The sequence below is a fragment of the Henckelia pumila genome, chromosome 4 (assembly GCF_033568475.1).
Source record: "Henckelia pumila isolate YLH828 chromosome 4, ASM3356847v2, whole genome shotgun sequence".
Lineage (NCBI taxonomy): Eukaryota > Viridiplantae > Streptophyta > Magnoliopsida > Lamiales > Gesneriaceae > Henckelia > Henckelia pumila.
The window spans coordinates 17,449,146-17,593,324 of record NC_133123.1 but is presented as its reverse complement, the minus strand read 5'-3'; the positions used below and the strand labels follow the sequence as shown (position 1 = coordinate 17,593,324).

Here is a 144,179-nt window from a genome sequence, read left to right as displayed (position 1 = left end):
ACGGACCGAAGTCCCTTCACGCATGCGGCACGTCATCAACTCCTTAACAGTAGAGAACCTTTCAGCCCTCGACTGAGCCCCAAAAAGTTCCTTGAGTTGCGTGTGAATGTCAGCAGCATTCACCGTGTCCTCAAATCGCCTCTGGAGTTCATCAGACATCGAGGCTTGCATATAGCATTTGGTCTTGATGTCATGGTCACACCATGCATCAAGTTTGGCCAATTCCTCCGGACTTATGTCAGCTGGTGCTTCCTTCGGAGGTGCTTTCTCTAACACGTAGAGCATTTTCTCCGAAGTTAAGACAATCTTCAACTTCCGGAACCATTCCGTATAGTTGGCGCCAGTCAGCTTGTTTTGTTCGAGGATCGAGAATAAAGGATTTCGCGAATTCATTGTATGAAATACTGAAAAGGAAAAACAGACATATATCAATGATTGTTTAACAATTTACTAAGACATAAAATAGGCGAATTTAATTTTATGAATCTCACTCCCACTATTTTAACGATTTCACCACCCTCTAGTGAAAACGGGAAACTTTTTCCTTAGTGAGAACATGGAGTCCAATTGACAAACTTATGGTCCCGAATAATATCAGCCAACCATAATTCTCAAAAGGTAGAGCCCAATTGCTTCCAAAGCAACCCCCATGTATTTACCTCATGTCCAATAAGGGCCCAATAATATGACGCCGTTTAAAGTGACATGTCAAGATGACCCATCAATATTAAGTTGTGATGGACGGTCGCCATGTGGATCCCCCAATAATATGAGCCGATCCCATGGGAGTTCCACCCAACTTACAACATTTGTCGATCCAATGTACAGCTTTCCGACGGACGGGCCCCCCCAATAATATGAGCCGGACCGTATCCGCGGGTAGCATCACATACATTGACCGTTGATGGAAGGTAGGAACATTTAAACAATATTTAAATTTCCTTTATTTATCTTGATATAAATTTTAAATCATATTTAAAATGAGGGATTTTATTTATAAAAATATTTGTCTCATCATATTTAATTTATTGCATGCATTGCCGGATTCACGCAATTTATGTCTAAACATGCATACAATCATAATATCACATATTATATAGGATGATCGATTCCATTTCTAATTGACCCGTGGTTGCCAATCATGGGTCTTAGTCCAATCCTAGGTAATATGCAGTATGCAAATGCAATCCTATTACATATGCTTCCAATTTACATTTCTTCAGTCTTCATTGTCTGCTGGGCCCACCATCTTCAAATCTTGATCTCCCACTAAATCTAATGTATTTACAATAAATAACAATGACAAGTAGGGGATACATTTTTAGGGGGTGGGAACGGGCTATAAACCAAGCCCACTTTTATTACATATGACATTCATATCGGGCCATAAACCAGGCCCATTAATAAAACCAACAACAATAAAGACAAAATGTAAATTCCTAACATACACCTACAAAATTGGTCATGGCAATCGATCATCCTTATCCAATAATATTTAATTCAAAATTAATTTATTGGATAACATGCTGTGGCAATTCAAATTTAAACAAGATAAAATCATATTTTATATATAAAATCACATTTCACATATAAAATCATATTTTATCTCCATATCAAATAAAATCATATTTTATCTATAAAATCCAATTTTACAAATAAAATCATATTTTATCTAATATATCATAAGATCATATCTTATCATCAATTGTACCAAAATAATTGATTTCAAAATTCAATTTACGGATAAAATATTAAAATTTTCCAAAAATTCAAATTTATCCAAAATCAATTTTAAAATTTACGGACTCGAACAATTCGATCCGAAATCTCGTGAACCAATCAAAAACAATTTTTTGACCGGACCAAAAATAAAATTTTAACATATTAAAATTAATTTTTAATAAAATATTAATTTTTTCCCGCGGGCCACCCGGGACACTCCCGGGTTGGCCCGCACCCGGGGCGCGGGCCGGGGCAGCCCGGCTGCCCCCTTAGGGCAGCAACGCTTGCTGCCAGGGCGGCGCCGAGCGCTGCCCTGCGCAGCGCACAGCGCTGCCCTGGGCAGCGCCGTGCGCCGCCCTGGGCGGCGACGGTCGCCGCCCTGGGCGGCGCCGTGCGCCCCCTTTGGGCGGCGCCGTGCGCCGCCCCTGGGGGCAGCGACCATCGCTGCCCCTTCCGGGCAGCGATCCAATCGCTGCCCGGGTTTCGCCCCCGGAAAAAAAATTTTTTTTTTTATTAAAAATATTTATTTTGTTTCAAAAACCGAGACTCAAAAATTTTGTACAATTGATTAATTCAATCGATTGATCTGAGCAACCTGGCTCTGATACCACTGTTGGGTTATGGCGAGTTCCCAGACCAATTACGATTGATACCCGGTGCAGCGGAAGTTTAAAATTTTCATGGAACGTTTCCATGGTATGGGTATCAACCGTTCATCGATTGAATTACGTGTGTGTAAAATTTAAATAACAATTAAATAAATTTTACCTCAAATCTCGCAACGAGATTAATGGACACCAACAGAACAATTCTGCTCTTGTTGTCTCTCCCTGGAACCGATGAACGCCTTCAATCAGGTCCACGAACAGAGGTTTAATCCCTCTGATAGATTGCACTAGAAAATCTATCAGAAGTTTTCTGCGAAGAGATTACACGAATCTGATTCGTTATTCCTGACCGCGATTCAAAATCACAGACCGGAATTTTCTCGGGCAGAGGACAGGGAGGGGACGGCCGAAACTTTTGAGAGGCTAGGGTTCGATTTTTGCTTCTCAAAAATTATGAGCTGTTGTGTGTAATTTCTGTACTGAAATAACTTATTTATAATGCAGGCCACTAACACCTTAGGGCCCATTAGTCATAAGCTGGGGCCCGACAAGCAAAGCCCGCTCGTTCAGAAATTAATATAAAATTCATCGTGACTCCGATTGATGAAACGATTTCACCAATGTGCACAGAAACCATTTCTGCACGTTTTAAAGTCAAAATAAATTTTCCTGAATCCGAATTCAGTGGTTTCCAAAAAATGTCCATCCCTATGTCATTTTAGGAAATCCTACTCCCTTACTCTTATTTAAGAAGTCCAACTCCTTAGTTCATTAAATTTAACTCTTTAAATTTAACTATCTCAACGGGGATTAAAACTCCATTACACTGTGTGACCCTCAATGGTTCAGGGATACAGCTAGCCGTGGGCTCACAACTCCTTGTGACTCGGAACAACACTTTCCGACTTGCCCAACGAATCATGGTAAAGCGCCTAGCAACATCGCCCCATGATTCCCTAGGTATCACTGATAGTGCCTACAAGAACCAGTAGATTTTGGTTAGCGTACAGTACGGTCCCTTCATCCAAATATCCCGATCGAATCAACAACCATTGGTATATCGAGAGTCGCTCAAGATTCGATAACTATGCAATACATCTTGAAGATCAAATTAGTGACATCGCATGTGCTATTAAGAAACCATTTCTTAAATCACATCAAGTACTCTGGCCAGAGATTTGTCACACTAATATCTCCTCAGATCGCATAGGATATCCACACTCGCAAGTATGTGGTGAATCCTTGACAACAATGCATTGACTCCTATATGTGTCGTAACTGTACCCAATCTCGACACCTGATGACCCCCTCAGAGTCGGTAAACGAGTCAAAGCACAGTACTAGCATATAGAGTCTCCATGATGTTTCAAGTCGTAAGGACTAATGGTGTACAACCAAAACCGCGGACTTTATCCACTCGATAAGTGATAACCACTTGGAAAGTCCGGATAGGGTAGTTCGACTATTCATCCTATGAATATCCATTTGCATGCTTCGAACATCTCCATGTTCCCTACCAATGAAACGTGGTACTCCGCATCGCAAATGCTAGTCTCAAACTCGAGCGATCCTTATCCTTATTATCGGACGGCTCAATCGACTAGGAACGGTTTTAGAATATACAGTGACTATAAGATGTATTTCATGATAGACATCTCCATGTTCTACCACATCTTACATACACTATAGTATATTCAAGGTCTTTATCAAAACAACAATAGTATATAACAATATGAAGTAATATAAAGTCATTGCCATAAAAGTGTAAATAATATTAAACAAAAGATTGTTTATACAAAGAGTCAACAAATCCCATAGCCACACAGTTGGCTCACTGGGCACCCACTCTTACACGACGGGCTCCTTCTCAACCTCTATCTCTTTCGGATCCTCCTCTGGATCTTCCTCGGGTTCTTCCTCAGAATCCTCTTATTGCAGCTGATTTACAGCCTGAAGTAGAATAGCATTATGATTATTCAAATTTGCCACTGTACCCTGCAATTGTTGGACTTGAGCTTCCAGCTGCTGGATATGATCTCGCATCTGTTGACGACGCTGCACATGTTCTGCGCATGACTGCTGCCCCAACTGCTTCTCATGCTCCACTTGTTTAGTCAAGTGGCTAACAACACCAGACAGCTCTGCTATGGTGTCCTGTGCTGTCCCCAATCTGTCTTTCGTCTGCTTATGCTCTATCTCAGCTGCCTCCATTTTTCCTTTCGTTTTGTTATGCTCTTCTTCAGACTTAATCACTTGGTTGCGCAGAGCTTCCTCACGAAAGTGATTAAGGTCCATGTCATCAAGGAGATATATGTTATCCCCCCTCACTTGCTCTAACTCATATAAGTACTTGTTGGCCCTCTTCTCCCATTCTCGCTGCTCACGCCTAGCAAGAACAACCTTAGCGCAAAGTCGAGTAATCTTATGCTTCTGGTTATCAATAACCAGTTGCTTCATTTCCTGAAAGAAAACAAATGGAAAGGCAAGGCTTAGAACAAAATATCAGAAATCAGCAATTACACAACACATGAACAGTTTGCAATAATTACAAACGAAACGGGGCTCTTCGAAAAATTTTTCCAAAAATGGAAAATTTTGAGATTTTTAGTTGAGCTGACAGTATCGATTGTGAGAATCGTGACACAATCGACGGAATTGGATTTCGAGTTTTTTTTATAAAAAAGTTATAAGCATTCTAAATCTTTCCTAAAACGGCAAAAACGCGATTTCGGAGGCCTAAACGAATGAATTCGGCCGAAATAAGAGTTACCTCATCGCAAAATTATGACTTTGATTTGTGAGATCGTTTTGGAGGGGACTACATTGGCCTTTTGGCCTACTACGAGAAACTACCAAAAAATTTCTAAGGAATTCCCACCCGGATTATGAACCTGGCGGTCTCTGATACCACAAAAATGTCACGCCCCGAGATCGGAACGCAGCATCGGCGTTGTTAACAATTTTAAATCGTAAAACAACAAGCCATGTAGTGTATAAATAGCCTTCAACCAGTCTTTTACAAATCCAGAAATGTCTTTACAATATCAAAACATGACAATAGCGGAAGCGAAACGTAAAAGATAATAAAAGTAATAAGACTGTTATCATTTCCATAATTTTAGACTTGATCACCAACCCCAGAATGCGTGTTGCTCATCGTCATCCAACTGCTCTTTGGTATCTGGGAAGGGAAGTAAGGGGGATGAGTGTTTTGGGAAACACTCAGCAAGAGGGGGCCAATCGTACATTCAAACATCGAATATACATATATATAGGAGTTCAAAAGGAGCATGTTCCAACACATGTCGCAACATAGATCAAGACAAGGAAAAACTTGAAACTGAGCATCAACACATATCATGAATGAAACATAAACTTAGACATAGCACTGTTATTCATCTCGTTAAGCATGAATACTGATCAGTCCCTAATTTTTACTCCTCTAAGGGGGCGAGGCCTTAAACGGTTATTATAACCCACCGCATCAGGGTCATATCATATCTTATCATGTTTTCAGAATTCCTTACCAATTCTTAATTCGAATTCTAACAGTGCATAACAAGGAGTTTCATGGAATAAACTTGTACATAATTCAAAGAAATATGAACCAGGAGATGTACGATTGAACTTTCACAAACAAGATCATGAACGTTTTTAAAACATATATAGGTATAAGCCCTCTTACCTTAAGTGATTTGTAAGAAAATTGTGCAGAAACTGATGTTGATGGTAAGCCTCAAACGTGAGCAAAATAGAACAGAATGCTTGCTTTGAAACTGGGACAGAAACCTTGCTCAAACTCTGGACAGGAATCTGCTTGAACTGCTGCTATCAAACAGGTGCTGCTTCTGCTATGCTTCGAAAGTGGCAGAAGGTTGGAACTTGAAAATGTGCAGAGTTTTACTCAGTTTTTGTGCTCGAAAATGGTATGATTTCCCTTCTAAATCTGCCACTATTTATAGGTATAAAAAGCAGCTGAAGGGCCTCCCATTCATGACCAATAACTCATATTAACAGCCATCATTCTCCATTATTGTGGCTGTTACATTTTTGACTATTATATGCAGCATGAATTTTGAAATTAACAACATAATTCATCAGTTTCAGCAGCCACTACTCTCCATCATTGTGACTGTTACCATTCCTTATGTTCAATTGGTTCTTGCCCCTTTGTATTTCGAAATTCAACATCATTACACCATCAGTTACATTTGCTTTTATATGACTGATAGAGTTACAGCTTTTGCCTTCAAGTACATGCATATAACCGTGGCTTCACATCATCAACTGGAATCCTCTTGTAATACCACCGCCAGTTGATCTTGCTGGAATCCTCTTGTAATACCACGGCCCTTGGAAATTGAAGATGATCATGTACATTCAATCCATTGAGTCCAACACCTCCTATGAGAGATGATGATATACCTGGACCAAAGCCAAGAGCACAATGGACACCTGATGAAAATATTGCGTCTATTTATAATGTAAAATCTCTTAATGCTATGTTCACTTCAGTTGATATGAATATGTTTAACCTAATTGGTACTTGTACTTGTGCAAGGGATGCTTGGGAGAAACTACAAACCCACTGTGAAGGCTCGGCAAGTGTCAAGAAGACAAGGATGCGTCTCATAACTTCAAAATTTGAGAAAATGAGAATGGAGGAATCAGAGACCATCATGGAATATAATGGAAGATTGAAGAGTCTTGCAAATGAAGCATGTGTTCTTGGTGATCCTATTTCGAACGAGAGACTTGTGTTCAAAATGCTTCGTTCTGTTTCCAAAAGATTTCACACCAAAGTTTGTGCTATAGATGAATCCAAAGATACATCTATAATGGATTTAGATGAGTTAACAAGTTCTCTTCGCACATATGAGATGGAGTTGGAAGCTGAAGATGACTCCAAAAGTAATTCTATTGAATTTCAAGTATCTAATGATGTTGACATTGATTTTTCTGAAGTTCAATAGGAAGTGAAGGAATCTGATCTTGAAGAGAATTCGATTGCCTTGATTTCAAAGAAATTTACTGATTATCTCAAGGTAATGAAAGAGAAGAAGGATGTGAAAAGTGCACAACCTTTGAAATTTTCAAAACTGCCTATTTCAGAGAAGCCTCAAAAACCAGCTAATACTCGAGGACCTCGCCAAAGGTATGAAGGTAAGATTCAGTCCTCAAGTAAAAATTTTGATAATGTTCAATGGAGGGAATGTAAGGGATATGGACACTATGCATATGAGTGTGCCAATCGCCTTCGTAAAGGTATGAATGTTTCTCTGAGTGATGATGATTCAGAAGAAAAACAAGAAAAGGTTGAACAGGAAGATCTCATATCTTTTACTGCTTTGCTGCATAGTAAGAAAAATTTTCAGATTAATCCACTTGGTGTTGGCTCCGGTGTTGCAACACCTAGAAGAAACACAGGTAAAAAATCTGTTTGTTTTGTTGCTTCTAACCTTGATAATTCCAGTGATCAAGAAGAACAGGTAGCTGACGCGTACACTCTGGAAGGTATACAGAAACTCTATGAGGAGTTGTACTGTGATTGGATCAAGAGAAATCAGTTGAACACAACCCTCACAAAAGAGAATACTGAATTAAAAGCTGATGTGGCTAGGTTGGAGGTTCTCATGAGTAAGAAAGATCTGGAATTAGGATTGCTGAATTCGGAACTTGAAAGAGCAAAAACAACACTTGATAAATTTAATTCCAGTTCAAACAAACTTGATTCTCTTTTGACTATGAGTAAGAATGATAAGTTTGGACTTGATTTTAAAGAAAGCGTTTTTGAAACTGGTGAATCTTCCAAAACTTCAGTGTTTGTGAAGGAAGGTAGTGATTCCTTGAACCATCCTTCAACTGCTTCTAAGGGTAAGAAACCCATTGTTGAGAAGAATGTTTCTGTCCCAAAGCCAAAACAATGGAAGCGCCCTTTTGTATGTCATTATTGTCTAAAACCTGGTCACATCAGACCTTTCTGTCGTAAGCTTAAGAATGACTATATTTTGTGGGAATCCAAGCAAGTGTTGCCCCCCGTGTTGCACAGCACCAAGCGCAACACTGACAGAAAAGAATCCACTGCGAATAAAGTTTGGGTACAGAAGTATGATGTTAAAAGTTTTGTTATTTATACTTCCTTGAAAGCTAACACTGCAGAAAATTGGTACTTTGACAGTGGAAGCTCTCGGCACATGACAGGTTTGAAAGATCACCTCACGGACTACATCGAACAAAATGAAGGTAGAGTGACGTATGGAGGTGGTGCAAAAGGAAGAATAGTTGGCAAAGGAACACTCAACGTGGAAGGATTTCCAAAGCTTCATAACGTCTTACACGTTGAAGGACTTAATGCAAATTTAATTTCAATTAGTCAACTGTGTGATGATGACTTGCATGTGAAGTTTGATAAGAATACTTGTGAAGTTTTTGATAATGCTAATCGTTGTGTTATGACAGGTACAAGATCAGTTAATAATTGCTACCAACTTGGTGAGGAATTGGCATGTAGACATTCAAAGTTCGATGAGTTTAGTCTATGGCATCAAAAGCTTGGACATGTGAATTTCAAGACTATAAAGAATTTGAGTAAGTTTGAAGCTGTCAGAGGTCTTCGAAATATAAAGTCTGATGTTTCATATGTTTGCGGTGCATGCCAAAAAGGTAAGCAAACCCGTGTGTCACACCACATGTTACAACACTGTGGGACAATACGGTGTCTTGAACTTTTGCATATGGATTTGATGGGTCCTATGGAAGTTGAAAGTTATGGAGGTAAGAAGTATTCTTTAGTATGTGTTGATGAATTTTCTCGGTTTACATGGGTAAGATTTCTTAGAGAAAAGTCAGACATTTTTGATGTTTTCAATAAACTGTTCAACGAGATTACTAATCTTCATGCTTTGGCTGTTGCAAGGATTCGAACTGATCATGGGAAGGAATTTGAGAACTCATCTTTTTCTTCTTTGTGTGATAATAAGGGCATCTCACAAGAGTTCTCTGTCCCAAAAACTCCTCAACAGAATGGAATTGCCGAAAGGAAGAATAGGACGTTGCAGGAGATGGCTAGGGTGATGATGAGCTCAAAAAATATCTCCAAGAGATTTTGGGAAGAAGCATTGAACACAGCTTGCCATATTTCTAATCGTGTCTATTTGAGAAGTGGCTCTTCGACGATTTCCTCTGAAATCCTCATGGGAAAGAGGCCAAATCTCAAATATTTTCATATTTTTGGCTGTGTGTGCTATGTTTTAAATGATAGAAATCACCTAGCAAAATTTGATTCCAAAAGTGATAAATGTTTGTTCCTTAGTTATTCTACAAATAGTCGTGCATATAGGATGTATAACCTTAGGACCAGAACAATTATGGAATCTATTAATGTTGTTTTTGATGATGGTGCAGATCTCAAAGGAAAAACTGCTGAATATGATATTGAAGGCTTGCTGGAAATTTCTCACGATGAACACAGTGTTGTTCCGGATGTTGCCATACCAAACACAACACTGGTGCCTCCAAAAACTGTTCATGAAGAAAATTCTCATAACAATGAGAAAACTGAGGTATCTACTAAAAAGAACATTCCAAGCAAGATACAAAAGAATCATCCATCATCACAGATTATTGGAGATGTTCATGGAACAAGGCAAACCCGAGTTAAGGACAAAGTTGACTACCATAAGATGGCTGGGTTATTATGCATGAGTTTCGTATACTCATAGGTAATGCATTCTTGTTTTGTCTCCAATATTGAACCTAAGAATGTCAATGATGCTTTGAATGATGAATTTTGGATAAATTCCATGCATGAAGAACTTGAACAATTTGTCCGAAATGATAATTGGTTTTTAGTTCCACCTCCTGATCATGGTAATGTCATTGGTACAAAATGAATTTTCAAAAATAAAACCGATGAATCAGAAAACATCATTAGGAACAAAGCAAGGTTGGTTGCTCAAGGGTATACACAGGTTGAGGGGATTGATTTTGATGAGACTTTCGCTCCTGTTGCCCGAATTGAGTCAGTCCGATTATTGCTAGCTATTGCATGTCATATGGGTATAAAACTTTACCAAATAGATGTCAAGAGTGCGTTTTTGAATGATATTTTAAATGAGAAAGTGTATGTGAAGCAACCCAAAGGCTTTGAAGATCCACACCACTTGGATCATGTTTACAAGTTGAAGAAGATACTCTATGGTTTGAAGCAAGCTCCACGAGCTTGGTATGGTAGGTTGACCGAGTACTTGCTCGAAATTGGCTTCAAACGAGGTGAGGTTGACAAAACCCTTTTTATTCAAAAAGTCAAATGTGAAATTCTTATTTGTCAAGTTTATGTGGATGACATTATATTTGTGCTTCTTCTCAAAAGCATGTTGATAATTTTGTTGAATGCATGTCTTCTATGTTTGAAATGAGCATGGTTGGAGAATTAACTTAATTTCTTGGATTGCAAGTTAAGCAATTGAATGATGGAATTTTTCTGTGTCAAAGTATGTATGCAAAGAATTTGGTGAAAAAGTTTTGCAAAGAGAATGTTAAGAACATGAAAGCTCCAATGGGCTCGAGTGAAAAATTGGGAAAAGACAGTGTTGCGGCTGGTGTTGACAACACCATGTATCGCAGCAAGATAGGGAGTCTTTTGTATTTGACTGCTAGTCATTCTGATATCATGTTCAGTGTGTGTTTATGTGCTAGGTACCAATCTGATCCAAAGGTAACCCATTTAAAAGCTGTTATGAGAATTTTGAAATATATTTCGGGTACATTGGATTTAGGATTGTGGTATATGAGGGAAGCCAACACTAACCTTGTAGGTTTTAGTGATGCTGATTGGGGTGGTGATGTGAATGATAGAAAGAGCACTACGGCTGGGTGTTTTTATCTTGGCAATAATTTGGTTTCATGGTATAGTCGTAAGCAAAATTGTGTGTCACTTTCGACTGTTGAATCAGAATATGTGGCAGCCGGAAGTTGCTGTTCACAACTTCTTTGGATGAACAAAATGATTGAAGATTATGGTTTTAAGAGTGAACCCCTCATTTTTTATTGTGATAATTCGAGTGCTATTGATATATCAAAAAATCCAGTTCAACACTCACGCACAAAACACATTGACATTCGCCATCACTTTATTCGAGATTTGGTAGAGCTTTGTATGATTCCAATAGAGTTTGTTGGAACCAATAACCAATTGGCAAACATTTTTACTAAAGCATTAGATCATGAGAGATTTTCAACCCTTCGAAGGTCTCTCAGCATGTGTGCATTATAAATACTTTGCATGTGTTGTCTTTGGTGTTACAACACTACCGAAAACACTATTTTTTTTCTTGTCATGCATATATAGGATTTTAGGCATTCTGCACTCACTCTGTTATGTGTAGTGTTTAAATCTCTGTTACAGTGAATCAATTAATGAAAAGTTTTTCTGCAAATTTTTTTAAAGCACACTGACCCTTTTGTTTTCGAACTCTGACTAAACCACCAATTATTTGAGGGATGTACGTGTATTCCATGTTATTGTTCCATGTGAAAGGTGGTTTCGCAAATTCAATGTTCAGCTTTTTATCAAGTTTGTTGGCCAATGTCATAAATACAAACTTTTTCAAAAATCGGAAGAAAATGGAAAAAGCTACCTAATTGAGTCCAATGAAGACTGTTCTTTTAGTGTGAATGCTACCACTTCTGGAATTGTTTTTTTTCAAGGGTAATCAAGTGTGCAGGTTTCAAATACTTTTGAAAAACTTTGGTGTTGTTGATGATGTTGTCAACACGAGAGGCAACACTACACTTGTCAACATATCTTTTGTTTGTGATTGCATTTTTATTTTATGTTACACATTGTTTAGGCATAAAATAGGTCATGCATATGCATTTTTGCTAATAGGGTTCTGTTTTTGGGTAAGGTTCTAAATAGACAAATTTTGATGATTTACCCTATTTACTGAAAATTGATTTTTTGTGATTGATTTTTGTTTCAGTGGAGTTAGGCTGATGTGGCGTTAATTCTGGAAGATTTGGGTTGAAATAGTTATCTCAGATTATTGCCTTATTTATGGGATTTTATCTTTTAATTCCGGTTTTTAAATCTTGGCCGTTAGGAAAGTTACCGTTAGTAACTTGGAGAGATAAGGATTTGGGGTGATTATGAGCTTGTTAGGGAAAATGTTACCGTTTGAGATAGGATTCCTATATATTTGTTTTCCTATTTATCAAATATTATCATCCTCTTGATTTTTCAGTTCATCCGATTGTTTTCTCTGCAAACCCTACCTCTCTCTCACTCTCAAATTTTATTTCCATGGCAGGCTTTGATCCACAAGACATCCAAAGCGAGATGGGCCACAAAAAACCCGATGTTGCCGCCAGTGTTGCAACACCTTCCCTTATCTGCCGATCGTTCCAGTCCCCATGGAACCCATTTCTCTAGCTGTTCTCATGCCTGGCGAACCTGGGAATGCCATTGATCTGGAGAATCCACCAGATTTCTCCGTTTTGAATAGATTTCATCCTCCTCCACTGTTGGTTTGGAGATCGAAAAGGCAGGCAGGATACAACCCTGATTTTACCCAGTCTAAGCATTTTAACAAGGGTCCCCGCATCTCCATGGCAGAAGAAGATCGATGCTCTGACGATGATTCTGATGATGCCAACTACGAGTTCGTTGCTCGTACTAAACCCTCTGGTTCCACTGCTGCCTCTGCCTTCACTCCGATTATTGAATCTGCTTCTGAGAGCAATGATTCGAGTTCTTCTGATGAAGTTCCTCCTCCCACTCAAACAAATAAAGAAGATAGTGAAACATCTAATCCTCAAGAAACTGCTTTTTTTGATGAGGATACCACGTTGGCTCAATCTTGGAGAGCCTTAAGCAAGGAAAGACTACGTCCTCTGCCCCTACAGGTCATCAATCTGATGATGAACCTGATGCTGAGATGATGGAAGAATTTGCTGCGAGAAAAGCACATCAAGACACTGCTTCTTCCTCATCTTCCTCTTCTGACGATTCTGATGCTGACTCTTCTGACAAGAGTGCTGATATTGAAAATGAAGAAGACTCTGAAGATATTTCCAGCATGGATGATGATGATGAACCTCTAGAGAAAGAGGATGTTTCTGCTGCTGAGACCATTGTTGCTGTTTGTGTTGTTAACACCACAGACAAAACTGTTGATAAGGACTATGATCTTGATGCTGCTCATTCCCTCATGTTTTATTCTGGCGATGCTGCTGCTGTTTGGCCACTTTTCACTCATAGAGGACTGCTGGATGAGAGGAACATAGATGTACGCTCCTATGATAGGTACAATCTGGTTGATTTTTTAAAGCTTAGGCAGCTCTATTCTACTGTTGTTGCAGTAATACCCTACTGTAAGAGCGTGATTCTGGAATTCTATGTCAACCTAACCGCAAGCATTGAAGATTCAGAATCTACAAAGTATGGTTTGGTCTATCTTTGGGGCAGGCTGTTTGAGTTTACTCCAGCCGTGATCAATTCTCTTTATTCCACCCCGGAAGTTGATGATGGCCATCCTCCAGATATCAATGAGGTCATTTCTGTTCTTACGGGTGGCATGGTCAAAAAGTTCACTGACTATTTTTCTGCAGCTAAGCTCACATCATTCTATTCCGTGTTGCACAAGATAGATGTGAGGAATTGGACGCCTTCATCAAAATCTACCGTAATCACAAGACCACAGACAATCATTTTGTATGTCATAGGGACTGGGAGTCCTTTCAATTTTCGGAATCTGGTATTCAAGACAGTGCTTCAATTTGCTGATGGAGGACGCAAGTCTACTAAACTGCCATTTCCATCTTTGATCTATGGCATTTTAGAGTCTCAGACATTCATCCGAAATATTACAGAATATCTTTCTGATCAACCTGAGATTTTGAAGTTAGCAGCTGGACACCTTAAGGGAAATCGAGTCCTAGATTTACCATGGACTGCCACTCCTACTCCAGCTGCTGATGTTGCCCCCGGTGTTGCCAACATGGGTGACAACACTGAAGAAACAATGCCTACTCCTATGGAATTCACCACTGCCACTATTCAGCTGCTGATGACTTGTGCTGAGGAAAAGATTGCTCAAGCACAGGAAGATATTGCCTTCTATAGCACGGTCTTGGCTGACTGTCGGAGACAACTTGGCATTTCTGGCCAACAGGGGGAGATAGTGCACAAGATGAAGATGAAGCTACTGCACAAGATGAAGATGAAGCTGCTGGTCCATCTGGGACTAAAAATGATGAGGATGAAGCTACTGCTCAAGAGGAATCCGATAGTGATCAATTTTAGATTTTGCTTCTTCTCTCATCTTTGCTTTATTTGTTTCATTCTGATTTTAATATAACTGTTTTGTTTGATCTAGTTATGTGCCTCAAGTGCTCTTACATGCTTTAACTAGACTAACAAGTTCTACCCCATCTATGCTCTATATTTGAATTACAGAATCCCACGTGTTATTGTCCATGTTATCCACTGTGAGGCCTCGGTTCTAATCTTCTATTCTTAAGATAATATAAACAATTATCATGCACCATCTATAAGTTAAGGCAACAAGAAGAAATAATTTTTTTTTTGAATGAATAGTACTGCGCTCAATCCTATAAAAGTTTAGGATCGAGCGCACCAAAATTACAAACTCTCTGCCGAGAAAAATGCAGGGTGCCGCGCTCGATTCGGCAAAAAGCCAGGATCGAGCGCACCATTTTCTGAAACTCTCTGTCTCGGAAATCACAGGGGCCGCGCTCGATCCTGCAATAACCTAGGATCGAGCGCACCCCCTTGCCCAGAAAAATTCAAAACATGGAATGCCTTTCCTTCAAACTCAATCCAACAATAATTATAACAGAACAAAAGCAAGGCTAACCAATGCTATTCAAGCCATTCTATGCTTCAAAACATAAACATGCATTACAACTCAATTCTTCCAACTAGTACATTAAATTCTGGAGTTCAACAACTGTTCAAAGTAGAGGACATGCAACAACAACATAAAGATGAAGTTCGATATCTAAAACATATTCCAACAATACTAGGTAGACATGCTGACACGACTTCTAAACCGAGTCTCACTTCTACATCTTTCCCTCGGAGCTAACCATGTCTCTTCTGACTTGTTCCTGCCCCACCTGTTGCCAAGTACACATAAAAAACAAAGCAACAGCCGGATAACCGGTGAGAATGATAATCCCAGTAAAAGCAACGTAAAAAGTAATACAACAATAAACATGCTTTCAAAACGTCAACAAAATCAATAACAACGTAATGAAATGCATGTCTTTAAAACGGGATATCAAATCTGATAAACGAGGGATTACTGCTGTGCTTTTGGGATCCCAAGGATAAGATCACGTGACGACTCACCGACTCTCCCAATCGAGGTGGTGCCATGTATCCCACTCCTCTAGACTTTGAGCAACTATAATGAGTATGCTAGCACTAGGCGCAACGACTACGTCCTAGGCCACTCGACTATAGCTCCCAAACGTCTAACAAAAGGGCTGTTCTGCCCATCGAAACAATAGTGCTGGCTCAATATGAATGCATATGGGAACAAAAGGAACTTAACCATATAATTCATTCAAATAATCAACAAAATACAGGTTCCATAAACTAGAACCAGTATCGATGCAATATGTGATTTTAAGGGAAACTCGAGAACCAACTGTCCCGAGTATGCTATCCCGCTACGATGACTGCTTTTACCTTTCAATGTCGTAGATCCAACTCCGGACAAGCTACAAAAAAAGATTGTATCAACAACTATACAACCTAAACAACAAACAACGGTTCAAGGAAGTCTCTTTACCGTTCTTCGTCCAACTCTCGACGAACAATGCTGCTAACACAGGGCTCGACAAACTCCAACGAATCTGTACGAATACAAGAGTTGATCAACAACCACGATCACTCACAAGACAAGGCTTCAATCAATACAAAAACGATTCGAAAACCCAAAACTCAAACCGACGGCATAACGGCTATAAACTGAACAAACCGGAAACGCAGACAGCAGTTCAATACTGATATAACCTCATATCAATGCCCAAAACAACAATAACAAAGCAAACCCATCAATCTCAAAATTCACATTTTCGAAAATGGCTTCCAAAAATCATAACAAATCCGAACGTCGCTCTAATTCAAAACCGACAGATAATAAATGATCAGAACTCTGTCTAGAACAACATACTCGAATCTCGAACGATTCTCACAACATCCAAAAACTAGAATGTATCCGATCGTAGAAGAACTTACAATATAACAGAGCTCTCACTGCAGTGATCGATAATCTGCCTTCAGAAATAAATTCCAATGGCCGGATCGAGCTCGGACTAAAATCTGGGAGCTTGGAAATGCTTGGAGGCATCTTCAATGGTGTTCTCGGTTTGGGGGAGGAAGAAGAGTGGATGACCAAGTCAATACAAGTGTAGATAATATATAAAATCCAATAATTGCGTTTTAGTCCCTGAAAAATTCAATTTTTGCAAAAAGGATCCTGATCAAAATCAAGTCGGCTCGTGAACTCTGTAATCTCCGATTAACTCAAATAAACTCATTTAAGATAAAAACGGGGCATTACAATTCTCCCCCACTAAGAAGAGAATTCGTCCTTGAAATCAACAAGAACCACAACTCATAAGATAGAATAAAGAACTAAAGACAGTAAGAAGAACTCACGTCATCCGAATAACTCCGGAAATCGCTGTCTCATGTCAGATTCTGTCTCCCAAGTCGCTTCCTTGATGCCGTGACGGCTCCACTGCACTTTCACCAACAGAATCGACTTGGTTCTGAGTTGTTTCTCCTTTAGATCAAGGATCTGAAGCGGTCGCTCAAAGTAGCTCAGAGTCTCGTCAAACTCGGCTTCGTCAGGCTGAAGAATATGAGAAGGAATGATACTTTCGCAGCATAGAGAAGTGAAAAACGTCGTGAATACCAGATAAAGACGGAGGAAGTGCAAGTCTGTAGGCAAGATCACCTATCTTCTCAAGAATCTCGTACGGCCCGATGAATCTCGGAGATAACTTCCCTCTCTTACCGAATCTGACAGTGCCTCTGAACGGAGAAATCTTCAGAAAGACTCGGTCTCCCTGATCAAAACTCATAGGTCTACGCCTGACATTCGCATACTTTGCATGTCTATCTTGAGCTGACTTCATTCTGGTCTGAATGATCTTAACCTGCTCTGCCATATCTCTAAGCATCTCCGGTCCCAAATCTGGTGACTCGGACAAATCATTCCAAAACAACGGAGATCGGCACTTTCTACCATACAAAGCCTCAAAAGGCACCATACCGATACTCGCTTGGAAGCTGTTGTTGTAAGAAAACTCGACAAGAGGCAAAGAATCCTGCCAACTAGTGCCAAAGTCTAGCACTACCGCTCGCAGCATATCCTCTAACGTCTGGATAGTCCGCTCTGACTGTCCATCGGTCTGAGGATGATAAGCTGTACTCAGATGCAATCGAGTACCAAGTGCCCCCTGAAGACTGTGCCAAAAGTGAGAAGTGAATCTAGGATTTCTGTCTGAAACGATCGACTTCGGCACACCATGCAATCTCACAACATTGCTAACATACAACTCAGCCATCTGATCATGACGATACGTCATTCTGTATGGAATAAAACATGCAGACTTTGTCAATCGGTCGATCACTACCCAAATGGCATCGCATCCTCGAACGGATCGTGGTAGCTTCGTGACAAAATCCATGAAAATGTGATCCCACTTCCATTCAGGAACAGATAGACTGTGAAACAGACCTCCTGGTCGCTTCCGTTCTGCTTTAACTTGTTGACAGTTCAAACACCGAGATACAAACCTCGCCACATTGCTCTTTATTCTCTTCCACCAGAACTGGTTCTTCAGGTCGTTGTACATCTTATGACCTCCAGGATGAATACTAAACCGACTGCAATGAGCCTCTCAAAGAATACGCTGCCTCAACTCCGAAATATCAGGCATAACAATACGGTTATTCACAAACAAAACATCATCTCTAACCTAGAATTCAGACGGATGCCCAGATCTGACTTTCTCTACTGAAACCTGAATGCTCGGCTCAGACTTCTGTGCTTCTCTGATTGCAACAAACAACTCTGGTTCGGCTTGAATAGCAAACACTCTGATAGTCTTCCTATCTGTTTCAAACTCTAAACCAGAAGTGCAACAATCATCGATCAACTGAGAAACACCAATAGTAGAAAGAGATAAAGAACATAGCTTTCGGCTCAAGGCATCTGCAACTGCATTCGACTTTTCCGGATAATACTTGATTTCACAGTCGAAATCCTTCAACAGATCTAACCATCTTCTCTGTCTCATATTCAGTTCTGCCTGTGAAAACAAGTACTTAAGTCTCTTATGGTCAGAAAAGATCTCGAAAGACTCACCATAAAGATAGTGACGCCAGATCTTCAGAGCAAAGATGATCGCAGCTAGTTCAAGATCATGAACCGGATAACGAGTCTCGTGCGGTTTCAGCTGCCTCAATGCATACGCCACCACATGCTTATGCTGCATAAGAACACAACCCAAGCCTCGGTTAGAAGCATCACAATAGACTGTGAAACCTCCAGTACCCTTCGAAATAGAAAGAATCGGAGCACTGGTCAGTCTCCTCTTCAGATCAACAAAGCTAGCCTCACAATCTGCAGTCCAGAAAAAAGGCGCATTATTCTGAGTCATCTGGGTAATAGGCTTGGCAATAGACGAAAAACCCTCGATGAATCGGCGATAATAACCAGCTAAACCCATGAAGTTTCGGATCTCAGGTACTGATGTTGGTCTAGGCCAATTCATAACCGCTTCAATCTTGCTGGGATCGACAGAAATCCCATCTTCAGAAATGATATGACCGAGAAAGACAACTCGATCCAACCAAAATTCACACTTAGACAACTTGGCAAACAACTGCTCAACTCGCAAAATCTGCAGTACGGTCCTCAAGTGCTCTGCATGGTCAGTACGGTTCTTCGAGTAGATAAGAATATCATCGATAAAGATAATGACGAACTCATCTAAATAACGCTAAAAGATACGGTTCATCAAACCCATAAAAATCGCTGGAGCGTTAGTCAAACCGAACGGCATGACTATAAACTCAAAGTGACCATACCTCGTTTTGAATGCGGTCTTAGGAACATCTTCCTCTCGCACTCTCAGCTGGTGATAGCCTGACCTCAGATCAATCTTCGAATAGACAGAAGAACCCTGCAGCTGATCAAAAAGGTCATCTATTCGGGGTAAAGGATACCTGTTCTTAACTGTAGCCTGATTCAACTGACGGTAGTCGATACAAAGCCGCATAGAACCATCCTTATTCCGAACAAACAGAACAGGAGCACCCCAAGGCGATACACTAGGTCTTATGTATCCCTTGGAAATCAAATCCTCAAGTTGCTCCTTCAACTCTCTAAGTTCAATAGGTGTCATACGATAAGGAGCTTTGGAAATAGGTTGAGTACCTTGCACCAAATCGATGCTGAATTCGATCTCTCGAATAGGTGGCAATCCAGGAACATCTTCCGGAAACACATCAGCAAAATCTCTAACCACTGATAAATCTACCAAAGCTGGGCTAGATTTCAGTACATCAACTGCATAAACCAAAAATCCTTCTGCACCTCTCTGTAGCAAACGAGTCATAGATAACACTGAAATCAAAGGAATTCTAGATCGAGAACCCTTACCGAAGAATTTTCACTCGTCTGCCATTTCAGGTCTGAACCTGACAACTTTCTGAAAACAATTGACTGTTGCCCTGTACTTAGTCAAAGCATCTATACCGACAATACAATCAAAATCTGACAGCCCAAGCACAATACAGTCGAATTCTAACAAATTCCCCTCAAAACAAAGTTCACAGTTCCTAACTAGTCTGACAGAAACAATTCCTCCACCCAACGGTGAAGTAACAGCTACTATAGCAGGCAACAACTCAGTAGGCAAGGCATGCAATAACACAAATTTCTCAGAGATAAAGGAATGGGAAGCACCTGTATCTATCAAAACATGAGCAGAATAACCAAAAATCGAACAGTTACCTGCTATAACATCGTCAAGTGCTGCCTGAGCCTGATCCTTTGTCAAAGCAAAGACTCGTGCCTGCGGTCTCGGAGGCTGGTTCGCACTATAGTTACCTCCCTGTCTATTCTGCTGCTGAGGCTGGAAAGAGTGCACTGCAGAAGACTGCCTCTTGGGTTGAGCTGCAGGTCGAGATGAACTTCCGCTCTGAGCTCTATCTCTGCTACGCTGAGGGCACACCTTAGAGAAGTGTCCCGGTTGCTGACAGGTGTTACAATTACCAAAGACTCCCACACACTGATCCGGTGAGTGTCTTCCCCCACACTTGCTGCAGTACATGGCTGAAGATCCAGAACTCTGTCCTGAACCGAATTGCTTGGAACCACTGGAACTAGAAGAACTGTTCTCCTGCCTCTTGAACTGTTTCCCCCTTGCTTTGTACTGATCCCTTCTGTTTCCCCCACTGTTTCCACCTTCAAACCTCTGCTGTTGGTTCTGATGCTGAGGTGGCTGATTCTGATACTGAGATGGTTGGTTCTGATACTGCGTGCCACCTGATTACCTCTTTGCCTCCACAAGCCTGCTTCTGCTCCCTTTGCATGATTCATGACATCCGCAAAGTTGTTAGGCCTGTTGGTGTTTACCAACGTGAAGACGTCGGGGTTCAAACCATTGATGAACTGATCTGCCTTAGATTCTTCATCTCCGGCAATAAGTGGCGCAAAACGCAACAGACTATCAAACTTAGCCACGTACTCTTCAATGTTCAGATTCCCTTGCCTTAGATTGGCAAACTCTGCTCCCTTATCTTTGCGATACGAGATAGGGAAAAACCGCTTATAAAATTCAGATTTAAAAAGAGTCCAAGTAACTTCCGTACCTCTACTCTCCATTGCTTTCTTTGTCATGATCCACCAGCTCTTAGCAACCCCACGTAGCTGATGAATGACTAACCTGATTCTGCGGTCATCTGTGTAATCAATGGAATCGAACAGCTGATCAATATCATCCAACCAACTCTCGCAGTCAACTGGATTTTTTGAACCCATCAATAACGGCGGATTGAACGACTGAAACCTCTTCAGCAAGGTTTCCATAGGCGTTGCTGAAGCATCCAACTGTTCAACTTCAGTGCTAGCTTGCTCAGTCGCAGGGATAACTGGCGGTGTGTTTCTGTTTATCACTCGACGAGGACCCATCTGAATAACAAAGGTTATGACACAAGATATCTCAATCGCTACAATCAGTGCCCTTTACAACCGCTCAGAAAACCGGATACCAGTCGGTAACATAAGCAGTTATATATCAAGTAGATCATGCTTTATAAATTAAATCACAAAACCATGTAATTCAATAATTCTCAAACAATAAAGCATGCTCGCATGGAATTAATTATACAGTTAAATAATTCAAACACATGCGAGGAGCCAATACACGCAGACTCGATCTACCCCGCTCACTCTAGTTCAACCAAGAATCTTATCTCTCATATACCACTTAATGTGAGGCCTCGGTTCTAATCTTCTATTCTTAAAATAATATAAACAATTATCATGCACCATCTATAAGTTAAGGCAACAAGAAGAAATAATTTTTTTTTTCTTTGAATGAACAGTACTGCGCTCGATCCTATAAAAGTCTAGGATCGAGCGCACCAAAATTACAAACTCTTTGCCGAGAAAAATGCAGAGTGCCGCGCTCGATCCGGCAAAAAGCCAGGATCGAGTGCACCATTTTCTGAAACTCTCTGTCTCGGAAATCACATGGGCCGCGCTCGATCCTGCAATAACCTAGGATCGAGCGCACCCCCTTGCCCAGAAAAATTCAGAACATGGAATGCCTTTCCTTCAAACTCAATCCAACAATAATTATAACAGAACAAAAGCAAGGCTAACCAATGCCATTCAAGCCATTCTATGCTTCAAAACATAAACATTCATTACAACTCAATTCTTCCAACTAGTACATAAAATTCTGGAGTTCAACAACTATTCAAAGTAGAGGACATGCAACAACAACATAACGATGAAGTTCGATATCTAAAACATGTTCCAACAACACTAGGTAGACATGCTGACACGACTTTTAAACCGAGTCTCACTTCTAAATCTTTCCCTCGGAGCTAACCATGTCTCTTCTGACTTGTTCCTGCCCCACCTGTTGCCAAGTACACATACAAAACAAAGCAACAGACGGATAACCGGTGAGAATGATAATCCCAGTAAAAGCAACGTAAAAAGTAATACAACAATAAACATGCTTTCAAGACGTCAACAAAATCAATAACAACGTAATGAAATGCATGTCTTTAAAACGGGATATCAAATCTGATAAACGAGGGATTACTGCTGTGCTTTTGGGATCCCGAGGATGAGATCACGTGATGACTCACCGACTCTCCCAATCGAGGTGGTGCCACGTATCCCACTCCTCTAGACTTTGAGCAACTATAATGAGTATGCTAGCACTAGGCGCAACAACTACGTCCTAGGCCACTCGACTATAGCTCCCAAACGTCTAACAAAAGGGCTGTTCTGCCCATCGAAACAATAGTGCTGGCTCAATATGAATGCATATGGGAACAAAAGGAACTTAACCATATAATTCATTCAAATAATAAAAAAAATACAGGTTCCATAAACTAGAACTAGTATCGATGCAATATGTGATTTTAAGGGAAACTCGAGAACCAACTGTCCCGAGTATGCTATCCCGCTACGATGACTGCTTTTACCTTTCAATGTCGTAGATCCAACTCCGGAAAAGCTACAACAAAATATTGTATCAACAACTATACAACCTAAACAACAAACAATGGTTCAAGAAAGTCTCTTTACCGTTCTTCGTCCAACTCTCGACGAACAATGCTGCTAACACAGGGCTCGACAAACTCCAACGAATCTGTACGAATACAAGAGTTGATCAACAACCACGATAACTCACAAGCCAAGGCTTCAATCAATACAAAAACGATTCGAAAACCCAAAACTCAAACCGACGGCATAACGGCTATAAACTGAACAAACCGGAAACGCAGACAGCAGTTCAATACTGATATAACCTCATATCAATGCCCAAAACAACAATAACAAAGCAAACCCATCAATCTCAAAATCCACATTTTCGAAAATGGCTTCCAAAAATCATAACAAATCCGAACGTCGCTCTAATTCAAAACCGACAGATAATAAACGATCAGAACTCTGTCTAGAACAACATACTCGAATCTCGAACGATTCTAACAACATCCAAAAACTAGAATGTATCCGATCTTAGAAGAACTTACAATATAACAGAGCTCTCACTGCAGTGATCGATAATCTGCCTTCAGAAATAAATTCCAACGGCCGGATCGAGCTCGGACTGAAATCTGGGAGCTTGGAAATGCTTGGAGGCGTCTTCAATGGTGTTCTCGGTTTGGGGGAGGAAGAAGAGTGGATGACCAAGTCAATACAAGTGTAGATAATATATACAATCCAATAATTACGTTTTAGTCCCTGAAAAATCCAATTTTTGCAAAAAAGACCCTGATCAAAATCAAGTCGGCTCGTGAACTCTGTAATCTCCGATTAACTCAAATAAACTCATTTAAGATAAAAACGGGGCGTTACATCCACCGTGTTACAACACGAGGGACAATACTTCAGGGGAAGACTTAAATTCAGGGGGAGACAAATTTTTTAAACTCAGGGGGAGTTTATATTTATGGATACTTGTGCAATGTTTTGTCTAGAAAGCAAAAAAGGGGAGATTGAAAGAAATTTTATTCCTTGATATTTCGGCCCTTAATAAATTGAATATTATAAGATTTTGCTTTCTAGACAAGATCAAATATTTGGTAAATATCTTATGTATATTTAGAATATCTTATGAAATATATTTTCCATGATCAAATCTATCTTGATAAGGTAGATGAACGATATATTATAAGTTGATAATTATCAAGATTTGATTTGTTGGATTTGATAGAGTTTTATTCCTACTTAAACATGTTTTCTTATTAATGTAGGACTTTATATAAAAAAAAAACCTTCAAGACTTGGATACTAATCTATAAAAGGGGGTTTTCACGCACAAGATCAAAAGAACTGCTTCAGGCATACAATACTCTGCGCAAACTCTGAAGAATTCTATTGAAGAATTTAAAGAATCTGAAGCAAGGTTTTTGAAACCCTCGTTGTTGCTTGTCCCCGTGTTGCCGTTTGTGTTGAAGACATCAGAGACAACACTGTGGGAACTGTGTCGTTGAAGATCTTTTTGTGTCTCTTCAAATTTAGGCTACGGGAGTTGCATCTATTATTTTTACTCTGATTTAGTTTAGGATGCAAGTTTGATTTCTCAACTTGTTGAGAAATTTAGGATTTACTGACTTTTCGTAAAATCACTAGGATTACTTTGTAAGACTGATCTTATGTTTACTAGTGATATTTAGCCCTAAGGCAACCACACGAGTTTTTATACTCGTACAAAATTAATCACTTGTATTTTATTTACGCTTTAAATTTTCGCTGCACTGTGTTGTCTGTGGTGTTATAACACAAAGTACAACACTGCCTGTTTTCACATAACAAACCACATACACAGTTTGTTTCAACCTTGAACCAATCAATATCAATATGTCTATGACGCACCAAGGCCCAGGTAGATTTAGCAAAGAATCTACCATTTGTTGATACTTTCCAAATAGCACAGTTCTTCGAAACAGGGTGGATAGGCATATCCAAAGACCAAAATACTAAAGGCAATTTCCTGTGGAACGACAGATAGGAGACGTTCTAAGTTCCAATATCTCTCAACCAAAAATCTGCTGACCAGCCTAGCCTCCTGCCCCTAGACAGGAACCAAAGAAGATAACAGACCATCCATGAGCCAAGAGTCGAACCAAAAAATGATATTCCCCTCACCAATACGCCACCCAATCTCAGGTTCAGCTCGATTCCTGATCTTCATCATTCTGCGCCAATAAGGAGAGATATTTTGCGTTAGCCGTACCGCTGTAGGGTTAGCAATTCTGCAATATTTTAGATGTTAAAAACCGCTCCAAAGCGACTCCACAGTTCTGAATCGGACCCAAAGTTTAATTGAAAAAACTATCACCGTATCTTTGAGTCTACGAATACCCAACCCACCTTCAGAGACCACAAGGAAAATATTCTCCCAGGATATCCAATGCGTGTTCTGCACCCCTGGTTTCGAACCCCACAAAAATTTTTCAGACAACATTTCAAAACGATTCAAGATAGTTCCCGGTGGTTTCAAGACCTGGAACAAAAAATAGGCATAGAGCACATGACACTTTTTATTAACACCAACCTGCTCCCAAAGGACAGGGTATGCATCTCCTACCCTTGTAACTTCCTGCGTGCATTGTCAATAATATCATTGAAGTAATAGCTCTTCCGATGACCCAGAAAAAGTGGTGTACCCAAATACCGAAGAGGCAAAGAACCTTTCCCAAAACCAGTGATATAGTAATACCGCCCTTTTCTCTCATGCGAGCAACCATTAGTAGTGATAATAACACTCTTTGCATTGCTAATGAGTTGACCAGAATACTGTTCATAGTGATATAAGAATTCTTGAAGAATTTTTATTTTAGGAATCGAGACATTGCTGAAAATGATGAGATCAATAGCATACGCCAAATGAGTGATTTTGAACGGTCACCCCGTATGGAAGAACAGAGATTTGTTATTATCAAATAAGCTATTTTAACCCCGAGATAAGTATTCAACAGCGATCACAAACAAAAGTGGAGATAGTGGATCCCCTTGTCGAGTGGAAAAAAACAGATAAAGAACTATTGATTTTAACGGAGAACCAACAATTATTAATGCACCGTAAAATCTGCTGACAAACCCACTATGAAAATCCAAAGGCCCGAAGCATCTGACATAAGAAATCTCATTGCACTCTGTCATAAGCTTTAGCCATATCCAGCTTCATAATAATATTCCATTCCCTCGACCGATAATTAATATGATTAACCATCTCCTGAGCTAGAAGAATATTATCTGCGATTAATCTGCCAACAACAAAACCACTTTGGGAAGGAGAAATGATCTTAGGCAAGAATAAAGTAGTCGATTTTCTACATCATTAGAAGATCTATAACTCTCACCTTAAATTCAGTCAATGGAAGCAAGCATGTGATTAGTGTTATTTTATTTATTGTTTGGATGGATTTATGTGTGGTGAATTTCAAATCCACCTCTTTTTTAATTAATGCAGATGTAACGATAATTGTGATGGATTTGAAAATATACCATAGATATGTGTAATCTCAAATCTCTTTATCTGTCAAAGTGCAACTTACTTTTACCTTTGATTAAGTGTTACTGGTATCTTATCTGTACATGCACATAATGTTATTTTATATAATTAATTATTAGAACTAGTAACTGTGACACATGATTTTCACGTACTCGGTAATTCAATTATTTGGGAAAAAATGTAAAAATTATAATTATAATAGAGAAAAAACATGTGATTTTTTTAAAAAAGTAAAGACAACTTGTAAAAAAAATGTGTTTGGATAATTTAATAAAAATGGATAATGAAATTTGAAAAAATAAGATAAAGAGAAAATAAGATAATGATGTTAGAGAAAAGTGAGGGTACATTAGTCATTTGAGATATAAATTAAAGAAGATATGTGTTAAATTAAGGGGTAAAATGAGAAAAAAAATTTGGTGTGATTTGACACACCAAAATAGTTAGTATAAAACCCTCATTTATTACAATATAGTATAGATTAGTAAGTATACACATTTGAATAACTATTTAAAAATTTTCAAAATTTTAAAGAATGAATAAATATTTTTCAAAAACTCGAAATTTGTGTCTCATCTAAATAAATAACTTTCGGTTAAAAATTTTAATATTATTTTTGAAAACATGTTAAAAGTATTTATATTAAAGTATTAATAATATCAATTTACTGACAATCAATATCTAAAAAATTCACGACGACACCTTCACCTTAGAAGTTGGAAAACGTTTCAAAAAATTTTATTTTGTTCAATATTTTAGAGATTATGATAACTAAATATATAAAAGTAACACAAAAATCATAATCATAATCATAATCAAAATCAAATTAAATGATATAACTATTGCAGATACTTAAACGCAATTTTTATTTTCAAGAAACTTCATAATCAAATTTGAAGACCAAAAAGCAAATCGAGGAGACTTCACATATATTATGTATTTATTTATGATTTGTTTTTTCAAATATTTAATACGGTAGGTGAAAATATGTAATACATTAATTATTAATGCTGATAAAATTTTTTTTCTACGAACAGTGATGTCCCGGGTTGATAAGAGGACGAGAAATGATTATTGGTTCCAAGAGTGTTGGGTGCAATAATTGTTTCTATTGGGTAAAATGATCGAACCATGACGCTTGGGTTGCTGTGCGGTTTAAAAGATTTGAGTTGCACCATTACCTCCATCTATAGCTTTTGGTAAAGCGGCAAACGTTCGGTCTTACAATCGATATCAGAGCCAATGTCATAGGTTCGATTCTCATTGATTGCAAGAAGTGTAATTATTGGGAGAAAGATTGTAGGATGCAATTATTGTCCCTTCTAGGTAGAAAGATCGAACCATGATGCTTGGGATGCTGTGCGGTTTAAAAGATTTGAGTTGTACAATTACTACCAACAATAGCTTTTGGTAAAGCGGCAAGCGCTCGGTCCTACAAAGAGGTTGCACGGACAAGGAGCGGTTCATGGCAGACTTCTAAAAGGGGAGAATGAATGAACCAATTCTATACCGAACAGAGAGGATTTCAAAACTGTGTAGGTATGTGACTATATCATTGCGGAGAGCATAAAAGATTTTATTGATATTACTCATATAAACAAAATTCATCTTATTTTCGAGAGCTCGTCGCATAAAAACTCTAAAGTTAATTAATTGTGTTTAAACACAGGAAAATTCTGGGATAGGTGACCTCTTAGAAAATTGTCAAGGTACGTGTAAGTGGGGACATAAACATGCTGGAAAGACCTGTGTTGATAAAGTGGATAGTAGTTGAATCTGGGGCATTACAATTGGTACGTAACATATCCGACTTCTCTTAGTAATGTATGGTTCATGGCCGAACCATGTGGAAGTTGGTTGGCATGTGACGCACGAGACTAATAAGAGAGGAGATCAGAGTGATCGTTAGTGTTAAGAGGTTGCATAGATAAAGAGCAGCTCCTGATAGGAGTTTGGGAGAAGGAGAACATGAATGGAGCGATTTCACAATGAAAATAAAGAGATTCCAAGACGGTGCAGACATGAGACGATATAATGTAGATAATTACATAAATATTTCTCGTTCAGCCGCTTAAAGGATAGATATTTATTGAATATGTATAATCCAGTAGTTGGATCTAGGGCTGAGATACCGAACCAAAATACTGACTTTTTGGAATACCATACTGAAATTTTTTCGATATATATACATTTTTTTGGTGTATCAAATTTTTTTTCGGTATCTATACGTTATTAGTATGGATTTTTTCCATACCAAAATTTCATAATTTCTATATCAGTATCAGTATGAATTTTTTTTATACCAATATTTTTGATACGATATACCGAAAACTCACCTCTAGTTGGATCATTTCTTTGTCAATTAATAACATAGCTAGCTCATTTAGAATATCATGTGACATTATTGATCGATAATAATTAACTTCAACATCGATAAACTTTTTTCTGCTAATTAAATAATTGCTGGTATGATTAACAAAATTTTATAAAAAATAATCATATGACATAAACCATTCAATTTCGTAAACACTGTAGCACATCAATTACTCTTTTTTTTTTTAAATTTTAATTTATTAAATAACATCTAACGATCATTAACTCCGATCGAACACAAATCATCACTATTAATATTTAAACGTTCACCGTGACTTTAATTCAAAATTGTTGAAGCTTATATAAAGCTTCATCAAGCTAGTTAAAGTATCACTCCTTAACTTTTTCAAATTTAACAAAAACTTTAATGTCTCTTTATATTGTTTAAATCATTCAAACTGAACATGAAGAGAATATCAAACTTGATTAATTATAAGCAAAAAATATTTAATTGGTTTTATTTTTATTTAATATTGGGTTATGTTATTTTCAGCTTTTTATACTATATTTGAGCCATTCTATTCTTCGCCATATATATTTTGCATGTGTTTTTTTTGGGAAATTCTCGGTTTAGTCCCATTTGTTTTGGTCTTGCCCGGTTTAGTCCCAAATTAATTTAATGACCCGATTTAGTCCCAAACCTTCACTATTTTATTCATCATTAGTATTTCTGTCAATTTGACGTTAAAATCTAACGGAACAAATAATTATCTCATTGGAAAGAAGCGGGAAAAAACCCCAAAACAAAATCCCTAGCCCTTTATCACAGAAAATCGATTGTCCTATTCAAATCTTCAAGTTCACGCCGATGGTTTCATTCGAAGGCACCAAAGCCTTCTCAATCTTGCTTCGCTTTTGATCGATCAAACCAGGTAAAAGTATTACATACTCGCAGTTCATAACAAGATGCTTGTCTTTAATATAACGTGTAAAAGAATATGCGGGATTAATTAATTTGATTGTTGGTTGTTGAATGGTGTTTAGCTTCTTTCTTCTTTTCTTATCTTTTTTTAAAAAAAAAAAATTCTTGTGCATGCCGTTCGAAGAGCTGCAAGGTTGCACTATCTTTTTCTTAAAAGATTTTATGTTTGTCATTTTTGTTGCTCTCCTATCTAAATTTGTTAAGCACCGTGATTTTGGACGCAGCTGCTGCATTATGTTTTTAAAAAAGACTTCATTAAATCTCATGTTTTTTTAATGGAAGTAAAAGATGTTATCTATCTTCGTTTATATTTGAGTTTATTATTTCTTCATAATCCAGATTCAGGATTATGTTCAAAGTGCCATTGCTTTGATCCTTGGTATTTTTTGGATTTAATTGTTAGGTATGAGAATTTATGTTGGTCTCAAATTTATCTATTTTTAATCATTACTGTGATTTATTTTCATTCGTGCAGCTATTATACAATAGGTGATTGACTGGATTTGTAATGGCCAGACGAAGCAATTTCTCAACAAAAAGCACTCCAAATTATGGTAATTCTTTGTTTTAATTGTCAGCAAAAAAAATTACGAGGCATTGAAGAGATAATCTATTTTTTTTTCTTTTGGATTTAGGATTAATTGGAGAACCAGATCTCTTTACAATTAAAATATATTACAACGGTAGATTCAAATATCGTGGAGAACACAATGAATATATCGGGGGTAGTTCTGAATATTTTGACTCAGTCGATCTTGATAAGTTTGGAATGATTGAGTTGTGGGGATTTATGGAAGAGCTCGGATTCGAAGATAAAAAGTCTTTTAGACTTTGGCACAAAGTTGGAAGTGCTATTAGTGATGGAAGGTACTTGGAAAATGATGCGGACGTGTTGAATCTTAGAGACTATGTTCCGATAAACTATGAAGTCGAAGTATATATTGAACACTTAGATGGTCGAAACGATGTAGAAGATGAAAATGAAAATGTTGATTTTGATAACAATGAGTATGATTTTCTAGAAAAGCATGGATTAGTTGATGCATTTGTTGGCGATGGAATAATGACTGTTAATGAAGGAGAAAAAACAGATGATCTGCTTAATAAGATGCAGGAGGATGACAGTGAAGAAGATGTTTGCGCAGACAGTGACGGTCTAGATAGTATTTATGAGTCTGACGAGGATGATGTAAAAAAATATCCGTTGTTTGATCCAAAGAAAGATTCTGAAAAATTAGAGTTGAAGCTTGACTTAGTTTTTAGTTCGAAGAAAAAAGCAAAATTCACAATTGAAAGTTACTACATTAAAGAAGGGAGGGCTGTGAAGTTTATCAAAAATGATAATATCCGGCTTTGGGCTAAGTGCAATGATGATAATTGTAGTTGCAAAATCCATGTTGCGAAGATGACTAACGATAACTGTTGGCAAGTGAGAAATTTTGACGGATGTCACAGTCATTGCGTTCGGGACTTGAAAAACAAGCGTGTGAACTCAACTTGGTTGGGAAAGACTTTTGCCAAAAAATTCAGCGCAAATCCTAAATTGGGACACTTGGAGTTTAGGGAAGAGATTCAGTCATGCTGCAGTCAGATTTTTCAAGGAAGACAGCTTACTTGGCTAAAAGAAAGGCGCTGAAATTGGTGCAAGGGTCTATCGAGGAGCAGTTCGAAAAATAAGGAAGTACTGTGCTGAATTGAAAAGATCCGATGCTGGGGCAACTGTAGTTTTGAAGTTGACAGAGGATGATAAAGGTCCAAGGTTTCAAAGGTTATATGTTTGTTTTTCAGCGATTAAGCAGGGATTTAATAATGCTTGTCGGCGTATCATTGGCGTCGATGGATGTTTCTTAAAGGCAGAACATGGTGGGCAATTGTTGTCAGCTGTGGGGCTAGATCCGAATAATAACATATTTCCAATATGTTATGCAATGGTTGAACGTGAAACAAAAGATAGTTGGACATGGTTTCTTCGGCTCTTAGATGAAGACATTGGTGTTTGCAATGATCCACATACCTGGACATTTATGTCAGATAAGCAAAAAGGTTTGATTCCTGCACTTGAATCTTTGTTTCCTGATGCTGAACATAGATTTTGTGTGAGACATTTAGAAAGCAACATGAAACGTGATGGATTTAAGAGTGTAGCAATTAAGATTGCATTTTGGGCAGCGGCAAAGGCGACAAGAATTGAAGAATTTCAAGTGCACATGGCTGAGTTGAAAGAAATTGATGCAAAAGCGCATGAATGGCTGGTAAAAAAACCTGCAAACCACTGGTCCAAGGCATATTTCAGCACCACTCCTAAATCAGACATATTGTTGAACAATATGTGCGAAAGTTTTAACAGCTTCATATTAGATGCTAGGGAGAAGCCGATAATTGAGATGTTTGAAACAATACGAAATCTTTTGATGGGCAGATTTCAAAAAAACAGAGAAAGAGCTGAAAAGTTGATAGGTCGGCTTTGTTCAAAGATCAGAGATGTGCTGTCAAAGGTCTATGTGGAGGCTATTAGGTATTCCCCTATGAAGTCAGATGAAATGCATTACCAAATAACGAGAGTAGATGATAGACGTGATCAGCATTCGGTTGACCTATTGAGCAGGTTTTGCAGTTGTAGGAAATATGATTTGACAGGGATTCCTTGCAAGCACGTTGTATGTGCCATTTGGTGCAAAAAATATGATCCAGAGACGTATGTCCATCCTTATTATTTGATACAGACATATAGAAGGTGTTATGAAGCGAGAATCATGCCTGTCAATGGACCAGACTTGTGGCCTCAATGTGACTTGGCACCTCCATTGCCTCCAGTTTACAAAGAGAAAGTTGGAAGACCGACAAAATTAAGAAGAAGAGCACCTGATGAGCCCCCTCCTTCTGAAAATAAACTGAGAGGTGTAAATAAATTCACCAAATGCAAACTTTGTGGTGGATCTGGGCATAACAAAAGGACTTGTAACCAAACTAAATACGACCAACAACAAGGAGCGGTACAACAAGATTCCATGACACAACAAAGCAATACTAGGAAAAAAAACTACAGGTATAAAAAAAATGATTTTCATTGCATTATTTTTTTCTTGTTTAAGAATTCTTCTGTTGCGTGTACTTATATACAGGTGAAGAGAGCACGACAAGTCGGGGTTAATATTGAAGGGAGTTCATGCTCAATATCTTCGATAAATGTAAGTTATTTAAAATAGTTAATTTAATATTCTCAAGTGACATGGTTGACGTGATTATGTTTTTAATTTTTGTATCGGTATAGGTTAACCAATCTACATACACCTGCTTTTGTAAAAAGTGGCGTTAGCTTCACAACAGTCTCATGACTTTGAGCTTCCACATGTGTTCGAGGCAGAGTTGGACAGTCATCGTCTTCAACAACAAATCTTGAGGGAGGAAGCTGATTAATGGTGGTATGAGTTACTACTACTACTACCTCTGTTTTTGGCATATGGCTCCATGGATTCCATATATATGCTCAAGAAATCTTTTTTTGGGAGCTCTAAATTAGTTAACATGTTAGTATTTATGTTGATCTATGGGGGAAATCTTAGGTGCTCCTTTGCATCAAGTTTGTGGGATTATCGAAGAATTTCCTAATTTTGTGACTGGCTCCGAGCCTTGTTTAATGATATAACAATATTTATAAAGTTTGAACTTTCTATATCTTTTGTTCGATTATTCATTGCTGAATTATGAGTTTTTTTGCCTTTGACTTGTGTATTGTCGATGGGGGTTGATCTGGCCTTATTTATCGGTGAGGCGGTCATACGTTTTGCTGCATGGGTTTGAGTTTTGTATACTGTACCAAGCTGGATTTCAGGAATCCAGTTTCAGGTGCATTGAACTTTAGCGACTGAGGTGCCTACTCTGCTTCATGATGAATTAGTTGCTTGCAAAGAGGTAAGGGGAATTATCTTGCTTTAGCCACTGTCATAGCAATGATAGATGGCACTGGCTCTGTAGGTGGTGGTGCTATGGGACCACTTCTATCCGGATATATCTCAATTCTCAACTCATGGATGGAACACTGTTTTTTTATGCTAATCATTTCAATATCCATTGCCATGGTTCTGTTAATTCATGTTGTGAAAAGTTAAATAAAAGGTAAGTTGAATGAGGGCAAATGGCTTTTGAAGCAGGAATATATTTTCATGGCTATAAGCAATTGCCATTGCCATGATTATGTTAATTCATCACATGTCTTCTACATGTTCATGCCATTCAGTTCCACAATACATGAATATATTTTCATGGTTGTAAGATTTTGAAGCAGTCATATTGATAAATAGGTTTTTGTTTAATAGGTTTTTTATGCCTCTGTGTTTATGTGCAGCACTAGGAAATGGTCTTCATTACCAAATCTGGAAATAAAACACCGGTTTGCTGAAATCGAAATATTTTTCCGAGTAGACAATAAAATTACATAGTCTTGAGTTATAGAAAGAACGCTACAAATACAAGTCAAATATACAGGAGGATATCTAAATCTAAATACATGATCGCGGTTCTCATTTTCTAAATCTAAAACTAAATCCTTTAGTTGAGCTAACTTTTCATCATCATTGGATTTTCTGTTTGAAGATGCGTTAGAAGTAGCATGAGAACTTTCTTCGCGAGATGTGAATGATGTAGATGCGTGTGGTTTCTCTATATATGCACGAAAAGCTTTTAATGTTTCATCTCTGCTCCAGAATGATCTGTGAGAAGCACCACTAAATTTGTCACGCGACTAAAACCTCTCCCATCTTGTATGGTAATACCACGGTCATCATGATGTCACAAGACATTGACAAGAAAGGCCAAATACTGTTATATAAATGGAGGTACTTGATGCCACCAGGTTGAACAAACATTCAAATGCCTCAATAAGATGGCTTGAGAATGAGTAGAAATAGAATATTTCACCAGTTCAAGATCAAAGCATCTTTTTACCCTGACACCCAGAAATTTACACATTTCAGATAAGAGGGATATTAAAATTAATCTTCCTAAATGGTTCAACTAAATACAACAGCTTTAATAAGATACAACTAGCATTTTACTAAAATCCACTACACATCAACCCATCTGAGAAAAGATTAATTTGCGTGAAAATAGGACTAAACCATCGATGCAATAATGGCCAAAAAAACCGAAATAAACACAACTGATTTTTCACTGTCATATAGCTCGACCTTTATACAATCCATTGACTCCATGACAGAATATTTCTTGAAATCCAGAACTCAAGAATGGAATAGCAATAACTTTGGAATAAGAACTAAAGCCATGTAGGTACAAAAGATTTGTGTAGGCTAATTTGCAATGATCCACAACAATAGAAGACAAGAGCTTTTCAATAAACTTGGCATAAAAAACGACAAACTCGCATAAGGTGACAAGACAATACAAGAGGCCACTACAAAAGTGAAAAAGGAAAAATAAAAAAAAGCAGTATAATTCCAAGAATACTCAGATTTCATATAGCATTAAAGACCTTAAACCAAGAAAAAATTAGCACTAGTTCTAAATGTATGAAATTCCAAGAACCGAGCATCTGATTGAGATGGACTGGGACTTGGCCTGCTGTATATGTTCCATGAATTTGACCATTCGTTTCTGAACTCGCTCATTCCTATTGCGTATGATATTTTCTGGCCTTTATGCCCAAAAACTTGAGTAGTATTTATTTCCTGTCAACAATAGAAGATAATTCATTAGCGCTAAAAACGTTGGTCCGTTTTTATTTGTTGTCTACTTTTTCTGCTCCATAATGAAACAGAAGAAAGGAAGAAAATTTGAAAATAGATTCGAGGAATAAGTGTTCATGTTTACCTTGACCTTGCAAGGACCGGTGAATCGAACGAACGGTGAGCTTCGAAGCTCTGGAATTCTGGAATTAGGGCCGTGCGTGGTGGAGGCAGAGAGATAGGGATTTTGATTTGGGGCTTTTTCACGCTTCTGTCATTTTTTAACGTCAAATTGACGGAAATACTAATGGTGTATAAAATAGTGAAGGTTTGGGACTAAATCGGGTCATTAAATTAATTTGGGACTAAACCGGGCAAGACCAAAAACAAATGGGGCTAAACCGAGAATTTTCTCTGTTTTTTTTTATCCAACAAAAAATTTTATGAGACAATCTAGCTCACATGTTAATTTTATAAGATGATGGATCTCTTATTCAATCTAACCCATAAAAATTAATAATTTTTATGTCAAAAATATTATTTTTGATTTTAGTCTTTAGATAAGGGTCGGTCAACTTAACTCGTCTCATAGAAAAAATTTGTAAGACCGTCTCACAAAAAATCTGCTCGTGTTACCCTGCACACTAGTGTGCAAGGAAACATATGCGTCCTGTTGCATACTTTCTTGCTCGCAAACGCATGATTGACAAGTTTTAATAAATGATGAATAAAGTATCGTTCCCATGAGGAGTATGCTTGAAATTTATATTAGTGCTTGTAATTAAAATATGCTAAATTTTATTTAGAAAATTAATAATGAGATTTTTTCAAATTCAAAAAAAATTAAATAAGAAAACTAATGAGCAAATAACACACGAGAGAAAATCAATGATAGAAAATATCTAGATGATTTGATTTCACTTAGTTTTGACAACGACTACTTCTAATTAATTTATGCTCATGAATTTATTTCGTTTAATTAATAGCCAAGAACACTTGAGTATTTCTATTTCCCTCTCCCGAGCAACAAATAGAATGTATCAAATAAACTTTGATTTCAATATTCCTATTAAAAATCTAAGCTTAATGATATATGATAAACGATATTCTTCCACAAGCTCTATTAAAGTTATACACTCTCCCGAGCTATAAATATATTAACAGTATATTTTCTAATGATCCTATTTAAAATCCTCTCTCACGAGCACCGATTTTAAATAAATATGATAATTCAATTATTGATCAGGTAACTGAAAGACAGTCAATTCTAGAAAGCACAATTAAATTAAAAGAATTCAATTCAATAAATTAAAGAGTCATAGAAGTTGTTTCCACCAAGCTATATCATCCTCTAGACTTAAAAGTTTAGTTCATGATGCAATCTAAATAAACACAAATCATGTTTAAGAGTTTAGACGTTAAATTCCATAATTTAAGAAGTAAAGATAAAGAGAAACAAAGGCATGCATCTTTCGTCTTCGATCATTTCTCTTCGCTTACGAGTTCTTCAAGATGTGCAGCTTTCTTCTCTCCTTCCTTTCTCTATCTCGTGCGTTGCTGCTGTCAAATCTGTGTGTGTCTTGTGCCGCGTCCAGCCCTCCAAATCTGTGCGTGAGTGTGTGTTTTTATATAGGGTAGAGTTCTTCTCGAAGCCCGACGAAAGCCCACAAAGTCGAGTGTTTTGAATGTCCAAAACTCTACTTCTAACGTGCAGCTTTTCTCTCGTATTCTCTCTTTGTTGCTGCTGTGTGCGTGAGTTTTCTGTGTGTGTGTGGTGTGCTGCTGATATATATGCGGCCGTCCTTCCCAGCTTGTTTATGTCTCAACATCCTCCTTTTATGTTTCCTCGAAGCCCAACAAGTCCGAGAATTTTCAATTTCTGAAAATCTGCTTTCCTAGTTGTGCATGCAGCAGCAGCGCTGCTGCCCTCTTCTCAAGCGCTGCTGTACTTTGCTCTCGAACACTCGGCGTTGCATCTCTTCATTCCAAGCGCTGAGTCGCTAGCTGTGTTTCTCTTCTCCAGGGCGCAGCTGCGCTGCCTATTCGTCAATGTAGCGCTGCTGTTCTTGTTCATAGCACAGAGGCGCTTCTTGTTCGATGCCAGGGCGTGGGCGCTACACGTTGCCTTCCATTTCACCATCTGCGCACCATTTTTTTTTAAAATCATACCCGAAGTTTTAGCTGTCGGATCGAGTTGAAATTTTGACAGCACCTATAAAAAAATTTAAAATTCATTTTGAACAGTGGAGATCGGATTTTGATTTCTCTAGCATCTCCGATAATTTTTGAAAGTTTGCTGCTCCGTAATTTCTTTTTTCACCTCATCTCGGTACTTAACTTCCAATCCTTAAAAATCACAAAAACAACAACAAATATGCATAAAATCACATCACAAAATCCAAGTCAAATCATACGTAAATTAAGTGTATAAATTTCACTTATCACGTCCCTAGTGGCGGAGCCACATGTTGGATCACTCGGGCTTTAGCCGGGGTGGCCTAATTTTTTTATTTTTATATACATAAATTTTATAAAATTTTGGATTAATTTGATATTACCTTGGTGACCCAATTTTTTTAATTTTTATATATATAATTTTGGATTAATTTGATATCAGCCTGAGTAACTCGGTTCAAAAAAATAAAAGATTTTGAAATTTAAAATTTTAGTCTAGGAAGTTTTTTTTAATACTGGCTCCACTATTGGACGTCCCAACTTGCAGTGTCATTTGTTTTTATATAAAAAAAAATTGTTCACCTGAACATATTAAAGAAGTTCGATATATATATACAAATATGGCTAGAGAGATTTGCTATGGTGAGCAAGTAGCAACCACAGTGAGAATTTTTGTGAGCACCTACTCATGTAACGTTCACCTATTAAGATGCCACATCAGTGGTGCTAACGGGTTCTCACGGTGGTTGCTAACCATAGCAGAACTGATATAGTTTTGTTATGCTAGCTGCGATCACTTATCATGCTCACCTAATGTGCCCACTATAAGGTGATATTATTGGCTGCACAATTCATCATATTGGATGCACAATTCATCACATCCAATGATTGAATACCCTTTCATGTTGAACACATTAGGTGGACATGATATATATATATATATATATATATATATATATAAACTTGCTAAACAAAGAAATAAACAGAATCTATTTGGAAGATCCACTGCTAAGAATAGATTTGGCACATATTTATAATGATGGCACGCACATCCACCACCCAACATGCACACACATGTACGTGTACATATATGTAGACTGCAGTGGATCAATAAAAATTTGGGTGAAAAAGGTAATCTTTTTTTTGGACAAAAGTCGCACTTTCTTGAAAACTTCAACTCCATAATACAATTATTCTCCCTTTACTTTTACCATTTACCGTTGCATTTAATACAAGTCTATATTGTTGGGAGTACAAATGTACAATAATTAACTATTTTTTAATGTATTGACAATATTTGAGGAGTTGTACAGATAAAAATATTTGAGCTAATCGTTAGTTAAATGTAATTTTTGGTAAAACATTAATCGCTAAGTTGAGCATATAGTTAAATGTAATTTTTGGTAAAACATTAATCGCTAAGTTGAGCATATATATGCTCAACTTAGCGATTAATGTTTTACCAAAAATTACATTTAACTAACGATTAGCTCAAATATTTTTGCTAAGTTGAGCATATATATATATATGCTCAACTTAGCGATTAATGTTTTACCAAAAATTACATTTAACTAACGATTAGCTCAAATATTTTTATCTGTACAACTCCTCAAATATTGTCAATACATTAAAAAATAGTTAATTATATATATATATATATATATATATATATATATATATATATATTTATTACTAGCTAGATTATGATTGAAGTAATATACACTTAACTAAAAAATAATATATAATTTACTATTTTATTAAATTAAATAAATTACTCTTTTAAGATCATGCATGTTGAGAAATTACTAAAAAAAATTTAAAAAAGACATATCTACAATATCTATTAAGAAAATATATATATATATATATATATATATATATATGTGTGTGTATGTAATGTATATACTATATATGATATGTGATCTGATCCTGTAATAGGAATCCAATGCTTATGATTTTAGTGTCCAAAACCCAATGATATTTCCCCACCGTTGCACTCGAATTGGGATTGTGCTTTAAACATGTAGAAGTGGAGGTCAGACCATTTATCATTAGGGTACCCATCACCAAAATAAATAACCACTATAACATTCATTCAAAAAAATAAATATAATAATATAATGAGTAAGTCTTGTTGAGATGGTCTCACCGATATTTATCTGTGAGTGACTAATTCTGTTCAATTATATAAAAATAATATTTTTTTCATTGATAATCCAAATAAAAAATTTATATTACAAAATTTATTTGTGAGACTATCTTTCATGAGTTTTTATTTTTTATGATAATTAATTAATATTAATAATATATGTTTATATTTTGGGCCCCGAAAGACATCCAACATTAATAGTATCCCAACGGTTGACTTTACTGTTTTAAATAATTTCAAATTTCAATAAAGTAGTTCGTTAATTTTATTTTTTTAAAATAAGGAGTTCGTTATTATGCATTAATTTCACAAAGCTCGCATATTTCATAAAATCTTTTCTTATATATTTTATTTTTCAAACAATTTTTATTTTACAATTTTTTCCTGCCACAATGAAAACCCCCTCTTAATGTGCTGAATTAAGTTAATTAATCAATCACCCTTTGTTTTAAAAAAAAAAAAACAAATTAATTATATGACAATGAGGTTTAACGAATATTCTTAAACATAGTGTGCTGGATTTGATTAAGTTCACAAATATTTAGAGGTATGCAAGCAAATTCACTTCAGATGAAATTGACTTACCCTTATTTCCCATAGAGATTCATAATTTATAATAAAGTACAAATTTCACCCTCAAAACCAAATTATATCTTCTAGATGAATGTAGTATTAGATCTATATACATAGTTTTGATCCCCTGCAATATCCTAGTGTGCAGGTGATTCGTGATCAGCAACGGCTAAAACATGGTATATATATAATATATGTGTGTAACCGATAGAGATGTTAATTTTTCAAAATACAGGTTTCCACTTAATTGAGCTACATGCACACACACATATATAATATTAAAAGTGAATACAAGATGGAATGCAGTGAATTGAGTTGAATAAATAAAACTCAAATAAAATAAGAAGATGCAGAGATACCAGGAATATGATCTTGATTCTTTGAGCTAGCTAGCTGGCTGGCTAGGGTTTAATGGACGTTGAAGAGGAGTTCTCAAAGAGAAATTTACAGGGCTAATTTGACAAGCTGGCCGCCTCGCTCGCCTCGCCTCGCCTCCGATCCGATCCGCCGTTGGATGATCAGATAGATGGAGGTGGACAGAATGCCAAAGTACCTCTGCAATATTACTCCTGAGAAACCCTACATCACACACACATATAATAAGACCAGAAAGATGCGGTAGGTAAGTTGCTTCTTTAATATATAATATCATGTGTATATGAGTCTCTGTGTACGTATATATGTGTGTGTACATATATTGGTCAAATTTAAAGCACATTTCTATATATATAAAACATTTTGGTCATTTAAATTCAATCGAAATCTAGTTTGTAGGAAAAACAATGAGAATGGAATGGGGAGTATTTTAGAAAAAGCCGAGAGTTTTACCAACATCCTTATACTATAAATAAAGTAATAGCTAGGTAATTGTTCACTAAAAATAGGTATTGTAATATATATATATGTGTGTGTGTGTGTGTGTGTGTCACAAAAACTCCTGTGAGATGTCTCATAGGTCAGTGACACGAATATCTTATTTGGATCACACATGAAAAATTATTATTTTTTATGCCCAAATTATTATTTTTTATCATAAATATATGTAAGGTTGATTCGTCTCACGGATAATAATTCATGAGACCATCTCTGTGAAGATTCAAATTTCAGCAGCATTACAAGGAAACAAGAAACAATAACCAGCTGAACATGGGGAGTTGTAATAGTCTATAACAGCAATCAAGAAGTTGAAACTGATGAAATATACTATATATTTCGAAAATTCCAGGCAAGGAATTGTAACAGCTAGCAACCAAGAGTTGTAATAGCTGAAATGATGAGGAATCATGGTTGTTAATGGGAATTATTGGCCATTAATGGGAGACCCTTCAGTTGTTAATTACATCCTATAAATAGTGGCAAATTTTGAAGGGAAATCACACCAATTTCGAGCACCCCAATCCTCCATACTCGAGCACCAGCAGCAGTATTTTAGGCTCTGATTTCTGTTCATTTTGATCTCTAGTTTTCAGCCATTTTTAAGCATCGAATTGCTATCTAGTTAGCAAGGATTCAAACATCTGGATTTCTACCCTTTCAAAGATCAGTAGCATCAGTTTGATAGAGCGAAGCATCAAGTGTTGCCCAGAAATCTCGAGGTGCGGCATTGGTTCGAAGGAGCTTTCTATCCAAAGTTCGAGCAGAATTTATGTCCAAGATCGAGCATAATTTTTGTCCCAGTTTCGAGCAATCACCTACATCAACCTAAGCCAGAAAGCTATCCAAAGTCAATCCAAGAAGCAGCGTCAAAGTCGATCAAGGAACTATATTTTTCTGTCCAAAACCGAGCAGCTTAGTTTCCTTAAGATCAGCAGATTCTGTCTTGAACCTAGTTCGAGATTTGCTCCAGTTCGAGGCTCTCCAACAACATCTACTCCTACACGATTTTCTTGAATATCAATTACTATAAGTGGACTTTTAGAATTCTATTGCGTGATATAAGTTTCTACACTTATATTCATTCTTGAGTGAGTTAAGATTTATAAAGTAAATTACATATGCTTTTGAAAATTCGATCGACATGATATGTATATCCGTTTCACTTTGATTATGCTATTTGTTGGCTATTTGTTATATTATTTGAAGTATGTTAGAGTTATTTGAATTGCACTGTTAAGAGTCGATTTAGAAATGATTAAGTAATTTTGATGATTTGATTTGATGTGGCCCTGATGCGTAGGGTTCTAATAACCGTTCCTTTGGCCTCGTCCCTTAGAGAAGTAACATATAGGGGACTGATCAGTAAACCACGGAAAATGAGAGAATTATCAGTGCAATGTTTGCTTCGTATTTGTGTCAGATTCAGCATATGCTTAATTTGTTTCAAGATTATAATATGTACATGTGTATATTTTGGTGTTTATCATGTCCGATCGGCCCCCACTTGCTGAGTGTTTTTTAAAACACTCACCACCTTATCTTCCTCCTCAGATCTCGAAGATCAGTTGGAAGAGGATGAGCAACATTCATTCTGGGGTTGGTGATCATGTTGTGGAGATATTATTAGTATATTTTGTGTTTTATTGTCGCTTTCGTTATTATCGTTTTCTTATTTTATAAAGACATTTTTGGTTATGAAGGTTATTTTCTATAATACATGGCTTGTTGTTTTACGTTTTAAATGTTAAAAAACGCCGATTAAACGTCTCGGTCTCGGGGCGTGACAATCTCAAAGGAGATCTACTATATATATTATATAATATAATATAATAGTGTTGCCTTGCACACTATCATGTGCAATTTTTTTCGTTGGACGGAATGTTTTCACGAATATCATGCAAACATTTATTGCAATAGGTTTATCGAGAATGAACGATGTAACATTTCCACGAGATTTTCCCATTCACCATGCAGCCGCGAACATCTTTGTAAATTTAAAAAAAGCATGAAAGGTGCACACTACAGTGTGCGGGATAACAACATTATATTGTCTGCAATAGATATCTATATGAATACCGGCTGAAATGATATAGTGTACCTCCAACAGTTGGACGCAACCATCATGTTGATGGAACTTCAACTTTAAAAGTTATGGGAAAGATTTGAAATTTTTAAATCCAAATTATAGGTATCCAAGAAAAATAAAATAAATTGGAAAGTGGAAAAAGGAAATTAGGACAACCTCTGCCACCATCCGCCATCATATAGTATATTAAATTGAAATGTGAAAAATATTTTTGAAAATATATATACATATATATATAATACAAAATGTCAACAATAATAATATATTATAGCTTTTGTGGATATAATAATAAATTAAAAGATTTAGTATTACGACTTTTTTGGATTAGAGTAGTGGGATTCTTTTCTAGAAAGAGGATGCATGAGCGTGCATGGTGTTTGTACGGACTGTTGGAGAGGTTGGCTTCATGTATATCATGGGGTAGGCAAATAAGTAAAAGCAAATCATCTTTATTAGATTTCACGAGAAACTAATTTTTTTTAAAAAAAATCCAACGGAAAATTACGGTTTATCCCGTAAGTTACATGTTTTTCAATTTGGTCTTGTTGTTGGTCGATTGAATGTCTTAGTCTATTAAATTTGAACTTTTCGACTTCTATAATTTTTTTTCAGAGTGTTGACATGAAACCAAAAAACGATGTCGTGTCACTAGAAAATGATGACTAACCATCAATAAAATTTTGATTTTTCCAACATCATATTGTCATCATTGCCATGCAAAATGAATGAAAGTAGAAAAAATGCAAGGTAGTGATCATTTAGCTAAGTCGTCGTGAATTACATATAACATGATCAAAAAATTTAAAAAAACATATAGATTACCGGACAAAAAATAGAATTTTTCCAAAATTTAAAATACTCCAGCGTATTTAGTTGAATTTATATAAAAAGAATTCCTTGGCTTCGCTCAGGCAATCATTTAAAACACTAAAGAAAAAGTTGTTGATTTGCATTATTGTACATGTGGATAGAAATATATAAGCCATTAAGCATGCTCTTTCCTTTCTTTTGGAATGCGTAGTTTTCCTTTTCTTTTTTTTAAAAAAAAGAAATTTCAAGGTACAAGTAAGACAAGGTGGAATATCATGTAGATTGTAGAAGAATAATGCAAAAATGTATGCGAATACATGATAAATATAACGAGGCTTTGTTTGAGGGCGTCAACAATTTAATGCTGTTTTTTGACTTGTTGGTAAAGGAGAGTGCAAACTCGGCTGCCATTGTCTCCCCTACCCGTTTATTGCAAGAACCATTGTCTCCCACTTAATATTAATATATATATATATATATATATATATATATATATATATATTAATCTCGTAATTAATAACTTAATATTTTTGGATTATATATATTAATCTCGTAATTAATAATTTAATATTTTCGAGTAATATATATAAGTTGACATTGTAATATTATGTATATATATATATATATATATATATATATATATAATTTGAGAAATTTCAAAATTAGAGATTTCAATTTCGGGTCACAAATATTTAATTTGAGGATTTTTCGGATTTTAAGATTTCAATATCCGAAATTCTTAAATTAAAAGCTTAGAATATTTGAATTGATTATTTCTGGGAGTTAAGATTTTAATTATGAGTTTAAATATGAAACGAATTTAATTAGAAGCAAAGAATTGAAGAAGGACAGATTTGCAAATATTGAAAATTTCAAGGACTAAAATGCGATAAGGTTCGAAATTAGTTAATTTTAATTCGATAATATTTAATTTGAGAATATTTAGAGTTTAAAATTAAATTCTAATATTTTTAAATTATTTAGGTTTGAAACTATCGACTTCGGCATACCATGCAATCTCACAACGTTGCTAACATACAACTCGGTCATCTGATTGTAACGATACGTCATCCTGTACGAAATAAAGCAAGCAGACTTCGTCAATCTGTCGATCACTACCCAAATAGCATCGCATCCTCGAACAGATCGCGGTAGCTTCGTGACAAAATCCATCGAAATGTGATCTCATTTCCATTCAGGAACATATAGACTGTGCAACAAACCACTCGGTCGCTTCCTCTCTGCTTTCACTTGCTGTGTAGTGATCCGCACTGTGATCATCTACTAATCAGAAGCTTAAGCATGCATTTAACTTAATTAAATATAAACGAAAAAATCACATCATAAACTATAAAAGATAAACAGTCCAAGATAATTAAATCTTAAATACAACCAAATCGAATAAATACAGTTAAAATCTTAATCGAAAACTCTTCTGAAGACTCCTGCTACCAAGCCCTGTTCATCGACCAACTATATCTCTCGCTCCTGGTCCACCTAAAAACCTGTCCCGTCGAATGGGGTGTCCGAGATAAAAGCAGGAACGTGAGCGCTAACGACCAGTACGTAAAGTATTGAATATACAGGTCTATATGATACATGCAACATGCAACATGAACTATGAATGCTCTGGGTAAACTGAGATCAAATCTGGAAAATCATGCTCAGTACACAGGAGCCTCAAGTATGCGCACGCTGCTCCGAAGATCCAGTGGGTGCCACACATATTGAACCCGATCTTGGACTATCACCGTCCTGGATAAACCGCACACGATGTCCCGTCGGTTCAGTGGGTGTCACACGGTACCTGATTGTATAATAACAACAATCCTAGGGCTGAGCGACCCTAGAACAACTGGTTATCTCAAAAGGATAACAGGCTCAACATGGTATGCAAATGCCGCATATAAATCATGAACAGTAAATCATGCATATAATGATAGATAATAATGCAACACATAATTATGCAACACATAAACATGTATATTCAGCTGGATATCTCAGTCTGTACTTACGTACCTTAGTTCTACTAGGCAAGCTATACCAGTTCTAAAGTCCATGCCTATAGTCCGCACTGTGATGCAAAATACTCATGCCTTATAACTTTATTCTAAAAGCTTTAACTATTCTATAGCATACTCTCCATTTACTATAAGGAGTCGGAGCTATACATGCGTCCGTCGTCAGCCCGCAGTTGACGACTGCCCCAAAACTTGGGCACCGCTCCGCCACAACCCCGGAGCGCCTGGCCAACCTCTGGACCAAGCCTAGGAAGGCTGGAATCAACCCTAAACCCCTAAAACCAAGCTGGAACCGAGAGAGAGTGTGTGTGAAATTGTGTGAGAAATGAGGCCCTCGGATGCCTATTTATAGGCGGAGTTCGGACGGTTCGAAATGGGTTCGGATGGTCCAAACTACCACTTGTCCGAGCCATTTTGACACCTGGGCTCTGCTGAGTTTGGACGGCCCGAACTGGGTTCGAACGACCCGAACTGGTTCGGATGGCCCGAACTGGTCCGCACGCTCCGAACTGTTTTGGTCCTTCCGAACTCATTTTGGACCCCCTCCCCCGGGACCTATCCTGCCATTTTTGGATGTTCCGGATCTGATTTTCCACTTATTTTCACCAAATAATGACTCCTTAAACATGTTTTGACACTTTTAAAATTATATGTCATTTTCTAACATGTTTAAAATCACTTAATCTTATAAAATGGAACCGGGCTACTACATGCTGATAGTTCAAACATCGGGATACAAATCTCGCAATATCGCTCTTCATCTTCTTCCATCAGAACTGATTCTTCAGATCTTTGTACATCTTCCGACCTCCAGGATGAATATTGAACCGACTGCAATGCCTCTCGAACAATACGCTGCCCCAACTCCGTAATATCAGGCACAACAATACGGTTATTCACAAACAAAACATCATCTCTAACCTGGAATTCAGACTAATGCCCAGATCTGAATTTCTCTACTGAAATATGAGTGCTCGTATCAGACTTCTGTGCTTCTTTGATCAAAATAATTAACTTTGGCTTGGCTTGAATAGCAAATACTCTGATAGTTTTCCTATCTGTTTCAAACTCCAAACCAGAAGTGCAACAATCATCGATCAACTGAGAAACACCGATAGTAGAAAGAGATAAGGAACAAAGATTTTGGCTCAAGGCATCTGCCGCTGCATTCGACTTTAGCGGGTAGTATTTGATTTCACAGTCGAAATCCTTCAACAAATCTAACCATCTTCTCTGTCTCATATTCAGTTCTGCCTGTGAAAAAAAAATACTTAAGGCTCTTATGATCATAAAAGATCTCGAAAGACTCACCATAAAGATAGTGACGCCACATTTTCTAAGCAAATACGATCGCAGCGAGTTCAAGATCATGAACCGGATAACGATTCTCGTGCGGCTTCAGCTGCCTAGATGCATATGTTATCACGTGCTTATGCTGCATAATAACACATCCCAAGCCTCGATTATAAGCATCGCAATAAATGGTAAAACCTCCAGTACTAGATGGAATAGAAAGAATCGAAGCACTAGTCAGTCTCTTCTTTAGATCAACAAAACTAGCCTCACAATCTACAGTCCAGATAAAAGGCGCATTCTTCTGAGTCAGCTGTGTAATCGGCTTTGAAATAGATGAGAATCCCTCGATGAATCGGCGATAATAACCAGCTAAACCCATAAATCTTTGGATCTCAGGTACTGATGTCGGTCTAGGTCAATTCGTAACCACTTCAATCTTGCTGGGATCGACAGAAATCCTATCTCCAAAAATAATATGACCGAGAAAGACAACTAGGTCCAACCAGAACTCACACTTAGACAACTTAGCAAACAACTGTTCGGTTCGCAAAATCTGAAAGACGATCCTCAAATTTTTCTACATGGTCAATACGGTTCTTCGAATAGATAAGAATATCATCGATGAAGATAATAACAAACTCATCCAAATAACGCTAAAAGATACGGTTTATCAAACCCATAAAAACCGCTGGAGCGTTAGTCAAACCAAACGGCATGACTATAAACTCAAAATGACCATACCTCGTTCTAAATGCGGTCTTTGGAATATATTCCTCTCGCACTCTCAGCTGATGATATCCCGACCTCAGATCAATCTTCGAATAGACAGAAGAACCCTGCAGTTGATCAAAAAGGTCATCTATTCGGGGTAAAGGATATATGTTCTTTAACGTCTCATGATTCAGTTGACGGTAATCACTACAGAGCCGCATAGAACCATCCTTATTCCAAACAAAGAGGACAGGAGCACCCCAAGGCAACACACTAGGTCTGATGTATCCCTTGGCAATCAAATCCTCAAGTTGTTCTTTCAATTCTCTCAATTTGATTGGTGCCATCCGATAAGGAGCTTTGGAAATTGGCTGAGTACCTGACAATAAATCAATGCTGAATTAGATCTCTCGAATAGGCGGCAATCCAGGAATCTCATCTGAAAAGAAGTCAGCAAAATCTCTAACCACTGGTATATCAACCAATTATGGGCTAGATTTCAGGACATCCACTGCATGGATCAAGAATCCCTTTGCACTTTTCTGTAACAAACGAGTCAACGACAAAACAGATATTAAAGGATTTCTGGATCAAGAACTCTTACTGAATAATTTCCATTCCTCTGTCATCTCCGGTCTAAAACGGACTACTTTCTGAAAACAGTCAACGGTAGCCCTATACTTGGTCAAAGCATCTATACCGATAATGCAGTCAAAATCTGACAACCCAAACACAATACAATCGAAAATAATCACGTTACCTTCGAAACTAAGCTCACAGTTCCGAACCAATCTTACGGATACAATTCCCCTACCCAAAGGTAAAGTAACAGCTACTACAGCACATAAAGGCTCACAAGGCAAGGCATGCATCAAAACAAATTTTTCAGATATAAAATAGTGAGACGCACCCGTATCTATCAATACATGATCAGAATAACCTAAAATAAAAAATTTACCTGCTATAACATCATCAGGTGAAGCCTGAGTCTGATCCTCAGTCAAAGCAAAGACTTGTGCCTGCTGTCTCGGAGGCTGGTTCGCATTCGGGTTACCTCCATGTCTATTCTGTTGCTGAGGCTGAAAGGAGTGAACCGCAAAAGTCTGCCTCTCAGGCTGAGCTGAAGGTCTAGAAGAACTCCCACTCTGAGCTCGATCTTTACCTCGCTGAGGACACCTTAGCAAAGTGTCCTGGCTATTGACAGATATTGCAGTTCCCGAAGACACCTACACATTGCTCTTGGGAGTGTCTGCCTCCACACTTGTTGCAGAACAAAGATGAACATCCAGAACTCTATCCTGAACCGAACTGCTTGGAGCCACTGGAGCTAAAAGAACTGTTCTCTGGCTTCTTGAACTGTTTCCCTTTTTCTCTGAAATGATCCTTTCTGTTACCCCTACTGCTTCCTCTTTCAAACCTCTGTGGTTGGTTTTGATACTGCGATGGCTGATTCTGATATTGAGACGGTTGGTTCTGAGACGGTTTCTGCTGTTGAGGCACAAACGAATCTCCTCTTTGTCTCAACAAATCTGCTTTAGCTCCTTTGACATGATTCATGGCATCCGCAAAATTATCAGGCCTAGTAGTGTTTACCAACGTGTAGATATCAGGGTTCAAACCATTAATGAACTGGTCGGCTTTCGCTTCTTCATTGTCGGAAATGTGCGGTGCAAATCTCAGCAAACTATCAAACTTGGCTAGATACTCCTCGATATTCAAGTTCTCTTGTCTCAGAGTGGCAAACTCGGCTCCCTTATCCTTTTAGTACGAAACTGGGAAAAACTGCTTATAAAACTCAGTTTTGAAAAGATTCCAGTTAATAGTTGTACCTCGATTTTCAATGGCTCTTTTCATCGTAATCCACCAGTTCTTAGCAACACCCCGCAGCTGATGAATGACTAACCTGGTTTGGAGGTCATCTAAATAATCAAGGGAATCGAACAACTGATCAATCTCGTCCAACCAGCTCTCACAGTCAATAGGATTCTCTGTACCCTGCAATATTGGCGGGTTCAACGACTGAAACCTCTTCAGTAAGGTTTTCATAGGCGTCGCTGTGGCATCCATTTGATTAGTTTTGGTACTAGCCTGCTCGTTCAGAGGAGTAACTGGCGGTGGATTTCTGTTAATTACTCGACGAGGACCCATCTGATAATCAAAGGTTAGGACACAAATATCATAATCGCTACAATTCGATGTCCTTAAACCTCTCAGAATTTTGGATACAAGTCGATAAACAAAAACAGTTATATCTCAAGTATTCCATGCTTTATAATTTAAATCACATAATCATGTAATTCAATTAATTCTCAAATAATAAAGCATGCTCGCATGGAATTTAAATAATCAATAAATAACTCAAACACATGCGAGGACCCAATTCAAGCGAACTCGATCTACCCCGCTCACTTTTAGTTCAATCAAGAACTTATCGCTCTGATACCACTTAATGTGAGACCTTGGTTTTAATCATCTAATCTCGGGTTAAACAATAACTAAGCATACAAGATCCAATATTAAAAGCAATAAAAAAGTTTTTAAGAACAGGGCCTCGCTCGATCGGTAAAACTCAACCGATCGAGCGAGCATGGTTTCATACTCTGCTGCCCGCCTCAAGATCAGCTCCGCTCGATCGGTAAAACTCAACCGATCGAGCGGGCCAAGTTTTACAAAAACAAAAAAGAGGCTAAGACACTCTCGCTCGATCGGTCAAACCCTACCGATCGAGCGATGACAGCTCTAAACAAAAACTCAGAAATGAATTCACCAAACTCAACTGATAAAATCATTCAATACAAAATGAGGTACAAAATACATGCAACAACAGCATACAAACCTCAATACTCACATAAACGATACAACAGATATTAAGAAGTTTGAGTTCTAAACATGCTTCAAAACATAAACTAGATTGACATGCTAATTCAACTTCTAAACCGAGTCTCACTTTTATTCCTTGATCCTGATTCTAACCAAGTCTCCGCTGACTCGATCATGCCCCACCTATTGCCAAGTACACATACAAAACAAAGAAACAGCCGGATAACTCCGATGAGAATGATATTCCCAGTAAAATCAACATAACATGTAATTACAAGTAATATATCAATAACATGATATACAGACAACGAATTAAATTTATGTCTTTAAAATCGGTATATCAACTCTGATAATCAAGGAATTGCTGCTATGCTTTTGGGATCCCGAGGATGAGATCACGTAATAACTCACCGACTCTCCCGATCGAGGTGGTGTCACGTATCTCTATCCCTTAGACTTTGATGCGACTATAAGAAGTATGCTAACACTAGGTAAACTTCTACAACCCAGGCCACTCGCAATATAGCCCCCCCAAAATGTCTAAACAAAAAGGGCGTACAGCCCGCTGAAATCAAAGATTTAGGCTCGAGATAAATGCATAAGAAAACGTAAAGCGCCATATACCAAAGTTCAAACAGCAAAATAAAAGTTTTTCATTCTAGAACAAGTATTGATGCAAGTATGTGATTTAAGGGAAAACTCAAGAACCATCTGTCTTGAGTGTTCTATCCCGCTAAAATGATGACTGCTTGTACCTTTCGACTTGAATTGCTCCAACTCTGGATAAGCTACAATAAGAGGTTATATCAAAAGCTATACAACCAAAAACAACAAACACTCAAGGTAAACTCTTTACCGCTCTTCGTCTAATCTCTTCGACGTTCGACTTCTGCTAACTCTGGGCTCAACAAACTTCAAACGAATTTGTACGGAGGTAAAAGAAGATCACAACGACGAACAAACTGAATAGCCAAAAGTTCAACAACTCAAATGGTTCAAAATTCCAAAACTCAAACCGGCGGCATAACAGCTATATTCTGATCAAACCGGAAACACAGACAGAAGTATAGCATCACAAACAACTCAAACCAATGCTAAAACATCAATAACAATTCAAGTCCAACACATCTCAAAATCCACTTTTTTGAATTATGCTTCCAAAAATCATAACAAATCCGAACGACGCTCTATTTCAAAACCGATTGAGAATAATCGATAATAACTATCTCAAGAATGACATAACTGAAACTCAATCGATTCTAACAACATCCGAAAATAGAATTATAACTGATCGTATAAATACTTAAGATAGAACGAAGCTCTCGCTGCCGGGATCGCGAATCTGCCTTCGAAATTAAATTCTAGACGGATCGACCGAAAAATGAAATCAAAGCTTGAAGATGTTGTTTGGAGCTCAAAAATGGAGGAAAGGCGATGGAGGAGAAGGTAGAGTGGTGAAGACAAGTCAAACAAGCCTAGATATTATATAAAATCTCAAATTTGCACTTTAGTTCTTGAAAAATTCAAAAATTGCAAAATAGACCCTGATCAAAATCAAATCGGCTCTTGAATTCTGAAATCTCTGATTATCTCAAATAAACTCAATTAAGATAAATTTTGGGTGTTACAGCATGCTTGCCACATCTTAGACTTTTACTGATCGGAAGTTCAGATCTTTACTTTGGAAGTTGTGAACTCCCACTTCGGAAGCTCCGATCCGCATGAATTTCCACGTGTCTGTACACTCTTGACACGTCAATAATACGCATGACCTGACATACTTCGGAAGGTCCAATATCATGTTCGGACGGTCCGAACCCGTCCTATGCTTCTAAACTGCACCATGTCCATCCGATTAATTCGGTAATCCTCCGAACTCCCTTTGCCTCGGGTTCAATGCTTTCGAACTATTTGACCCATTTTTTTCTATGGACCATTTTTGGATATCCTGAAATCGATTTTTCATTTGTTTTTATCATAATAAAATCTCTTAAATCATATTAACCATTTAAACATGTTTAATTATTTTAATCTCGTAAAACGAGATTAAGTTTAGTGCAGTTAATCTCAAATCTTGTTATTAAAATTAGAAGTAATTATTATTATTATTATTATTTAAATAACTATTATATATAAATATTATTATAATATTTATAAAATAGTTATTATATAATACCAATAAAAACAATTATAATAATATTTTTTTCAATAATTAGAGTTATATATTACTATTAAATATTTATAATTTTAATTATTATAATTAATAGTAACATCTTATTTTATAAATCTAAAAATATTTAATTAAAATAATAATATAATAATAATAATAATATTTAAAAATTATTATTATTATTAGGTTGTGTTTGGTGACATGAGGGTGGTTCGATCCTACAGTGGGGGTGTGGCCACACATCCAAAATCATGTGGATCCCACATCAATCATGTGGGACCCACATGATTTTGGGCCAATGAAAGGCCACTAGCTGCAGAGGGCGTATTACCCCCTCTATAGCTTCGAACCACCCGTGACATGGATAAAGTTGTGATTATCCAACAATCCAGTGTTTGTCTCGTTTTTTCGCGGCACAAGTGATAACCAGCGACCCGTGATTAGGGAACTATTTAGGGATTAAATGGTTCGTTACAATCCAACGCAGCCCCTGGTATTGTTATCCAATTTTGAACAGCACGTAGGATTCTTTTTTGAAAATTACCATTGTACCCTTCGCCCTAACATATCTATCATTCCCTCTTGTAGGGCTAGGTTTTGGAAACAACTAGGACTTTTGGATAATTTAGAATGAGTGTACTGAACTATGGTGAACTATTATCAATGATTAATTGGCTGGATAAACAGTTAGAGTTAGCAATAAGCACAAATACAAGTACGTTTCTGGAAGTTCGAACACTGATATTCTATGTCTCCTTTTTCTCCTTTGCAGAAATAATTCAACTAGAAAATTTTGATCGATATTACTCTATGTACAAATCCACTTCAGTTCGATCAAAAACCTAATGAGCTGAAACCCATAGTAAACTCAAATCACCATTACACCATACGTATTATGTCCAGAAACTGACTTCTAACAGTTTACAAAAGAACTCATTGAAACAAATCAGCTCAATTACAAAGATAAAAAGCCATTCAAATAAAGTGCACATATAATGATATTCAATGATCAAAAACTACAAAAAAAAATGGGTTTCAAAGGCGTTGGAAAAATGTTTGTCGCACAAGTTGCAACGGTTTTTTTCAAAACCGTAGCAAACTTGCGACGGTTTTTTAAAAACCACAGCAAATTTTACTACGGTTTATTAAAAACCGTTCCAAATATGCAATGTATTTTTTTATAAACCGTGGTAAACATATATTAATGCTTAAATAATTTCCAAAAATTTTACAAAATTTCACAAATTCATATTTTGATTTTCTAAAGCATCTACACATCCAAATATCAATTATTAAGCACTGAAAATAAATAAAAAAATCACGATTTAATAATCATGAAAATTTGAATTAATGGTTAAATAATTTCTGAAAAATAACCAACACCTCTAATTGACTCAAATATTGTACCTACAATCAACAATTTAATATATATCAATTATAGAAATTCAAAAGAGCCAAAATCCCAAATTCAAAACCCTAGTATCAAAATTATACCTCAAAGCTTCGAAATAAAACTCCGAACAACCAAAACCACCTTCCTCCCACTCCAAACGGCAGTCAGCGATCGCAAGGGCGGCGAACGACGGCGGCCTCAAAAAACGGGTTTGACGGAACGATCTCAAAAATTAGGAAAATAGGTAACAAGAGAAAGCTTACGTCATGGGCTTTCTGAATCTACGATTATTTTTGAAATCTAGCCACCTACGGAGAAGTTATGGCCACTTGAAGAATCGAAAATGGTGAAGGATCGGAAAGAAAATAAAGAGAAACGGAGTCGGTCGAATGAGAGTGCGTGGAGGAGTGTAGTAGCCCGTAACCAAAATCAGTAATTGAGGGATTAATCATAATTACTTGGGTAAAGTTCGGAAGCTCCGAAGGTGAGTTCGGAAGCACCGATCAGGATCGGAAGCTCCGATCGATATTACGTCAGGCATGACGTGTGGCAAGATCGGAAGCTCCGATCAGGACCGGAAGCTCCGATCACCCCTATCCGGAATCAACAAGTGATATTTTGACACGTGGCAGATCAGGATCTTCTGAAGCTCCAATGGCAGGATCGGACGTTCCGATCGAGGTTCGGACGTTTCGATCAAGGATCGGAAGTTCCGATCGTTGTCTATAAATAGAAGGCCGAGGCTTCACTTTCATTTGCCAATTCCGAGTTCTCCTTTCTTTTATAGTCCTTTTGGAGCTGTTTTAGTCTTCTTAGGCTTGGTCCGGAGGTCGGCGAGGCGTTCGGTAGTCGTAGCGGAGTTGTGCCCAAGTTCTGGAGGCATCGAAATCAAAGGGCTAACGACGGACGAAGGTATAGCTTTTGCTTCCTATAAATATTTAGGAGTATGCAATAGCTTAGTTAAGGCTTTTAGAGCACTTTAATGATAGTAGTATCATTTGGCAGTGTAGAGCAGACTATAGGCGTGGACCTAGAGTTGGTAGAGCTTGCACTGTGTTGAGGTACGAAAGTACTGTTCGAGATATCCTGACTGAGTATGCATGTATTATGTGACTGCATGATTTATATGCCATGATATTATGCTGCATTCATTTGCATCTTGATGTATCTCTTTCGAGATGTCTGTTAGTAGGGTTGTACCCTATCCTGTTAGTGGATGGACTTCCATCGATTTGGGTCCGGTGTATCCACGGTTATCTCGGTATGAGAGCCACCTCCTGAAGTGACGGCACAGCGTGCTACATACCAGGGCCCGGTCTGTTTCTATTATCTGATCCTTGACCTCGAGTCTATAGGGAGTTCACTTTGCATGCATGTATATATACTCTCGCACTGAGCGTTTTATGCTCACGTCTCGTACTCTGTATTGGACACCCTACTCCATGGGGCAGGTTTGCGATTGGACGAGGAGGGTGGATCCAGGAGGGGCTAGTCAGTGGTTAGCCAGCTGGAGCTTCGCTTAGGTTTTATTACTGTTGTTTTGGGTTTATACAACTATTCGATTTGGTTGTATATTATTGGATAAATTACAGATTCCTTTACTTGGGATTGTATAATGTTTTTGGTTTCCGCAGTTTTATTCTGATATCTGTTTAATTAAGTTAATTGCATGCATAAGTTCTGTTTAGTAGGCGATCCAGGTAAGGGTCACTACATTTATGGTATCAGAGCATGCAAAAGAATTCTTGGGATTTAGTCTCATCTTGAGGTATTTTTGTAGATGTCAAATCGTGACGACCGGAGTTCTCATGGCAGTGTTGGTGGGCGTTGGGGTGATGCCGACCGGGAGCCTCATCGAGAACGGCGTCATTGTCACCATGACGACGAGCGTTTCACTGTGCGTCGATTCTTAGCTATGGGTCCTAAGCCCTTAGTTAGAGGTGAGTCTCCGAAGGATGCGGAGAACTGGTTAGACCGCATGGAGACGACTTTTCAGACTTTCCAATGCACCGAGGAGCAGAAGGTGGAGACCCTTGGCTATCTTCTGGATGGGCGTGCGCGCAGGTGGTGGAGGTTTACTTCTGCACCTTTTGTTGCGGCGAGAGGAGTGGCCACCTGGGCCGAGTTCCGCACAGCTTTCCAAAGCGGTATTTTCCTCCTTCACTCCGTCAGTCGAAGGCAGGCGAGCTACTGAGTCTGAGACAGGGAGCCATGTCTATCGATGAGTATCAGCAGAGGTTCTTTGATCTGCTATCCTATTGCCCCGAGATTGCTGATAGTTCAGAGATGAAGTATAATCTGTTCCTTCAGGGCCTTAACCCTGAGATTCATGACCGTGTGGCGGTTGGCGACGACATGTCCTACGAGGGTTTGGTGAGCCGTTGTCACCAGGCGGAGGACAGCATTCGGCGGAACAGGTCTTTCCCTCAGTCGAGGCCTGCTAGTTCTTTGGGTCCCCGTGCCCAAACTTTCAAGAAGTCTGGATCTTCTTCTTCCTCTGGTTCTGGAGGTGTTGTTCGTTACGGTAAGAAGGACAAGTGTGATCATTGTGGGAAGAACCATCCATCCGACAAGTGCCGTAGAGCTTCTGGAGCTTGTTTCCATTTTGGAGAGACTGGTCATATCCGGAGGGATTGTCCACTGTCTGGGGGAGGCGGTTCTGGTTCTGGTTCAGGATCGGGTTCTCAGGCCACAGTACAGCAGAGGTCACAGGGACAGTCTGCTGGGAGTTCTCATTTGAGGCCACGAGCTTCTGGCCAGGTGTTTGCCCTAAGACATGATCAGGATGTGGAGGAGAATGAGAAAGTCATCGCAGGTACATTTCTGCTTTATGGTATACCTGCTCTTGTACTTATTGACACTGGTGCATCTCATTCCTTCATTTCTGCACGTTTTGTTAAGAGACATAAGTTACCATGCATTGCACTAGACGTAGTGATGTCTGTTTCTACCCCGACGGGCCAATCTGCTTTGGCTAAGCGTCTAGTGATGGGTTGCCCTTTAGAGTTCGAAGGGAACATTCTGTTAGCGAATCTCATGGTCCTGGCGATGGACGACTTTGACTGCATTCTGGGAATAGATATGTTGACTACCTATCGAGCTTCAGTGGACTGCTATCAGAGATTAGTACGCTTTCATCCGGAGGGGAGCGAGAGCTGGTTTTTCTATGGTGAGGGAGCGCGACCCCCGATGCCTTTGGTATCAGCTTTGAGAGCCTGTCGAGCTCTGGAGTCTGGCGGGGAAGGCTACCTTATCTATGCAGTTGATTTGTCCGCTGAGAGTTTTGGGTTAGAAAGCATTCCTGTTGTGGATGAATTTCCAGATGTGTTTCCTGATGAGATTCCGGGTTTTCCTCCTGCTAGGGAAGTAGAGTTTGGCATAGAGTTAATGCCGGGTACTTCGCCTATTTCTAGAGCACCGTATCGTCTGGCCCGTCAGAGATGCGTGAGTTAAAGAATCAGCTACATGATCTTTTGGACAAGGGGTACATTCGTCCTAGTGTATCTCCTTGGGAAGCTCCTGTTCTCTTCGTGAAGAAGAAGGATGGGTCGATGCGGCTGTGCATTGACTATCGGCAGCTGAATCGAGTCACTGTGAAGAACAAGTATCTGTTGCCTCGTATCGATGACTTGTTCGATCAGCTGCAGGGCACTTCAGTTTACTCCAATATTGACTTGAGATCTGGGTATCATCAGTTAAGAGTCCGTGATCAGGATGTAGCCAAGACTGCATTCCGTACTCGCTATGGGCATTACGAGTTCCTAGTGATGCCATTTGGTTTGACTAATGCGCCGGCTATATTCATGGATTTGATGAACCGTGTCTTCAGGGAGTACTTGGACAAGTTTGTCGTGGTCTTCATTGACGACATCTTAGTGTATTCGCGTAATACGGAAGAGCATGTTTCTTACTTGCGGTTAGTACTGCAGACTCTTCGAGATGAGCAGTTGTACGCCAAGCTGAGCAAGTGTGAGTTCTGGATGGATAGAGTGGTCTTTCTTGGCCATATCATATCCAGGGAGGAGATTTCTGTTGATCCAAGCAAGATTGAAGCAGTACTTAATTGGTCGCGTCCGACGACAGTTGCTGAGATCCGTAGTTTTCTGGGTCTAGCAGGGTATTATCGTCGCTTCATTCTGAACTTCTCTCAGTTAGCTCGACCGTTGACGCAGCTTACCCGCAAGGGTGTGGATTTTGAGTGGTCCTCCGAATGTGAGGAGAATTTCCGTGAGCTTCGACGGCGGTTGACTTCTGCGCCGGTGTTGGCATTACCGTCAGGATCTGGAGGGTATGTAGTTTACACGGATGCTTCTCTTCAGGGGTTAGGCTGTGTCCTGACTCAGAATGGGCATGTGATCGCATACGCTTCTAGACAGCTGAAGCTTCACGAGGACAACTACCCAGTCCATGATTTGGAGTTAGCATCCATTGTGTTCGCTTTGAAGATCTGGCGTCATTATCTGTATGGCGAGAAATTTGAGATCTTCACCGACCATAAGAGTCTCAAGTATTTGTTCACTCAGGCGGAGTTCAACATGAGGCAGAGACGTTGGATGGATTTGCTTAAAGACTATGATTGCGAGATTAAGTACCATCCGGGAGCTGCTAATCTCACCGCTGATGCTTTGAGTCGCAAGGTGCAACTATCCGCACTTCAGACTTGTTCGATGTCTAGTGCGATCAGTGACTGTTGTACTTCAGGTTATACCTTCAAGCATAAGAAAGGTATGCAGTGTATCCAGATGTTTGCGATATTATCTGAGCCAGCCTTGTATTCGCGGATCCGAGATGTTCAGATGTCCGATTCGAAGACCCAGCGTTTAGCTCGTCTAGCTAATGAGGGTAGCTCATCTGGATTTCATTATCAGTCAGATGGCTTTCTGTGTTTGTCTGGTAGGCTTGTGATTCCGCAGGATGAAGAGTTGCGAGAGGAGATTTTGTCTCAGGCGCATCGCACTAAGTTGAGTATTCATCCTGGGAGCAACAAGATGTACAAGGATCTACGTACTCGTTTCTGGTGGAAGGGAATGAAACGCAGTGTTTATCAGTTTGTTTCGAGATGTTTGGTGTGTCAACAGGTCAAGGCAGAGCACCGACGACCTGGAGGATTGCTTTACAGTCTGCCTATTCCTGAATGGAAATGGGAGTTTATCACAATGGACTTTGTGACCCATTTGCCGGTATCCCCGAAGAACTGTGATGCTATCTGGGTTGTGGTGGACCGACTCACCAAGTCAGCGCATTTCATTGCCTATAGCCGAGAGTACTCTGTGGATCGCATGGCACGGATGTACATTCAGGAGATCATCCGACTTCATGGAGTGCCTGTGAGCATTGTCAGCGATCGGGACCCCAGGTTTACTTCTAGATTCTGGGGGAGTGTTCAGCGTGCGATGGGTACTACTCTCAGTTTGAGTACAGCCTATCATCCGGAGACTGATGGTCAGTCAGAGTGCACTATCCGTAATTTAGAGGATATGCTTAGAGCGTGCGTCATGGATTTTGGTTCAGCCTGGCAGGATCATTTGCCGTTGATCGAGTTCGATTACAACAACAGCTATCATAGTAGTATTGGGATGGCACCTTTTGAGGCGTTGTATGGGCGACGTTGTCGTACTCCACTCTTCTGGGAAGAAGTGGGGGAGAGACAGGCTGAGGGACCGGAGTTTATCCAGCAGGCGATAGACATTGTTGATCAAATCAAGAAACGGATTAAGACTGCACAGGATCGTCAGGCCAGCTATGCTAATATCAAGCGTAGGACTTTGCAGTTCGAGGTCGGGGAGAAAGTGTTTCTGAGAGTGTCACCTTTCCGCAAGATTCTCAGATTTGGCCTTAAGGGCAAGTTGTCTCCCAGATTTATCGGTCCGTTTGAGATCTTGGAGAGCATTGGCGATTTGGCTTATCGACTAGCTTTGCCACCGCATCTATCCAGTATTCACGACGTGTTCCACGTATCTCTGTTACGACGGTATGTGGCGGATGAATCTCATATTCTGCAGCGATCTGAGGTTCAGGTAGACAAGGATTTGACTTATGTTGAAAAACCCCTTCGTATCCTGGATTATAAGGATAAGGTTTTGCGGAACAAAGTCATTCCTTTGGTTTTAGTTCAGTGGCAGCGCCGAGGCACTGAGGAAGCTACTTGGGAGCTCGAGGACAGGATGCGTAAAGACCATCCTGAGTTGTTTTGATTTCATTCTTTAAGTTGTATTCAGTTGCAAACTCTATAAACGTTTGATTTGAATAAAGAATGTTTCTGATTTTTGTATTTGCATTCGGTACTTAAGATCTGATTTCGAGGACGAAATATCTTAAGTGGGGGAGAATGTAGTAGCCCGTAACCAAAATCAGTAATTGAGGGATTAATCATAATTACTTGGGTAAAGTTTGGAAGCTCCGAAGGTGAGTTCGGAAGCACCGATCAGGATCGGAAGCTCCGAACAGGATCGGAAGCTCCGAAGGTGAGTTCGGAAGCACCGATCAGGATCGGAAGCTCCGATCGATATTACGTCAGGCATGACGTGTGGCAAGATCGGAAGCTCCGATCAGGACCGGAAGCTCTGATCACCCCTATCCGGAATCAACAAGTGATATTTTGACACGTGGCAGATCAGGATCTTCGGAAGCTCCGATGGCAGGATCGGACGTTCCGATCGAGGTTCGGACGTTCCGATCGTTGTCTATAAATAGAAGGCCGAGGCTTCACTTTCATTTGCCAATTCCGAGTTCTCCTTTCCTTTCTAGTCCTTTTGGAGCTGTTTTAGTCTTCTTAGGCTTGGTCCGGAGGTCGGCGAGGCGTTCGGTAGTCGTAGCGGAGTTGTGCCCAAGTTCTGGAGGCATCGACATCAAAGGGCTAACGACGCACAAAGGTATAGCTTTTGCTTCCAATAAATATTTAGGAGTATGCAATAGCTTAGTTAAGGCTTTTAGAGCACTTTAATGATAGTAGTATCATTTGGCAGTGTAGAGCAGACTATAGGCGTGGACCTAGAGTTGGTAGAGCTTGCACTGTGTTGAGGTACGAAAGTACTGTTCGAGATATCCTGACTGAGTATGCATGTATTATGTGACTGCATGATTTATATGCCATGATATTATGCTGCATTCATTTGCATCTTGATGTATCTCTTTCGAGATGTCTGTTAGTAGGGTTGTACCCTATCCTGTTAGTGGATGGACTTCCATCGATTTGGGTCCGGTGTATCCACGGTTATCTCGGTATGGGAGCCACCTCCTGAAGTGACGGCACAGCGTGCTACATACCAGGGCCCGGTCTGTTTCTGTTATCTGATCCTTGACCTCGAGTCTATAGGGAGTTCACTTTGCATGCATGTATACTCATACTCTCGCACTGGGCGTTTTATGCTCACGTCTCGTACTCTGTATTTTTCTGGACACCCTACTCCATGGGGCAGGTTTGCGATTGGACGAGGAGGGTGGATCCAGGAGGGGCTAGTCAGTGGTTGGCCAGCTGAAGCTTCGCTTATGTTTTATTACTGTTGTTTTGGGTTTATACAGCTATTCGATTTGGTTGTATATTATTGGATAAATTACAGATTCCTTTACTTGGGATTGTATAATGTTTTTGGTTTCCGCAGTTTTATTCTGATATCTGTTTAATTAAGTTAATTGCATGCATAAGTTCTGTTTAGTAGGTGATCCAGGTAAGGGTCACTACAAGGAGAGACAAAATAATTATATGTATATGTGCGACGGTTTGAAACCGTTTCAATTATATACGACGGTTTTTAAAAAACCGTCGCAATTTATTATCCCCACGGCTCAACCATTAATTCCATTAAATAAATATTTACGTGTCACAACGCAATAACATGCTCTTGACAATCAGTATAAAGAAATACATGTACACATCATCATGCAGGATTAATCAACTACTCCCTCCGTCCCATATATAATGTCTTCTTTGGATTTTCACACAGATTAAGAAAAATTTATTGGGAAAGAAAATTTTATATAAATTTCCTATTTTATCCCTATTTAATGTATTAAAAAATGATTGCACAATTTTCAAAGTGTAGTTAATAGGGGTATATTAGTAAAGAAGTGTAAAAAAAAATTACTAAATATGGTATATGACTATATATTTGGGACAAATAAAAAAGAAAACATGGACAATATAATTGGGACGGAGGGAGTAATATTTTTTAAAAAAAATATTTTTTCAGATGGTTTTTCATTAACAATAATTTGAATTTTAAAATAATAAAAACAACAATGATAACATATTTGATGGATGAATATCTTATCCGATGCAACCTATGAAAAGTATAATAGCTAACTCAATTATTGAAACGCGTAAAATTAATGAGACGCGTTGAAAATGGAGAGGTACACATATACATAAATAAATTCCTACAATAGTGTATGTACACTTTAAAAAATATATATTTTATAGTTATATTTTTAAATATACATCACAAATAAATTTTATAAATAGTAGCGATTAAACATCTGTTGCAAATTGCGATATGTATCCAGTATATATATGTATGTATATATATGTATGTATATATATATATATATATATATATATATATAATAAAAAACATTTGATGTGCGACAGTTTTAAAAAAACCGTCGCAATGTTATGCATATATATATTTTTAAATTAATTTGAAATGGTTTTTAAATAACCGTTGCAATATAGTTGCTACGGTTTTTTTTAAACCGTTGCAGTTAAAAACTGTAGCAACTATATTGCAACAGTTATTTAAAAGGAATTTGATATTTACACTCCATTTTTTGTTATTTGCACTCCATTTGTGAATAAGTTTTCACTCTACTTTACACATGAAATGGAGTGTAAATAACACAAAATATAGTGTAAATATCAACTGCCTATTTAAAAATCGTCGCAAATTGCTAATGTTTTTTAAACTGTTGATTTGCGATTGTTTTTGAAACCGTCGTAAAATGCGACGGTTTTAAAATAACTATGGTATTTTTTTGCGACTGTTTTTTAAAAACTATCGCAATGTTTTAATATTTGAAAATTTTACTAAGTTTCCAACGGTTGTTTTATAACCGTTGAAAGTTAAAAACCGTAGAAAAACTTCCGTTTTTTTGTAGTGAGATAAATATTTGTTCAGGATACGTTTGGTATGTGTGATGAGATTATTAATGTAAAGATAAATTGTAGGATAAGTATATTTTTTAATATAATTATGAAATATATTTTAAAAATAATAATTTGTTTGTTTGGTTTTTTGTGTGTAGGATCAAAAGTTGGACTACGCGACTTTTACCAAAATTACCCCTAACTACTGTACATATGGAGGTGAACAGGTGTATTGTTTACGAGGGGGCAAAAGGGTGAGATATTTTATTAAGGTAAAGGGCAAAAATGTCCGAAACAGTACTAATCCCAAACACTGTTTTGCAATACCTTGGTCCACCAATGGATTCTAATAAATCATTTTGTCCCTGACACAGTGAAATAGCACCGGGCCCTCAAATATTTCCACTAACACAAAAAACGAGACAAACGTATTATTATAATCTAAATCCAACGTAATCCTAGCTACCAAACGTAGCCTCAGTGTGTGTAAGTTGTTTTAAGAATATTTATTGAAAAATGATACAATATCTTGAGGAAATTTTGAGTGTACAAAAATCGAGAAAGAATGTCTAGTGTACAGCTATTTGTTAAGATTGAAGGTCCTGAATTAGTCCGAATGTATGTAATTCAAAATATACTATATCATCATACAAATTTTGTTCTTTTACCTTAATAGTGTGTTTGGTGGATAGGATTTGGTGGGAATTTTATGGAATTTGGATTTACAAATACAGTTTTGGTGTTTGGCAAAATAAAATTTTAAAATGGGATTGGTATTTGATGGGATTTCATGGGATTTCATTTAACTAACTGAAATCCTTACAAAATTGGTCGGATTTCAAGGGATTTGAGTTTATAAAAATAATAAAATTATTTCTAACAATAAATTTATAAACTTTAGTTATAGATTTAAGTTTTTCAAACATTTTTTTTTAAAAAAAATATCACTTTCCTAACATTTATGCTAACAAATTCCAATATGTATTTTAACTTTTTTCCAAACACCAAAAAAGAATTTGAACTCCAAGAATTCCAATTCCAATTCCAATTCCAATTCTAAATCCAATTCCAAATCCAATTTCAAATTCTATTTTTTAGGCATCCAAACACACCGTAACAATCCGGCTGAAAATGTATATAGAATCAAACTCGCTGCTTATTAATTTAAACACAACTCGGCTCATTTTTTTAATCAACATAAGTTCAAAATTTTATCTTTAACGTACCATAAAAAAACTATTTTTAAATCTTTCTATTTATAAGAGAATATACAAGGATGTGAGGAAGTTGGTGTGGTGAAATTAATAACTTGATCGCATGATGATGTCAGTGTTGATAACTTCATTGTATGTTCCTACAGTGATGTGGTGATGTTGAAATAATATTTTTTTAATCCATTAAATAATGTTTTTAAAACATAAAAATACACATAAATATAACAATTTAAAAATAAAAATAATTAGATTTAAAAATTACATTAAAAAATAAACATGAATATAACAATTTTAAAATAATATTTTTAAAACAAAAAAAAAACATAATTTTAAAAGCATTACAAAATATTCCAAAATAAAAAAAACACATGAGAAAAAGATAAATGAATTAAACTTGACACAAATAAATAAAAGAAAATGAAAAATAGTGTATTTATTGAAAATTTCATGGATTTTGAAAAATATAACCGTTGGTTTTTTTATTTTTTTTTATTAATTATTCTGATTTTTTTTTACAATTTATTTAATTTATTTTAAATTAAAATCATTTTTTAAAATTAAAATAACAGTTGAAATGATTTGACCATTGATTTCAACCGATCATATCATCTCAACCATCCATGTTTTAAAAAAAATATTTTAAAAAAAATATATTGGTGGGCTTCACCGCCCTGAACCTTTACGCGTGAGGCCACCATCTTCACTACCCGCGGAAATATTCTCGCCCCTTGGAGGGGGCGAGCATTAATTGGGCGATCAAGTTGGGCTTGATCGCCCCAACTTGATCGCCCTCTAAGCATGGCCAAAGGGCCAATTTGAAATTCGATCCAAATTTAAAATATTCATCGCCCATGACCAGTACTTATCGTTATCGAGCTGGAAAACAGATTTGTGTGGAAAAGGATAAAATATGAATCCGCTCAACATTCAAAATTAACTGCAGAGAAATGCCGACCCTTCGTTTCCCACCACCTCTTCTTGATTTTCGCACTTCCCCACATCAATCCACTGCTCTCCTATTTTCTCCAAAACCCTTTTCTTTTTCCCCAAAAAAATCTGAGGATTCCGTTCTCACTCACATTCACTGTCCCGAGTCTTGGAAATGGCGGGCACGGGTTTCTTCTTTCTCGGACAAGAGCAGAGGAATTGAGAGCCTAAAGCAGATCTTCTACAGGCTATTGCGCCGCTTGACCGTGGCGCCGCCGCCACTCCCGAGGATCAACAGCGAGTCGAACTGGTGGGTCGTCGATCGTGTGCGTGCGTTCTTGTTTTTGCAGACTATATATATTGAATGTGTGAATTTAATTTGTTGTTATTAAAATGATTTCCTGTTTAGTTAGATAAGAATGTTCCAACTAAACTTCTTTTTTAAAATCAAATGAGGTTTTGTTACACTCGAGTATAGTTGTAAATTTAGTAAGCATTTTTACCTAGGAAAAGACTAAAATTGCAAAAATAATCACCAAAATATGACAACATTGCATATCAACAAAAAAAAAAAAAAAAAACAATTTTCCCTTTTCATGATGTTGATTTTAGCTGTCATTCAAATTAGTCTACAAACACCTGGATCGTGCTTGTTTTAAGGAAAATGTCGTCGTTTCAGATTGTTGGGAAACTTGAGTCTATGAACAAGGTGAAGGAACCACTCAAGTCAAGTCTACTCAATGGCAAATGGGAGCTTTTGTACACAACTTCTAAGTCGATACTACAAAACGAGGTTCTTAATTTACATCCATTCTCTCTTTAGAATCCACACTTCCATTCATCTGTTTTCCTGAAACGCAATCGAATGTCCATGGGCGGATCCCAAACACTACCTAAGAATTGTTTACTCTTCAGTACCTGCTCATTTATGTTAAAAAAAACCTTATGCAGATATTAGAATATGGTGCTGATACTAATGCACACATTCTCTTTCAATGAAGATTCTAATCGAGTTTTGATTAGTGAATTTCGTTATGGATATTCCGCAGTTTGGGATGATATTACTATTTTTAACATGAAGCTCGTCTTCTTTTTTAAAAATTATATGACAGAGACCCAAATTTCTGAGGCCAAATGGAAAAATCTATCAGGCAATAAATGTCGATACTTTGAGAGCTCAAAATATGGAAACTTGGCCATTTTTCAATCAGGTAATGATATCGCACAGGTCATCGGAGATCAATATCCAAACTTGTTGTTTTGTATAAATGCTCTTATTTCTTGTAATTCCTGTGATAGTTTTGTAGGCTACGGCAAACTTGGTTCCATTGAATGAAAGAAGAGTCGCTGTTAAGTTCGATTCTTTCAAGATTGCTGCTCTGGTATATGAAACTTTGCTACCTATACAATTGCTCTGTAGTTTAGTTGTCCGAGTGATTTGCACTTTACTGGAGCTAGAGCCAGTTCGAGTAGACAACTCCTGCAAGCTCAACCCGGCTCATACTTATTTCTTTTCATGTTTCATAGATACCGATCAAGGCCCGTGGAAGTGGTCGCGGTCAGCTCGAAATCACATACTTGGATGAAGAGTTACGGTAAGATAAGCACACTCATTCATCAGTGACTGAGTTTACAGACTCGCGTCAAATCATCCCCGTTTATTCGATTTCATCTATTCAAAGAACGTGTTTTGTGTTATTTGAGCAAAATATATATAGACATTATTAAAAGCGTGTTTCTTTATAAATCGTGTTGCAGGGTATCAAGGGGCAATCAAGGAAATTTATTTATATTGAGAATGGCTGATCCAAACTACAGGGTACCTCTTTAGCAAAATGAAGCTTAAGAAACAAGAATTGCAGTTTGATCTTGATATTTGTAAAGGTTTCTCGCAATTTGTGTTGTTAAATACAAAAAATAAATAAATAAATAAATAATAAAAAAAATTAAAATCTCTATCTCTCCTATACGATAAGTATATGATAGAATATAACAATATATTATCATCTCTAAGAGTTCGTTTGGATTTTGTAGATATTTTTTAAAATAAGTGTTTTTAAAAGGTACAATTTTTAGCTTCTGAAAAAACTATAATTTTGATTTTAAAAAGTGTTTATTTAAGCATTTTTTTGGTCAATCAAACACCTTATTAACTGAAAAGTATTTAAAAAGTACTTTTTTTACTTGACTTTTGAAACCAAACGTGGCCTAAGTACAAACAGGTTATCAACTTATTTCCATTTTTTATATTTTTTTTATATTTATCTTATCAATTTTTTATTTACTTAATTCTATTTATTATCTTACACATGCATCGTCTCCCGATCACTAGGAATCATTTAAAATTTTAAGATATAGATAGATACAATTGAAATTGAATATAAAAGCACATATAAAAATAAGATTGAAAGATTTAAAAAATATTATTATTAAGAAATTAAAAAAAATACTTTCGTTGATAAATTTATAAAGTGAACATAATCGTAAATTTAAGTAAAATGGTGGATATTATATTGAAGGTTTGGTATGATTTTAATAAGGGTGATTAAATTTATATATTCGATTTTAATGACAAAATTAACCTTACCATAAAGTGGATGAGAATGAGGGGTGTTTAGGGTTTAGTTATTTTTATATATAGAAGGTAATTATGTTTTTTTGTAGTATATTTTTAGTTGGAATAAATTTATCACACCAAATTAAATAGATATATAATCCATTTGTAAAAGCATTTATCATGGGTTCATTGACTTATCATGACCTTTTTAAAAATGTACAAGCATAGGATGAAAGAGGATAATTTATTAATCAATCACTTATGAAGTGTATCAAACTATGCCTATATATATACTATAATATAATATAATATTTTAATTTAGTGTATCAAACTATGTCTATATATATAATATAATATAATATTTTAATTTACTTTAAATAAATAAAGGTAATAATAAAAACAAAATAAAAAGGTTAGTGCCAAATTGCGCGATTTTTAAATGAAGAAAGCGTCGAATACGTGACGATGTTGTGGAAGACACCAACACCCAAAAAACTAGCCAACATTTTGGCTTTCTTCCCGGCCACGATGATGGCCACCGCCTCCGCCGTCTTCATCCAATACTCCGCCACCGTCCCACTGAGGACCATGGCTTTCTCCACCAAAGCAATCCCACCGCAGCACCAATCCTCCGCCCAATCACTGCCACCGCAAGACAAGAAGTCTTTTTCCGTTGCCACCGGCGAACTTTTTCTCGGCATAGCTTCGCGGATTTTAAAGGGTACGGGAGGAGGAGCGCTAAATAGTGAGGGGCCGAAATCCGTGGAGATGTTTGTGGAGGCGCAGGCGGAGGCGGAGGAGGGGGATTGGTGGTGGAGGAAGCGGAGGAAGGATAAAATTGCGGCAGTGGTCGAGGACCCGGTTCAGCCGGATGTTTTGTGGGAGCAAAGAGTGGAAGATGTGGAGGCGGAGAGGAGGAGGAAGGCGGTGACGAGCCCAGGGTTCAGTTTTTCTGCGGCGGGGCTTTTGTTTCCTTACCATCTTGGGGTTGCTCATTTTCTCATTGAGAATGGTTACATTAAGGTGTTTGATTCTTTTTGTTTGTGTTGTTTATCCATTGGCTTATTTACTTGTTTTTTTTCCCTTTCTTTTTTTTAAAAAAATATTTTCCTTGATGCTTATGCTTTTCATTGTTGACCTCTTTGATGGTTCTTGGAGTATGTGACGACAATGTGAGACCATTTGTTAAGGAATCGTATCATTGGTCAAAGTGTGTGTCACCCACCCCTTGAATTGAAATGAAGAATGAGTTTTTCAATCTCATTGGTATTTCTTAAACTACGTTTCATAGTGATGCTGGTACAATTGGGATGTGTGCACATCCTATCTGCCACAACCTTGAGTATTTGATGAGCATTAGAATTTGCTCAACTATATGTAATTTTGTAAGTTAACTAAGAAAAGTAGATAATTTAAACAATCTGTTTTCTGTTGCTCTTGCAAGCATTAGCATTTTTGTGGCTTTCTAATTTCTACGACGACTTTGGTTCATACCGAAGTTTCCCTTATTGTCTATTCTATGTTTCCTTTTTATAAGTAGGATTTTTTTGCCGGAGACAGGAAACAACCCCACTGGCTGGTGCTTCTGCTGGCGCCATTGTTTGTGCTGTGATTGCCTCAGGAGCCAGCATGCACGAAGCCTTAAAGGCTACCAAGATATTGGCTGAAGATTGTAGGCTTCGAGGGACTGCTTTCCGCCTTGGGGTATGAACATCTGCCAACCATGTCTACCAATTACAGGATACAGATTTTGATTGAAGATTTCAGGGCTTGTGGGCTGTTATCTAAATAAGACAGTATTTGAGTTGAAATATTATCTGAAAATAGAACGTGTTATACAACGCAAAATGTTGATAAAACTTAAGGTTTATTTTAGGATTGAAATGTAACTTGGATAGAACAGATGACAAAGAATAGTAATTAAACTTGGCCAGGGGCGTAGATGAAACTTCTATTGTTTTATAAGTTTTTTTAGAAAGGACTAATACCATTAAGCTACATGTGTGTTTTCTATTTTTTCTTTTGCTTCCTGAGTCTTGACAACATTGCATTATATAAACCGTTTCTTCTGATGCTTGAATAAAAAGTTTAGCTTCTTCATTCTATGAACATGTAAGAACCAGGTCGCCAATAGGTAAATAGCTTGTGCTAAGTTTTCAATATAATTTCTGTTGATCGACACAATAATATGATTTATTGGATTGTGCTATATTGGAATAAAGTAGGACTAGCTTGAAGCATGTCTTATTACTGCTTCAGGGTTTTTTTTAGTAAAATACATTTTTTAGTAGAATCGGAGGTTTCACAATCAGGCGTTTAGTGACTTTCTTTGAGTGTCAAATTTCACTGCTTGGAAACTAAATATATCAATGTTATAATTAAGCAACTAGTACCACCCGTACACTCAATTAATTTAAAGTACACAAAATCCTACCTTGTTATACATTGGAGTTTAAGCATTTATGTGGGCATTTATTCTTTTGCATTTTGTTCAGGCTGTTCTTAGAGATATTTTGGACAAGTTTTTACCGGATGACACTCATATCAGATCCAATGGAAGAGTCCGTAGTGAGTATTATTTATACTAGCGTCTTTGCACACGCATATATTGTTTGTATTTTAAAATATTATATTTTGTAGGATGAAAAATTGATTGGAAAAAACTTGATTTTTATTTTAAAATAGAAAATAAATCGACCAAGTTATTAGAAAATTAATTGATGATATATAAAATTAATTGCATTTATTAAGGGTAAATTTGGATTAATGGTAGTTGAGAAGGGTAAATATGGAAGTTCACATAAATATACCAAAAGTAGTTATTATAGTACCCTCTTGCTTTATTAGATAGTAATAGATTCATCTAGCCCTATTGGTAGTGATTCTTCTGTTGGGAGAATCCGGTTTAAATGTATATTTCTTGTTGGCCATGTAGTTTATTATCCATTATGGATAATGGCTACTTTGCTTTGCATGTTGGCACGATTATGTTGTAGGTAGTATTTCTGTTTGACTAGGATGTACTGGATGTTTGCCCAAGTGTTATCTATTTGTGTTAAAACTGTGAATTGTAGTAGCTGATAAGATTTGTCTTTCCATTATGCAAAATAAAGATATTTTACCTATGCAAGCTCTTTGCAAAGTTTGACAAGTTTATTTTGGTTTCATCTCAGTTGCTGTGACACAGATTCTTTGGAGACCCAGAGGTTTGCTGGTTGACCAATTTGATTCTAAAGAAGATCTTATTAATGCTGTCATTACTTCGTCTTTTATTCCTGGGTAAATATTTTTTTTTACTAAATGCACTTCATGTAAATTGGATAATATGTTCAAACTAAAAGTGTGAGTTTGACGCAGTTATCTTGCTCCAAGGCCTGCAACTATGTTCCGCAATAGGCTCTGCATAGATGGCGGTTTGACATTGTTCATGCCTCCAACTTCTGCCGTTCAAACGGTATGCATTTCGCTTTGTTTGTTCAAACTGCGACGGATATGAAATAAGGTTCATCAATAGTTTAAAGATTTTGAATTACTGCATGTTCAAACTGTTGGTTCTTGTTTTTTATGGCCTCAGCGATAATGCAAACTCGGCCTGACATCTCCATAAACTAGAGGCTTCTAGATGAAATAAATGTTTTTTTTTTCTATGCCACAGGTACGTGTTTGTGCATTCCCTGCTGGTCTTTTGGGAATACCTGGAATTGGAATTAGTCCCGACTGCAATCCGGAAAACCGGGCTAGTCCACGACAGGTATTTTATGTGGCCTCGCAACTTGTGATAACTCTTTTCATAACTTTTAAGAAACCAGTTGTCCCAAAAACTCGAGTGAATGAGAGGTGGCTTTGTGATAATTTTGTACTTTAATGCAGCCATGGCGTGAAAATTTTGGTAATAATTTTGAAAACAGCCTTCCCCCAAAAAAAAACACACAAAAAAAAAATCTTTTAAAAAGTTGTCTCGAAGGATAATCCCATAAACAATAGTTTTGAATTTTCAACTTGTTTTGTGACCTCAATTTCTTCCCTGATTTCGCGTAATATATACCAGCTTTTTAATTGGGCTCTGGAACCAGCAGAAGACGATGTCCTTGATAACCTTTTCGAGCTAGGATATGTAGATGCGGCAGCTTGGGCCAAGGAAAATCCCGTAGAGAAAATTGTTGAAGAGGACAGTGCTAACTGCCCATCATAAAACGATACTCATCCACAAGATTGGAGAAGTCGACAGGCAAAACAAAACAATCGATGTTGGAATGTTCTTATTGTTCATCAACCGAGGTTGGATCCTCTCAATAAGCATGATATGCATTAGCATGTCGATTAACATCTTGTGCAGGATCATAAGTTGTGTTGTAGAAAAATGGATGAAACAGTGCAAATTTTAAAGAGAATACAGGGGAAACGCAACCAAGAAATTAGAATACAATATATATATATATATATATATATATATATATATATATATATATATATATAGTTTTGATATGTTGTCCACCCACCGTGTTCACTTCTGTGCCCACTATTGAGGTGATCTTCAGCTATTGGATGTATTGTTAAACTAGTTGTCATCATATTATTCTATGTATTGGGCGATAGAATGTCAATTGTTGTAGCAAATGTAAATCGTCAGTTTCTCAATTGCTGTGTTGTAAATGGCGGTAGACCGCCTCGGTCTCGCCGCAACGCGGACCACCTCAATCTCGCCTAGGAGGTTGAATTTTTAAAACTAGTTTTTATAGATAATTATATATAATCATTAATCATGCAATATATGTATAAATTAATTATATTTATACATAAATAAGTTTCATATAATATTTTATAATTTATACAAAGTACAAATAAATATATAAATATAACTAAGAAAATAATTAATATAGATTCATCATCATATTAATATTAAAAAAATCTATATATATATATATATATATAAATAAATAAAAGTCACCAAAAATAGAAAGAAAATAATTTTCTCGCCCAAAAATAGAAAGAAAATAGTAAAGATAACTTAAAAGTTTTAAAAATCAAATGATATAATATTCAATTTAAAGTTATAGAGTTTAGATAGAGATGATATTAAATATTCAGAAAATAAAATGATATTATAAGTGATAAATTATTTCATATAAAAAATTTAGAGTGTGGATAAAATTATGATTTAATTTTAAAAAATTTAAAATATATTTTATCGTGATCAAACAAAATTTAATTTTTGTTTTGAACGTTGGTTATTTGTCTATCTATGCATTTAAAAATGAACGATACTACACGTACAATGAAATTTATGTATCAACTTTTACAACACAGAAAATTCAATATAAGAATTTATTGTATCAAAATCTCACGATACATTAAAATATTAAATCTCGCGATAAAATAACAAAATTTAAAAATATTTTTATTGTAAATATCGTTGTACAAAATATTTTTTTTATAATTTTAGCATTATCTATTTATATATATATATATATATATATATATATGAACAAAAGTTTGTCATAAATAGAAACATAACATTTTCCTGACCAAAAGTAGATTATAATTGTTTATCATTATCATCATATATTGCTTTGTTTATTTAAATTTATATTTTCACATTAATTTTTATTATATTTAATATAAATAGCTTTTTGTACTAGGTATATGGATTTTATTGTCCCTTATCTTGTCAAATTATTACGTGATCTATATTATTAGTAATTTTTTATATTTTATTTTTTGTCTTTTTAGTTTAATTTTAAAAATTAAAAAATTTTATTTTAACAATTAACATCTTTATCTTTTCAATTTCTTTTAATAAAATACGAGTATTTTATGAATATTAGATAAATAAACTCATAGAATTTTTTATATAATACGAGTGTTTTATTATAATTATTGGATAAATAAATCTCTTAAAAAAATTAAAAATTTTAAATTTATAATATTTGAAAGAATATTTAAATATTTTCTGCAACAAATCAAAACAAAATAAAAAATCCACAATTTTTTTTTGAGATTTCAAAACTTAAAATGGAGAAAAAAATAATTTAGAAAAAATAATTATCAACGAAATATAAAGAATTTTTTCTTTAGTATGTATCAAAATTAAAGCCGATAAGTAATTAAAAATATTATGAACAAACTACGCATAAAAAATGTACATAGCTATATCCAGAGTTACGAAGTACAAAGGTTTAAAAATTTTGAATTCTAAAAATCTGAAAATTTTGATTAATGAGAAAATTGGGTGGATGGTATTGAACAAAATATGTAAGGATAATATGAGGAAGTCAAATATTAAAATAATATATTTTTAAAAAAATTAAGGATGAAATAAATTTGAAAAAAAATATTTTATAAGATGTCAAACAGTTCATTTCGATAGCTTATAAGCACCCTCTAGCCAACATGAATTTAAATCGATTGCAATAGGCTAAATATTTGAAATACTTTGTGATTAGCTCAATAGTAGTGTAAATAAATATTAAGATAAATTTGATTTTTTTTTAAATATCAAATTATCTAAATAATGAAGATGCATTTAAATCCATATATTTAAAATTATTTAATCAAAATTCAAACTTAATTTATTTTTATTTAATTATTTATTCAAGCACTCATATTTACTAATTTACATTAAATTACACAAAAATAACACTCTGTACATCGCACGGGTAGAATACTAATGGGTTGATTCCGATATTATGTTTTGAAAAGTCATGTTTTTTCAAATATTTGATTTTGTTGACCGACTTTTGCTCTTTTCGTAAATAGTGTTTGGAAAAGTTTTTAGGAAGCGCTTCTCAACTTTTTCTTAACAAAAAAAAAACGAAAAGTGCTCTTAAAAGCTCTCTCAAATACTAAATTAACCGTCTTAGACGAAAACGGTATGGCTTCTCGCCCGCGGCCGTCCTTAGAATATTTTCCAATAGTAATTGTTTACTGTTAAATTTTAGCTATTATTATATCAATAAATTAGTGTTTAGTCCCTAAACCCAAAGTCAAAGGTAGGATTAGTCCCTGTCAAAAAAATAGTTGTTTGCACTCTTTGGGATCACATGATTTTTTTCGAATGAAAGTCAGTACAAAACATTGAAAAATTGATACGAATACATAATTTGAGTATCAACTGTTTTAAATCTGGTACTAATGTATGATTTTTTAGTACTCAAATATAGAAACAAATATGATATTAATGACAGATTTATTTTTTTTGGATGAAAATTGGTACAAAATATTAGAAATACGGTACTAATATATGATATAATTTGAATATCAAATGTGTTAAATCTGGTACAAATATATGATTTTTGAGTACTAAGAAAATATTGATATTAATCACACATTTCTCTTATTTGGATGAAAATCGGTACAAAACAGTGAAAATATGGTACTAATATATGATTTTTCAGTATCAAATGTGTTAGATCTGGTACAAATACAAAATTTTTGAGCACTCAAACATATGTTGCAACTTCATATTAATAAAGATGTCCATATTTTATACTCAAAATCTTATTTTTTGTATCCGATCTTGAACAACTAATGCTCGAATATCATGTATTCGTACCATATTTTTAATTTTTTGTAACGAATTTCATACGAGAAAAAACATGTGGGACCAATAAGTTTAAACAAAAAAAATTTCTGACAGGGACTGATGTATTTATGTTTGGATTCAGAGATTGAACACCAATTTACCCTTATCTATTATCTATCTAAATAAATCTAAAAGTGTGAATAAAAGGGTAAAGTTTTACAATTGTGAATCTATAACTTTGTCCTTTTACTCTAGACAAATTTATATAAAAATAAATACATATAAGGATATAAATGTAAAAATTAAATATTGACTAGGACATAAAAGTAATATATTATATTACTTATCTATACCAATTATAAAATCTATACCAATTATAAAAGTGTGAACCAAGGTCAAAGTTTTTTATTGTGTATTTTCAAGTTTGTCCTTGGTTAGTAGACACTTGATAAATTTTATGAGGATACTTTTGTAAAATTAATTATTATAATAAAGTCAAAACTGACAATGTGTGCATATTAGATAAGGTTCTAGTTCCCAAAAATATTGATATACCAAAATATTTTAGTTTTTATTTTCTTGTAGATAAAGTGAACATATTTTTTCCACAAAAATTTTAATTAAATTAAATACTTATCCAGATTTCTAAAATATTGAAATATCAAAATACTTTAGTTTTTATTTGTTTGTAGATGGAATGACATATTTTTTCAACAAAAATCTTATGTATTTTAATTTATGTAAGGACATATTGAACTAAATAATTATATCATGAGTTCATAAATATAACAAAATATCATATCTTTAAACTTTATTAATATATGTATATATATAAATTAAATTAAATTACACATCGGTGTTGAAATAAATCAATTCATGTGGAGTCAAGTTTTAATCCAAAATAATAAATAAAAAACAAACCAACACACAAATATCATATATGCAAAAGTTAAAATTTAAAAAATTAACTATTTTTTCTCCTCAAAAAATCTAAAAACTATAACAGTTATTTTATGGGATGATGTTACAATTAACGAAGGAATATTTTTACAAAAGTTGGAGATGAATATCTTCAATTGGTTTTAGCAAAACTATAAGATTAATATTATTTAAATATTATTGAAGTCTATAAATATATATATATGTATATATATATATATATATATATATATATAGTTTTGCTATCCTGCCCACCCACCGTGCCCACCATGAGGTGTCACTCAACTATTGGACGCACAATTCATCACATCCAATAGTTGAGTGCCACCTCATGGTGGGCATATTAGATAGGCACGGTGAGTAGGCAAGATAACAAAATTGTATATATATATATATATATATATATGTGTGTGTGTGTTAAGTGACGTCATTAAAACCAACTTCACATAAGGCTATGTGATCACTTATGCAGTAGATCACAAGCTCATCATCCAGAAGGCTCTGGATCTCTCTTCGATTATGCTGGTGCAACAATATAACAAATTTGATTCTATTTTTTATATTACTTTTTCCTCTTTTATCCTTTGTAATTGTAAATAGGAATGAATTACAATTTCCTCTGTCTTTCTTCTTTTTCACTTTTCCTAACTTGGTATCAAAGCCATGGCGGAAGCCAACTCAATCATTGTGCCTAATCCCAGCACTAATCTCTTGATCCTGAATCCCTCCAACCAAATCAACACTATTAAACTCACCGATGATAACTTTCTCCTTTGGCAACTTCAAGTGTTGGCTGGAATTCGAGGTTTGGGTCTTGATCTTTATATCGATCCTCAGTCGCCCATTCCACCCAGCTCCATCCCAGGTGAGAATGGTACTAATATTCCGAATCCACTCTATATTGATTGGTCTAGACAAGATCAGCTCCTCTTCTCATTTCTCTTAGCCTCCATGACCGAAGGAATTCAAAGTCAGATGATTGGGTGTTCTTCGTCTGCTCAAATATGGATTCGGGTTTCTACTTTATTTGCTACTCGCTCAAAAGCAAGAATGATGCAATACAAACTTCAATTGTAGACACTCAAGAAAGGTAGCCTTAGCATGAAGGATTATCTTGGCAAAATGAAACATTATGTTGATTCACTCGCTGCTTGTGGGCACTCTATATCTGATGATGATCAGATTCTCTATATTCTTGGTGGTGTTGGAATGGAGTACGACTCGGTTGTTGTTCATGTGACCTCTCGCGTTGAATCAATTTCCCCCCAAAACCAGTGGGAGAAGGCCTTGAAACTTCAATACCCAGAAAATATGAAAGATTGCCCAAATGTTTCAAGGAAAACTTTGAATTTAATTGACAGATGAGATCCTTGATTTGAACAGCATTGTTGCCTGTAATAATTATGTCATCGACATAAACAAGGATGTAGATAATCAATTCTTTATCATTTTTAACAAATAGAGAAGCATCGGCCTTTGATTGGAGGAAACCCAGATGTATCAGAGCAAGTTTCAACTTATCAAACCAAATACATACATGATCTGCTGAAAAGAACAAAAATGGACAATGCAAATCCATTACCCACTCCTATGGTCTCTTGGTTAAAGCTTTCTTCTAAAGATGCAGAACCGTTTTCTGATGTAACTTTGTATCGCAGTACCGTGGGTGCCTTACAATATCTCACTATAACAAGACCAGATATTGCCTATAGTGTGAATAAAATTTGTCAGTTCATGCAAAGTCCTTGCCTTTCTCACTGGAAGGCCGTTAAGCGAATTCTCCGTTATCTCAATGGAACATCCAATCATGGAATTCATTTTACTGCTTCCTCTCGACTTTCTCTTCATGGTTTTTGTGACGCAGATTGGGCCAATGATCCAGATGACAGGCGTTCCACATCTGATTTTTGCTATTTTTTAGGTGGCTCGCCTATCACATGGTCTTCAAAGAAACAACCGGTTGTTTCTCGTTCAAGTACTGAAGCGGAATATCGTAGTCTCGCAAATGCCACTTCAGAATTACTTTGGCTTCAGTCTCTACTCACCGAGCTTCATGTTCATAGTCGTGCTCCACCCATACTATGGTGTGACAATATCAGTACAATCTCGTTGAGTGCCAATCCTACCCTACACTCTAAATCCAAGCATTTTGAGTTAGATCTCTTCTTTGTTCGTGAGAAAGTTTTGGCTAAGCAACTAGCTGTTCAGTTTGTTCCCTCCTCCGATCAAATTGCAGATGTCTTCACGAAATCATTATCATCTACTAATTTTCATCGGTTTCGTTCCAAGCTCAGCATTACGGAGAATCCCACGCTGAGCTTGCGGGGGGATGTTAAGTGACGTCATTTAACAATATATGAGTTTCTTTCAAGTGCCCACCTATCATGCCCACTATCATGCCCACCAATGATGTGACACTATTTTATTGGATGTGATAAAAGATATGATAAATTATAGGTCCAATAGAATAGTGCCACATCATTGGTGGGCATGGTAGTGGGCATGATAGGTGGGCACTTAAAAGAAACTCATATATATATATATATGTTAATCAATCTACTACGGGTTAGTTAATAAATAAAAAAAGAAGTCTAGAAAAATTATGGATGACGCGTCTCACATTAAATTCAAGATCCTGTAAAAAATACATTGACACAAATTTTCAATCAGATGAAAAAATAAAAAAAATGCAACAAAATGGTTGAGATAAAATATGAAATGCTAACATTTGTAATTAAAAACATTCAAAATTTAATCAAAAATTTCAGCAATGAGAGTATTGTAAGCAAAAAAATATCAGTAGATTTCGAAAAACGAGAAATCAAAAAGAAAAAAAAGATGTCCAACAAATACATTGATCGTTAACGATTATGACATACAACTAATGGAAGAAGATAACATACCAGAATGCAGATGATAATGATGAAATTATTGTTATTCTTTTCAAGATAATTAAATATTTTAGCATAAAAAAGAGACCGTCTGATTAAATAATAACGATAGAAAAATACAAATGATTGATGAAGATAGTATCACAATAATTGTTATTAAAGATGATGATAATAATGATTCTTTTATGGAGAATAAAAAACACATAATATGAAAAATCGTAAAAGAGAAAAAAATCTCAAATATAAATAAAAAAATATTTGACGCAATAATTTAAATTAAGGTTTAGAATGCATTATCTATACCAATTTTTTCCATAAATCAATAGTGATCAATATATAACATAGAAAATTCCAAAATCATATTTAATATAATTTGATTAACATATCTCACTTGTTAACAAATAAAGAATAAATCATACATACATGAGATAGAAAATAAGACGAATTCAAGGTACGAAGCATGTCATAATTTTTCAAGATTAATAAAACAATAGAAAACGCGATCGAGCTGTAATAATTACATAAGTTTCAATATCAATATTGTGTTAATGTAAAACTAAAATAAACGTAACACTTATATTTATAAGTTTAGATGAATTATTGATAATGTCTTATTGTAAACTGTTAATGTTGATGTAAAATAATCATGTCCGTAGATAATACAAACATTAAAACTGCAAGTGTATATTGTTCTAAAATGTTACAAATATTTTTAATAGTTGCAATGTCGAAGATTATATTGATTACATCACTAAGACATGTAATAGGTTTTTTTCTTCAAAAAATATATATTATTACCATGAAAATCATTTATTAACTGCGTGTTAATATCTTATTAATTATCTCAATTAATTTATTTAACAATGTTTATCAATAACAAAAGATGTTCACACGTGCATCGCACACGTGACTTTTATTAGTTATATCAAAAGTCTAAGGTAAAGATTGAACGATACTTTTTGCTTTTAGGGGGAGAAGACCTATCAAGGCAGCAGCGTCGCCTTTGTGTTGCTCTATCGCATGGGCCTGGCGCAACCCCCACCAATTCTAGTTTCAAAATTGAGCACTTCATATGTTCTTTTGTCTTTTTAATTAATAATAACTAGTTATCCACATACGCGGATTTTACGTGTATAAATAATTTATGTCATATCCAAAAATAATAAGAATTTTTTTAGATTTTTAAATTGAAAAAAGTAAGTTGGTAGTGAGTAGATAGAAGTATAAGGAGTATTTTTGTCCATCCATTAATTTGACTAAATTGATTGTTCTAAGGGATTCATGCATTATTAGATAATAGTAATTAGATAATAATAATAATAATAATAATAATAATAATAATAATAATAATAATAATATTGATAATTGATTGATTTTAATATTAAAACTAATTAATAATAAATATAGTTAATAAATGTCCGCAAAATATGAAATGTTTGCCTACTATGTTACCGTCGGTTAATGAGATCCTATACCATGGATATTACTCAAATTGTGTATCTTATTGTCAATATCTTTACACATGACCATAATTAATAAGATATTGTTGATGTGGCAAATCATGAGACATTGAATTTATGGTCAAGATAAAATCCTTAAGGTAGTTTGAACTCTACAAGTATGTTACGTTGTAAAATTTAAAACAAATTAAACATGTTTGGTACATGTAGTGGTTAAAATGACAAATGTGTGATATTACATTAAAATTAATGTTACCTTTCGCAAAACCAAATCAAAGCATAACCTGTACACTAATTCCCATAGCCAACGCCATTACCAGGAGCTTCAAGGTTTGAGTTACTTGTGTCAACCTGCCACTTGATCCATTACATGAAAGCTTTCCGTCGTGATAAGTGCATTCGGTTTGATTCCTGAGTGAACACCATACATTACCATTAGCAAGCAATACCATTATTACGCAACTTGTTATTTCAAGCTGAAGTGTTCATTCACGTACCTGGAGGAACAAAATGTCACCACATAATCTGTGCTTGAGCAAGTCATGACACTCGTGGCGTCATCATGGGCGAAGCTATACGCCGCAGGGCAGGCAGTTTTGAATGGTCTTGAATAATTTGTGGGCAAACATGCCATGGGAGCCGAGTATGCCCCTCTGCAGCAGTACTCATCAGTGTTGAATACACTACATGCACTTTGGCAAGCTATGATCTTTCCATCAACCACGAGGGCAAGCTCGGATGAGCAATTTGGCCGTAGATCACTATCACATCCTGCTGCGCTGCAGCTACCTTTACCGCCAACAGGTTTTACGACAATGGGTAAGTTGAATCCATCGACGAGGCTAACATCATAGTAGTCGATTTCACCGAGTGAAAATTGGGCAATTGAAGCAGGTGGCTGGCCAGGACCCGAGCATTGGAGGGCTCGCCCGCAACCGCCTGTTTGACATGTACCGTTGCCATTTGTGTCGAAGTCACAACCAGTTCGGGCCCATATCCGCCCATTCCAGGTGGGTGAAGAGGTGAAGATTTTGGTTTCTTTTGGCTTCAAAGCAAAGCCTCCACCACTGAAGTTGTTAGGGGTGATTCCAGGCCATATGGTGTCCTTGCAGTTATTTATTATAGTGAACCTCGTGCATTCAGACAATCTTATACCTGTGCACAGAAACACTAATCATTTAAACACTAGAGGGAACGATTTATTTTTGTCTCTGAACTTTTTCTGCGTTTCAGTTTCGTCCTAAATATAAGCATAAAATTCCTAGCTTCACAACCACATTTCCTTTCATAAGACATGATGATCGAGCCTGGTTTCTTCATTCTCATCCAAGGTGAGGTGACTTGATTTCGACTCCGAGATTCTCTGAGATGGTACGTGCAAGGCACTTACCATCAACTTATCTTTTGCTAACAAAACTTTAATAAAATTCACGCTTCTTCACATACTTGCACTAAAATGGATAATGAAGGAATGAGCAATACCTGATAAAACAGCAAACAAAATAGACATGACAGCCGCAATTGCGCAAAGATTTGAGGCCATTCTCGAACTCGGTAACTTAAGCTTACTGGAAGAGTCGACATATATAGCAAATGACAAGAATTTATGAGGCAATTTATATGAGCAAAGTTAAGAGGAGTGTATAAAGAATACGTGCAGAATAGAGTGAACATTTTGAGCACTGTATAAAAGCTTCCTTTCTTCATTGTTAATCAACAGATTCTTTACCTCTTCTCACAAACTTTTTTGAACTGTCGTGGGACTAAATAAATATAAATCATAAATTTAAATATTCATTGAATTAATAAAAAGAAAATCAAATACATTTTTTTAAAAAAAGTACAATTGTTGTCAATTAAAACTCAAGATTGACTCAATTTCTTCTTTTTGGCGTAATTTTGGAGATGAAAATCAAGAAACAAAGCCAAAAGTGAAGCATTGAAAATTGCATTGAAGCACCATCCCAGGATCCCCTCACAACCCGACCCGCTGAAATGGAGGTACAGCATCAGACCCGAAATCAAGAAGCTGAACACAAACTGGATAATCTGACAGTCGGTCACCAATCTCTTCCACGACGGCCGTATACCCACCGCGCACAGCAGATAGTATCCGTACATCAGCACGTGCACCGACGCGTTGGTCACCAGCGCCACCGGGAACAGCGACTGCGACGTCGAGAGCCACAGGTAACACATCACCACCACCACCGCGTGGTGGTACACGTGGAGGAAGGACAGCCTCCGGGAACGGGATCCGCTCAAGAGGATCAACAGGGTGTCGATGAATTCGAGGATCTTGGAGAAGTAGAAAACGTGGGCCCAGAAGAAGGTAGGTCCACGCGGCGGGGTGTGGCGGAGCGGGAAGCAGATGGGCCAGGTGAGGTTGTGGGGCGGAGATTGGTGGAGGGCGGAGAGGGTGCAGCCGATGGCCATGAAGAAGGAGAGGGAGCATAGGACGAGGTTGTGGGTGGCGGTTATGAGGCGGAGCGCGGCGGGGGGAAGGGTGGGGAGGACGGGGAAATGGTGGAGGGAGAAGGTGAGGGTGAGGTAGGTGGAGACAGTGAGTGTGACGAAGAATTTAGACGCGCCGACGGTGTGGTTGGGTTTCCACTCGTACTGGCTGATGGTTGGATGGTCAACTAGCCAATAGTGGATGGTACTGTAGAGAGTGGCCATCACGCGCCGCCGCGAAGGGAGAAGCTAAGTGTGGTGTTTTCAGGAGATGGGATAACGGCCAACCCTCCAAATTAGAAATGTTTGGTTTATTTTTAAGAAGAGTAACACGAATTATTGATAAAATGTCATATTGGTACATAAATTATTGAAAATAGCTTAATTGGTACATGATCCAATTAAAAGTTCAATTTTACCCTTAATAGGAATTAATATTATATTTATTAATTTTAAAAGAGTAAAATGTATTTTGGTTCATGAATTATTGATAAATGTCATATTGGTACACGAACTATTAAAAATGGCTTAATTGTTACATGATCCAATTAAAAGTTCAATTTTACTTTTAAAAGGAATTAATATTATATTTATTAATTTTAAAATATCATATTTATTTAAAAATTAATTATATATATAATGATAAACAATTGTTAAGTCAAATTATACAACAAATATTATAATATATTGATATGATAAAAATATATATCACCGAAGTCTGTTGATCTTGTGTTTAAATGATTGAAACAAACATAATCACCATTTTAGTTTTTTTCAAAATTTAGTATAAAAATTTTCAACATTAAAGATTAGATCATGAAAAAACAAATATCACAGAAAAAATCTCAATCATTGTCTCAATTTACGTAGTTCTAATAACCCAAAATTTTTTTACTCGATTTAATAATTTGTAATTTTATATTTTTTTACTCGCACTTAAATTAAATATAAATTAATAAATATTTATTTAATTATATTTTATTGTTATTAAATATATTTTAGTCTTGCATATGATTTATTTATTAAGTTTGTGATTTTATTATTATATAATTTATATCAATTTTTTTAATGGATAATTATTTACATGGATAGCAAAAAATATCATTTTATTTTATATTATTAATATTTTAAAAATATAAATAATTTATTAATGAGTGCAATATAAATATATTATAAAAATATTAAGATACTTATTTTTTATTATTTTTAAATTAATATAAATTTTAATTTACAATAAATAAAAATTAATTTAAAATGTACACTTAGTTGAATTTATTATTTAAAAAAATTGAACTTAAAATCAATTACTAAAGAATAAATTAAACTTTTTAGTTAAATTATGTACCAATTAAATCATTATCTTATAGTTCGTTTACCAAATTGACATTTTACATATAGTTCGTGTATCAAATTGAATTTTACTCAATTAATTTTTTAAAAAATATGATATTTTAAAATTAATAAATATAATATTAATTCCTATTAAGGGTAAAATTGACCTTTTAATTGGATCATGTATCAATTAAGCCATTTTCAATAATTTGTGTACCAATATGACATTTTACCAATAGTTCTTTTACCAAAATACATTTTACTCTTTTTAAGGGCTTGATTGCTGCGAGATTTTTTTCCCACTTATGTTTGTTTCAGTTTTTTTGAGTAATAACAATTAATTTGAGTTACTTTAAAAAAAACAATTAATTTGAGCTATCCTTAAAATAAATAAATAATTTAATTTCAGCTCCATTTAGATAAAGGCAATTGATAAATAAATCTCTATCACCAAACTTATTTTTGCCCTCAGTCCCCATGTCAAAAAATATTTGTTCCCATTCCCTGACAAAGTTATGGCATTTGTTTCAACTCCCTATTTGAGCATAAAATACGAAAAATGCCCTCACTTTCTTTTGAAACCCAATAATGCCCCCCCACTCTTTAAAAATAAAATAAAAATTACTTATAAGGCAACGTGTAGTTTCTTTCCCTCATTCTTGTTGAAATTCTCCCCAAATTTATCCATCAATCGTAAACGACTAATCCACCGATCGCAATATTGCAGACTTGCTTCGAATCGGATTGAAGAAAGTTGCTAATCATTGTGAATTACTTCTGGAACGTGAAATCTTTTTGAAGAACCATTATTCAAAGATTTTAAGGTACTATTTTAGGTTTTTAAAAATTTGCAGCCAATAAATTGCATTATAGTGTTTGATGTAGTGTAATTGTTTTTATATATCATTTTCAATTGAACTATTCTTTGAGATTTGTTATGGTTTTAGTGATTCTATTAAATTTTTTTGTCATCGTGTGAATTGTAGATATTTTTTTATCAATATCTGGTTTTCCCGTATATAGGTGGGAATGAATCTCATTTATTGGAATTTTGAGATAGAGTAACTGAAATTCCTTGTTGTTCTCGAATATAACGATTTAATTCCGAATCATAATGGTTTTATTGCTGCATTATGACCTAGATATTGATAATTTTTTATAATTAAAATAAAAATGGGCTGCTTGAATTTGTTATTGTGCACTGTTTTTTTATGTCATGTGTTATACGAATGAATATATGATTTTCAATTTAGATCTTATTGTATTGAATGTAGTTTTTTTAATAGTTTGATAGTGAAATCTAGAAGTGATTCTTGTGATTTTTTTTGGTTATTACAAGTAAAAAAAACAATTTTTTGTGATTTCAATCTTTATTGGATGTGGCTTGATGGATATTTTTGTGAGTCTAAGAACAATGTGCCGAATTTGTTTGGACTCCCCAATTGAGGTGAAATTATAAAATTACCCTGAAATAATATGAAAACTCACTAATACCCATTGACCAATAAATATTTATTTAATAGTTCTTCTTCTCTCTTTCCAATCAAACGTTTTCCCAATTTGTCTTGTACTTGAATCCTTCATTGACGGCTAAATTAACGACGATCAATATATTTGTGTCGATGTTTTGTGCAACAAACTGAGGCGAAAAGAGTTTAAAGCTAAGAATCGTTAGATTTTAAAAATCTTTTCGTAGAACCAACATCGAAACAACAAGTTTAAGGTAGATTTTTTTTTCTGAAAAATTAAAAAAAATTTAGATGCAATTCCATCGGGATGATTGGGTTTTTTTTTTTCTTTCCAATTGAGTGATTCTTTGAGTGTTTTGTATGTTGTGTTATGGTTATGTTGAAGTTCCGTACATAGCGTGAATTATACAAATTTGATGGACAACTTTTATATTTTACATATATAAGTGGGTCTTGAAAATTACATAAATTCATGAGGGGCTCTAAATATTATAGGTAAAATAAATTTGATAGATCAAAGTTTTCAATGCATGATATATTGAGCAAAATACAACCGGGTTTGGCTATATTGTATTGCTCGATATATTCTTAGAAGCACGATGAATTTTTTATTTTTATTTTTTGTCAATGACACGAATATACGATCAAATGTGTTCTACATGTTTGTTTTGATAATTACGATGCAAAAATCATTCTCAAGATTCCTTAAAAAAAAAAAAACAATCAAGATTTAAAATCAAAAAAATTATGACAATAATTTAGCTGCCACGAATGTTCTATATAGGCATACAACCTCATAAATATATATATATATATATATATATATATATATATATATATATATATATATATATATATATTCTAACAAAAAGTTTACTTGTCCAAATCAATCGTCCTAGAAAGCTGTCGGTGCCTAATTAATAAATGCTAAATAATTTAGAAAAGAAAAATATAATTAATAAATGCTAAATAATTTAGAAAAGAAAAATAGATATATATATATATATATATATATATATATATTGGAAATTATATATTAAAATTAGATTGAAAATTATTGTGATGGTAATGTGATGATATTTTAATTTTTGATTATGTAATGGATAACATATTTATTTTTGGACATTTCTCAATTGAGGATCTATAAATAGACCTCAACATTTGTGAAGAAATAACACAAGTTTAGAGAGAAGATTTTATAAGTGTTTGGTTTGATATATATTTTGAGTTTTAGAGTTTTTAGTTTTTACCATAAATTTTTACTTTTTACAACACGTTATCAGCACGATCGCTCGAAGGTTCTCTATAATTTTCGACGCTCCAAAACACAAAGAAAAGACAAAAATATTTAACAAGTAAGTATATTTATTTTATTGTTTATTTGTTTGTTGTGTATATATTTAATATATAATATCATGTTTTTATCAGACATGATAAAAAAAAATAAGTTTTTAAAAACTTGTTATAAATCCTGGGAGAATGTTAAGACGACATCCCACACTCCCAGTAAGGGATACGACAAGTATAAAAGCTTCTAAGGTTTTTAAATAATAACGTGATATGATTATACATTACTGCTTATATAATTTTATTGTGTAATTATATTTGTATAATTTCATGTTATTATATAAGAGGCTGTATATGACACCGACCTTATAATAACGTGATATGATTATACATTACTGCTTATATAATTTTATTTTCTAATTATATTTGTATAATTTCATGTTATTATATAAGAGGCTGTCTATGACACTGACCTTATATTAACGTGATATGATATATATTTTATTGCGTATATTTAATTATGATTATTATTATATACATCACATGATTATCACAAATTTTTATTCAACACATACTCGATTTTTTCTTACCCCCAACGGTAACAAACGGCTATTTTTTGCCCTATAAATATGTTCACTCAAACTCATTTTCAATCACACCAAATTCACTCTTTCTCTCAAAATAATTTCTCCTCGATTTTTCGAAGATGAAGATGATGACATTTATAAGGCTATTTTTCATAACGACTATGATCATCATGCTCACGAGTCTTGTACTTACCAGCGATTTTTCACCACATACTTTTTCTCTATTTGTACACGCACTTGTAATATTCATTATTCCATTATTTTGTATTGTTGTACTAATAGAAATTTGTAGTTATTCTCGATTATAATAATTTCATTGTCAATTTTCATCGTTTAGTACTGGATTATAAATATTATGTGGATATTCCTTGTAATATTCAAATCAGCTGCCTAAAATTTTTATCTTGTTATTATTTTTGTTGTTGTGGAATGTGTTATGAATAAGCCTCGATCTGCATTTTTTAGTCTTATTGTATTGAATGTTATGTTTTTTATTGATTGAGTTGAGAATGGAATCTATAAATGGTCGTAGGTGAAGACGAATATGAAACACATAAAAAGTTTGAAGGTTTTTTTTCAAAATATGTTTTCATCTTGAAAATCGATTAAATATTATTTGTTTCCGCAAATATTTGAAGGTTTCTGCGTTTTGGTGTTGATTTTTGGTGTTTTTTTTGTAATTCTCGATTGTGTCCCTTTGTCCCAAATTTGTAGTGTTCTAGTGTTGATTGTGGTCACTTTCTTGTTTAAATTATTTATTTGTTTCCTTTGATTAATTGTTCGAAATTGTAGAATGATTATGCAGAAGTTCGTAAATTTTGTTTTAAATGCTTGACTTTGATTTCGTTATCGACAATTGCGAGTGTTTTATTATTTAATTTGATAAAATCATACTCATTTATTTATTTGGTTATCACAGTTGATTTTTTTACTCTAAATCCTTCAATTGTATTTTAAGGTTCATAAATTATTTTTTAGTTATTTATTTTCATGTGTTTATCTCTATTTTTATGTTTTTGTTCTTGAATTTGTTATATGATTTCTGTTTATATTGTCGGCTGCTTCATTGGAAAAATTATTCATTTGAAATGATTAAATGATTATGGTAAATCCAATTTTTCTTAAACTTTATTTTGGTTCTTTAATTTTTTTGAATCTGTTTGTTAATGCATTTTGTGAGTTCATTGGAGTAGCCCGTGACACAGAAGAAATGAGAACAAATAAAAAGACGGTGAAGATGGACACTAATCGAACTTGTGTTGCTGCAAGTATGTTATCTGAAGAAATGAATATATTATCTGTTGAACATGGATCGCTGGAAAATAATTTTGAGTTATTTTTATTGTATGGTTATGTTTTTGGGTTGATGTAAGTATGACAATAATTAATTAGTAGAAAGACATGTTGTAAACTCGATGTGATTCAATCTGTTATTTAAGTTTCAGTGAAATCAATTTTTATGTATGTTCTGTATTTTTGGTACAAAAATTAAAGATAATAGTACCTAATTTGTTTAATTTAGCATAGTTATTCGTCTTTTTAGGTTGATAAATTGTTTTAATAAGACTGAATATGTCAACCAAGTAAAAAATTTTATGATCGACTATATATATATATAAATCTTATGATGACATATATAAATATATATTCGAATAATCTTACTAAGAAGAACATGTCAACCAACTAAAATAAATTAGGTTCAAATTCTTTAGAATTTGGAATAAATCAAAATTAATTTGCAACAATCTCGGAATCATCATCCAATTACTTGAGTGTTGGTCATCTTATGTTATATATACTATTTTGGCAAATATATAAGAGAATATATATTTTTCATTATTCAATGAGATCATGTGTAACAATGTAGTAACCCGTATCCGGAATTATCGATTTATGAGTAATTAATATTACGATCATGTTTAGACGTAATAAAACATGATTAAGGGAGTCCCAGATGGATTAACAGAGTTCGGAAATGGATTCAGAACGCTCGAAAATAGTTCGAGGGTCGTCGGGTTCGGAGGCTCCGTTGGTGAGTTCGGACGGTCCGAAGTCAGGGTTCGGACGATCCGAAGAGTTGTTCGGATGCTCCGAATGTGCTGTCGACAGTCGTCATGGATGACATCATTATGCTGACGTAATCAATGACGTAATATTGGGTTTGGACGATCCGAACGTGTTCGGAGGCTCCGAAGTCAGTTCGGAGGGCCCGAACTCTGTCTATAAATAGGGGGTGCCGAGCTCACATTTGAGTGCACCAATTCCTCTTTTCTCTCTCAATTCCTTAGTCTTCTAACTCAGATCTAGGGAATTCTAGGCGTCCCGTTGGGAATCCGGAAGTGGCATAGCAGTCCAGGCGTCGTAGCGGAGCTGCGACCTAGTTTTGAGGCAATCGACAGCAAAGGACTAACGACGGACGAAGGTATAGCTTTTGCTTCCTAAAAATATTTAGAAGTATGCTTTAGCTTAGTTAAGGCTTTTAGAGCGCTATAATGATAGTAGTATCATTTGGCAGTGTAGCATGGATTATAGGCGTTGACCTAGGGCTGATAGCACTTGCCTAGTATTTGAGGTACGAAAGTACTGTTCGAGATATCCTGACTGAGTATGCATGTATTATGTGGCTGCATGATTTATATGTCATTGATTTATGCTGCATGCATTTGCATATTGAGCTATTTCGTTCGAGATGTTTATAGTAGGGTTTTACCTATCCTGTTAGTGGTTGGACTTTCATCGATTTGGGTCCGGCATATCCACTGGTATTTGGTATGGGAGCAACCTCCTGCAGCGACGGCATAGCGTGCTACATACCAGGGCCCGGTCTGTCTCTGTTATCTGATCCTTGACCTCAAGTTTTTAGGGAGTTCACTTTGAATGCATGTATACTCATACTCTCGTGCTGAGCGTTTTATGCTCACGTCTCGTACTCTGTGTTTCTGGACACCCTATTCCATGAGGCAGGTTTGCGATTGGACGAGGCGGGTGGATCCAAGAGGGGCTAGGCAGTGGTTGTTCAACTGGAGCTTCGTTTAGGTTTTTATTCTGTTGTTTTGGGTTTATACAGCTATTCGATTTGGTTGTATATTATTTTGGATATTTACAGATTTCTTTTCTTGAGATTATATAAATGTTATGATTTCCGCAGTTGAATTCTGATTTCTGTTTAATTAAGTTAATTGCATGCCTAAGTTCTGTTTAGTAGGTGATCCGGGTAAGGGTCACTATAAACAATATTATTCATTGCTCAATATTGTGGGACATGAGGATCACACTCTCCTAGTGAAAGTGGCTTTGAATCAAAATGTCATGTATTAACTAGGAACAATCTCAGACTTATGCAGAATATTATTTTTGATTTGCGGAACAAGAAGACATGTTCATGTTAACATGCGTCAATATCCTATAATACACTGCATGACACAAGTGGAGATGAGTTTTCAGTCCATAGAGATTGGTAGAACCATCACTCAAGTGTTTGTCTAGTAATGTGTCTTGCTCCACTCTTGTCTAAGTTGTATGATGAAGACATTGATCATGACCCAATGAGAGTACCATTTGTGAATGTCCATTGCCACCCAATGTATACAATATGGATATATTTTCCAAAATCCATACTATTAACTTGTTTAATATGATGTTTTCTCATCTTTGAGGACTATCATTTACTCTAATTCCACTCATCTTTCAGAACATGTGAGTGCGAGATCGAGCACAGCTAGTACGCATAGATGGGATAAATATTATTGAATCGAGAACAATATGTTTCGATTGTAGGACAAACATTGTGGGTCATGAGGATCATACTCTCCTAGTTAAAGTGGCTTTGAATCAAAATGTCATGTATTATGAACAATCTCAGACTTATGCAGAATAATATTTTTGATTTGCGGAACAAGAAGACATGTCTATGTTAACATGCACCAATATCCTATAATACATTGCATGACACAAGTGGAGATGGGTTTTCAATCCCTAGATATTGGTAGAACCATCACCCAAGTGTTTGTGTAGTAATGTGTCTTGCCCCACTCTTGTCTAAGGTGTAGGAGGAAGACATTGATCATGACCCAATGAGAGCACCATTTGTGGATGTTCATTGCCACCCAATGTATACAATAGGGGTATATTTTTCAAAATCCAAATTATTAACTTTTTAATATGATGTTTTCTCATCTTTGAGGACTATCATTTACTCTAATTTCACTCATCTTTTAGAACATGTGAGTACGAGATCGAGCACAACTAGTACGCATAGATGGGATAAATATTATTGAATCGAGAACAATATGTTTCGATTGTAGGACAAACATTGTGGGTCATGAGGATCATACTCTCCTAGTTAAAGTGGCTTTGGATCAAAATGTCATGTATTATGAACAATCTTAGACTTATGCAGAATAATATTTTTTATTTGCGGAACAAAAAGACATATCCATGTTAACATGCACCAATATCCTATAATACACTTCATGACACAAGTGGAGCGGAGTTTTCAATCCCTAGAGATTGGTAGAACCATCACCCAAGTGTTTGTCTAGTAATGTGTCTTTCCACACTCTTGTCTAAGGTGTAGGAGGAAGACATTGATCATGACCCAATGAGAGCACCATTTGTGGATGTCCATTGCCACCCAATGTATACAATATGGGTATATTTTCCAAAATTCAAACTCTTAACTTGTTTAATATGATGTTTTCTCATCTTTGAGGACTATCATTTATTCTAATTCCACTCATCTTTCAGAACATGTGAGTGCAAGATCGAGCACAACTAGCACGCAGAGATGAGATAAATATTATTGAATCGAGAACAATGTTTTTCGATTGTAGGACAAACATTGTGGGTTATGAGGATCACACTCTCCTAGTATACATTGACCAATCAAAGACTTTGACTACCACATACCCCTCATTATTAAGCTCTATCGGTACACTTCATCACTTCCATTCGCTTATTGGTTTCAGTTTGGTTAGGGTATACGCTGACAGAAAGTTGTGATCACGCACAAATAAGCCTATGTTCGATTTTGAGAGAACATCGGAGAAGGCTTGAGGGTTTGGAGGCTTGAGACACATATCCGTTCAAAACAAGAAATAGTTAAAGCATGCTTCAAGGGTAATCCCTATTTTTTGTGTGTTTAATTAACTAATTCATATTAAATATGTAGAACAATCACGATCTAATTTTATGAGATTATTGTAATCACATAAAATTTTGGGCCACTAACATTTAGTGAAAACAAATTAGTTTCGAATTTTCTAAGATTAGATATCATTTTATATTAATTTAGAACAATCTCGGATATTTGCGACTCAAATATACTAGCAATTGGATATAAGTGACTCATTCTTTGCATAATTAAAGGTAATTCTAAACTTAAAAAACTATTGAGTGTGATATTTTGACATCGATTACCTCAATTTGCAATACGACAAGTGTATTTGAACTCCAATATTAAAGAACATATGTGATAATGGGATCTGGCACAACACATGAGCAAGAAGAGTATAAATGTTTCTCAATTGAGCACATAACGTTCTACGTCTCAGGATAAAATTTTGGGCCACTATGATCGACGTTCCCAAGAGATATTAAATTAGTTTCAATTGTCTTGATTCGGGATAATTTTAAATATATTTGGAACAATCTCGGATATTTGCGGGATAATCAGACAGACAGTCTGGAATGTAAGATATTCATTCTTTGCAAATGCACAAAATTTGTCAAATATATGAGACGCATGCATTGTCCCTGATTTGGGATAACTTCAAATATATTTGGAATAATCTCATATTTTTTTGGAATAAACAAATAGAAAATTGAGAATAAAATATTCAATTTTTAGGCAATATGGCACACTTTTATGACTCGTTTATTTGAGGCAGTATGAAACTCACTTTTTTGGTAATGTATGATTCAAATTCCCGAATTTAATCGATTATATTGAATATGTCGATTTGTTTTTAAGTTGTAACGTGTAAAGTTCTAGGATATAAAGACAGAGATCAGTTGCATAAGTGTTAATATGTAGTACTCATGGTACGTTCATAAAATACAAAATGACTATCTGATTTATGATCATAAAATTATATTTTACCCTCACAATAAAACAAAAAGTAATATCATTATGATCTGCCCTGCTCACTACATATAAAATATGTTTTAATCATAAATCAAACATTGATTGCGCCTCAAATCATAAATCAAACATTAAAATTTAAATAAAAACTAAATTAAACAAAGAACATATTTCATAAATTAATCACTAAAAGTACTCATCATTCAAGTATCTATCATCATCTTTAAACACAAAAATAAGTTCCAACTAAACAACTTCTAAATAAACTATGTCTTACGACCCAACTTCACACGATATGACAACACAAGAGAACCCAATACATAAGAGTACACTACAACGAGAACTCAAATTAATATAAAACAATAGTGTGTTCCACAGAATCATTAAATCAAGCGTAAACCAACAATGCTTCCACTAGAACAAGCATATCTCCTCGAAGGTCCGTGCTCGAGCCAACTTCCATAACCACTAGTTTTCTCCTATGTAAATGTAAAGATGGAGCATAAGTTGCTTTCTTGATTGAAAGCACAATATTTTTTGTTATGTCGACGATAACTTCTCAACACCTAAATAAAAACAAAATAATTTACAGTGAGCTTAAAAAGATAAAATCGTGTATGAAAATTTTAATAAAATTAGAGAATAATAAATAATTTAGTATTATTAGCTTCACAAAATTATCTACTAAATGTTACAAATAATAAGCATGATGACTTCCCATAAATAGTCGTTCAGCTGCCTTGATAATCTTAGGATGTCCATTCGAGAAAAATAAACTCGTCGAATAGAGTGCATTGATATGAAAGTATAATACTTCTCAAACTGTAGTGGAGATACATATCGAAGAATCATGGTTTCTAATGAAATTTCAGCACATTGTTCTCATGCTCACAAAAATATTCATCAAACTACATCCAATGAAGATTGAAATCACACAAATCTGTATTTTCACTTGTAACAACCAAAAAAGGAGATATTACAAGAATCATTTCTAGATTTCATTATCAAACTATTAAAAAAACTACATTCAATATAATAAGATCTAAACTGAAAATCATATATTCATTCGTATAGCACATGACATACAAAAAAACAGCACACAATAAAAAATTTAAGTAGCCCATTTTTATTTTAATGATAAAAATTATCAATATCTAAGTCATAATGCAGCACTAAAACCATTACGGTTCAGAATTAAATCGTTATAATTGAGAACAACAAGGAATTTCAGTTACTCTATCTCAAAATTCCAATAAATAATATTCATTCTCACCCACAGACGGAAAAACCAGAGATTGAAAAAAAAACTCTGTACCATTCACCCGATAACACAAAAATTTAATACAATCACTAAAACCATAACAAATCTTAAAGAATCGTTCAATTAAAAAGGATATATAAAAATAATTACACTACATCAAACAGTGCAATTCAATTTCTTGGCTGCAAATTTTTAAAAACCTAAAATAATACCTTAAAATCTTTGAAATAATGGTTCTTCAAAAGGATTTTCATGGTCCAGAAACAATTCACAACGATTAGCAACTTTCTTCAATCCGATTCGAAGCAGATCTGCAATATTGCGATCGTTGGATTAGTCGTTTACGATTGAAGGATAAATTTGTGGAGAATTTCAACAAGAATGATGGAAAGAAACTGTACGTTGTCTGCATTATAAGTAATTTTTATTTTATTTTTAAAAAGTTAGGGGTATTATTGGGTTTCAAAAGAAAGTGAGGGCATTTTCGTATTTTGTGCTCAAATAGGGAGTTGAAACAAATGTCTGAACTTTGACAGAGAGTGGGAACAAATATTTGCTGACACGGGGACTGAGGACAAATATAAGTTTTCTTATGGGGATTTATTGATCATTTTCCCTTTAGATAATTATTTATAAATAATTTTATAAGTTTTTTTATAAAAAAAATTAAATGTTGTTTTAAAAATAAATATATGTTTAAACTATCTACGATAACGGTGAAAAACTTTTGTTTTTTTAATATAAAAAACAAAAAAAATTAAAATTTAATATATAATTTTCCAGTATTATAAATTATTTAAAATATAAATTCAAAAATAAAATTTAATATATAATTTTTCAACATGCAAAAATAATATTTATAACATACTGAATAAATTTCATAGAGAGTCAATAAAATGACAAAGAATGACACTACAAACAAAGGTAAAGCAACACAAGAGGTGAGATTTTTTGCTTAGATATTGCCTGCTGGTGAAGAGGCGGCATTGCAGCTCCCAATGCTCCATTTTTCGGCATTCTGTTGTTCTTCTCATTACTTTTGAGGACACATGCAGTGACAAATAATATCTTCAAAATGATCATAAACTAGTTTAGAAAATTTATGTAGGGATATTTTTGTAAAAGCTAATTGGTGTAATAAGGTCGGATCACCAAGGGTCCCAATCTTTATATATAGTATAGATCAGTGTTTTTAGAACTGGACCGGCCGGTTCGACCGAGAACCGGTCGTCGGTCAGGTCCGGATCTCCATCAAAAACCGGAAAATCGGTCCAACTGGTCAGAACCAATCAAAATCGATCAAGAACCGGTTGGACCGGTCAATAACCGGAAAACGGGTTAAACCGGTTAAGCCGGTTAAACCGGTTGTTTTTTGAATTTTTTTATTTTTTTTCAAAATTTTTTATTTTTTATTTTTAAACTTTAAATTTAATATTTATATATATATATATACACGATTATTTGGAATTTGTACTTCATTAAAAAAATATTTTAATAAATTTTGGTTTTTTAAATTAAATAATTAAGTATTTAAATAATTTATAACTATAATTGATATTTTAAATATATTTACATATTTATTTAGCTTTCAAACTATGACAAATATATATTTTTTTGTCTATTTATATATATTTTTGAGTTTTTAAAATTCAAAATATATTATTTATTATATTATATTATATAAACGGTTTTTCGGTTCGACCGTCCCGTTAAAATGATCCGACCGGTTAAATTATTTTTTTAGGTAGACCGGTTCGATCACCAATTCGGTTATAAAAACACTGGTATAGATATAACAAAGTAGAAATCATATATATATATATATATATATATATATATATATATATATATATATATATACCAGATTGTCTTTGCAGTGATGAATAATATCTACAATACTCATAAACTAGTTTAGAAAATCTACGTATCAAATTTGTTAAGGAAAAGTCGATAATCACTTATTAGAAGAGGTTATAAATTAATATTACTTTAACGTGGTTATCTATTTTGTTTTATGTTCAAAATAAATTATTTTTTAAATAATATAAATTTCACGAAAAATAAAATATCTTGAGTAAAAATTAATTTTTTAAATACAAACAACACATGTGCATTAATTGTTAGTCTTTATGATATTGTTTCCATGGCACAATACATGTAGGGCTTGTTTTTCCATGGATTAGTGCAAGCGTAACCACATTCTATGCATACTTGAAATAGAAGTTAGTTCAACAAATCAAACACTACTTTGTTTTTCAAGACGTAAAGTAAGTTCAAACTTATCACATTATTAGAAATGATATTTGCTCTCCCAAATTTACATGAAACGTACACTACTTTGCTTCATTTAATCTTTATGCACGTTGGCACTTACGTGACCATATTAATATATTATAATTTCTTTTTAAAAAAAATTGGGATCGTTGTCTATGATATATTATTAAATTTGAGATCTTTTGATATCATTGTCCAATATCAAATTTGTTATTAATTAATTTAATATGTTTTTATAGCGATTTAATTACAAAAATATTATATATATTTTTTGGATATTTATATGTGAATATGTCATTTTTCTATTTTTTTTATTTCACATTTATTTTATTTTATTTTCATTAAAATAATGCTCTATACAAGCAAGCGACATGTGCATATGTTTTGTACTAGTTTCAATTATATTTTAGTCTCAACTATTGATATAATAAAACTTTTGTAATATCCCGTGTAGTATATTAAATGAAGCAAGTGTCTCAAACCCAAAAATTTATAGGGCGACAAAATCATATCAATATATATATATATATATATATATATATATATATATATATATATATATATATATATGATAGGTTCAAGAGCCCATTTTTTAAGAAACTCGTGAATATTACCATGATGAATAATAAGTCATTTTAATTTGCATCGATTAAAAAATAATAATAAGTCATATTTTAATTTGCATCGATAAAAAAACCCTATCGTAATTTTAAACTTGATTGAGCAACAAACAAATTGGCAAGATTCAATATCAAGCTGAGCAAAGGAGATGAGATCAATATATTCAACAAATTTTACTATATTATTAAACGTGAGAACTTTTAATATTATGATTCGTATCGCAATGTCAAATTTATTATAAATTAATTTAATACACAAGTAATAGATATTTAATTACGAAAATGTTATATATATTTTTGGATATTTATATGAACATATGTAATTTTTGTATTTTTGTTATTTCACATTTATTTTATATTTTAATTTTTTTTTTAAATAATGGACTATACAAGTAAAAGACGTGTGCATATAATTTGGGAGTAAATTGTAAATAAATCTTCAAACACAAACATAACTTTCTTTTAACTCCCTACCCTAAAGATTTTTTTTCAATAACTCCCTAGGTACAAAATTTAGTTAATCCAATGTTTAATTCTTGTACTTGATTTATGTTAATATGTGCTAAGAATATTAAGATTTTATACTAGAATTTGAAGATTTTGTGATCATTTATGGTATAGAGAATTATCCGCAAATTTGGTATCAGAGCCTTAGGTTAAATATTCAGACATAATATTGTTCGTTAAATCATGCTTATCTTTGACAAGAAGGTGGTTTTCTCCAAAAAATTATGAATTCAGACGAAAGTTTGAACAAGATTGATTCCACATATATGGAACTCTATAAACAAATGAATCTATTTAAAAATATATTCTCCACAACAGATCCCAAAATAGAGGATCGGGACACTTTTACAAGCTCTAAAGGAATTAAGAAATATGATTTTTAATTTTCGATTCCTAGAGATTATCCCAGATTTCTCTAAACTCTCCGAAGATCTTAGAAATCCAAAAGACGGTATAATATTACAGTAATCAACTGTATGAAATACCTCGACAAATTGAAAAAAATTCTTAAAAAACAAGAAGAAATTCTTATAACGCTAAAAGATCTTCAAACAAAAAATACAAAATCTAGAACAAACATATGGTTCTAAAAAGGAAAATACAGGAGGAAGGTTACCACCTTCTTTTGGTACTAAACATTTGTTATATCAAAAAGGTAAAACCAAAATGATACAAAAAACTTTAACAAATGAAGAGATAATGATCAATCTTATAAAAACAGTATCAGAGAAAAACACTATCTGATTACTACTTTAGAAATATTGGATCTCGATGATCTAAAAGATCTTGCATATTCATTTGAAAATCTTAGAGTAGTAGATCTAAATATGAAATCTACTGAGGATGAACAAGTCACAGGGATTCCTCCGAGATCACTAAAAAATTAGGTTAAAACAAAAGAACCTCAAAGTGAATTTCACGTTGGGAAAAATTCACATCCAGCAGGAATTAGGTCTAGAAGAAATAAAATTCCACTCCACCAAACTCTTTATATAAAAAACTATTTTAGATCCAATACATCCTTATGGGGTTATGTTAAACCTCGATGTTTCAGAATTTAAAAACAGAGAAGAACTTATAGATGATTGTACGTCAGCTATGAGAATCGCAGTTGGAACTTTAAATCTTAATACAGAAGGATTCATTAAACTTCTAGAAATGAGTCTAATGAGATCGGTAAAAATAGGGGAAATGACAATGTTTGAGACTAAGGAATCAGTCTTAGCAGGAGAATCTCTAAGCGAGATTCGAGGAAGAATGACATCATATTTAAAGCACAATGTATAGGTGTGAACTACTTCAACAATCAAGATACAGAGAAGAAAAAAAGGTATATACAAGCTCTGTATAGTCTCGAGTTACACGAAATTTGTTTAGTAGATGAATATATTATGTTATTCACTAAATACATATGGATCTTAGGATTTGAGGAAAATGTAGAAATTTAGCTATTTTTTGAAAAAAAATGCCAAGTCCTTAGAGAGAAATGCTAATAAAGGAATACGTTACAGGTAATACAAACGCTTTGGAAATAAGAGCTTCTTTTCAAAAAGGAAAATTGACAGAATGATGTCATATGACAGCATTGCAAAAGAACTACAAGAAGATAAGGGGTATTAATAAACATACTCTTTTATGTTGTAGAGAAACAAATTGTAAACAAGAAGGATTGTTTTATCTGAAAAGAAAGCATTCATAGCAACAAACAAAATTGAATTCCTTGACATTGGATTGATGAATCCGGAATAATCCCCACATTGTGTAGAAGGTATAGAATTTTTCAGAAAAACTCAAAGTCGTAAAACAAATTCAAAGTTTTTTAGGAGTAGTTAATTTTGCAGGGATGCTCATAAACAACCTAGCAATGCACAGAAAAGTGTTCAATCCTTTGTTAAAAAAAGATGCAAGATTCATATGGACCGATGAACACACCAAATGGGTTAACCAGTCGAAGTAGATATGTAAAAAATTTCCAAAAATGGCTATGCAAGTAGATGAAGATGATATGGTGTTGTTTACAGATGCCCGCGACGAATGGTGGCAGCTGTAGTAACCCGATTCCAGAATAAGTAATTAATTAACAATTAATGGAATGATCATGTTTAGAATGGGTAAACTTGATTAAATAATCTCCAATTAGGATTAAATATTTTAAAATCAGATCCAAGACATTCGAAAATGGCCCGAAGGATTCCAAGTCATCGGGTGGATCGGATGATCCAAACCCGAGGATCGGATGGTGTGAACTGGGGAGTTCGGTGGTAAGTTTGAGTTCGGAATTTGAGTGTGGATCAGACGATCCGATTGTGTAGTTTAGATGATCCAAACTATTTTCGATAGGTTTTCGATGCGTTTTGCATTTAGAAGACACGTGTAGGTAGATCGGATGATCCGAAGAGCAAGATCGGATGATCCGAACTCAGATAAGTCAGGTGTCGAACATGAGATAATCAAGATGAAACCATGTAGTGAGATCAGACGATCCCAATTGTGAGATGAAACCGTCCGAAGTGTTGGCAGGGGAAAGTGCCAAGATTTTGGACGCGCGGCACACATGCAAGATCGGATGATCCGAACTCGGAGATCGAACCTGTCGAACATGCTCTATAAATAGGGGGTCTGAGAGCTCCATTTATTGCTCAATTCCCTCTTCTCCTCTCATTTAGTTTATGTTTTTGGGTGTTTATAGCCACCTAAGTGGGTCCGAGAGTTGGCGGGTTGTCTCCGGAGCAGTAGAGGAGCTATGCGCAACTCGCGGGACAGTTGCCATTAGCGGGATAACGACGGACACAGCCCGCAGGTATGTTCGAGGTCCCTAAAAAATTAGAGAGTATTTAGTAGCTTAGTTAAGGATTTTAGAGCATATTAGATGATTCATGGTTATCTTGAATTGTAGTGATGGACTGTAGATGCGGAGACATATGGGATTGTCTTGAGGTACGTAAGTACTGACTGAGATTGCCAGCGAGTATGCATGCTTATGTGTTGCATTTATGTGCCATGATTGCATGTTATTGCTTTGATATATTATGTTGCATTGCATAGATCATATCGAGTATGCGTCTCTTTGAGATGAGCCAGTCAAGTAGGGTCGTTCAGCCCTTGTTTGGACGACTAGACGCAAAGAGTCATTCTGATCGACAGGTCAAGCGGACTCTAGTGCTCTTTGAACATTTTTTAGATCCAAGCCCGGTTAGGAGTGAGTGGAAGTACCTAGTGGTTTGATTCTCCGTTCGGTACTACTCACATTCTAGACTCCAGTCTGAGCAGGTTTTGTTCAAGATTGATCATTATTTTCAGATATGGATACCCAGTCATTTTATTATGCATGCATTATGCTTGTATGTTTTCCCATTCTTACGTTCTGAGCGTAATTCGCTCACATCTAGTATTTTCTACGCTTTTTGGACACCCCATTCGATGGAGCAGTTGCAGGTAGTTCACCCAGAGACTTGGAATAGTCGGTTGACCAATGCATAGCAGCAGGGATAACAATTAGTTTTTATTTTATTTTATTAAGATTAATTCAATTGGATTGTATTTATTGGAAGTAGTTCACTGGTTGTATTCTGCTGGTCCAACATGTATTTGTTTTTCCGCTAGTTTATCTTTGATTATGTTTATTGTCTGCTTAATTAAGCTCTGATTAGTAGGTGACCTGGGTAAGGGTTACTACAACATTCCTTACTAAGCTCACTCTATATGGGGAAGTACCATGCAGATACTATAGCGGTCTATTTATAGAATCTGAGGGTATCCGATGGAATATCAATGAAAAGAAATTTTAAGCAGTTAAAAAGGCTTTTGAAAAAATGACCATTATTTTTTACTTGAGAAAAATTTACCTTAAAGGTTGATAACACCCAGGTTAAAGTTTTCTTAAGAAATAAAATTGAATCTAAATATGAGAAATCTAGGCTTTTAAGATGGCAAGTTCTATGTCAAATTATATTTTTTACAGTGCTATCATTGAATCTCATGAGAATATTCTTGCATATTTTCTAACAAGAGATGGAAGACAGTGATGTCGATTTCTCATGAAGATGCAGAGGCACCTCAGGGAATGCCTTGGGTTGCTACAATCCGAGTTCAACCAGCTAGTCATAAATACAGATATGTTTGGCCAGTTACAACAAGCTAATCGGATCAAAGTATTTAATCAAATTACAGTATGTGTACAAGCTCAAACACAATTATGGGCTGCTATATAAGGGTCGATTCTTCGAGCCATCGAGAAACCACTAGTTTCTCAAAAACAAAAAAAATGTTAAAACCATCGTGTTTTATAAAAAACAAGAAATACAACCATTGGTTGTAGAGAAAACTTTTGTGGATTCTAATATCCAAGATACAAGTGCAAATCCATCATCAGCTTTTGATGAATTGGACGAAGCAACAATTGATGAGAAAGAATTATCAAGTCAACCCACCGTTTCTGGGATAAAAGAAGAAAAGATCAATATTAGGCCTAACTTGGACAAAACACAAATCTAAAATTGCTAATAATCAAGCTGTTATTTCTCCATTTCAGATATATCAACAAAAATGAGAGAAATTTGAGTTGAAAGAATTAAAAGAATAGTTAGAAGATATTTTGGCAAAAGGGTACATTAGACCGAGCGTTTCACCTTGGGACGCTCCGGTTCTATTTGTACAAAATAACGACGGATCAATGAGACTTTGCATTGACTATCGGCAACTGAACAAGGCAATTGTAAAGAATAAATACCGACTGCCTAGAATAGACGATTTATTTGATCAGTTGCAGGGTTCATTGGTTTATTCCAAGATTGATTTGAGATCCAGATATCATCAATTGAGAGTTTGAGATGAAGATATACCGAAAATTGTATTCAGAACGAGGTATGATCATTTTGAGTTTATTTGTACAAGAAGAGAAATCAACCCGAATACTTGTAGGGTTAACATTGCGGGAAAATACCCAAGGATTTGGCTAAAAATTAATGCCAATCCTAAGGATTTAAAGCTATGGTATTAATTTCGGGCTTTGGCCTTGGTTTATATCAGATCACCAAGCTTCCCAAAAATTTCACAATTGCCAAAGTGGATTCAGAAAGAAGTTCAAGAAACATGGGCAAATAATGATCATTTGTCCAGAGGAGATGTTCTAGAATTATATTTCTTTAGTGCATCTCCTGAACCAACAGGGAAAGGATCACACGAGGCCTTTCATTTCGTCAAACATAGGAGACCTGATTCAAACAATCAAATATTTATCAAGGATCCTATGTCTGAATAAATACCACTGGTTTCTACGTTTGGAGAGTATGAAATCTCCACCCGAATAGTATGGGGTATTTGGGTCTGCCTCACCGAGATGGACAAAGTTAAGTTCTCATTCAAGTTTTACCAAACTTCTGTGAATGGATCTTTCATGTTAAATACAATGACGGGAAAAACTATGAGATTTACGGAAGAACTCTTCAAAAAAAAAAAGAGAAACATTTTGTGGATCGGAACAGCAAGCTTCTAGGGAGTAAAGAAACTCGCCGGAAATTTTGCAACATGGCTCATATGAAAAGATGGTCAGAGGTTATCTGTTTGGAGTGCCCAAACCAAAAGGATCCTCAATTTGGGAAAAGTTTCCGACCCCGAACGGATCGAAAATTTTTTTCCTAGACAAGCAAAGTTAGTCAGTGACCACCAAAGACGCATTTTCCTAGGGAACCACTGTAAAAACAAAAGATGTCACGACAACAATAAAGCAGGCATGTGAGGAGGATAGAGTCAAAAGAAAAAGGCATACATGTGATTCCTCCACTAGCAAAAGATGTCATCAATAATGACATAAAAGTCAAGGTAGAAAGCTGTGAGATTCCCTAAAGTTTATCGGTGAAATAAGTGGAACCACAACTATAAATACAAACATTCAAGGAATCTAAAGACATCGATCATTACCTTCAGTTTTCTTACAAATAAACTGTTGTAATATTTCTATTTCTATTTTGTAATAAGTTTTCAAGTTTTATGTGTTTCAAGAACAAAACTACTATGAGTAGCTAAAACAAGTTGTTTTCTCCTCTTCAAAGGAGTTGACTTTTGTAATAATATTATGTCTGAATAAATTTCTCTAAGTTCTTGTTCTTCTATGCTCACATTTTATAATTAAGCTTATATACCCTGCGCCTTAAGGTGAAAAATGAATTAAGGTTGTGTTGGGTGTCGTTGAAGGAGCTTGTGCAGAACCATCTGTTGCGACTGTGTGGTTGGAGTGTGAGGAACACTTCGTAAAACTCGACAGGTATGACCCGGCGAAATTATGGTCAAAAAATTATTTAAGTTTAATTCATGATACGAAAGCATGTTAAACCCTAATCCAGAGTATATCGGCTGAAAACTTTGTGTAACCAATAGTCCTTCATGGCTGAAACTGGTTCGATAGGTAAAACAATATCACATACAAAGGATTAGTTACTTATTACATAATTAACTCAAATTTGGGACCACTAGAAAATGAAAACAAAGAAAAATAGGTGTAGGGAGTTAAGAGAAAGAAATGTTTGGGAAAAGAGATTTTAAAATAATTTACCCATGCTTTTACTACTTTCAATTATATTGTAGTCTCAATGATTGATAATAATAAAACTTCCATTATATCACATCCCGGACCTGTAGTATATTTAGGGCTGACATACCGTACCAAAATACCAGATTTTGGCATACCGTACCGAAATTTTTTCGGTATCCAGATATTTTTTCGGTATACCGAATTTTTTTCGATATCTATACGGTATCAATATGGATTTTTTTCGTACCAAATTTTCGGAATTTTACTATCGGTATCGGTATGAATTTTTTCATACCAATATTTGTAGTAAGGTATATCGAAAAACCACCCCTAAGCATATTAAATTGGGAAAGTGTCTCAGGTCCAAAAATTTATGGGACGCCAAAATCATATTTATAAGATGTGTGTGTATGTGTGTGTGAGTGAGTGAGTGAGTGATAGGTTCAAGAGCTTATTTTTAAGAAGCTCGTGAATAATAGTTAATAATCCATGATGTATAATAAGATATATTTTAATTTGCATCGACGATAAAAAAAAAAACCTTAATTTTAAACTTAATTGAGCAACAAAAAATTGGCGAGATTCAATATCAAACTGAACAAATGAGATGAAATCAATGTATTCAACAAATTTTCACATGTTGAACAGATCATGAGAAGATAAAGTCATTCAAATACTCGAGAGAAGCCACAGAAAACGGAGCAATTGAAAAGTAAAAAATCTCTTTTCCTTCCACGGCTCAAGTATATAATATATTTAGATTTTATTATTTCAATATCTAAGTTTTTTTAATTGGGTATTTTTGTCTACTTTGAATATTTGCAAAAACATTTGGAATTTGAAGGGATATTGTTTGAACTTGAATTATTGCACAAATATTTTGAATCTGAATGATAATGACAAATAATCATAAATCAAATAGTTCGATTAATCTTTCGTATGCTTTGAGAGTCTAGCATGTTCTCATAATTTATGTTTAATTTTGTATAAGAATATGTTGGATTTTATTAAAATTAGTGAATTATTGGATTGTTCTTAATTAATTTGTTACTCGATTTGATAATGGGGAGATTTTATAATTTTATTTTCAAGAATATCATTTTATGAAAAGTCTAATTGCGAGATGAACAATATTCAAATGACTATGTATGGTTTGGAACATGATTTTATATTGGGCTAATTGCATACATTATCCTTGTGAAATCACAAAATTGCCGAGAACATCCTATAACTGTTAACTGATTGTGTTTTCAAATTTTGAGCACAAACACTCTTGAAAACACCTACGGACAAGCAGTGAATGCTTAAAGTTTTTAAAACATGTGATGCATGTGCTCGATATTTGAAAACGAGAGAAATTAATAACATTATTTTTTCATAAAAGATTTTTAGCAATCTCAAGATTTCACAATGGTGGTGCATGGAGTTAACCTTTTTATATTTTGTTTGGACCTTCTTAATTTTTTCATTATTTGCTTATGACATATTCTTTTGGATGGTATATTTTATTTCTAGAATGGATGTTACAAATACTATTATATTTATGTCGATAAAAAAATATAGAGAAAAACTTCTATAAGACGATCTCACGGATTATTTTTGTGAGACAAGTCTCCTATTTTGGTTACTAATTAAAAAATATTATCTTTTATGCAAAAAATATTACTTATTATTGTAAATATGAGTAGGATTGACCCGTCCGTCTCACATAATACCCACTAAAAAATATATGGATACTTCGAGGGTATCATTTTTTTATGCTAATATCAGGCTTCAAAATATCAAGTTCGACACTGATGATATCGCTTCAATTGATATTTTATAAAATGAATATCTAATTCAACTTGTGAAAGTAATTTTTTGGGCAAATCGTTTTACGAAATTTATCTACGAAACGAGTGAAATCGATTCATACAAAACGAAAGGCAAACAAGTCGATATAAGCAACATATAAATGGAAAAAAAAAATATTTAAAAATAAAAAATAATAAATCAATTTAATAAAGAGTAATACTTTTTAATGGATAATCCATACAAGAGACCCGTCTCATAAAAATGACCATTGAGACCGTCTCATAGGAGTTTTTGCCTTTAATAAAAAGATTGTCTAAAAAATGATGATGTTAGAAACTCAATCTTAGGCTTCGTTTGGTAGCATTATTATTAATCTATGTATAGTTTATCTTATCTAATTCTACGTTTTTTTCGTCATATTATTTATCATTCTATTAATTATTTATTTTACATAAATCAAATCATCGAATTTAAATTACTATATTACCCCTTATAAATAATATTATTCATATTTTATTTATTATTAAAAAAACAAAAAAGTAATTTTGTATTTTTATATAAATTTAAACCAATCAAATCAAATAAACTATAATTTATCAATCAAATTAATTACTATATTCACTATCATTTCTTATTTATTTTTTATTACATTACATTAAAATATTTGTCCTATCATATATTATTTATGATATCGTCCACGTCAAAGTGAGCATTAATGTCAAAACGTGGAACCTAAAAATCGAAAGATTTGGAAGGATAAAGATGGCACGTATTTCTTATCCTTCCATATTTTTTCTTGACCAAACATCAATGGAACCCACCGGAACCATCGTCTTCACTTCTGTAGACAGACCGTATTACGGCTTCGACATTTTCTCCGTCCATCTCCCCTCCCTTACCGAGGATCGCCTCACCGACGGTGTATCCATCAACTTCAACGGTCAGTTCGCCGCTGAATCCGTGGCCGGGCTTGTGTACATCTCCGAACGAACTGGGTCGGCCCGAATTTACCTCAAGCGTGCCGGAGACTCCGTCCCGGAGCAGCTCCATTCTCCGCCGGAAAGTCTCTTTCACGACCGCCCAGCCATAAGAAACGGCCGTCTTTACTTCATCTCTACACACGAACCTCCCGACAAGCCGTTTCGTAGCTGGTCGGCTCTTTACTCCACGGAGCTCGGTGTGAAATCACCGCCCCCGCCCCTTGTTCAGCGGTTGACACCCTACGGATGCGTCGATTACAGCCCTTCAATCTCTCGTTCCGGGAAGCTTATTGCGGTGGCTTCCTACGGATCTCGCCGTTGGGGTGGCGAATTCCATCATCTCCGAACCGATATTGTCGTTTTCCCTGAAACTCAGCCATCGAAGCGTGTGGTTTTGTGCCAGAACGGTGGCTGGCCGACGTGGGGCGGCGACTCTGTTGTGTATTTCCACCGCAAAGTTGATGATGGGTGGTGGAGCATTTTCAGAGTCGATTTTCCCCAAAACTTTGAGGAGTCCACCACGATTCTTGCCCCCGTCAGGATCACGCCACCCGGAGTCCACTGCTTCACGCCGGCAGCTATGCACACCGATCTTGGCAGGATTGCGGTTGCCACCAGGAGAAAGGGCAACAACTATCGCCATATCGAAATTTTCGAGCTCGAATCCCAAAAGTTCTATCCTGTGACCGAGTTGCTGAACCCACATTGCCACCATTACAATCCTTTTGTTTCGGTAGAATCTACGAATCTCGGGTACCATCGGTTCCGAGGGGAATCGGATTCATTGATAGTTCCGCACCTCGAGCCGGTTATTTCTCCAGTTAATGGACTGCACATGCTCATGCTCAATGGTTCTTTCCCTACGTTTTCTCCCTCAGGAGACCTGATTGCGTTTAACCATGATTTTGACAATAATTCCGGCCTCAAAATGATCAAATCCGATGGTTCAAAGAGATGGACATTGTTTGAGAATCGAACTACGTTTTACAATTCTTGGAGTCCTGTTGATAACAATGTCATATTCACATCCATTGGTCCTATCTTTGAATCAGAGAGAGCTAATGTGCAAATAGCTCGAATCGCATTTGATCCATCGAATCTAACCGAAAATGTTTCCACCATTCCGGTGGATATCAAGATTCTCACCCGAGAAGAAACAGGGAACAATGCCTTCCCTTCGTGCTCACCTGATGGGAAATCCATTGTGTTTCGTTCTGGACGATCGGGGCAGAAGAATCTTTACATAGTCGATGCTGTTATTGGAGAGTTTGATGGTGGAATCCGGCAGATAACCGACGGGCCATGGATCGATACAATGCCAAGCTGGTCACCTGATGGGAAGTTAATCGCCTTTTCTTCGAACAGACACAATGTAGATTCAGCTGAGGGTGCATTTGGCCTGTATGTGATGAGACCAGATGGCAGTGGTGTGAGTAGAATCCCAGTCTCTGTATTAGACCAAGAAAGGGAGAGGCTTAATCATGTATGCTTCAGCGGGGACTCGGAGTGGCTTCTATTCACATCAAATTTGGCTGGCGTTACGGTCGAGCCAGTGTCGCTTCCGAACCATTTCCAACCATATGGTGACTTGTACTTGGTGAGGTTGGACGGAAGTGGATTGCGAAGGCTGACATGGAACGGATATGAGAACGGGACGCCCGCTTGGCACCCGAAAGATTTGTCACCGAAGGTAGACGACGAGTATGATCTCGGTTTTTCGGGGTTGTCTTTGAGAGGGGGAGCCGATGGGGATAAGTTGAAAGGGCAGTTTGAAGAACCCTTGTGGATCAGATGTTGACTTTTAAGCTTGTGGTTATACCTCAATTCTTGGAAGAGAGTTGCTTCTTGCTGAAATCTAACGTTTGTACGATCCCATGTATGTAAAATTGTCATAATAAATGGAGTTTGTTTTAGATCACAGTTGAATAATGTTCTTGGTGTTTTGATGAGATTTATTGGATTTTTCTAATCGGCAATAAAAATAATAATACAACCGAAAATAGACATTAAATTGAACACTATATAAATATAAATCACTTCTAAAGTATAAAAATATGAGTAATTAGTAAACAAAATCCCTTACTTTCCCACACTTCAATTACACTGGAAAACTTCGCTGTTATTTTTTGCGTAATGTCTCAAAGGTGCATCAAATTGTTCGTATAGCGCATATATGTTGGAACAATAACACAAACTATGCATATTATGGTTGTCCGCTCCAATTGCTGCTTCAACTTTTACTTCATTTATTCAAAAATAAATAAATAAACAAATGGATCAATTTACACTACATTTTTTGTACATTCTATCTATGAATAAATTTTACACTTTAGGCATAAAGTAGAGTTATAGACAACAAAAATTTTGAAATTGTTAATATCAACAATCTTGAACAAATTCTGTGTTTGGTAGCCTAGATTACATTAGGATAAGCCTACTATCTAATGTTTGGTTGCATTTTTTTGGTGGAATTTGCTTATACCAAAGGCCCGGTATAAGTAAATGTTCACAATAAAAAACACGGTACTGCTGTTTGGGTATTGGAGATAGTATTATTAAAAGCCCAAATGTATACAGTGTCTCGGATTATGGATTTTTGGACTTTCTACCTATGGGGACCTCGGATTGCTAATCTCATCTTAAGGCAATTAATGAACAATTAACATTCATTAAACATCAATTAAATAAACCAAGAGCCAAGTAAAAAAATTTTTTTTTTTTTTTTTAAAATTTCAGTGTCTCGCTCGATCGGTGAAAAACACCCGATCGAGCGAGCACAATTGCTCAACTCTCGGATGGAACAAAATTTGGTCTCGCTCGATCCGTCAACTTCTGCGGATCGAGCGAGCCAAAAACTAAATTCTCTATTTTGCAAAATACAGGGCTCGCTCGATCCGTCAACTTCTGTGGATCGAGCGGGCTTCAAATTTCCAGAAAATCTGCAGAAATACATTTTGTTGTCAATCCGATTCCTTCCAATCTAAATCATCAAAACATGGTCCAATACATGATATATCAATTCCAAAACCTGCATATACATATAACCAAGGTCACAAGCATCTATACATGCATTTTATTACATCGAACAAGTTGCTAAAGATCGTAAACGACAATAACTAACTCAAATGTCATACATGTAATCCAAACCAACATAACTAAGGTTTAGTGCTTCTAAAGTTCAAGACATCATCTACAACCCGAGTCCTCACGTGCTAAACTCTCTCCCAGCTGTCAATGACGTCGATGAATAGCTCCTGCCCCTTCTGTTGTCATGCATACATACAAAACAAGACAACAGCCAGATAAACTCCGGTGAGAAAACATTCTCAGTATAACCAACATATAGAAAGCGTTAAATAAATCATCTTGACTTTATTTAAACTCGACTCAACAAATAGAGTACGTAAACGCTTTATACACGAATTGATTCACATAACTTCAAAGCCATCAAGGTTCATAACTGATCTTGACATGGATATCCATCTAACGAGTTCGTAACCGACTCGCAAATAAGGTTAACAGCAACCTTGGCATAGAATCAATTCAATATAGCATCATATCAACTCGAATATAAAGATCCACTACCTGAGATGGATCGATAACATCACAATCAAATCAAAAACATAAACAAGTATGTGATTTTTGCGGGCCAACTCAAGATTAGTCGTTCTTGAGTTTCAAAGTCCCTACTTCGCGATGTCGTCATTATACCTTCGTTTATTTTGGTTCTGAACTCTTCAATCTGAAATATAATAACCAAAATACTCATATCAAACTTCATTCAAGATTATCATTTCAGAAACGAATCAAAACCATCAAGAATTCATCAATCAATCGCATTTCAAACCTCAACTCTTTCTTCGTCGGTTTAAGTCGGCGTCTTGTGTCGTTTAGCCTTCAAACTCAACTGAAATTGAAGAATAAAAATGCTATAACATTCACATCATCAAGATAACAACTTCAGCTCAGATATAGGCTATCAAAATGATCCAAAAACTCGAATCGACAGCGTAGCGATTGAAAATCGGTAACCGACGTAATTCCGAAACCACTTCTAACTTCAAAACCCAAATCATACGTATATTCAAGTCAATAACCAGCTGATAAATCATTCAAATCCTCATCTCAATAGCTATAAAAATCGATTAACATGCTGGAATCAAGATTGGATACATGTAATACAAACTCATCAATCCGGTTTCGATATAGAATCGCATAAACATCGATAAACATAATCGAAAACTCAACATCTGATATCTGCCATTTATTGATTTCGAAATCCATATAACACAACATAAAACTTACACGAGATCGAAGCCCTCGTCGTAAGGATTCCAGAACAATTTACGGAATCGAAATCGGATAACCGGTTCAAAAGTTACGGCAAATTGAAACTCAAAGTTTCAAAGGACAAATGAAGAAGAACGGGCTCTGTTCTTATTTTCTGAATTCTCTACCAACAATACACGTATCATGCTGATAATTATATTTCAAATCTGATAACTTTCAATCAAAATTGCACTTTAGTCCCTCAACTCTTCAATAATTACAATTTGGTCCTCGACCCTTATTTTAATTCAATTTCAATCCTAAATAATTTAAGAATATTAGAATTTAAATCGAAACTCTAAATATTCCCAAATTAAATATACTCGGATTAAAATCAAATTAAATTCGGATTAATTTCTAATTAATCCCGGGCCTTACACTACCCTTTTGCCCACATGTTTGATCTGTCTATTGCAGCTAGCATGGCACAGTCAATGTCAAGGACGAATGCTTTCAAAGGTTGTGGTGGGCTGTAGCCCAGCCAAATTTTTATTTTTTTTTACTACCCAGTACCCATATAATTGTTCATCTCTCTATTCTAGCCAGCCCACCCTTTCAAGTCCAGCCCATCTCCATAAAATTTAATTATCACTTTGTTGCCTTTTCTCAATTTAAGATTTTGTTCTTCTCACAGCATAAACATTGGTGATTGGACAACGACATCGGCAGTCTCCCTCCAACGCAGGTTAATTTAATTTTTTAATTTTTTTGTTTTCTCCTTTCGGATTTCTTAATCATACAATTTCTTTGATCATCTGTTTTTTTTTTTTTTTTTGTATCCATGTTCATTTCGATGACCAATATTTGAGGATTTTTCGATCAGATTCTTTTCGGGTCGGTCTTGGAAGTTAGAATACTTTGTCAAGCAAGTCTATTTAATATTTAAATCATCACACCCCCATTTGCATTTAGTGTTGCATCTTCTACATGATTTGTTAGCATTACTTTTTAATTTATGTTTCCTAAAAATATTATTATTTAAATTTTTTTATAATTAAATAATATGTAAATGCACTTCTTATTTACTTTGAAATTGGCAGGCATTGAAGTAATAATATCGATATAAATTTGACGAATTTACATAGAATTAAGTTGGACCACCATTATTTTCTCCTTTATATGTACTAGGGTTGTGAATTTTTTTATTTATATGTATCAGTGTATGTAATATGCGTGGGTTTATGTATAAGTGGATTACTTATTAATGCCACTGGATTTTTTTTTTTATTAAAATAATTTTTCGTATGCAATTTATTTATTAAAATATTTTCCCTTACAAACTTTAATTGCTAAATAAAGACATGGGTGATAAATTGATTGTTATTTTTTTGATTGTTATCTTATTATTTTTTTAGGAATATAAATTAAACTATTACAAAATAGAGCATCAATCTGCTCAAAGAAAGGAAAAACATTGATATCTTCTTTCTTTAAAAAAAGAGATCATTAAACTAGTGAAAATACTTCAATTTCTACAGTCTCTACAATGGACCATCAATTTAGTGAAAGTCTTCCAATTAGTGTCCAAATTCCTTCAATTTCCTCACCTAGAAACGACCATCAGTCATCCTCCAATTGTATTGAACGAGATCTGAAAAAAAAAAACAAATATGTGAATATAATGTTAATCTACGAGATGGGATAAGACGTTCATATCTGAAAATGGGACCTTATCAACCAGATATGTTGGAGTATCCGGTTATAAAATTTGGAAGTCAGAATCGTCGTTTTTAAAAAAATGATTCCAGAGATTTCATTGGTTGGAGTATTCGCCTTCTACAAATAAGGCATATTGTTTTTATTATTTTCTTTTTCTGAATAATGTTAATTCAACTAATATTTCAGCACTTGTCAATGGAGGATTTGACAATTGGATTAGAGTAAACCAAGGAAAGACGTGCATTTCTTGCTCATATTGTTTTTGCAGCATCTTCGCCTCATATTATGTGCGAGAGAAGGGCTGAAAATTTGATGAGACCCTCACAACATATTGACAAATTTATGCATGCCCAATATAAAGAGGAAAAGGAGAAAAATCATTTGCGTCTGAGGACCTCAATTGTGGTTGTTCGCTGGCTAGCACTTCAAGGTTGTGCCTTTAGAGGTAATGATGAATTTTTATCTTCATTTAATCGTGAGAATTTTCTTAAGTTGGTGAAGGCTTTTGCAAAAATAAGTACAAAAATTTATGAAGTTATACTTGAGAATGCTCCCAAAAATGCCCAATATATTTCTCCAAAAATTCAGAAAGAGATTTTGCATATTATGGCCAATAGAGTACGACAAATGATTTCGTGAAGAAATTGGAGATAATTGTTTCTCTATTATTGTTGATGAAGCACGAGATATATCTAAAAGAGAACAAATGATCATTATCTTGAGGTTTGTGAATAATAATGGGATTTTGACAGAAAGATTTCTTGCCATCAAAAGTGTTAGTGACACTACCTCATTGAATCTGAAAAAAGAAATATCATATGTTCTTGTTTATCATGACCTCCAAGTTAAGAAAATTAGAGGCCAAAGATATGATGGTGCTAGTAATATGTGTGGCGCGTGGAATGGACTTCAGACATTATTTATTAGAGATTGTCCATATGCATATTATGTTCACTGTTTTGCTCATCTATTACAACTGACATTGGTTTCTACAGCCAAGGATGTCAATGTTATTTGGCATTTCTTTTCTCATTTGGATAATATTGTTAATATTGTCACTTCTTCCACCAAGAGCATTGCTGAGTTGCATACTGCACAGAGAAATGAAATTGAGCATATGTTGGCAACTGAAGAACGTGATTCTGGAAGTGGGGCCAATCAGATTGGTAATTTGTAGCGAGAAGGAGCTACTCGTTGGAGTTCTGACTATGACTCGATAAAAATATTGATACGTATGTACGCTGCAACTTGCAAAGTTTTTGAAGTTCTTAGTGAAAATTATCCAAATGGAAGAGCTAAGGCTGAAGTTCGGGGGATTTATAGAAACATGGCAAGCTTTGAATTTGTGTTCATTTTGCACTTGATGCATAAAATTATGAGAAAAACAAATACTCTTTGTCAAATTCTTCAAAGAAAATCTCAAGACATTTTGACAGCTTTTGCATTTGTCTCCACTACCAAAACTATCCTTCAAGAACTTAGAGAATTTGAATGGGAAGAATTTATTCATGGAGTAAAAGTTTTTTGTTCAAGAAATGAAATTTATGTGCCTAACCTTGATTGTTTATACAAGATCGGTCATTCCCGTCAGCAAATCACAGTTGAGCATCATTACCACTTTGATGTTTTTAATGCAGCAATAGATTTCATCTTGATGGAGTTAAATACTCGGTTTAATGAGTCATCAGTGGAACTTCTTTCTCTTAGTACAAATTTAGACCGAAAAATTCATTTGACTCATTTAACAGTGATGATATTTGCAAGCTTTCTACGAATTTTTATCCTAAATATTTCACATATCAAGATATCATTGCTTTGGAGTATGAATTGGTACATTATAAACTTGACGTTATGCAGAATTTGAAGGTTTCGACACTTGTTGAGTTGTGCCAACAATTGACTGAGAGTGGGCAGTCAAAAATTTACGTTATGTTGACTAGATTGATTCATCTTATTTTGACGTTACCTGTTTCTACCGCCACTACCGAGCGAGCATTTTCAGCAATGAAGCATGTGAAGACGGCACTTCACAATAAAATGGAAGATGACTTTCTTGTCGATTGTTTGACACTCTATATTGAACGATATTTAGGTAAGGATATAGATGTAGATTCTGTTATAGATGAATTTATGTTTCAAAATCTCGTAGGGCTCAAATTTTTTGAACAGTATAATATTTATATATATAATATATTTTTTGATAATAATATATAATTTATTATATTAAGTTCAAGCCTCCCCCCTTCTAATTCCTGGATCCGTCCCTGAATGAAGTGAATATCAAATCTAATTCAATAATTTACCATCGATTACATGTGTATAAGTCGGGATATCGTAGAAGTGAAAATATTTTTAAACACCGTGGGGAGATTATTTTTTAGATTGCATCAAATTCGATAATAAAATCTATATTATCCAGCCAATATAGAGAAATATCATTTACCGTATTAAATACCTTAGGAATATCGTATTTGTTGATCTGAGATGAACGAGAATAACTCAAAAGATGATGAACAATGTTTGTGAACCAAGTGGTTGTTCCGAGATGATCCCACAAAGATTTGTGGTTGAAAGGTTGTAAACGTTAGTGGAGGACATTTTTGGTAAGTGAATATTGAATAATATCTATGCAAGAGTTTATCAAGAGTAACAAACAATTATACACATAGAATCTGTTTATCTTTATCATTCACACCAAAACAATACACTTTTAAATTTATTATTTAAATTATCCACTAAATTATCAATCCATCAATTATCTCATCACCGGAACCAAACACGGGTATTGTCAGCTAACCCACGTTTTTTTTTTTTTTCGGATTATTCTATGCTACACCTGGAGTACTTCTCCCCCCATGATGTGGTCAAATATTAGTCATTGGATCATCCACACATATGTCAATTTCCATAAAAATACAAGGGACCCACATGATTAATGGTGTTGAATTAGGGGGTGAAACACTCCCGATGTAGCTTATACTAAGTTTTTTTCCCCCGAAGTCAGCTAACCCACGTTATGTCGGAGGGGATTTCTTAAAAATTGATGAAGAATGATTTAAATAATCAAAGTATCTTTTGTTCCTTGAATTTAACAATGAATCTTACCCTAAACGGTTCCTAATTTAACCAAATCGAAGCATATGTATTGTTAGTTAATAAATACAAGTTAAAAATTATATTCACAAAAATTTTATGATATTATTTCACGAATTAATTTTGTGAATAGATATATGGTCGGAACTATACTCATTAATATATATTATTTTTTATGTCTAAAATATTGCGTTTAATTAGTGAGAAAAATTATACGTGGAAATTATACTATAATTTGTAAAATGTTTTTATAGGATGTGAAATAATGATATATAAAGCGATAAGCATTATCATTTTTACTTTGATTTATTAATTTTGATATTAAAATTATGATAAATGACGAATTACAATTTTGTCATCCTAAAAATGGAATTGTGATTATTACGGAAGAATGTAAATTATCGTTAATTCATACGTGAGTTACTTAAATTCAATAAAATTATTGAGCATAAAAAATATTTAAAATAAATAAATTTGATAAATTGAGTACAAATATGTTTTTCCCTCTAATGAATAACGTTAAGTTAAATGATATATGATACATCAAATAAATTTCAAAACACTTACTACGTGCAATATGGTGAAATATGTTATTCAACAATTTAAAAAAGTGAAAAGATTGGTCACCTACTTTTTTTTAGCGAAAACCTTAGCCTCCAAGATCAACCATTTAAAAGAATCTAATATCTAAAAGATGTCAATAACAGCTTCAGTAGCGTCCAAATACATTTAATTGATCAAATATGCGATTTAAAATCATGGTAAAGTAATGTGTTACAAAGCTCAAACGTTAGGATATTAGATATATAGAACAATCGAAACAGTTTTATTATTATTATTATTATTATTATTATTATTATTATTATTATTATTATTATTATTATTATTATTATTATTATAAAAAAAACACATATAGTTAGAGTCGATTTTCCAATTTTTTCCACAGGAGGAAAGCAAATTTTCCAAATAATAAAAAATCAAACAAAATTGACTTTTCCTAATCATAATTTTTTCGAAAATACTATATTTTTGTGCAAAAATGTAGAAAATGAAACCAAAGAGTACCATAAAATAAAAGCATGAACGGTCGAAATAATTTTAAAAAGGGTGGAAAACGAAGCAAGGCGGGCTTCAAAAATTTCCATGCATTTCGTTTTCTGAATCGAACTCCAAAATATGAAACAAATCTCTCTTTCAAAATTTGAAAACCTTCTTCTTATAAAGCCGCGCCTAACACTTCCGCCACCCTCTCTCTCCATTATTTCAATCTTTCCTTTGAATCGAAGCCAATTCCAGCACTAGTTTCTTGCCCCAGCTTCCAGGAGAGAAATTTCCATCTTTCTTGTGAGTCAGCTCCTTTTATGTATCTTCCATCTGCTGGGTGTGCTTAAAATCAGATGAAATGCGTGTGTAATTGGGTGTGGGTGTGTGCTACAGTGATTTATGGATGTTTGTTTATCTGGGTTTTTATCGGAATTGTTGGCACTCATTCAAACTGCGATGACTGTTCATTCTTGAAAATTAATTGGGAATGCTATTAGTTGTCAACAAAATTATGTTGGTGCTTTGTCAATTGATTTTGTGTTTCTCTAATTAGGTGTAGTGTGTTGTGGTAATTTCCCATTTGTTGATTTTGATTACGGTACGCTTCAGCTAAATCTGTTTGGCTTTCTGTATAAGATGAACCCTTTTACTTTTTTGGTTTTGTGGATTTAATGGCCAATGTATGCTTGCATTTTTTAAAGTTTCACCGTGTTTTGCTGTTTTAAGATTGGACGTTAAGTGTTTGATTATTTCCCCCAGATAATGGAGTCGCTACCTGATGCTATAGTCCAACAAATTTTATCCCTAATCAGCAATGCTAAGGATGTAGCCTCTTGCAACTGTGTCTCCAAGAGATGGAAAGATTCATTGCCCTATTTGAGGAGTTTAATTTTCCCCAGAAATCTTTTTGACACTCTCACCAGTGGAAACACTCCTGATGCCATAGTGAGACAAATGGTTTTGTCAGTTGTTAAGCTAGAGGAACTCGTGGTTTATTGCCCATTTTCGAGTTCCGGCCTTGCGTCATGGCTATCAATAGCAGGACCCTCGTTGAAGAACCTTGAGCTCCGAATGGATAATATAATTGAACAGCAGACTTCTACTGAAATCCCTTCCAAGTTGGATTGCATCAAAGCAGCTTCAAATCTGGAGTCTCTTAAACTTTGGGGTGTTTTAATGGTCTATTCTCCAAAATGGGATGTTTTTCATAGGCTAAAAAATCTTGAAATAGTTGGTGCTAGGTTGGAAGAACACCCGCTTTCTGTTGCTCTTCATGCTTGTCCTAATTTGAGCCAGCTTTTGCTTCTTGGTTGTGAAGGGTTGAGATATGTTTCCATTGAGAATCCTCATCTTGAACAGTGCAAGCTTGATTTTTTTGGAGTAGGCAACTGCTCGCTCACAATCAACTCAACAAAGCTTGCATCGCTTGAAGTTCAGGGCTGTAGTTTTATCAGGGTTCGTGAAACTCGATTCTTAACAAATCTCTCCATTGCCAACAATTCAGGTACTTTTTTGTTGGCTTGTAGGTAGTGCTGTTGTCTGTGTACAATTTCTTGTTGGACTCAATAAAATATTTGAATTGTGATAATTCAATTGATATGTGTTATAGGAAGAGTTTATACGGTGGATTTTGGGAAACTGGTGGCATTGGAAACATTGTCCATTAGGGGTGTGCAATGGTGCTGGGATGCGATTAGCACGATGCTCCAAATGGCAAGTGAGGTTAAGCACCTCTACATGAAGGTCGAATTTACCGGTGATTCCGAGACACTTCTCCCCTTTCCAGAGATTGACTTAGTCGACTTTTTTAATTGCCATCCAAAGCTTCAAACCTTTGACATTCATGGTGCCATGTTTGCTGCTCTTTGCCAGAAGAACAGCCTGAAAAATGTAAGTCCCTAAATCGAGAAATCCCAGTAAGCTTTTAATTTTTCGTTGTTGTGTTATTACTTATTACACATCGATTTTTGTGGGATATGTAAAAACACACAGGACAGTGAATTTGGAAGCATTTCTCAGATGGATGACGATTCTCAATAAGTTTTAGTTAATGCCTTTTGACATTCTCGTTTGAACTGAGAACCATGCTTCTATATTGCAGGTAGACTCTAGGTTTTCGATTCCATGCCTCGAGCAGGTCGTGGTGACTGTAAGATCGCCATTAAATGCTGAACAAAAGATGAGTACGTTGGATTCACTGATAAAGTATGCTAAGAATTTAAGAAAGATGACAATAAAGATTCTTCAGATGAAGAGCAGCCACAGCAGTGCTGATGATTTCTTTGAGGACATTTGCAGATTCAGATACATGAATCGCAAGATTGTTTGGATCGAATAGCTATTTTTAAATGGCTTCTGTTCTTGAAAAAGGATCATTAACTCCTTTCTAATTCTAGACATTGTTTTCTTTACATTTTTGACATTGATGTTACACTGATTCGAGGACCAAAATACAAAAGTTGGTTCATGGCTAGGATGGATGTAAGGAAACGTTATTGACTATTTGTTGATTCAAATTGGATTTGGCTAGAGTTTTGAATGATAAAATGATCCAAAAATTATGACAGTTCAATAAATTTAAAATCAAACTAGAAATTAATATGATTATTTTAAGCTAACTTTAGAAATTGGTATCCTATGTTTCTGGGAAAATACTTGGGAGGATCACACCGTGCCAAAATCCATCCATGGGGTTTTTTTTTTAGTTTAGTTTAGTTTAGTTTAGTTTTTTGTTTTGTTTTGTTTGTTTTTACTTCCTAATATAAATAAATGTAAGATGTTAATTTCTCATTTATAGCTAGTTGGTTATGTTATGCGTAAAATTCAATATATACTGGTTGACAATTTATGTGTTATATTTTTCGTTTCATAATTTTTTTTTTAATTATTGACATTTTCTCTTTTGAGCATCGGAATATTTTTGTTGAGAGTATTGTTTGACCATTGTCGAGAGGACGAATAGGTATAGTACAAAAGTTTTACGCGACAAATAAAGTTATGTGATAGCAATTTTGCGTAGAATCAAGTGAATATTATTAAAAAAAGTTAGCATCTTTTAAAAAAAATTAGGTTACCATGAGAAAAAAAGTTAGCATCTTTTGAAACTTTATAAGGAGTGTTTATAATCATTAAAAAAAATTGATGGTTAGATTTTGACTTAAAAAAAATCATTTTTGTGTGTTTTTTATACCCAAATTATGTGTTAATTTATACTTAAAAGCTAGTCATATGGTGATTATGATTATCCAAAAATGATTCTAATAAAAAAATCAATGTTAAAATCATTCTAATCACTTATTTATCAAACACTACCCAACTTTGATTTTTAGATTTTCACATTTATTTCCAAACACTACCAATTTTTAATTTTTCTTAATTTTTTTATAATCTATAAATTTAATCACTTTTACAAAGGATAATCTTTCGCAAACTCTCCCATACTAGCATACATATTAATATTAATTAACTTTTATTAAAACGTGTAGTGACAATATCCAAATCGAAATATGTACAAATAATTTTTTTTTTTTGTTAGAAGTAAAATGATTGTTTAAAAATTCAAAAATATAAATCAATATTTTATTGAGATACGATGGTTATAAACAAACAAAAAAGTTAACAAATACATTTTATGATATTTTTTGATAAAATGATGAACTGTTTTTGTTATAACAAAAATTAGACGATCACCTCAAAATATATTAGAGCATGGAATATTGGTATGGAATATAAAAGATATAGATAAATGTAAAAAAAATATTAAATTAACGTGAATTTACAGTTTATATAAATCCTAATGCAATATCTGAATACATCAATAAGATCTTTTTACATAATTTATATTTATTGTTTTAAACTAAGTTAATCAACAGTTATTTTAATTTTTTTTGAGGCAAGCTATTTTAATATTTTTAAAATAGCCTTTATGGTTTTCAGACCATTGTCAATATGATATACGCATTTCGTTATTCGGTTGGTATTTTTATTTTTATTTAAACTTTGTGAAAATACCTATCTCAAAAAAAAAAAAAAAAAAACTTTGTGAAAATATCCAATGTCTCTAAATCAGGTATCAGACATGAGGACATGACCATTTGGGAATAAACGAGCATCATAATTTCTTGTTTAGACATCAAAATCAAACACAAATAAAGTTCTCAAATACATTCTTCAAAAACACATTTCCTAAATATATATCTCTCAAAAACAGAGTGGAAATGAAATCAAACCTAGCCTAATATTTTATCTATTGCTGCAAGAGTACAAGTAGATCAAGCATTTTCCATCTAAATGAGTTTTTTCTTTTGAAAATATCTCTTTAAGTGCCATATCTGAGCTACTGAAACTAGAATACAGACTCCCAAAGACATGATACTGAACCAAGCCACCCGAGCATTCGTTCTTTCGCTCACTTCCCGCATCTCAGCTTCTCTGTAAAACCCGAGAAAAAAAAAATTGGGTAATTGATAAAATAAGAATAAGCACCAACATAATAAATCTACAAATTAGAACAAGAATATTTAACCTGCTTTTAAGATACAAAAGATTTTCATGGATGGCTTCCACTGCTCCTTCAAGCTTTCTTAGATCAAGTTCAACACCCTACTAGAAAACAACAAGAGAATATAATCCAAAGGTAATAGATACTGTGAGTTCTGACCGCATCCCAAGTTCGAATTCTTCGGCTCATTGTTCTTGAAATTAATATGAACTTGAGTGCAACTTATTATCACAAACATCCAAAATAAGAAAAAAGTTGCAACTGGGAACGGTAATTGCAGTTAGCTTAAAGGACTAACCTCGATGTTTTCCTTTCGGGCAACTGACTCCCAATCTTTTGTTGCAATGCCCATTTTCCAATCAATATTAATGCTTATATCCCCACTACCTGAATAATGGCCATCAATCCAAAAACAAGCCAGATAATTTCCAGACTCGGTAGTTGTAAAGGCAAATTGACCGTGCGTGGCATTTTCATTGTGATGGAGGGTATTTCCATATGGCGAAGTCACCTAACAGGGTAACGTTAAATTGATATTTAGAAGTTCCAGCAGCAAGGAAAGATAGACAACTACATAAATCATGAATCAAAAGGTTTAGCTCTTCTTATCCGACTGAAAATAGCAAGTAACCACAGAGAAATGGGGACTTAAAGAGATTGTTTAACTTTACTTCATTCCAGCTTTTCAAGTGTCCAAAAATTGCTAGATATATCCCCAAGTAATTTGTTTGAATCCATGTGAATTTATCAACCCTTGAAGAGTAGCAAATTAATTTCCATCATTAATTTTCAATTCCATTGCCTTATAGGGTCGCAGCACCCTTTGGCAATAGAGCCCTGATACCGAAAGCTGAAAAGGAACATTTTCCATGGGATTTAGCAATATTTCCTCCAAGACTTTTTCCTCAGCTCCCCCACCCCGCCACTCCATTTCTGAGCTATTTTTGCAAGTCCCATGAAGGGATGAGAAGGAAATCAATCAGAAAAGGTGGGAAACAATCAAAGGACTGCTTTAAAACAATAAAATGTTATTCAAAGTGAAATCATCCAGCTGGATATTTCTAAGGTAATCGGTAGGCAATATTATGAACATCATGCTATGATACCCAGTCAACACCTATAAAAACTTTAAGGCCCCCCCAAGAGACACAATTGAGAACACCACACAGAAATCACCAAACCAGCTATTTTGAAAGAGAAACTATCATTTTTCTGAGAAAAGAAAAACAATAAAAATGGAAGCCACGACTGAAACAGGCAAAAATCATGCATAAACATAGAAAGACGTGGAGTCATCTAGTAAACAGTTAGGTCCAAACATTTTGACTCAGGCCATATGAAAAGGCAACATTTTCAGATTCCTTAAAAAAAAATCCCCATAGTTCCACTCCCTTATTAAAAAACAGAATTAGAAATCTTTTTCAGGTTCATTGTAATCAAGATTGAGTTCTTCTGATACCAACATGCATAAAATTTTCAAGTGATCAAAGTTGGATAGAAAAAAACCATAATCCGAGGGACCGTTAATTGTGAGTCAGGACCCAGAAAAACAAATGAAGACCAGATGATAGAGACAGATGTAGGTTCAGTTATTGGTGCAAGGATGTTAAGACAGTGATATGAGGGGAATGCAATTCAAAGGATTTTTTATAAAGAAATCAAAAATGAAATTTTAGTTTATTTTGTTTTAAGCAAGACAGTTCTCCACCCCTTGTCCTGCCACAAGTTTTGCCCATGAACAGAGTATATGGCTACAAAGGGAGAATAAAAGGAAATGCTGGGATATAAAGGTCATATATTGTGCAATACTTATACCTTCGTAGCCATTAGCTTCAAATCTATAACGGTCATTCAGATTATCAAAGTAACTACATGTAAAATTGACATAGATTAATTATTTTACACCAGATAGATATCCTCCTTCAAGTTATCCACAAATTCAGCTGAACCAGGTGGGAAAAACACATTTTGATTAACATTTTCTGCAATCTCTGAGAGATTGCAAAAACACAATGCCAAGCTAAAAGTTGATAGATGATTTAAAAAGGACATCACGACAAATTTTTGAAACCAAGGGCAGTTGTGCGCTGCCCTGGACTAAACAAAGCTTTCCATCAAGCTAGACAACTATCACTATATCAACCCTTCATAAGCTTCCTTCCTACCATCTTAACATTGTGAATCCTTTCCTTCAACTGAATTACAAAGTAGTCACAAATTGACTGACAAAACAATACCCATCTTTACTAGTATTGATTGGTTTTACCACCTGAAAAATGAACCCAAGATCACCCTTTTTTATAATTATAATTGCTATAAAGGGACCAAGCTCAATCGCTTATTAAAGCAAAAACATCATGCATCTCCAGCTAGGTGGCCACATCAAGCTCAGATGTAAACAGATTCAGTTTGCTTACAAGGAATTCCAACAATTTCACAGGTAAGATAACCTTACGACACAAAGTAATGAAATCGAACACAAAAGGAACCAAGTAAAAGAAAAAGGGAAACAAATCCCTAACCTTGGTGGAAATTGTTGGTGTGGGGTGTGCATGATCGTCAGAGATGACAACGTAGTCGGCCAAAACGACGACGTTTGTGTGGATTTCCTCAGACACGCACTTGGTCCCCTTGGCCGGCAAACTCAGCCATATGGACTCGCCCAGCTTCAGAAAACAAAGAAAAATCAACAGAAACCCCGCGCAGCGCATGTTAGCAGCCGCCGCCATTGATTGTCTCCTCAAGAAAGCTTATTTCTGAGTATACGAGGCGATCGATCGGATCTCTCTCAGGTATTATCGAAACTGTGCTGTGCCGTGCTCTTCAACTGCTGCGTCTCCGCTTTTTTCTTCTTTTAATTATTATTATTATTATTATTATTATCAAATTTTATTTTTAATTACCGATAAAATATTTTTATTTTTTTAAAAAAATATAGGTTTTACCTTCTTATTTTTCCCTTGTTTCGTACAAAATCTGTGCTAAAATAAAATTTTGAGCTTGATATACTATTACACTTCGGTTTTACAAGATTTATTCGGAGAGGTAATTTAGAAAATATGTACTGTAATTTGGATTTTGGACCAACTATACCACATGTACTATGTAAAAAATTTATAACATCCTTAATTTCCGTCTATAATACCCTATATAACATCCGGACACACGATCAGCATGATGCATATGACAATTTGTAAACACAAAACCAAACTTAACATATCAACATATGACTACATAAATCCATACGACCACATTTACATACATACAACCAAATTATCTTGATGCACACACATTTTTTTTTTATATACAAGACCATCTATTTTTAAGAAATATTAATTCTGCAGATCCAAAAGTTAGATAAGGTAATGAAATGACGTAAAAAAAAATCTATAAGTTTCAAAAATAATTCTATAGACCAAAAGTTAAAATAGAATAACACAACTGTCTGACAAATCGTCGTCCATATATAATGACCTTTGAAACTCATTGAGCTAATCTCCCTCCTCAATAAGTCCAAGCTTCAAGTTTCTCGTCATGCTCAACTACCATGCATAAACTACGCTAGCTAGCTAATGTTCAGTGCGACAAATTATTCCAAGAAAGTGTTGATAGAGAGAATTGAACTCCTGATCTCTGACCAAATAATCATCTATTCCACCAACTAAGACACCTCTTGGGTGCAAGTAATAGTATATTGTTGGACATAATAAGTTTGGTGGGATGTTAAAAAAGAATTTGAGGATATATTTGTAAAGTTAATTAAACTTCACTAAATTAATTGTAAATTAGTTAATGAAAAGGGTAATTTTTAATTAAATAAAAATATAATATATGGCGAATTCATATATGCCATTAAGTTAAATGTGTGTTTTTTTCTTAATATTTATAAAATTAATGGATAATTCCTAAATATATCCTTGTAACTTTTTCCTTTTTCGTATTATATCCCTTTCACTTTTCATGTTCCAAATATATCCCCAATTCATTAAATAGTTTCTTGAATTTGTTCTTAAAACTAAATAATGCCCATTCTACCCTTTATTTCCCTATTTAATATACAAATACTTAATCCCATCATGCTTCCGTCAGTAAATTAAAGCAAAATACCTCTTTGACCACACTGTTGTCGGGTTATATCCACCGGGTTTTACAGGTTTCTTCTCACAACCAAACCACGCGATCGCAACCGATGGTTCCTGACACAGACTCCTTTAGCAGCAACTAGCACAACCCTATTTCGTTTCCTACCTTAGGGCGTATAGTAAAAGCTTAATTTTTTAAATAAAATAACATGATAAGGAAGAGCTTCGAAAATTTATTCAGACAATATATTATTACATAAATCAACCTCCTTTGAAGAGGAGGAGACAACTAGTTTAACTACTCATAGTAGCCTTGTTCTTGAAATACATAAAATTAAAACTTAATACAAACTTAGAAAGAGAAATATTACAATGTTTTATTTGTAAGAAAACTGAAGGGAATGATCAATATCTTCAGCTTCCAGTGCTTCCTCAAATGCCTGTATTTATAGCTGAAGTTTCACTCGTTTCACCGAGAAACTTCAGGGAATCTTACAGCTGTCTTGAATTTTTTATGTCATTATTGATGACATCTTTTGTTAGTGGGAGAGTCACATGCCCGATGACATCTTTTACTAGTGGAGGAGTCATATGCTTGACTTTTTCTTTTGGATTTATTCTCCTCACATGTCTTATTTATTGTTGTCGGGGTATCTTTTGCTTTTGCAGTGGGCCCCTGGGAAAACATGGTTTTGGTGGTCCCTGTCCATCTTTGCTTGTCTCGAAAAAATCTTTTTGATCCGTTCGGGGTTTGAAGGTTTTTTCGAATTTTGGCTCCTTCTGGTTTGGACATTCTGGGCAGATATTCTCTGACCATCTTCCAATATGAGCCATGTTACAAAATTTTCGGCGAGTTTCTTTACTCCCCGGCAGCTTGTTGTTCCACAAAAAGTTTCTCTTCTTTTTGAAGAGTTCTTCCGCAAAAGCCGTAGTTTTTTCTGTTATTGTGTTTAACAGGAATGATCCGTTCACAGAATTCTGATAAAATTTGAACGGAAACTTGACCTTGTCCATCTCGATGAGACAAACCCAAATACCACATGCCCTTCTGGTTGAGATTTTATTTTCTCCAAAAGTGGACACCAATGGTATTTCTTCAGATATAGGATCCTTGATAAATCTTTGATTATTTATGTCGGGTCTCCTTAGCTTGATGAAATGAAAAGGCTCGTGTGATCCTTTCCCTGTTGGTTCTGGAGCTACACTAAAGAAATATAACTCGAGCACATCTCCTCTGGATAAATGATCATTATTTGCCCATGTTTCTTGGACTGCTTCCTAAATCCATTTTGGTAGTTGTGATATTTCTTGGAAGCCTGGTGAAGTTGTATAAACTGAGGCTAAAGTCCCAAATTCATACCACAGCTTTACATCCTTAGGATTGACATTGTTTTTTTAGCCAAACTCTTGGATATATTCCTGCAACATCAACCCTGCAAGTGATTGGGTTGATTTCACTTCTTGTACTTAATTTCTCCCATCTTTGTTGATAAACCTGAAATGGAGAAATGACAGCTGAGTTAGTATCAATCTTAGATTTGCCCTTGTCAGTGTTGGACCTAAGATTGATCTCTTCCTCTTTTACCCCAGAGGCGGAAGGTTGACTTGATGATTTATCCTCATCGATTGTTGTTTTATCTAGATCATCAAAAACTGATGATAGATTAGCTCTTGTTTCTTGAGTATTAGAATCCTCAACATATTGTTTTACAATCGGTGTTTGTATTTCTTGTTCTTGAAACCAATGGTTTTAACATTTCTTGTTTCTGAGAAACCAATGGTTTTTCTATGGCACACATAATTGGCCCTTGAATAACAGCCCATAGTTGAGTTTGGGCTTGCATACATCCTGTGATTCGATTGGATACTTTGATCCGATCAGCTTGTTGTAACTTGCCCGCCATATCGGCACTTATGACAAGCTGGTTGAACTCGGTTTGAAGCAACCCAAGGTGTTCCCTAAGATGCCTCTGCATTTTCATGATGGAATCCACGTCACTGCCTTCCATCTCTTGTTAAGAAATCTGCAAGAATATTTTCATGAGATTTAATAATAACAATATCAAAAATATAATTTTGACATAGAGCTTGCCATCTTAATAACCTAGCTTTCTCAGGTTTAGATTCAATCTTATTTCTTAGGAAGACTTTTACCTAAGTGTTATCAACCTTCAAAGTGAATTTTTTAGCAAGTGAAAATAATGGCCATTTTTCGAAAGCCCTTTTAACTGCATAAAATTCATTCTCGTTGATATGCCATCTGATAGCCTCAGATTCTGAAAAAAGACCGCTACAGTATCTGCATGGTATTTCTCCATTCGGAGTGATCTTAGTAAGCACTGCTGCCCAACATTCGTCACTGGCATCCGTAAATAACACCAGATCATCTTCATCCACGGGTATAGCCATTTTTGGGAGATTTTTACATATCTTCTTTAATTGGTTCACCCCTTTAGTATGGTCATCGGTCCATATAAATCTTGCATCCTTTTTTAACAAAGGACTGAACACCTTTCTGTATATTGCCAGATTGTTTATGAACATACCTGCAAAATTAACTACTCCTAAAAAACTTTGGAGTTGTTTTACATCTTTGAGTTTATCTGAAAAATTCTTTACCTTTTCCACAATATGGGGTTGTAGAATTATTCCAATTTCATCAATCTCAATCCCAAGGAATTCAATTTTTCTTGTTGCTATGACTGCTTTCTTTTCAGATAAAACCAGTCCTTCTTGGTTACAAATTTTAGAGAAAATCTCTAAATGTTTAACATGTTCATCTATGTTTTTTGATGCTATAAGAATATCATCAATATAAACAAACATGAAGTTGAAATAATCTTTAAAAAGATTATCCATCTTTCTTTAAAATATTTGGGGTGCATTAGCCAATCCCATAGGCATAACTTCCCAGATATAATGTCCTTGTGGTGTAGAGAATGCTATGAATTTCTTACTGCCTTCTTCCATTCGAATCTGGTAAAATCCAGGCTTACAATCAAATTTTGAGAACACTCTAGCATTTCGTACACAACTAATTAGATGTTCTCTACTGGGTATGAAGTACCCATCAAACTCCAGGATTTTATTAATACCTTGGTAGTTAATAACTAACCCGGGTTTCCCTCTTTTTATTTCACCATGATTTCTGACCAAAAAACCTGGGCTGCTATATGGTGAAACTTTTTCTTTGATTAGACCAAGGTCCAAATGTTCCTTGATAATCATTCTCATATACCTTTGATCTGTTATGTTCATTGGGATAGACTTATATCTGACGAATTTATACTCTTTGCCTTCCTTTAGAGTAAGACTGACTTTGAGTTGATTTCTATCCCACCATGCCAAAGGATGCTCATTGTAACTTTCTTTGAGCCTCTTTTTGACATCTTCAAGGGATACCTTATTTTCTAACTCTATATCTTTGTGATTTAGAGTTACCTTGAGAAGCTCCATATCCTATGTTTGGAGTTCTTGTTCTGTTGTTATTTTCAACATGATTTTTCCAAACCTTCTTGGATCTTTCATTTTTGGGTGAAAAATTTGTCCTTTATCACCGCGCTGGCTGCGAAATATTATCGGCAATTGTCGATAAAAAGAAACCTTGAGTCGTTGAACGATAATTTTATGATCACAAATTGTAGTGAACATAAGTCTTCTTGACTTATTCTCTTGTGTGTACTTCTTAAACATTTGTAAGAAGTTATTTCCTAACAGGATATCAGCTCCTGTATCATGGAAATAGATTGGTGGTGTCTTTACCTTGTACCAAGGTGTTTGACCTGCTCCTCCCATAAGGATCTCTGTTTGTTTTATTCCTTTACAAAGAATTAAAATTCTTCGAGAGAAATCTCGTTCAGCAATTTTTGGCAATTTTTTTTCACATTCTTCAGGAAAGACTCCTCTCTTTGCTGTACAAATTCTTGCTCACGAGTCAATATAAGCTGCAAAGTATTCAGCCTTATATTGTTCATACAACATCCCTATCAGAATGTATATGGAGAAAGAACTTGTTGTCATTTTTTAAAGGGATTACTAAATGGCCCGACCATTTTTAACAGACTGTGTTGTAACTCAGTAATTCGATTAAGACTATTTATCTTTAGTTTTCCTAAGGCCTCAGAAGGTAGAGCATGGTTACTCATTTCCACTTCTTCAATGCATTCTAGTAAATCATGTTCATGACTTACTAATTTCAACAGTTGCTTCTTCCTCTGTTTGTAAACAGAGTTTTTGAATCTGATTAAGGGATTGTCCCATATCTAATTCTCTTGGTTTTCCATCTTGTAGAATTCTTATTGAATCCTCAAAGTCTTTTCTTTTGCCATAAACTCTATTCTTTTTTTAAGACGTTTCCATGGTTTATGGTTCTCCAGAAACTCTAGGCCAAAAATGAGCTGATCCACTTTTTTTCCTGGAATTCCACAGATTTGAACTTCCAATTCTCCAATATTTATTAATCCTTGGTAAGTTCCTGTTACATGCTGCTCTAAATAGTAAATCGAGTTACAAGGAAATTGGTTTCCGTGACTTGTAATTTCGAATACTATTTTGACTTCTTTCTATCCTTCTGGAGATCTAATGTAACGCCCAGAAATTCGTCACGTAAATTCGCATGCATAACTAGGAGATTTAATAATTTTAAAATAACGTGAAAATGTGTTAAATTGCTTTTATGGGATATTACGTGAATTATGTAATTTAATTGCATGTTTTAAATATTATTTCAGCATTTAAACCGCTAGGTTTTAATTTATGAATTTAATTGAGAAAGATATTTTATGATCGCGTAGGTGAGGAGATGTTAGTATTCACCCAAAATATTTTATGAGATTTTAAGGAGCCTTAAAATATTATTTTATGGTAATATTTTAAGAAAATTATGGTATTTATATATGTATATATGTATGTGCACGTTTTTACCTAAAATAAGTAATTTTAATGACTTTTATTAACCTTTAAAAATCCTTTTATTTTATATTTCGGGATTTAAGGTTAAATATCAGATTTATGATTGTGTTTAAGAGTTTTAAGTTATTTAATTAGTTTAATAATTATCTATTATCCTAAACTTGTTTTTATTAAAGAATTAACCTAAACCCTACCCCTTAACCTACGTAAAAACCTTCTAGCCACCTCCATCATCCTTCTTCCCCATCTCTCATGTTCTTTAGCAGAGAACTCATCCACCATAGCTGAGCTTTCAAGGTTTTTTATTTTAGTTTGGAGATCCGTTCGTTCCGAAAAGGCCTTGCGCGCGACATAAGCATTATTTCTTGCTAATAATTATCAAGGAACGTTCAAATCCCTTCTTGCTCACCATTTAAATCATAGTACACTGATTTATGAATAAAAAATTTGATGTTGCATGTGTATTTAATTTTAGAATAAAATCCTTCATGAGCATGCATAGTTTTTCAATGTCATTAGTTAAAAACGTTTACATTTCATCTTTTATTTCAACCTTTTTTTTTATTTTGAGAGTAAATTCATATTCTTATTTATTTTGGTGTATTTAATATTCCTTCATTAATTGTAAGACTATCTCATAATTTTTTTTAATGGTTTTAGCTTTTATGAGGAGGAAAATTAGTTAACTTTTTTTTAATTTCAAGTTTTGTATATATGATATGTGTGTGTTGGTGTATTTCTTATTTATTATTTTAGGTTAAAACTTGATTCTAATTGAATTCATTTATTTTAACATGAGTGTGTAATTTAATTAACATATGTATATATATATATATATATATATATATATATATATTAATAACTTTAAAAATCTAATATTTTTTTATATTTAAATATGAACCCATGATATAATTATTTATCTCAATAGGTCCTTACACAAATTAAAATATATAATATTTTAAAAAAAATACGTTTATCCAGTCTACAAACAAATAAAAATCAAATATCAGGTGTTTCAATATCTTAGTATTTAATTAAGATTTTTGTTGAATTTTTTAAAAAATATTTGTGAAAACATATATTCACTTTATCAACAAGAAAATAAAAAATAAAGTATTTTGGTATTTTAATTTTTTTGAAAACTGAATCTTTATTATCTAATATGCACACACTTTGTCAATTTTGATATTATCATATTATATACAAGAAAATAGAAAATAAAATATTTTGGTATTTCAATTTTTTTGGAAACTGAATCCTTATCTAATATATACACACTTTGTCAATTTTAACCTTATCATAATAATCAATTTTACATATAATATAAATATTGATTTACGTTTATGCCCTAACTAAAATTTTGTTTTTACTTTCATAACCTTATATATTTTCATATGGTTTTGCTTATAGTGTAAATAAAAGGACAAAGTTGTTATTTCACAATTGTAAAACTTTGACTTTTTATTCCTTATCTAATATATACACACTTTGTCAATTTTAACCTTATCATAATAATCAATTTTACATATAATATAAGTATTGATTTACGTTTATGCCCTAACTAAAATGTTGTTTTTACTTTCATAACCCAATATATTTTCATATGGTTTTTCTTATAGTGTAAATAAAAGGACAAAGTTGTTATTTCACAATTGTAAAACTTTGACCTATTATTCACACTTTTAAATAGGTATAGATATAGATATAGATATATGAATAGTGTTGCGCTGGGAAATGGGAATTGAGTAAGAGATCGACGATGAAATATATCTCTTATAATGAGATGTTTCATGAAATTATATATACAATCATGATCCACTGCACACCAGTGTGCAGAGATATTGTGTGCACCGCGAAATGTTCGCGCGAACATCTAAAAAAAATCAGATGTTCGCGAGAACATCTTAGATGTTCACGCAAACATCACAGGATGCACACATAAGATTAATTATATATATATATATATATATAATTAATCAATCGATCCGCCTTATTTCTACAATAAAAAATAATATTTTTAAATAAAATATTTTCTTACTACATTAACCTATAAAATCGTTTCATTTATACCATATTGTGCAAAATAGGAATTAATTCTTTAGTTAAATATATAATCAACTGGAAGACGATCAAATCATGAAAATAAATAAGATTCCACTCACTCACTCACTGATTCTGCACCGACCCGACAATGGAGCAGAAGCATTTAAACCCTCAAGTTAAAAATGCCATAAATGATTATACCTTCAAATTAAAAATAAATAATTAACCCAATCTTGCAATAATGCATGCAGCTACAATTTGCAGGTGGTTGATGGGTCTAATCCCTCCTTCTCTGTACTGACGCTGAATTTCACATGTCAGCTATTCTTCCCTGCCTGCCTGCATGCAGATTCATTCATGCCCCTTAGCTTCTAAGTTCGATTTTCAAGGGCTCCATGAATACGAAATTTAAAGGAAAAAAAAGATTCCCCGCAGCTAGCTCCAAATTCTCATTCTTTTCATGGCTGTGTCGGTCTACTGATCAAGAATAATGGATGAGCTAGCTAGAATATTGCAATTCATCAACAGATTCTTATAGCCTTTGCAAGAAAGTATGCATATATACTCAGAAATTTTTATTTCTCTGGCTAACTAGATCCAAAACCGCCGGAATGGAAAGGATTTTAAAGAGTAGTGGCAGCTGAAACTTAACTAGAGACATTGCACATAAACTTCCTAGACATTTCTCACATAGTGCATGGTGGATATATGGTTTCTACTACTCGCTGTTTTCTGGAGCATTTGATTGGTCTTCAAGTGTTGTTCCCCCACTGTATAAAGAGTTGAGCTGATGAAAATAAGGGCAAGTTCTTGAATCAATGGACCTCTTCTTGGTGTTGTCTTTGGTTTTCCTGAAGTATTTGTTGATGTTTTCCCATTTCTCTTTGCATCTTTTTGAGCTTCTCTTGTATCCCAATTCCATCATCCCTTGAGAGATTCTCTCCCAAAGGGGACCCTTTGCTCCTTCCTTGGTTTCCTCGATGTTTCCACTGAACTTGCACCTTAGATTGATCAAAGCCAACACCTCATCTCGGGGCCATCTCTTCCCTGCATCTCCTCTTGATTCCATCATCTGACAAGATTTATGGGATGTTAGATTGTTGTCATTTGTTAGAACTGAGATGGAGCAAGAGTTGGCTTCTGAATTTTTTGTGGCAAGACTGGAGCTTGGGCTTGGAGGTGATGGAGTGGTTTTCGTGGCTTCCGTGTTGCTCTCAAAGGGGATGTCGGTACTAGGGTTTTTGTGGGATTCAACCATCCTCGGTGAAGAAGATATTTCAGCTGCAGGCTTGTTTTGTGAGTCGGGGAACTCGAAATCTTGTAAAATTTTAGCAGTTGCAGTGTCATTTAACTTGACTGAATCTTGAATCTTCTTTAAGAACTCAATGATCTTTGCCTGTCTCTCTCCTGCAATAGCTTGCTCCCGTGCCTTGATCTCATTCTCACGCTTAATCCTATCCATTTCTTGTCTCTTCCACGCTTCCTCTCTTTCCGCCATTTCTTTGTCCCTTCTCACCAAATCTTCAATCAGTTTGTTGTGCAGCTCCTCTTGTTGAACAATCATTTTACTCACAATCGCCTCACAGAAACCTTCGAACATCTCGAATTTGTCTTTCCTCTTCCTCTTCCTGTTTTTTTCTTCTGTTTTCTTCACCATTATTTCTTCACTTTCTTCGAACTTTTCTGTCTCTAATTCTTCAACATGGATATTCTGCTGTACTTTGTCTCCTTCATCAATATTTTGTTTCACGGTTTCTGGGACAATATGGGATTTTTCTTGATTCTCCGAGGTGTAGAATGGATCGAACTCGGTGAATATTCTGTAGTTCTTTTCGTAGCTTAAGCTGTTGAAGTTTAAGCTTTCGTCTTCAAATTTCTCCTTACATTGCTCTGCACTCCTAATAAATCCAAGCCCGGCTAGTTTCCTGCAAATTGTACAAATTAATGCACACCATAATTGAACTTTTTGCAGCAAACAATTAAAGACTGATTCAGTTTGTAATCAAGACAGATATATAACTTAATTGGTCATAGTTTTTTACCAAAACGAAACAGCTTAAAAGCAAGGAAACAATCCCAAGAAAGACAATAAAGACCCCAAAAGGAACCCCCTAAAAGGAAATCCCTCTTCTAAATTCTTCATTAATTCTGCGAAGCCCATTTCACTGATTCATCGATATTGGTCAGATGCGAAAGCCAAACAGAAGAAATTAAACTCACTTCATTTCACTAAAATCGCCATAAAAAAAACTAAAAAACAAATGGGCACTAATTAAAAATTCACCTCGAAACAAGCTCCCAACTCATATCAGGGAACCAATTCTCCATGCTGGATCTAACTTTGAGCAACGCGAGAAGTTCATCAGCAGACCAGGGATCCATGGATCCATCTCTCTGCAGCTGCTTCCCCGCATTTTTAACCACTGATTCTTGCCGCTGAAATTGCTGCAACGATGAAGAAGAAGAAGAAGAGGAGAATGGATTGAAATTGTCGGAAAAGGAATGGAGAGGGATTGGAAGCGAAGAATTTCTCGAAGAAATGAATCGGTGAAATTCATCACTGGGCACGCCATTGTACATGGTGGATTCTCTCTTTTTCCTCTGCCCCTTCTTCTTTGCCAAGTCTAGAAAATATATTGACTTCAAAACCAAATCAATCATATTATATTAAATCTTATTGTATGATTTTGTGTATTTTGGGTCTCAAATTTTCTATATTTTTTAATTGGCGGTTTCATTTAATTATAATACTTCAAAGTGTTTACATGGTCCAAATGCGTTAAATTATTCCTAAACATCCATAAATAGATAAGCATGATCAAAGTTCAAAGTACGTTCACATTTTTTTGCTCTCCAACTTTTAAACAATATCATTAACTCATGTTCTGATTTAAATGTCGGAGTGAGAACTAGTGAAGTTAGTTTGTTATAATTATCGACTATTTGGAATAATTTACGGTCCCATTTATGATCCGATCGGATTTTCCTGCTCCGGTCTACATGTTTAGAACAATTACGTTTTTGGTTACATTCCTCATACGTACTCTACCAACTAAATGTTGGAAAGAAGTGTGATTAGAAATAAAACAGGAAATTTCTTTTATGTAAACTTTGTTTGTACGTCTAATAATTTTTTTTTTAAAACAGTGGAAACAAGAAAATGGGTGTGTGTGATGCATTTAGAGATTTTTGTCTTGTATCCCAACAGAGTATTAAATGCATGAGCAGTCCCCAAACATGAAAAGGATATGAAATTATTTTTTTTAAAAAAAAAAACAGCAAAAAAGAGAGTGGGATTGATGCCCCAGACAATTTGATTGGAGGGTGAGGTGCACGTGTGGCACACACACGTGGGGGGAGGTGCTGAGATTTGAATTTTATTTTATTTTATTTTTAAAAAATATAGTATAAAAAAGTGGGAATATAAGAGTGTGGGAGAGGACAGAATCCTATGTAGGGAGTAACGGCAAATTTGTAGCAGGGCACGTGAATGCATGCAGAGAGTGGGTCCCGCTCTCTTGTGATTATTATTATTTTATATATTTATTTAGTGGTATTTGTATCGCTGATTTTCACACATGTCTCTTGCCAAGTACACGGTACAAAGGACCCACCCATTCAATTTATTAGATTAGTACAACATACTTCGAAATTTATAGTATTTTTTTAAAAACTATATAATTAAATTTTATTTATAATATATATATATATATATATATATACCGTAGCATTTTTTTAATACTTTTCGTGTAGAGTTGTCAAAACGAGCCAACTCACAATATATTGTGATTAATTAATTAGCGACGTTGCCCGCTATTTGGATGGATTTGAAAATTTTCAACCCAATTTACTTTTTCAAAGAGATGAGCTAATTTAACTAACTTTGTAATTTTTAGTATATTGCGGATCAGATCGAGTTGGTCCATAATTCACCATTTGACGGAAAATATCAGATCGGAAGATTATCATATCAATAACCCGTCTGTTTAACGCGGCGGGGTAAGGTGCGCCGGTCTGACAAATCTAACTTATTTTGACAGATCTATTCCAATGTGCAGCAAGAGCCAAAAGATGGTAAATGTCATTACATTTTCTCTAATCTGAAATATTATTTTAGTGCTATTTTAACTTTAAAATAGAAATTATTTTACATCAAATATAAAAATCTTCTCCAAAAAATCAAAACTTAACTCCAACATAAATATTCTTAAATTATTCCTTTTTTTAGTTTATAACAATTATATTATTTCACAAATCACTTTATTAAAATCATGAGCATAATTAATAGTATATTGTTGATGTGAGACATTGAATTTATTGTTAAAGTAATACTTTTAAGGTAGGTTTAAACACATATATCATGACAAGTTACAGGCTTACTACTCAATATATGCCTAAATTTACTCTCAATTAAATTTATTATGATATCAAGAGCTTATATCTTTTACTCGACTTTGGTAGCTATTCATTATGAAAGTGATGAACTTTGATATATGTTAATTAACATAATAATTTTATTTAAGTGAAGTGCAAAGATAGAAATATTATGAACTAAAAATTTAGTTAATAAATGCTGGATAACTCTATGATTATACATGAGGAGACGAAAATAAATAAAATATTATTTTGTTGATGTTCAATCAGTTTTTATAAAAGACATAATAAGCTTACACTCTACAATCGATAATCTTTTCATGATTTAAACTTGTAGAAAAGACAAAGTTTGTAGATAATTGAGTTGTCTAATTGTGATAAATTTTTGTGCTATTTTTTTTTTAAAATATTTTGATAGATGATCAAAATACTCGAACATGATCAAACTCAATTGCAAAATCATGATTTTAATCATCCGCACTAAAATGTTTTAACGAAAAACATAGTAATGCATATAAATTAAAATCATAAATAAGATACTGATTGAACATCCACAAGATTGGCCCAAAAATAAAATATTTAACACTTACATTTCTCCACCGTCACGATTACTGGGTTGATCATCCTACCTATCTAATGGACATGTATATATGATTGATATAAACATTAAAGCTTTCCATGAGCCAAACTATAAAGACAGAAAAAACAAAAAAAAACAAACCCATAAAGCATGCTCTAGAATTTACTTTTATCATTTTGAACAAAAAATAATAATATTAATCTACTTTGACGTCACCAATTATTGTGACAAAATAAAATCAAATAATCAAAAACAAGAGAACGAAAAAGAAATTAATGTGAGGCAATAAATTATTATAAAAAAAAACGCAAAACCATAATTGTTATCCTTATTTCTTTATCTTTCTTTATCTAAATTTATTTAACAAGATTTGAAACAGGAAGAAAATAAAGAAGTCGATGAATATCAGAGGGATTTCAGTCCAGGAGAAGAAGGGAATCGATGGAACTTTTGAAGAACGCACTATATTTTTTAGCACATTTTTTTTTTTTTGTGGTTGGGCTAGACTCCTATTATTTGTTAAATTGGGTACGGGACTATTTACAAATTGAGCTAAAATTAATACATGAAAATTAATTTTTTTCAGGCCACCCATGCTACAGCTTGGTGCCCCAAAGAGTGTCTCGGCACTCAAACTGCAATTTTACTCGTTTAATTTAATCCCTATTGCGAGGAATTTTTTATCAAATGTTTTTCATCAAAACCGTAAATATTCAAATAATTTTCTATAAGTTCAAGAATCATGATATCAACTTTATAGATTTTTGAAAGGGTTTGACTTCTCAATTACAGAAATATCAGAAATAAATTTCAGATTAAGTATATGTAGCGGAATAATTAAACATAAAAATAAATAACACATATATTTATGCTCAAATAATAAATACTTGTGTAGCGCCTCAGAGCAAAATAATAACTAGAAAACAAAATCAAACCAACTAGTTATCATATATGAAAAACTACTTTTCTCAACAAGTTGATAAAATAAAGAACATCCTAAAAAATAGTAGATACTAGAATAAAAAAAACCAATAGGATGTTTCCACCAATGTGCCGAGAATAAAAGAACCAAAGCTCCACTTTCAGAATAACACTGTCTTCTTCAGTGTCTCCAACACTCCTCGACAACACAACACCGTATTACGGCTAAGAGTACTGTAGGACTTCTTCAATAATATTCGATCTTCATAGCTCCAGAATTCCTTCAGATTTTTTTTATGCACTCTAGGCTCTCTTACTCTGCCACTTAACATTTGTGTAGGATTATCTTTTTAAATATATCTTCAATCTTTTTGGAAATCCTACCCAAAATTCAAAATACAAATTTGTTAGGATAAAATATGTTATCAATGATTTAGTTAAGATATAACTGACCTCTTTAAACATGAAATAAGATATTAAAAGCATATTAGTTAAGATAAATAAGATAAGATCAATTTAACAATATGTCAAGAAAAAACAAAATTCTAAAATTCTCAATTAAAGAATAACGTGATATACACGTTTTTTCAGTTTTTTTATGTTAATCAAAGCTAGCACAACATTATAAGTTGTGCTTTAAGAAAAACAAGTATCTAGAACATTCAACATTGTTGAAATATCGTAGTAATTTTTCGTTCAAGTATATATCTTCAATAAATTATGAAATACCCCTTATTCATTTAATCATTTTAGATATTTTTTTTCCTAAATAAATTTTTGGAACTACTTATATGTGTTCATAAATTTACAACATTAAAAAGCAGAAAAAGCCGGAATTTTTTTTTTTAAAAAACAAAAAAAAAAACCAAAAACAAAAACAAAAACAAAAACAAAAACAAAAACAAAACAAAAATAAAAAGGAAAGATCTTACATAGGATCAAGACTTAGGCCCCGTTTGGTATGAAAAGCCAGGCCAAAAAAGCATTTTTTTTTAAAAGTGCTTTTTCAGCTGATAAGGTGTTTGGATGAGCAAATAAGTGCTTAAAAAATCATTTTTTTAAGTCAAAAAAGGGCTTTTTCAAAAACCAAAATTTATAGCTTAAAAAAACACTTATTTTAAAAAATCACTAAAGAATCCAAACGGGCTCTTAGTTAAGACATCTCCAATTATGAACCCATTTTTTCATTTCATTTGTCCAATTTTCTAAAAAACTCTAGGCGGTAGGCGGGCGGTCACCCACCGCCTAGAGCCTAGCCGTCTAGGCAGGGCCTATGCGGTTTTTTTTTAAAACCTAAATAATAAATAACTTGAAATATTTATGAGTTTTACTATAAAATATAATTTTTATATCTTATGTTTTTCAGTTTTTGTACGAAAATCTTATAAAATTTTAATAATAATAATAATAAAAAAACAACAAAAACAACATAAATATTAATAGATATCAAGTTTCATATGTAATATGAGATTTAATTTTTTGCTTGACTTTATTTTCTGCGCTTTTTCTTTCTTTCTGTGTTTGTTTCTCACTTCGCGTCTCTCTTTTAGTTTTTGATTTTTAATAAAAAATATTAACCGCCTAAGCGGATTTCTGTCAGCCTAGGCCGCTTGGGCGCTGCCTTGGCGGGATTAGGCGGGCAACGCCTACAGGCATAACCTAGCAAGAAAGCGAGGCGGTGGACAATCGGCTAGGCGTCGCTGACAACCGCCTAGTCGTCTAGGCGGATCTAGGAGGCGCCTTTTAGAAAACTGATTTTGTCACATCAAAAGCTTAAAATGCGTTACTTTTTAAACATTTTCTCTCATCAATCATAAATGATAAACCCAAAAACACAAATTTTAGAGGTCTCACTATCCATACACATTTATTCTAACATTTTAATTTACTACTATTTTATAATGTTCACTTATATATTTAACTAAATATATATTTATAATAATTTAATTTGTATACTTAATTAATTAATTAATAATATGTCAATTTTTGTTTTAAAAAATATATATATGTCAATTTTTTAATAATTTAAAAAAATTATAAAAAAATATTTAAAAAATAACATTATCGAAATTTTATTTAAAAATTCAATAAAAAATTACATTAAAAAAATTACAAACACATCATAAAATAAAATAATGAATATTAAATTTTTTTGAACTGTGATAACATGGTTTCTTCGATCGGTCCTAAATTATAATATTAATTTATATTATTTAAATTTGAGAGAGAATATTATTTTATATTTTTAAAATCAGAAATTTTTTCAAAAAAAGTTATGAAATTAAGAATGTGTGCTACTAAATGTAGTAGGATGGACAAATAATAAAACAAAAAATAAATATGATGGAGCTTTACATAGTTTTGATATTTGCGAAACTGATCAATCAAAACCAGTAGTACTGCACGCACTCAATAAGGAAAACCAAATAAGAAAAATGGTTAAGTCTCGGAGCTAAACTGAAGACATCAACTGAGTTGACCGTTGACCAGAGCTCAACCGAAGATATTGAAAAAAAAAATTGTATTCAGTTTAGGAAGCTAAACTGAATCTGTTCCTCTAAGCCAAGCTATACTAAGCTAAACTGGACTGCTACAGTTGAGTCAAACTGAATATCAAAACTAAAATTGCTCAACTGAGATTACCCTGAAGATTGCGTAATGTTACATCAACTAAACTCCTGTGGATCAGATCAAAAGTACAAGACCAGACACCGCATATATAAAGCACACCAGTGTACGATGAATGTCAGAGAATGTCTGCAAAAAATACAAGCCAACGGTATTTGATGATACCAAAAATTTACCTTGGGTTCGGTCTAGTAGAGCGGATCTCCAAATCTCTCACAAAATGGGTCGGGTCGGGTCAGATATGACATGGCTCTGCACAGACAAAAACTTCGTTAGAGAGCGCTGAAAGTGTTTTTGGCATGACCCCTCCGATGCTTAAGTCAATGCTCAAAAAATGAAGAACGGAATAAAGCGAGAATAAACGTGAGTGAATGTGTGAGCAAAAGTAAATGAATAAAACCATGAATAGTACATGTATTTATATGGGATGGAGGGGTTAAGTTACCTTGTTGAGGTAGAATTCATGTTGAGGTAGGACTTCAGTTGTCATGGCGGCTAGGGTTTTTGAACCAACTTACCAGTCTTATCACAATCCAAGATTTGTTGAAGCTTATCTCTATATGTCAGAGATTCACAAGTAGTCCCGACATTCCAAACTTCCCTTTGATGGGCCCGGGTCGATCATCAATCTTGCCCTAATAAGGCTTGGCTCAATAGGTTCAGGTGTTAGGGATTGAACCATGGGGTCTACCTCATGTATTAAATGAGCCCCCTTTTAGCTTGGACTTCTACACATGGAAAGACTAAGTGGGCTTTATAGGCGTTTTCCCAAAGTATGGGCCACTGGGTTCGGGTCGGACCAGACCCATATATTTTTAGGGGCATCAATAGTACCTCCCTTTTCTGGTCTAAAAAAAGTATGAAATTTAGACCAAATGGTCTGGTCGGGTCCCGAACTTAGTGAATTAATATCATACCGCACGCCTTAATACAATGTGTTTTCTTTGGATGGTTCGGATCTTGATCCTTGTAACATCGCGAAAGAACGGCCAAGATTCTCCAACGGTACAATTTTCGAGACAATTATTACCATGACATGGCCCGCCCCGAACCCTTGATCGACATCATCATCCAACGGCCAGGATTGATTTTTTCCTTCTATAAATAGAACGGTAAAAATTTCATTTTTCACTTTTACAGCGTACGTCGTTACTCTGCCCAAGTATCAAGAGCGTTCCTGACCTGAGCCACAGATTACCGTCCCATCCTGGTTTTCCCGAGCCTTAATAGTTACTCCTTCTTTTTGTAAGTTACTTATTTTGTCGTATAAAACTAAGTTAAAATGTCCTCCTCGGATGAAAACATAGTTCGGGAGGTGGTAGACTTTGTAGAAGCCCATTCTTCCCCGGATGAAATGCCTAGACCCTTTGACCCCCAGGGGTCGGATTCCGACCTGAGCCCCTTTGAGAATCGAGAGGCAAAAATCAAGAGACTCCATAAGCTCAGGATCGATGAAACCCGGCTGTGGGCAGAGGGTTGGCCTTGGTTTGAAGTATTGACTTCTCACCTTGGTCCAGACATGAGTCCGACCATTAGATATAGGTC

At 34.9% G+C, this 144,179-nt stretch overlaps 8 protein-coding genes, 2 long non-coding RNA genes and 1 pseudogene across 12 annotated transcripts; 6 read left to right on the top strand and 5 right to left on the bottom strand.

Annotated features, from left to right (window-relative positions):
- Positions 1–6,736: 6,736 nt before the first annotated feature.
- On the top strand, positions 6,737–10,051 carry LOC140860577 (uncharacterized). Its single transcript, XM_073263578.1, has 7 exons — positions 6,737–7,261; positions 7,304–7,375; positions 7,443–7,493; positions 7,550–7,683; positions 7,804–8,702; positions 8,790–9,104; positions 9,735–10,051. The coding sequence occupies exons 1-7, from the start codon at positions 6,737–6,739 to the stop codon at positions 10,049–10,051; spliced, it is 2,313 nt and encodes a 770-aa protein (XP_073119679.1).
- A 24,280-nt stretch (positions 10,052–34,331) lies between these two features.
- On the bottom strand, positions 34,332–35,904 carry LOC140866940 (uncharacterized). Of its 2 annotated transcripts, XR_012145002.1 has the most exons (3): positions 35,767–35,904; positions 35,429–35,624; positions 34,332–34,885 (listed from the first exon to the last, which is right to left on the bottom strand). It is a non-coding gene; the product is annotated as an uncharacterized lncRNA (long non-coding RNA). The 2 variants fall into 2 exon arrangements; XR_012145001.1 differs by lacking the exon at positions 34,332–34,885 and having other exon boundaries at positions 35,188–35,624.
- Positions 35,905–65,753: 29,849 nt separating this feature from the next.
- On the top strand, positions 65,754–68,226 carry LOC140865955 (probable plastid-lipid-associated protein 4, chloroplastic; annotated as a pseudogene).
- A 702-nt stretch (positions 68,227–68,928) lies between these two features.
- Positions 68,929–72,927, top strand: LOC140864924 (uncharacterized). 2 transcript variants are annotated; one of them, XM_073269337.1, is made up of 7 exons: positions 68,929–69,504; positions 70,042–70,185; positions 70,977–71,049; positions 71,655–71,760; positions 71,839–71,935; positions 72,137–72,232; positions 72,558–72,927. In XM_073269337.1, the coding sequence occupies exons 1-7, from the start codon at positions 68,947–68,949 to the stop codon at positions 72,588–72,590; spliced, it is 1,107 nt and encodes a 368-aa protein (XP_073125438.1). In that variant the 5' UTR covers positions 68,929–68,946; the 3' UTR covers positions 72,591–72,927. The 2 variants fall into 2 exon arrangements, with proteins under 2 accessions (XP_073125438.1, XP_073125437.1); XM_073269336.1 differs by having other exon boundaries at positions 72,530–72,927.
- An 8,494-nt stretch (positions 72,928–81,421) lies between these two features.
- On the bottom strand, positions 81,422–82,919 carry LOC140863793 (pathogenesis-related thaumatin-like protein 3.5). Its single transcript, XM_073267460.1, has 3 exons — positions 82,776–82,919; positions 81,791–82,448; positions 81,422–81,704 (listed from the first exon to the last, which is right to left on the bottom strand). The coding sequence occupies exons 1-3, from the start codon at positions 82,834–82,836 to the stop codon at positions 81,566–81,568; spliced, it is 858 nt and encodes a 285-aa protein (XP_073123561.1). The 5' UTR covers positions 82,837–82,919; the 3' UTR covers positions 81,422–81,565.
- A 155-nt stretch (positions 82,920–83,074) lies between these two features.
- Positions 83,075–84,066, bottom strand: LOC140863794 (fatty acid elongase 3-like). The gene has a single exon (XM_073267461.1). It carries the CDS (start codon positions 83,970–83,972, stop codon positions 83,157–83,159), a length of 816 nt encoding a protein of 271 aa, XP_073123562.1. The 5' UTR covers positions 83,973–84,066; the 3' UTR covers positions 83,075–83,156.
- Positions 84,067–108,206: 24,140 nt separating this feature from the next.
- On the top strand, positions 108,207–110,387 carry LOC140864949 (uncharacterized). The gene has a single exon (XM_073269397.1). The coding sequence runs from the start codon at positions 108,252–108,254 to the stop codon at positions 110,265–110,267; it is 2,016 nt and encodes a 671-aa protein (XP_073125498.1). The 5' UTR covers positions 108,207–108,251; the 3' UTR covers positions 110,268–110,387.
- A 3,048-nt stretch (positions 110,388–113,435) lies between these two features.
- Positions 113,436–115,786, top strand: LOC140894413 (uncharacterized). The gene is made up of 3 exons (XR_012153816.1): positions 113,436–113,483; positions 114,644–114,902; positions 115,453–115,786. It is a non-coding gene; the product is annotated as an uncharacterized lncRNA (long non-coding RNA).
- A 2,955-nt stretch (positions 115,787–118,741) lies between these two features.
- Positions 118,742–121,089, top strand: LOC140866952 (F-box protein At1g10780). Its single transcript, XM_073272015.1, has 4 exons — positions 118,742–118,894; positions 119,354–120,098; positions 120,204–120,484; positions 120,696–121,089. Exons 2-4 carry the CDS (start codon positions 119,357–119,359, stop codon positions 120,930–120,932), a joined length of 1,260 nt encoding a protein of 419 aa, XP_073128116.1. The 5' UTR covers positions 118,742–118,894; positions 119,354–119,356; the 3' UTR covers positions 120,933–121,089.
- Positions 121,090–122,695: 1,606 nt separating this feature from the next.
- On the bottom strand, positions 122,696–125,937 carry LOC140863703 (transmembrane emp24 domain-containing protein p24delta3-like). Its single transcript, XM_073267306.1, has 4 exons — positions 125,618–125,937; positions 123,394–123,606; positions 123,120–123,196; positions 122,696–123,025 (listed from the first exon to the last, which is right to left on the bottom strand). The coding sequence occupies exons 1-4, from the start codon at positions 125,822–125,824 to the stop codon at positions 122,881–122,883; spliced, it is 642 nt and encodes a 213-aa protein (XP_073123407.1). The 5' UTR covers positions 125,825–125,937; the 3' UTR covers positions 122,696–122,880.
- An 8,325-nt stretch (positions 125,938–134,262) lies between these two features.
- LOC140865218 (trihelix transcription factor GTL2) lies at positions 134,263–136,909 on the bottom strand. The gene is made up of 2 exons (XM_073269783.1): positions 136,416–136,909; positions 134,263–136,056 (listed from the first exon to the last, which is right to left on the bottom strand). Exons 1-2 carry the CDS (start codon positions 136,790–136,792, stop codon positions 134,850–134,852), a joined length of 1,584 nt encoding a protein of 527 aa, XP_073125884.1. The 5' UTR covers positions 136,793–136,909; the 3' UTR covers positions 134,263–134,849.
- Between the last annotated feature and the right edge of the window lie 7,270 nt (positions 136,910–144,179).

What these genes read in the sequence shown, in the direction of transcription:
- LOC140865218 (XM_073269783.1), bottom strand. Translation starts at nt 136,792, where the DNA reads ATGATTGATTTGGTTTTGAAGTCAATATATTTTCTAGACTTGGCAAAG. An exon ending in AGTTGGGAGCTTGTTTCGAG is followed by an intron (nt 136,057 to 136,415) that starts GTGAATTTTTAA and finishes TACAATTTGCAG; the next exon opens with GAAACTAGCCGGGCTTGGAT.
- LOC140863794 (XM_073267461.1), bottom strand. Translation starts at nt 83,972, where the DNA reads ATGGCCACTCTCTACAGTACCATCCACTATTGGCTAGTTGACCATCCA.
- LOC140860577 (XM_073263578.1), top strand. Translation starts at nt 6,737, where the DNA reads ATGAGAGATGATGATATACCTGGACCAAAGCCAAGAGCACAATGGACA. An exon ending in AATTTACTGATTATCTCAAG is followed by an intron (nt 7,376 to 7,442) that starts GTAATGAAAGAG and finishes TGCCTATTTCAG; the next exon opens with AGAAGCCTCAAAAACCAGCT. An exon ending in ATATCTTTTACTGCTTTGCT is followed by an intron (nt 7,684 to 7,803) that starts GCATAGTAAGAA and finishes TGATAATTCCAG; the next exon opens with TGATCAAGAAGAACAGGTAG.
- LOC140866952 (XM_073272015.1), top strand. Translation starts at nt 119,357, where the DNA reads ATGGAGTCGCTACCTGATGCTATAGTCCAACAAATTTTATCCCTAATC. An exon ending in CTCCATTGCCAACAATTCAG is followed by an intron (nt 120,099 to 120,203) that starts GTACTTTTTTGT and finishes TATGTGTTATAG; the next exon opens with GAAGAGTTTATACGGTGGAT. An exon ending in AGAAGAACAGCCTGAAAAAT is followed by an intron (nt 120,485 to 120,695) that starts GTAAGTCCCTAA and finishes TCTATATTGCAG; the next exon opens with GTAGACTCTAGGTTTTCGAT.
- LOC140863793 (XM_073267460.1), bottom strand. Translation starts at nt 82,836, where the DNA reads ATGGCCTCAAATCTTTGCGCAATTGCGGCTGTCATGTCTATTTTGTTT. An exon ending in TTTGTTTGCTGTTTTATCAG is followed by an intron (nt 82,449 to 82,775) that starts GTATTGCTCATT and finishes TTCTGTGCACAG; the next exon opens with GTATAAGATTGTCTGAATGC. An exon ending in GTGACATTTTGTTCCTCCAG is followed by an intron (nt 81,705 to 81,790) that starts GTACGTGAATGA and finishes GTGTTCACTCAG; the next exon opens with GAATCAAACCGAATGCACTT.
- LOC140864949 (XM_073269397.1), top strand. Translation starts at nt 108,252, where the DNA reads ATGGCACGTATTTCTTATCCTTCCATATTTTTTCTTGACCAAACATCA.
- LOC140864924 (XM_073269336.1), top strand. Translation starts at nt 68,947, where the DNA reads ATGTTGTGGAAGACACCAACACCCAAAAAACTAGCCAACATTTTGGCT. An exon ending in ATCCAATGGAAGAGTCCGTA is followed by an intron (nt 71,050 to 71,654) that starts GTGAGTATTATT and finishes GTTTCATCTCAG; the next exon opens with TTGCTGTGACACAGATTCTT. An exon ending in CAACTTCTGCCGTTCAAACG is followed by an intron (nt 71,936 to 72,136) that starts GTATGCATTTCG and finishes TCTATGCCACAG; the next exon opens with GTACGTGTTTGTGCATTCCC.
- LOC140863703 (XM_073267306.1), bottom strand. Translation starts at nt 125,824, where the DNA reads ATGGCGGCGGCTGCTAACATGCGCTGCGCGGGGTTTCTGTTGATTTTT. An exon ending in CACCAACAATTTCCACCAAG is followed by an intron (nt 123,607 to 125,617) that starts GTTAGGGATTTG and finishes TTACCCTGTTAG; the next exon opens with GTGACTTCGCCATATGGAAA. An exon ending in CCCGAAAGGAAAACATCGAG is followed by an intron (nt 123,197 to 123,393) that starts GTTAGTCCTTTA and finishes GTTTTCTAGTAG; the next exon opens with GGTGTTGAACTTGATCTAAG.